At 34.9% G+C, this 144,179-nt stretch overlaps 2 protein-coding genes and 1 long non-coding RNA gene across 13 annotated transcripts; 1 reads left to right on the top strand and 2 right to left on the bottom strand.

The window, feature by feature from the left end:
- Positions 1 to 8,002: 8,002 nt before the first annotated feature.
- LOC125777196 (uncharacterized) lies at positions 8,003 to 8,910 on the bottom strand. The gene has a single exon (XM_049451476.1). The coding sequence runs from the start codon at positions 8,702 to 8,704 to the stop codon at positions 8,390 to 8,392; it is 315 nt and encodes a 104-aa protein (XP_049307433.1). The 5' UTR covers positions 8,705 to 8,910; the 3' UTR covers positions 8,003 to 8,389.
- A 53,934-nt stretch (positions 8,911 to 62,844) lies between these two features.
- Positions 62,845 to 140,059, top strand: LOC105230249 (matrix metalloproteinase-14). Of its 10 annotated transcripts, none has more exons than XR_007422128.1 (8): positions 96,161 to 96,485; positions 104,455 to 104,777; positions 129,588 to 129,994; positions 130,704 to 131,245; positions 131,306 to 131,682; positions 131,778 to 131,943; positions 136,183 to 136,736; positions 138,953 to 140,059. XR_007422128.1 is itself a non-coding variant. In XM_049451272.1 (7 exons), exons 2-7 carry the CDS (start codon positions 104,556 to 104,558, stop codon positions 139,102 to 139,104), a joined length of 1,866 nt encoding a protein of 621 aa, XP_049307229.1. In that variant the 5' UTR covers positions 62,845 to 63,153; positions 104,455 to 104,555; the 3' UTR covers positions 139,105 to 140,059. The 10 variants fall into 10 exon arrangements, 6 of the variants coding, with proteins under 6 accessions (XP_049307229.1, XP_049307231.1, XP_049307230.1 ...); XR_007422129.1 differs by lacking the exon at positions 136,183 to 136,736 and adding an exon at positions 135,553 to 135,650 and having other exon boundaries at positions 96,162 to 96,485; positions 138,953 to 139,078; XR_007422130.1 differs by having other exon boundaries at positions 96,163 to 96,485; positions 131,778 to 131,856.
- Positions 78,025 to 80,577, bottom strand: LOC105230233 (uncharacterized). 2 transcript variants are annotated; one of them, XR_852750.4, is made up of 3 exons: positions 79,064 to 80,577; positions 78,674 to 78,953; positions 78,025 to 78,613 (listed from the first exon to the last, which is right to left on the bottom strand). It is a non-coding gene; the product is annotated as an uncharacterized LOC105230233 (long non-coding RNA). The 2 variants fall into 2 exon arrangements; XR_007422164.1 differs by having other exon boundaries at positions 79,068 to 80,577.
- Positions 140,060 to 144,179: the final 4,120 nt, after the last annotated feature.

Raw genomic sequence — 144,179 nt, 5'->3', positions numbered from 1 at the left:
GACTGTTTGTTTGTTGACAGGAGATATTTCGTCTTGCCCTCGTTCACCACCAGACCCATTTGCTTTGCTTCCTTATCTAGTCTGGAGAAAGCAGAACTAATGGCGCGGTTGTTGAGGCCAATGATATCAATATCATCGGCGTACGCCAGCAGCTGTACACTCTTATAGAAAAATGTACCTGCTCGATTAAGTTCTGCAGCTTGAATTATTTTCTCCATCAGCAGGTTGAAGAAGTCGCACGATAGGGAGGCGCCTTGTCTGAAACCTCGTTTTAGATCGAATGGCTCGAAGAAGTCCGTCCCGATCCTGACGGAGCTTTTAGGATTGCTCAACGTCAGATTACACAGCCATATTAGTTTTGCGGGCATAAAAGCAGCTCCTTTTCATGCTGCGAAAAGCAGCTTTGAAATCGACGAAGAGGTGGTGTGTCTCGATTCTCCTTTCACAGGTCTTTTACAAGATTTAGCGTATGGTTAATATCTAGTCGGTTGTTGATTTTCCAGGTCTAAAGCCACACTGATAAGATCCAACAAGTTTGTTGACGGTAGTCTTTAATCTTTCACACAATAAGCTAGATAGAACCTTATACGCGATGTTTAGGAGACTTATCTCACAGTAGTTGACGCAGATTTTGAGGTCTCTTTTTGACGATTGGACAGAGCACACTTAAATTCCAATCGTTGGGCATGCTTATCAGTTCTTCGCCGCTGTGTTTAAACAGTTCGACCGGCAATCAATCGGCCTCCGCCGCTTTGTAATTCTTCAGACGGGTAATTTCTATTCGAACTTCTTCATGGTCGGGCAATGGAACGTCTGCTCCATCGTCATCTATTTAGGAATCGCGTTCGCCTGCCTGGCGTTATGCTTTCTGCTATTCAGCGGGCTGGAAATGTGTTGCCTCCATAATTTTAGTATGCTCTGGGTCACCTCCTTGGGTCTTCATATATTCCATATAATTTGATTGATTTTATACGTATATCTCATATTATATCTAGTGAGTCTAATATATGGTATGCAACTACATAAATTAATAAGATATCAAATTTTATTATGTATAAGCCACTCACGATTTCGTCGAACAATGAATATTTCGCAACTTTATCAATTCTTGCCACACATCGTCGTACTTGCCGCTGTAATCGTACATCCAGATTACACATAGTTTTTTTTCATCCATTCGAGATCTTCTCATCAACATCTGTCGAAGTTACCCACAGTTCGTCAACTCATCGCAGTCTCTGTGCAAAGATACGGTACTCTTTACAGTACAGTTTCATCGGATTGTTGATCTGCTTTTGCTACATCTACAACAACAGCATCGCATTCTTCACTACCCAGGTACTCGTATATACATATCGCTCATTTGCTGCAAGACCGGCGTAATTCAAAAAACGTGAATTTTGAGTTAATGCTGCAGAATTGTTCGTTACGGGCCATCCATAAATTACGTCACACGAATTTAAGGACTTTTTAACCCCTCCCCCCGTCCTTGACACAAGCTGTCACATTTTGTACTAGCCCTCCCCCTTTCGTGACGTCACACTTTTTCCAATTTTATGGATTTATCAAAAAATAAAAAAACGGGTTATTCTATTTATTCCTATACTTATTGAATAATCTTTAATAGAATCAACATTTAGTTAAATGTTAAAGTACAGACACAACGAATGGCTAGTCAAGCAATAATAGATACTTAATTATGCTAAAAAAATAAAATAATAAAAATACAAAACTGAATCATCTTGTGTCCATGGACTTTTGACCCACTCCTTTATATCATTTATTACTGGTAAATCAGGCACTTCATTTTCGTTCTGAAGTTGGATGTCAGGAACATCTTTCGTATCAATATCGTCTTCTTACATCCATCTCGGGCACGTCTAGCCGCAATTCTTTGAGGACAAATTTTCGCAATAGGTACTCGTAACAGCTCTTGTTTTTTATGTGATTGTTTGTGTTTATTGTTGGCTTTATAGGAAGAAAAATATAGGCCACATATGCTTCATGATCTTTTAAATTAGTATGACTCGACATTAAGGCAATAACTATCATATGGAACTTGATTCAGATGGGATGATGCTTGGAGATTTAATAATATCTGTAGTAATAATGGAGCAATCTTAGCGTCGTTGTCATCACTCCCTGTGACTCCATAACCTTCTGATGTCTGTTTAATTAACACAGGTGGTGGTAAAAATCCTTCTTTTAATAATTTCCAAAGACGAGAACGTCTTACACCGAAACATGTAATAGTTTCACATTTAACTATTTGTAAAAAATATTGTGGCTCACGTACATGATTAGCGTACCAAGTAGCATTATTTCTCAACATCATAGCCTGTTCAATATCCAGTCCAGTAACAGTTGGTGCAACACATTCAGCAACGACTGGAAAATTATCAATGACTAACTTGCTCCAAATGTCAGCCAACACATTGCCCGCACTTTCGAAGTTTCGTTTTTCTAGATCTAAGTCAGCAGTTCGATTATTTGAATCAAGATGTGACCCAAAATCATCATGATTTAATAGTACACCAGTAAGTTTGCGACTGAGAGGTACCATGCGTCGTGGGGCATTTGTAGCTATATAAATTGCATCTAAATGAAAATCTTTGAAATGTTGTAAAGCTGAAACTATAACGCGGGAGACAATTTTGTAAGTTTGATTAAAATTATAATATAAAATAAAGTACGATTCGCAGAAGAGCCCCAATGTTAATAGCAAAGCTACGTTACAACTTAAGTACTCGTATTAAAAAACAAAGATTGTGTTTACAAATGTTTAATATTTTTTGTTTACCTATAAATTTTACGTTTGTACATCACAAATTTTGAAATGTGATGTCACAAAGCTTTTGACCCCCACTGCCCCTTGTCACACAATGTCACTTCTGAATGATACCCTCCCCCCCCTTCAAGGTGTGACGTAATTTATGGATGGCCCCTTATATCATACTTCATGTTGAGTGAAAAATTCATATGAATACCTCTTATATGCTCCGCTTGAGAAGAGGTGTAAGGTTGGAGTCACCGTGTAAGGTTGTAGTAAGTTGAAAACTTTAAACGCGTTTTCTGGAGAATCGATTTTTTTGACTTATGCCGGTCTTGCAGCAAATGAGCGATATGTATATATTTTATTTCGTGCCTTCAAATGCTTTACAACAGTTAAGCCAATGTGCTTAACATGGCTGATGAGGAACAATCGCATTTGTCCTCGCTAATTCAAACGCGTTCAACGATTCTTCGCAAACTACATAGCGTAAAGCAACGAATTGCTTGTGAAGAAGTCGATAGGGATACGCATGTTCTCGAATGTCGACTACAAATTGTTGAGTCCTACTTTCAACATATTTGTGACATCCAGAACAATATTGAAGCTCTTTCTCCGTCAGACCAATCTGGAGCAGAAATTGAAGAAACGTACATTTCAATAAAATCTAAAATACTTTCGTTAATCAACCCCAGAAACCGCATTTCTGAGTTGAACACTAGCATTTTCAACGCAACAACTTTTGGAAATACTAGACCATAATCGATTTCCTTCACTCAAATTGCCTAAACGGCTGAAGGAAAGATATGACAATAACGTATTGATTTTTCAAGATCATGTTACATCGGTTTTTAACACTCCGGTTATGAAAAAATCTGATACAGCAAGTCTACGTAATATTATCGACACTGTTGCAGCGCATCGAGGCTCGTTACTATCGTTGAGCTCAGAAAGTGAGAAAGTCAATGCTATTTCATATCGTCTTAACCAAAATTGATTCTGATTTAAAATCTGCATACAATCAGAGACAAGAGTTTGACCACTTGCCATCGTGGGACGATTGCTACAAGTGCACGGTGGTTCCTCCCATACGACAAAAATAAAAAAGTCTATGTTTATATATTGGGCTTGTAGCTAAATAAATAGTTGCATATGCCATCAAATTTATGTATTTTGAGTTTGTTTTGATTATTTCTAACGGAACTTCTTGAGCGAAAGCAACATATGTACGGCCTTGCACAGAAGTAAATAGTTGACAAAAATAAAAGCGAAAGCAACGTGTACATTCAATTGCAAAAGTTTAATTTAAAAAAGTGTCTAAATAAAAATACTGAAAATGGAAATTAAAGTAGATGGTAATAGTATTATTTTTCAGTAATAACAAGTTTTTAAATTGTGCTGTTGTTTTTAGAATAACAAATTTTAATGAAGTGTTTTTTTGATTCAGTTTTTTTGTTCTTTGTTAAATGTATTTGGAGATTTAGTAACTTTGTCAACCGAATGCAGTGACCGGATTAGTGTGTAAATGTTGATAAAAGTATATAGTTTAAAATAATATTAAGTTCATGTGCAGGGATTTGCAGGTTTCTAAATAAAGTTCATTAAACTAACCTAACTTTTTAGTTTCAAAGTGTATTTTGTACATCAAATGTGCGTGTTATAGCATTGGTTTTTGCAAGTAATATCAATAAACAAATGTAGATTAAAATAAACGCGGACAAATTTAAGCAATTCGGACTTGAAACTGCTAAAGGGCTTGTAGAGAAGTACCCTTGGTTCTATCTTCCACCTTCAGTTCACAAGATCCTAGTGCATGGTTCCGAAGTCATCGAAAGTGCAATAATATCCATTGGAGAACTATCAGAGGAAGCTGCGGAACCCAAAAACAAGGATATTAAGAGGTATAGGCTTCAACATACGAGGAAAACTTCTCGAATTGCAACAAATTCGGATTTACTTAATATGTTATTGTTGAGCTCAGATCCATTTGTTAAAGGTCAACGAAAATTGCCATGCAAAAAGAAAAGCGCATTATTAAAATCTACAATAGAATTGTTGGAAGACTAATTACGTAAAGGAATTTTTTATTGAGGTTTACAACGTCCTTATTTTTCTTCCAAATTAATAAAAATTTTATTTGAACTGTAAAAAATATATTGTTTAATTTTATAAAATTAAATGCCACATCTGTTTTCCTTTCTATTTATTAATAATAAATCCGGGAATTGGAACAAAATTTATCACATGCTCAGGTATTTTAACGTTACAATTATATATGTATGTAGAATATGAAAAGTTGGCGTTATACAATTGCGATTTTTTCAGAATATCGTACTTGCATGAACAGAAATATGCTGTGTATATTGCAGATCAGTATCTCTATTCTAACTATTTTTGTCGTTATCCTCCATACAAATGGAACCACTGTGAAGTGGTTGAATCGGCACAGTCAGTATTTAGAAACCTATTCAAACGTTGAAAACCTAAAGGTAACACAGCGAGATTGTAAGATACACGGTATAAAAAATGCAAATTCATTCGTTAATGCGATGTCGACATGTATACATTGCAATAATATAGAGCATAGCCTAAGCCAGGGATGGGCACATTTTTAGCCCGCAAAGTTAGCAAAGTGCGCACGGGGGCTGGATGAGGGGAATATCAGTTTACGGAGAGAAGGGCATAATAAGTTGATAAAAATTGCGAAAAAAATGAATTACATTCCTCCGTAACTTTATGTTCATCGCAGAGTGGTTGCGGCAATACTGACATTGTACACAAATTTAAGGGTGGAAGTTTACTTCATATCGGAATTGTACAGTTGTGTGAACAAAAAGGGGTAAACATAATTTGCAGAGTTTAGAGTTTCGCATTAAAATTTGTTTTTATTTACCTTTGCATTGTGGGAAATTTTAATCACTGTTAGGAAAAAATATATATATGTTATGTTATGTATCTAAAAACAATTTTATTTAATAAGAAAACAGCATATTTTAAAACTTCACAACACCTTATGGTTGTTTCTATTTTGTTCACACCACTGTACATGTGATAGATCAGTCAATGGTGGTGGAAAATACGTTGCTCTCATTTGTAAATATGGAGTGGTAAAACGTTGCTCTCACTTCCCTCTTCATGTTTGCCCGCGATGATCCCCTCACCTAGCCCTCAAAATGTGCACTCGTGCCCGCACGGGCAAAATGCCACTGAGGGCTAATGTGCCCGTCCCTGGCCTAAGCAATTGTTCTTCATTTCTTCAGTTGTCAGCTAAGATGCGTTTTGATTGGGTGAAGCAAGCAGGAGCTTGTATCAATTGCTTACGAAAAGGGCACACCGTATCTAAATGCCCATCAAAATCTCGTAGCCTTGTATGTCATCAATGGCACCACTCTCATCTTCATAAATTAAAGGGAAAGACAATACATCCGTGTCATTTACTTCGCCGAATCCATCGCATCAGTCACCAATCAATCCATCGGTTTCACTCATCGCAAGTACACGTAAACGAGCTATATTACCGACCACTTTAATTTACATACAGGATAAATTTGGAGTGATGCAGCCAGCTCGCGCGTTATTGGATTCCTGTTCCGAATTGAATTTCATCACCGAAAAAACAGCGAAGCGTTTGCAGCTTAAAAGGTTTTTCTCATATCAGGTATTTCAGATATCCGTTCTAATTCAAAGTATGCAGTAAATGCGAAAATAAAATCTCGTGTTGGAGATTTTACTTGTATGTCGGAATTCGTTATAATTAAACAGATTACAACATAAATTCCTAGAAGTTTCGTAAATACTTCTAAATGGAATATTCCTGATTCCTGAAAATCTCCAGCTTGCAGATCCATACTTCTACAAACCGCAACGTATAGATTTATTGCTCAATGCAGAAATATTTTTTGAGAGCCTTCAAGAAGGCACAATTTCACTTGGAAAAAGCTTACCACGCCTTCAAAACAGCAAATTAGGTTTGATTGTAGGGGGCAATTTTGGAAAGCTTTCAAAATCCCGCCCATCCAAAATGTATCAATTTTCAATTTTTGATTAACGATCAAGATCAACGATATCAACTCATTTTGTGGAGAAACGAACCTTATGAGCCATTACAGTTGTTTCAACTCAAAACTGTAACTTACGGATTGGCTTCTGCATCATTCCTAGCCATTCGCAGTTTATTTCATATTGCTGATGTCAATAAAACTGGCTATCCTCTAGCAACGTCTGCTATTCGTGAAAGTTTTTATGTTGACGATTTGTTGACTGGTGCAGATAGCATAGATAACTTACAAAAACTAAAAATTGAAATCATAGAAGTTCTTCGTTCTTATAGTTTTTCTCTGACTAAATGGCACTCGAATTCTACACAATTATCTGACGCATGAAGTTGTAATTAAAACAACTGAAGAAAACATTACCAAAGCGTTAGGTACGTCATGGAAACCTTTAGCTGATACCCTTTGTTATTGCTATGAATTACCAGATATGCAGTCAGTTACAAAACGATCTGTTCTATCAATTATTTCCAAAATATTTGATATCCTCGGTTTATTGAGCTCCGTTATTATACGTGGCAAAATATTAATGCAAGAAATTTGGATTCGCCGATTAGATTGGGATGAAACACTACTACCCGATCTTCATAAAATTTAGTTGCAGATTAAAGCCGATTTATTTCATTAATAAAATAGAAGTTCCTCGTCATGTACAAACAACATCCAATTCTCGCTGTGAAGTTCATGGCTTCGCTGACGCATCAACGCGAGCATATGGGTGCTGCATTTATGTACGTTCTATTATAAAGGACACTTACAAAACTACGTTACTTATTGCTAAATCTAAAGTGGCACCGATTAAAGCACAATCGCTTCCTCGTTTGGAGTTATGGGCAGCACTACTACTGAGTAGGACTTGGCAAAAAATCAAGGATAAGATATTAAAATTCGTTCGATTTGGTTCTCTGGACCAGAGTTTCTAATGAAAAATTCATCGGAATGGCCTGTAAGCAAGATGGAACATCCGGTGGTTGAAGCCGGAAGCCAACATCATAATTGGTCAAATGGTCATCATCCATGAATCCAACTTGCCCCCACAGCATTGGTCACTTAGGAGAATTATCAACATCGTCCCTGGTTCAGACGTCAATTTGGGGGTGTGGACATCAATACTACAAAAGGGATTATAAGGAGAGTAGTCCATGGGGAGCATGTTTGATCAGAAGTATTTCACTGTGCAAATCGGATGACCGTGACCATGAATTAGGCTATTCACCTTTGTTAGAGCACCGTTTATGCAAATGCACATCAATTCTTACATCCATATACATACATATGTATGTTACGCTTTTCTATGATTTGTAGATACAGTAGAACTCCAATTATCCGAATTAATGGGGACCGGGACCCATTCGGATAATCAAATATTCGGATAATCGGTTTTTTTTTTAAATTGCCAATGGAGAGAATAAAAGCTACGTTTTGATATTGCACTATTTTTTTATTGAATTAAATGAAAGAAACATGAAATTTTCACATGTTTTAAATATAAATAAAATGTACAAGCTTAGAAATAAAAATCATTGTTTTTTAAACATCTCCGTCAATGTAAGCTGTTTTGCGGTCGTCACCGTTTTCGGGCAGCCAGGTCACGCATTCGCTTGACGGTGAGCAGTTGCAAGTGGTCACACTCGGGCTGACGCTCCATCCACTTCAAAGCAGTCTCGAGGCCGGCAAATGCTTCACTAGCTGATGGTCCAGCGTCTACTTTAACATCAGCAGAAAGTTCTTCTTCCACTTCCACTTCAACATCTTCTCTCACACTTACAACAATTTCATCGTCATTGAGAATTTGAAAACCAGGGTCAGACGTGTCACAAGCCATCCACTCTCCTACATCTTCAGCACTTACTTCTGTACAACCAGGAATTTTTACAATCATTTTTCTTATTTCCTCTAGTGACAACGCATCTTCATCATCATCATCCTCTCCATATTCTTGTTTCTCACTGGCTTCGCGGGGGAAGAATAATAGCGCACTTAGACTTTTTTTGGACAATTTTTTGTGATTCGGATAATCGGCGATTCGGATAGTCGGAGTTCGGATAATTGGAGTTCTACTGTAATTGCATTTTTTATGTTCTCACTTTCTGCTTGCACTTTGCAAGCAGGTACATACATACATATATACATATGTACATACGCACAAACATACGTTTTTCATACCTACGCCCTCATAAGCATATACGCATAAGCTGCATAGCTAAGGAGAAAATTAGACACAAGAATGGACAAAAACCAGTGCTAGCAAAACATTAAGACATTATTGGTAAAGCATTAGGAGTGTTATAGAGTAAGAGCCCGTGACATCCAGACCTTCGTCATTTTATAAAAGCTGAAAGTTTGTTGAAGTATGCTTTGAACATAGGTAAGAACTATGGCAAAATGTGGAATTCAAGTCATCGTGGCTTTGGGGGGTAGCGGGTGGGACAGGTGCATAAAATAACAGCCAACTTTCGTTATTTTATAAAGCGTAATTTTTTAACCCTTCTGCTATGTTTTGGGTCAATTTGACCCAATTTTTCAGTAAAACTCGTCGAAATTCGCGTGTTACTCTAGTCGTATTGTATTGATTCTTCTTCTATTTGTTAACTGCAGTAAAAGGAATAGATAAATATGAAATTTAAAATAATATCTGTTTTTTATGTCGCTGGAGGATGCCAAATGTAATTTCATTAACACTTATTACGTTGTTGGGTCAATTTGACCCACCTAGTATATATTTTGAAACATTTTGCCGTTTTTTTTTATCACATCACTCGATCAAAAACGCCGTCAAAGAAAGCTAGTTATCGGAAATCGAGTATATTTTGCACAGCTCTATGTTTATATATTCTCGATAAATTTATAGCCTTTTCGAAAAAGGGGAACTCCCCGTTTTATGCACCTGTGCAAAGAGTAAGTGTAGATTGTTTGCTTAGTTAGCAATTTTTTGTCGCGCAGTAAGGAGCTTATCAAAATTTTTATAAGAAAGGTGATTGCTAAATATATATTTATACAATGTCCCAAAGGAAGAGAGTAAGTCAAGTTATCTAATTACTAAGTTTATATTGCTGTTACACATTTTTATATTTTTTTTATTTTGAAAAAAACTAAGTATTGAAGAAACACACCAAATTATTAATTCTGATGCTGAGGATATTTTCGATTGCATCTTTTTGGAGACAAGTGGAAAATTATAGACCATACAGAATTTGAAGCATACATAGGATTGCAAATCTTAGCAGGAGTATACAAATCGCACAATGAAAGTCTAATTCATTTGTGGGATGAAATAATGGCAGACCAATTTTTCGGCCACAATGAGCTTGGAAAGACTTATGAACATATCACGATGCCTTCGTTTTGACTCCGCTGCAGACAGGGATGAGAGAAGACAGCGTGATAAATTAGCACCCATAAGAAACATTTGCGATCAATGGAATCGTGCAGCTCAGGTCATATTATCACTTACATGAAAATGTAACAATAGATGAGCAGTTAGTACCTTTTCGTGGTCGTTGTAGCTTCAGGCAGTACATTCCATCGAAGCCCGCAAAAATACGGCTTAAAAATATGAGATCTATGTGATTCAAAAAGCAAGTATGCCTGGAACATGGAAGCTTATTTAGGACGGGCAAGAAAATACGCAACCGGAAAGGAACCAAGGTAATGCATTTATAAATTGGCTTTTTGTATGTCTCAAACCTATGTACATTGTAAATAAACCGTCTCTATACAAATATTTTTAGGTGAACGTGTTGTTCTATCCCTATCAGAACCCCTTCCCAGAGGTCCACACTATTACTTGCGATAACTTTTTTACGACGTACAATCTCGCCGTTCAGCTACTTCGCAGCAACATTAATTTAGTCGGTACAGTGAGGAAAATAAGCTTTTTTTGCCACGAGAAATTGTCGACATGAAGGAAAAGAACATTTTAGAAAGCAAATTTTTATTTACGGAGAATGTAACTATTGTATCGTACGTCCCAAAAAAATATAAATTTGTTGTCGCATTGAGCTCCCTTCACCATTCTCCATTTGTTTGATGAGGGTGACAGAAAAAAACCTGAAATAATACTTCACTATAATGAAACAAAAGCTGTGTGGATGCGCTTGATCAGCTGGTTGTTAATTATACATGTAAACGTCAGACCAACGTTGGCCAGTTGCCCTCTTTTCGAATATGTTAGATATATCGGCATATAACGCATACGTAATATGGACAGATAATAAATCCCTCATGGAACACCAACAAGCTTTATAAGCGAAGACTTTTTCTTGAAGAGGCTGGGAAAGCAAATGGTCGAACCAAATATTTTCCGCAGAGAGAGACTGCCGCGAGGAATCGCTGCTAAGAATATAGTAAAAAATATTCAAGAAAACTCCAAAGCGTCTACTTCTAACATTTCTGCCAGAAATGAATCCACCAAAAAACGACAGCGATGTTTCTTCTGTCATCATACAAAAAATTCGAACAAATATTCAGCTGTTTGTAGTACGTGCCAAAAATTTGTTTGCAAGGAACACAGCAGCTTAGTTTGTGAAAATTGCCGTTAAAACATACATATCTCAACTATTTTCTACAATTAACATACACTTAACTTGATTCATAATAAAAATATGATCTCTTTTAATAAAAGAGTGTTATTAGTGGATTTTCATAAGTGGGTCAAATTGACCCAAACACTATATGTGTAATTTTTTCCTAACATAGCAGAAGGGTTAATATGTTATTCGGCATAACATTACAAACCATCTTATTTATTGCCAGACACTTTTTATGGTGGCAATCCCTTGCCAGACGCCCTAAAACTTTAATAAATTTTAATTCTACTTTCGTTATAGTATAAAAGTTAAAATTTATTCATGTTATTTGGGTGACTATTAGAAGATGTTTTCTCAGTTTCCAGACAGTTTCAACAGTTCCTACCTAGGCCAGACAAACATATTGGGTCCCAATACCAAGGGTATAGGTACGAGCGCGAGGCAATATACAATCGTATAGGTGCGAGTGAGATAGCGCGTCAGGAGCGATCGAATGATGTTATTGTGTAATTATTTACGACTTAATATTTAAATAAAAGTTTAAAAAATTAACCTATTTGGTAAATTACTAAATAATGTGTAAATTTAATGCGAAATTAAACTTCTCATTCAAATTTGATCGCATAGCTAATACATAAAAGGAATGAAAATATTTCTTTTGTAATTACGATATACATATAGGCTATAGAAATTATTTATCATATCTAATTAATAGAAATATTTATTTAAATTTTCAAAGAAGCGCATTTATTTGTTTTGAAATTTACAAAATTATAAACATTCTTCATAGCTTTTATCATTAATATTGATTTCGTAATTTTCTTCATACTCTTCATCATTGCTGCACCATATTTCTTCTGGCTCATTGTCAGTGTCATCTTCTTCGTTAGTTTCTGTAAAAAAAATACACAATTTGAATTTGAATTTGAAGTAATATGTATATACCTGATATAGTTTGCAGTGCATCACTGACAAAATTCGGTAACTGATCGCCTTCAAACCATTTAAAATTGTATTGGCTGTTAACTTGTACCCAACCATTGTTTGCTGGTTCATGTATTGATGGAATTTTCTTATGAGCATTATTCCAAATGCTGGATATACATATAATTAGCACGTCGAAATTGTTGGAATAGCTCTGATTTACAGGGTGGCAGACTGTTCCCATCAAAATTGCGTATTTTTTTTGGCTGAAACGCTTCATTAACATCGCAGACGAATGTTTTTGGAATATTTTTCATCGTATGTAACATGAAGAATCCAATTATTACGACATCTACATAACGTGGTGGTTCATGCTCTACCTCTTTTTCCAAACATTTCATTAAGGCAGATTTATCCACCTGTCCCACCCGCTACCCCCCAAAGCCACGATGACTTGAATTCCACATTTTGCCATCGTTCTTACCTATGTTCAAAGCATACTTCAACAAACTTTCAGCTTTTATAAAATGACGAAGGTCTGGATGTCACGGGCTCTTAGACTATTAAGAGTGCAAAGGAAATTAATGTAGAACTTAAATTAACTAAAAATCAATTTGTTAACTGGACATTAAACTATTATTGGGCTCCTACACTTTACAACACATGAAAGTATTTCTCGTCTAGGATTTCTTCAATTTGGGCGAGTATAAAATATTCGGTTACAATTGAACTTAGCCATTCCTCACTTGCTTTACATATAAAAATTTTTCTCAATTCGCTGTTTTCAGCTTCTCTAAAATGTAAATTTCTTCACAAAACTTTTTATCTGGACAGCCACCATTTTGTCAAGAATTATAGCTTTTACTAGTAGCATTTGTTCATACTACTAATACTATTTTTTGGTTTTTAGAATTTAAAAAACTTATCAACAACAAAATCTTAATCATTGTCAGACGGTATCAAGCGAATCCAAAGAAATTATTCAGATCGAGTATTTATAGTATACAGCTTATAAGGAGTATTGTGTATTTGTGAAGGGTATTAAAGCTTAGGTACAACCGAAGTTAATGTTTTTTCTTCTTTTATTTATTTCTTGAGACGTTTCTCTAAAAAATTTCAGGTAAACGAGTTTTCTTTAATTTGCAAGTGGATATAAGTAACTCTTTAAGGATTTTATATGACTACCACAGTCAATGCGTAATCGACTTAGGTTTACTCATCAGAAAAAATTTCGTTCCCCTACAAATAATCAAACTCGATTGCGGAAAATATTTTCGTGTCATTATAACTTTGTCTCAATACATAATCATTTCGAATTTAATTTTGTTCGAACAATAAACCTTGCCGTACAAATATTTATATTCTCACATATTATTCAGGAAGTTTGCAAAGCTTTCTTTAATTCAAGTGAGTATGGTGAGCCAGTACACAAATCAACAAAAGAAGAAAATATTTACAATTAAATGGATTTGTTTTGAAGTTGAAATGCAAAAAAAATTTATGTTGACATTATTATACTGATGGGACGTGTTCTTTTGTGCGTCGTCTGGCTTTCATAACAGCTACTTATCTATATGTGTAAGAGTTTTTTCAGCAAAACATCAATCAAAGGTTTATAGCCTGTACCTGAGCATACTCAATGGGACACATTGCAATGTATATGCATGTTACATACTTACTTATAAATAAATAATTTTAAGTTTTTTATTGTTAACTACACTTCAAAGCTTCTGACTGTTCAAGTTCAAGTTCATCATTTTATAAAATCAAGATGCTGTACTTGTGCATGTGCGTATAGCTTTAAAAGCATGTGTGAATACAATACCTTTTTACATGTTCATAATTGGAATCAATGGAATTTTCAAGAGTCGGACTTGGAGCTCATTTACCTGTATGGCAAATCAGGGCTAGAAGTAAAGAAAATTTAAGTTTCTCGGTAATAAAAACAAAGAAGTACCGCAACAAAACTTTCGCCAATCAAAAAGGGGACCGGAAATTTATTTATGTTATAAAAAATTCTTGAGACTATGTTGCTTGCATATGCAAGAAAAATCAAACTTTGCCCAATGTGAAAAGTAAAATTCCCATTTCTCTCCAAACATCTGAGACTTTATATGTGCAAAAAAATTTCATGGAATATCTGTGGATACTTTATTTTGAAACTACTTTAATTTGAAACTGCTCCACCAAATTTCCACAAGTGGTTAACGCGAAAACGAAGCCTTGGTCTTTATTGAAATATGTTACAATTCTTATATTAACTTTTATTTTATTATTTAAAGCGATTAAGAAAATATAAAGAAAGCCATATATGTTTTCTGAAATCAAGGTAAATAACTTTAATGAAAATAATTTCTTAATAAACATGAGCATGCTCATAGTAAATATAAAAAGAACCAAAATCTACTGCCGCCTTACAGGAACCACGTCTGCATCTGCCTGTAGAAATGAACATCAAGCGTGTTTGTACATACATACAATTATGCATACATACTTACATGTTTAATAATTTGCGTGTAAGATCATTGACATTCCTATAAGACGACCCCTTATAATATTTTATTGTGAATAAAAAAGCTCTTTTGAAAACCTGATTTACCGAACTGTCCAGTTTAGCTTCATCGTTTTTTTATGCTTCTGACTTAAAATTCTAGTCAGGAACAAATACAATCCACTGCACGTAGTAACGACCTCAATTTTTGTAAAAAAGAAGAATGCATAATATGAGAACACGTGTATGTATGTGCATACATAGGACGTATAATTGCGCAAATGCTTATACAGATATTTATTTTTATCCCTGTAGGGAAACTCGAACTATTATGAAAATGTCTAGATTAGAATTCTTATACTTTCGCGTAGTTCTTATCGGTGGGAGTACCCTTATAGTGGTAAAAATTAAAAAAAAAACTAAAGTTTGATTTAGATTTTATTTACAGTGGTTTAGATCTCTGCATAGATTAAAAATTATGGAATATTTTTCAACATATATCAATAGGTTGAGTTAGGTAAGGTTATATTGGTGGGCCAATACCAGATGGAGGTTCAGTTTAATTTGAGTTGGAGTAATCGTCATTCACGACGGCAACCCTTTTTGAGCGATTCGATATCTAATTTTGATAGTTCATGACCGCTATTTAACCGCTATTCATAAAATTTATGGAAAAGTTGTCGCAAAAATATTGGTTATATGTAAAACTTAAATATTTTTTCAAAATGAATTCAGTTTATTTTATTATTTATTCTTAAAAGAGCGGGTATTAATAGCAAATATAAGAATAACTAATTTTTATATTTATGCTTTTTTTCACTGTGGTAAATTAATAAATATTAAAATATAAGAAACGGGGTTCAGAAAACTCGAATTCTACAAAACTAGAATAGAAAAAGAAATTCTCCATTACACAATAATCACCATCATCGTCCGGATTGAAGATAATCTAAACCTAATCTACTATTTTATTTTATACTATGACGATTTTGCAAACTCTGCAAATAATTTATTTAAGAAGTATATAAACTATATGTAAAAATTAAATAAAGGAGAATGGAGCCATGTGTAGAAGTTCACACAAGTGAGGAAAGTTCTCTGAGCGCTAGAGCGCAGAAACGATTCTTTTACGTATAGCTCCAGCAGCTCACCACTTCCGGTCTTCACTCTTCAATTCCCAGTGTCACCTGTAGGTGACACAAGTTTGATATTTTTTTTCTACCACACGGAAATTTAATTTTTAAATTCTACCACTATTGTAGCAAAGAATATTAATAACACTAATTTTTTTTCTGGCAACACTAGTCAAACGTCATTTGTCAAATTCGTTCATTTATTTAGCGCGATACTTGAACAATCTGAGTTTGTGTGATTTCTTGCGATATAAAGTGAAATAAAAATGCCTAGACCGTAAGTATTGATTGTTTTGTTATTACATATAATAAACAAATATATAAGCTGTAATACAAATATATTTTACAATAAAAATAACTTATTGCTACAACTTTGGAAATATGCCGTGGCACCTACAGGTGACACTGGGCAATATAATAACTTTACTGTTGTTTGAATTCATAAGTAATAAGACGAATATTGTTGCTGGGCTTGTTGCTATGCGGTGATGTTGCTTTATAGCTTGTTTACGTATTACAGGATGACGTTAGATGAATTTGCCGAGGAGTTAGAGGCCGGGGACGACCCAGGCGATATTATTTTATTTCCTCCTGATCATGGTGTGATAACGGACGAAGACAGTGGGGATGAAAATGAAGCTAATATTCTTCATCTTTCTAATCGCATGCTTCGATCTCAAGTAGAAATACAAAAGACCTTCCTTCTCTGGAGACAATTGTTTAGATAATCTGGAAGAAGAAGGGGAAGAAGTGGAAGTACCCGCACCGAAAAAAAAAGGAAAAAAGAAAATACTATAAAGAAATGGTACAGCAATGTCAGCAATACTTTTATTACTTACGGATAAAGGAGACTGTGATGAAGAAGTTTTCTTGAACTCTCAGAAGGAGATGTCTGCCGTAGAATGTTTTGAATTGCTCTTTAGCGACGACATAGTAAAGTTCATAACTGATATGAGCAATTAGTATGCTTTGCAGAGAAATCGCACTCTAAATGTGACTAGTGATGAAATTAGAGTTTACATTGCAACACTGCTCTTACGGGATATTTGACGCCAAAGTACATGCGAATGTTCTGGGAAGTAAAAAGTGACGCACAATGAACTAGTGCCATCTAGTATAAGGCAAAATAGATTTTTTGAAATTCAGCAGTACCTTCATCTTTCAGATAGTACATCCTTGCCACTCAACGACAAATTCGCTAAAGTTCGACAATATTTCACGAAACTAAACGTAAATTGTACTGCCAATTTCGAAAAAGCTGGTTCTTCACACATTTGCATAGACCAAACTATAGTACCATACTTTGGAAGGCACGGTACCAAGCAACATATACACGGAAAACCAATAAGATTTGGTTACAAGCTCTGGTCAGCAGCTACACGACATCGATATTTGGTCAATTGTGAGCCTTATCAGGGCGCGTCCGGCCTTGGCCTGAAAATGCAGTCTGAGTTAGGCCTAGGAGCTGCTGTTATTTTAGAGCTCTATTAAAAATTACCAATTGAGTTAGGACCTTACAACTTAAATTTTGATAATTTTTTTACTCAATTACCGTTGCTAAAGTATTTGCGAGAGCACAATGTTGGGGGCACAGGGACTGTTCGGGAAAATCGACTGGAGAATTGCAATTTGCCAAACTCAAAGGATATGAAAAAAGAGCCAAGAGGTAAGCTATATCATAAAGCTTCGGAGGAGGTTATTGCAGCTAAATGGCATGATAATAGTATCGTCACCATGGCATCCAACTGCCATGGATTAGATCCCATCACAAAAGAGGATCGAATTGGATTTGTGGACAAAAAGCGGGCTAAAATTCAAGTTGATTGCCCAGCCATTATCAATATGTACAATAAGTACATGGGTGGAGTAGACCGTTTTGACGAAAACGTTCACTCCATGAGAGTAGCTCTTCGCGGCAAAAAGTGGTGGTTCCCGTTCTGTGCTTTTGGCTTAGATGCATGTTGACAAAATACATGGCTAATCAAAAGAAATTCAGATAACAACTGGGCCTACTGCGATTTCCGTCGAAATGTGGCAACTATCTACCTGCAAAAATATGGCAAATCTCACACCCGTAATTCTGTTCCTGTGCAGATGAGAGTGCCTATCGAAGTGAGGAGTGCAGGAAGTGCGGATGATCACTCGCAATCGCCACGTAAAAAAACATCCCTCATGAAAAGATCAAAACAGCCTCGGATAGGAGACCCCCCCCCTGCAAAAGAGTTGAGGATTACGATTTAAGGGCATGCACTTGGAATGTCTGCTCACCACCGACCAAGAAATGCGATGGACGGGACAAGGACTGCGACGAGTAGGCCTTTGTGGCGTTTACTACAGTGGACATTTTAAGGAGCCAAAATTCGGTAGGGGAGAGAGACTCCGTCGCCGAGTCCTGGCATTCACCCCGGTGGATGAAGGTATAGCCACAATTCGCATCAAAGCGAGATTCTTCAACATAATGCTGATTTTGGCTCATGCCCCGACGGAAAAGAATATCGATGTGACCAAAGATGTCTTCTATAAGCGCTGGGACCGCACCTATGAGAGCTTTTTCGTACCTCGGAACGTTACAATCGACCACAATAGATACGAAGAGTTGAAGAGGGAGGCGAGACACATTTGAAATGTGTCACAACAAAAAAGAGGCCCAAATGCGTGAGTACGAAGAGGTTGACAAGCTGGCCGACAAGGGTAATGCTCGAAAATTCTACGAAAAAATGCGGCAACTAACGAAAGGTTTTAAAACCAGTTCATACTCTTGTATGACGAAAAGTGTTGACCTAGTGGCCGATGTTCAGAGCATACTGAAGTTATGGAAGGAACACTTCCCTGACCTGCTTAATGGCATTGGCAGCATAACACCAGGAGATCAAGAGCAATTACCCGTATGAAGAACAATAAAGCGGCGGGGTCGATGAGTTGCCGGCCGAGCTCAAATCGGTTTCTTTGTAGAACATGGTCAAACGAAAGCATGTCCGACGATTGGAATTTAAGTGTGCTCTACCCAATCCATAAAAAAGGAGACCCCACAATATGTGCCAACTACCGTGGGATAAGCTTCCTCAACATCGTATATAAGGTATCAAAGATTATAGACCACCGTCAACAAACTTTTTGGACCTTATCAATGTGGCATTAAGTCTGGAAGATCAACAACTGACTAGATATTCATCATGCGCCAAATCTTGAAAAAGACCCGTGAAAAGAGGGTCGACACACACCACCTCTTCGTCGATTTCAAAACTGTTTTTGACAGCACGAAAAGGAGCTGCCTTTATGTCGCGATGTCTGAATTTTGTCCCCGCAAACCTAACACGGCTGTGTAAACTGACGTTGAGCAATACTAAAAGTTCTGTCAGGATCGGCCAGACAAAGCGACTCTCTATCGTGCGACTTCTTCAATCTGCTGCTGGAGAAAATAATTCGAGCTGTAGAACTTAATCGAGCAGGCACAATTTTCTATAAGAGTGTATAGCTACTGGCTTACGCCGGTGATATTGAAATCATTGGAAGAATCGATAGCGAAGCTGTCATCAAACAAAGAGTCGTACTACTCGCAACTATGCTCCTACGTCACTGTTGACAGTCATAGCTTCGAAGTCGTAGGTTGTTTCGTCTATCTTGGAACCAGTATTAACAGCAATCAACCTTGAAATCCAACGCAGAATAACTCTTGCCAACAGGTGCTTCTTCGGACGGAGTAGGCAATTGGGAAGTAAATTTCTCTTTCGACGGACAAAAACCAAGCTTCATAAGTCGCTCATCATCCCCGTCCTGCTATATAATGCAGAATCATGGACGATGACAACATCCATATAGTTGGCGTTACGAGTTTTGAAAAAAAAATTCTGCGGAAGACTTATGGCCCTTTGCGAGTTTGCTACAGCGAGCACCGCTTTTGATGAAACGATGAGCTTCACGAGATATACGACGACATTGACATAGTTCAGCGATTTAGAAGGTAGCGGCTAGTTGGCTAGGTCAAGTCTTCCTTTGAACGAAAACTCACCAGCTTTGAAAGTATTCGACGCAAATACCCGCCGGGGAAAGCGGTGTTTATGCCATTAAAGAAGAAAGAAAAACAAAGAACTATTTAAAAACAGTGGCGGATTCATAGGTGGGAAATGGGAATTTCCTCCCCAAAGGCTAAATGGCTTATGAATAATTTTACTAATTTGAAACGATGCGGCTTGACAGAGAACTTGAAATATATACTTCATTCAGCTCCTTCTGTGATCTGTTCCATTGATAAATTCTCCGCGGTTTATCATCCAAGTTTTCCAACATAGAAAAACCAACAGCTGTTACATATATCGGAGCGGTCAATGAAATAAGAAAAGAAGCGAAAAATGCTACAGTAACTCCCTGTTATAAGTTAAGTGAAACAAGATGGGTTGATGCAGTTATCCAATTTGCCACAAAATTTGCCGTTGATCGTCAAAACTCTGACAAAAATTAGTAACTGGAAAAATAAGGAAACAACGGAAGTAGCAACGATACTCATCGCATCCGTGTGTAAATTTGAATTTTAAATAGGGATTTTTTGTCTATTTGATATTCTATCTCTAAATCATACGCTGCTTATAGCGTAGAGAAGTGTTGGAAAAAATATGTGCTTTGAAAACATAAGAAATAGAAAATCTTATTGACTGGTTGATAGATAGATTCAAAGGTATACTTGATACTATCTATGCCATTGGAGGCGAAAGCAAAAGTCAAAAGATAACAAGTTACCGACAACGCTATCGGAATCGTTGAAGAGCTGCGATGTAGACCCATACCCCATAATTTAGAGTTTTCTTCGCGTATTCTGAACACTTCCGGTGACGATTGCGAGCTCCGAACGCTGTTTTTTAGGAATTTAGTAGGATTTGACGATTTGAAATTTCCAACATGATATTAGACAGATTTACCGCGTTTCACACAGAATTTAATCGCGTACCTCTGCTCTAACGAACTCTGTATTTTCGGGTTGCACCACTCACAGAAACACGTCGAGCGAAAATGTTTGTTCTGTCCTGGTCAGTGCTCGGAGACAACTGACCAGGTGCTCGTTCGTTAGCTAGGATCGCCCTCTACCGATTCCAGTCGGTGCGCACACGCTCCGAAGTACGGTCGCGGCGGAAGAAATTACTGTAAACTCCTCTTTTTAGTCTGTGATGTAATAGAAATCTGTGGTGATGTGATGAATCCGGTCGAGGTGCCGACTGCGACTTTATTATTTGCAATGTCTAACAACTACTTCGCAAAAAAATTTGTAGTTTCATCTTGTTGCAAAAATACCCGCATATTAGTTGTTAATTGGAGTGTCTCTACCTACTGCCACATATTCGACGATTTTAGGCTTGCATTTAATTCATCAGCAATAGTTGATCGGGGAAGAGTCTGAAGAAAATCACCAGACAACGGAATCATGTTCCAACCAAAAATATTTTGGTTGTCACCAAGATCTTTCAACGTTCTGTCCAGTGTTTCCAGTAACCTCCTATAGGCCATTGTACAATCATCACAAACAATCAATTTGCATACCTGTAGGATCTTGGCTATTGCGCTATTTTTTGGCGATGTTACAAATTGGTGTTTCAGTGATTTGCATGTTTGATGGTAATTTCAATGCAGAGTGTGCAGTTCGCCCGTATTCTAGAAGAATCCTAGCTATTCCAGATGAAGCCAATGCTAGAGCAACATCATTTCGCGGTCTGATTCTCGCCAAAAACAATTAAATTAAGAACATTTTTCCGTTTCCTCAGGGAAATAAATTCCACGAGATGTTCACAGCTTCTATCAAAGGATCGAAGCGTCGGATCATAGTGGAATGCAGCTGGTTCATGGATCATATTAGCTCTGCGTCTACGGAATCGCTCAATTTCATTATGTCGCCTTGCTGTCCTTGTTTTTGATGAGCACGAACTCGTTGTATTCTAAGCCTATCTCTAAGCTCTAAGACTTCACTATCATTCACTAAAGAACGCAATTCTGACAGCAACACGACTATTTTCTTGATCTGTCCCTCTCTGGTCATCAGTTTGCAAACTGCTTGATCAGTCTGACATCTTTCGAGCGATTCCACATGAAAAAATATGCAGTTCATCGCTCGTTTTAGCACAAAATTATCGCTTCGGTTCTCGCGCGGACTCTGACATCCTCCTTCCACAAAAGTAAGTGATTGTAATTTATTATAAGCTTTATTAAATAGTAATACAGTTCAAATTGACTCTACGTTTTATTCAGAACAATTTTTTATGAAAAAAAGGACTGTTTTTAGAGTTTTCCCGGGAATTATTCGAATTTTTCTCAACTTTTAAACCATCCGTAGACCTCCACGAACATAACCAAGCTAAGATAAATCCGTTCAACTGTTCTTGAATTTTAGCGAGACTATTTTTAGCAATTTCAATTCAGCAATTCATTTTTATATATCGCTCATTTGCTGCAAGACCGGCATAAATCAAAAAACGTGATTTTTGAGTTAATGCTGCAGAATTGTTCGTTATATCATACTTCATGTTGAGTGAAAAATTCATATGAATACCTCTTATATGCTCCGCTTGAGAAGAGGTGTAAGGTTGGAGTCACCGTGTAAGGTTGTAGTAAGTTGAAAACTTTAAACGCGTTTTCTGGAAAATCGATTTTTTTGACTTATGCCGGTCTTGCAGCAAATGAGCGATATGTAGATACATATAGTACTCTTTATACAGTTTAATATCATGTTGGATTTCTATTACATCACAGACTAAAAAGAGGAGTTTACAGGGATTTCTTCCGCCGCGACTGTACTTCGGAGCGTGTGCGTACCGACTGGAATCGGTAGAGGGCGTTCCTAGCTAACGAACGAGCGCCTGGTCAGTTGTCTCTGAGCACTGACCAGGTCAGGATAAACATTTTCGAAGAGTTCGTTAGAGCAGAGGTACGCGATTAAATTCTGTATGAAACGCGGTAAATCTGTCTGCCAAGAAAATTTTAACATGTGTGAAAGTGACCCCCAATTTTTGAATAACCTAATCACAGGTGACGAGTCATGGATCTTTGATCATATCCCAAGACAAAGAGACAATCTTCCGAGCATTTTGAGACGACAAAGGGGATCCAAGGCGCATGCACTTAGGCTCAAGGCTATTCCGGAGAATGGCTTCCGTGACGCCTGCAATTCTTGGAAATCGCGCTGGCAGCGCTGCAGAGCCTATTTTGAAAGTTTTAAAAGAATTATAACGATTGGTTGAACCAATTTTTTCAAATCGATCAGATGTAGCACAACAGTTCAATTATCATAATTGGGTGGGTGAACGAGCGATATTGGACGCGAAAAATAAAGATGTTGAGGATCTCAATTCAGAATTTTCTTTCACGACAGTCGGTTTTCTTCAAATCAGTCGACACCGTTATGAACCAGAAAGACGTAGTCAACTGCCCACGCAATTTTAAAATTCACTGGAATTGCCTCGATTACAACCTCCCATTTTGCAGTTAAAAATAGAATTAGTTGTCATCATGCTGCGAAACATTAATCAATCTCGACTGTGCAACGGATCAAGACTGGCTGTGAAAAAATTGATGAATAACGTCACTAAGGCAACAATAATAAAAGGAAAATGCAAGGGAATGTATATCTTTATCCCGCGGATACCAAATGATTTACCATTCGATTTTAAACGCTTACAATTTCCAGTACATCTTACCTTTGCGATGACCATAAATAAATCGCAGGGACAATCTTTGAAAGTTTGCGGAATCAACTTGGAGCTTCCCTGTTTCGCGCATGAACAATTATACGTCGCGTGTTCGTAGTCGGAAAATCGTCTTCTTTTTTATTTACGCACCACGTAACAAAACAAAAAATATAGTTTATGAGAAAGTTTTAAATTGATTAACAGACTGTATCATAACAGTCTGTGTCTGTCAATATGAAGTTTAAACCTTATACGAGTAAACAGCCAGTATTTCAAGAAAACTCTGCTTTGTTTGTAAAGGCCTAACTATAATATGCATATGCAGCCGTATGTTACTGTCAAAAAATTAACGAAAAGTCTGTCAAATGCATTAAGAACGGAGAGTAGACTTTTGAATGACTATAATGTACTAACATGCAGAAGAGAAAATGGTCAATAAACAATTCGTGCTTTGATTTTATATTTCGTCTGGATTTTGCAAAAATGACTAGAAAATTAAAATATTTAAAAACAATTAAAATGCTTACTTCTCTGTTAGACGGAATATGCATATTAACAAAAATTAGTGAAATTAAAAAGAAGAGTTCGGTCATGTTCAGTGGGGGAAATAAACAGGAAGAGGAGGTAGAATGGTTTTGTTGTACGATTCCTAGAAATGAAGAGGATTGACCACATAGATTTTTTTATATACGCGCGATTTAAATAAAAGGCATCTTGTTTGTCGTAAAAATATTTCTTTTCTTCAATATTTTCGATTAAATTTTGTAGAAAGTCTTCATCGTCCTCCATCTTCAAATTCAAAATGATGTATCTGTTGACAAAAAGCGAAAACAGCTGATTCCGTACGGAAGATGCGACCAGTTTCGCATTTTCCTTAAGCAAATGACGTTTGAAAAAACGTTACAAAACTTGATGTAAAGTACATTATAGTTGCAACATACAATTTGTGTGTATTCGGACAGTTGCTTACGCTGGCTTAAGCTAGCTTATGCACATTATAGTTAGGCCTTAAGAAACATGATGTGTCGAAAATAATAATAAAACTTCATGCTTCACTCAAAAAAAAAGCTTTTTTTTATTAAAAACGGATTCGTTTTATTTGTTTTAAAATTAATTTATACAAAAGTTTAGATCTTTTATCTATCGGTTGAGGCAGTAAATATTTATTACCCCCTCCCCGCCTAAGAACTATTGCTGGATCCGCCAATGATAAAAATACCTGTATGGTATTGTTTTATGTTAAGAGTTGTTAAAAAAATATTCTACATATTTCAATTGTTAAATTGTAAAACTGAATTCACGGTTTGTCCATGAATAAGTTAATTAAATCGCGTAAAAATATACCGCATATTTATCTGGATCAATATGGTATAATTTAATTTATTGTCAACAGCAATAAACATCATTCTGCAACCAAAATTGAAAATAGTATATTTAAGAAAAACTAGTAGTCTAAAATATAAATTATTATTACTGTGTTTTTTGCTGTAGTGCTCATTAGCTAGATGTGACCATAGGAGTGGTAACAATACACCCCTTGAGGAGTTTCTATTTGCACTAATTTGAGCATACCGCCTTCGGTATGAACTCGACCATCGCCTCTCACTGAATTGAAGAGAAGTTCCGGTTCTCCGGTTCTCCCTTACCGTTTTGGAGCTTCAATGGGATTTCCCCTAAACCCTTCTCCATCTGTCGCTCCTCTAGTGAATTTTCGTTGTTGCTGGCTTTGTTGCGCTTCTTGAGACGAAATTACATTAGATTATATTCTTCTTCTTCTTTACTGGCGTAGACACCGCTTACGCGATTATAGCCGAGTCAACAACAGCGCGCCAGTCGTTTCTTCTCTTCGCTACGTGGCGCCAATTGGATATTCCAAGCGAAGCCAGGTCCTTCTCCACTTGGTCCTTCCAACGGAGTGGAGGTCTTCCTCTTCCTCTGCTTCCCCCGGCGGGTACAGCGTCGAATACTTTCAGAGCTGGAGTGTTTTCATCCATCCGGACAACATGACCTAGCCAGCGTAGCCGCTGTCTTTTAATTCGCTGAACTATGTCAATGTCGCCGTATATCTCGTACAGCTCATCGTTCCATCGAATGCGATATTCGCCGTGGCCAACGCGCAAAGGACCATAAATCTTTCGCAGAACTTTTCTCTCGAAAACTCGCAACGTCGACTCATCGGTTGTTGTCATCGTCCAAGCCTCTGCACCATATAACAGGACGGGTATTATGAGTGACTTATAGAGTTTGGTTTTTGTTCGTCGAGAGAGGACTTTGCTTCTCAATTGCCTACTTAGTCCGAAGTAGCACCTGTTGGCAAGAGTTATCCTGCGTTGGATTTCAAAGCTGACATTGTTGGTGGTGTTTACGCTGGTTCCAAGATAGACGAAATTATCTACAACTTCAAAGTTATGACTGTCAACAGTGACGTGTGTGCCAAGTCGCGAGTGCGACGACTGTTTGTTTGATGACAGGAGATATTTCGTCTTGCCCTCGTTCACTGCCAGACCCATTTGCGTTGCTTCCTTGTTCAGTCTGGAGAAAGCAGAACTAACGGCGCGGGTGTTGAGACCGATGATATCAATATCATCGGCATACGCCAGCAGCTGTACACTCTTATAAAAGATTGTACCTGCTCGATTAAGTTCTGCAGCTCGAACTATTTTCTCCAGCAGCAGATTGAAGAAATCGCACGATAGGGAGTCGCCTTGTCTGAAACCTCGTTTGGTATCGAACGGCTCGGAGAGGTCCTTCCCGATCCTGACGGAGCTTTTGGTCCCGCTCAATGTCAGTTTACACAGCCGTATTAGTTTTGCGGGGATACCAAATTCAGACATTGCGGCATAAAGGCAGCTCCTTTTCGTACTGTCGAAAGCAGCTTTAAAATCGACGAAGAGGTGATGTGTGTCGATTCTCCTTTCACGGGTCTTTTCCAAGATTTGGCGCATGGTGAATATCTGGTCGGTTGTTGATTTACCAGGTCTGAAGCCACACTGATAAGGTCCAATCAGTTTGTTGACGGTGGGCTTTAATCTTTCACACAATACGCTCGATATTACCTTGTACGCGATGTTGAGGAGGCTTATCCCACGGTAGTTGGCGCAGATTGTGGGGTCTCCTTTTTTATGGATTGGGCATAGCACACTTAAATTCCAATCGTTGGGCATGCTTTCGTCCGACCATATTTTACAAAGAAGCTGATGCATGCTCCTTATCAGTTCTTCGCCGCCGTGTTTGAATAGCTCGGCTGGCAATCCATCCGCCCCCGCCGCTTTGTTGTTCTTCAGGCGGGTAATTGCTATTCGAACTTCTTCTTGGTCGGGCAATGGAACGTCTGCTCCATCGTCATCGATTGGGGAATCGGGTTCGTCTTCTCCTGGCGTTGTGTGTTCACTGCCATTCAGCAGGCTGGAGAAGTGTTCCCTCCATAATTCAAGTATGCTCTGGGCATCGGTGACTAGATCACCTTGGGGGGTTCTACATGAGTATGCTCCGGTCTTGAAACCTTCTGTAAGCCGCCGCATCTTTTGGTAGAATTTTCGAGCATTACCCCTGTCGGCCAGCTTATCAAGCTCTTCGTACTCATGCATTTCGGCCTCTTTCTTTTTCTGTCTACAAATGCGTCTCGCTTCCCTCTTCAACTCTCGGTATCTATCCCATCCCGCACGTGTTGTGGTCGATCGTAACGTTGCGAGGTAGGCAGCCTGTTTTCTCTCCGCTGCGACACGGCACTCCTCGTCGTACCAGCTGTTCTTTTGCACCTTCCGAAAACCAATGGTTTCGGTTGCAGCTGTACGTAAGGAGTTTGAAATGCCGTCCCACAGTTCCCTTATACCGAGTTGTTGACGAGTGCTCTCAGAGAGCAGGAGTGCAAGCCGAGTAGAAAATCGCTCGGCTGTCTGTTGTGATTGCAGCTTCTCGACGTCGAACCTTCCTTGTGTTTGTTGGCGTGCGTTTTTTGCTGCACAGAGGCGGGTGCGAATCTTAGCTGCAACAAGATAGTGGTCCGAGTCGATGTTAGGACCTCGGAGCGCACGCACATCTAAAACACTGGAGACGTGTCTTCCGTCTATCACAACATGATCGATCTGGTTGGTGGTTTTTCGATCCGGAGACAGCCAGGTAGCTTGATGAATCTTCTTATGCTGGAATCTAGTACTACAGATAACCATATTTCGGGCCCCGGCGAAGTCGATCAGCCTCAACCCATTTGGGGATGTTTCCTCGTGGAGGCTGAATTTACCGACCGTAGTGCCAAAGATACCTTCTTTGCCCACCCTGGCGTTGAAGTCGCCAAGCACGATTTTGACATCGTGGCGGGGGCAGCTCTCATAAGCGAGCTCCAAGCGCTCATAAAAGTCATCTTTGGTCACATCGTCCTTCTCTTCCGTCGGGGCGTGGGCGCAAATCAGCGATATGTTGAAGAACCTCGCTTTGATGCGGATTGTGGCTAGACGTTCATTCACCGGAGTGAATGATAGTACTCGGCGACGGAGTCTCTCTCCCACCACGAATCCCGCACCAATTGCGATACTTTATATGGCCACTGTAGTAAATGCCTCAAGGACCGATTCGTCTCAGTCCTTGTCCCGTCCATCGCAATTCTTGGACGATGGTGATGTCAGCCATTATTTTCACGAGGACATCAACCAGCTGGGCAGCGGCACCTTCCCAATTAAGGGACCGGACATTCCAGGTGCATGCCCTCAATTCGTAGTCCTTATTTCGTTTGCCATGGTCGTCATCAAAAGGGGGGTCTCTCATCCGAGGCTGGTTGTTGCTATTCGCTGGGGTTGTTTTTTTACGTGGCGGGTCCCAAACCCAGCGCACAACCCTATGTAGGGGATATTTCGCCTTCTCACGTTAGCTCGCCTTCAAACGGATGTTCTTAGGCTACCCAGAGGATACTTGGTCAAAGACCGGAAGTCGTGAGCTGCTTGAGTCATATGTAAAAGAATCGTTTCTGGCCACTCCCAAGTGAATGGCGATCAGAGAACTTTCCTCACTTGCGTGAACTTCTACATATGACTCCATCCTCCCATCATTAGATTATATTACCGTTCATATATTACATGCTCTGTCGACTTGTTTATTTTGAGGGTGGAGTTTTGGCTGCCATCCTCCTAGCCTTCAGGCAAGATATGGGAACCTTCGCCTTCGGAATGAACGGTCTATTATTTTTATAACTTCATAACGGCTTGCTTCCAGAGGCTTTGAAGCTTCGCATCCACATGCTTTACGTTTAGCAGTAAATGATTATCATTTAGGATCTTAGTCGCAATTGAAAGTTGGCACAGGCGTACCTCTGCTCTAACGAACTCTGTATTTTCGGGTTGCACCACTCACAGAAACACGTCGAGCGAAAATGTTTGTTCTGTCCTGGTCAGTGCTCGGAGACAACTGACCAGGTGCTCGTTCGTTAGCTAGGATCGCCCTCTACCGATTCCAGTCGGTGCGCACACGCTCCGAAGTACGGTCGTGGCGGAAGAAATTACTGTAAACTCCTCTTTTTAGTCTGTGATGTAATAGAAATCTGTGGTGATGTGATGAATCCGGTCGAGGTGCCGACTGCGACTTTATTATTTGCAATGTCTAACAACTACTTCGCAAAAAAATTTGTAGTTTCATCTTGTTGCAAAAATACCCGCATATTAGTTGTTAATTGGAGTGTCTCTACCTACTGCCACATATTCGACGATTTTAGGCTTGCATTTAATTCATCAGCAATAGTTGATCGGGGAAGAGTCTGAAGAAAATCACCAGACAACGGAATCATGTTCCAACCAAAAATATTTTGGTTGTCACCAAGATCTTTCAACGTTCTGTCCAGTGTTTCCAGTAACCTCCTATAGGCCATTGTACAATCATCACAAACAATCAATTTGCATACCTGTAGGATCTTGGCTATTGCGCTATTTTTTGGCGATGTTACAAATTGGTGTTTCAGTGATTTGCATGTTTGATGGTAATTTCAATGCAGAGTGTGCAGTTCGCCCGTATTCTAGAAGAATCCTAGCTATTCCAGATGAAGCCAATGCTAGAGCAACATCATTTCGCGGTCTGATTCTCGCCAAAAACAATTAAATTAAGAACATTTTTCCGTTTCCTCAGGGAAATAAATTCCACGAGATGTTCACAGCTTCTATCAAAGGATCGAAGCGTCGGATCATAGTGGAATGCAGCTGGTTCATGGATCATATTAGCTCTGCGTCTACGGAATCGCTCAATTTCATTATGTCGCCTTGCTGTCCTTGTTTTTGATGAGCACGAACTCGTTGTATTCTAAGCCTATCTCTAAGCTCTAAGACTTCACTATCATTCACTAAAGAACGCAATTCTGACAGCAACACGACTATTTTCTTGATCTGTCCCTCTCTGGTCATCAGTTTGCAAACTGCTTGATCAGTCTGACATCTTTCGAGCGATTCCACATGAAAAAATATGCAGTTCATCGCTCGTTTTAGCACAAAATTATCGCTTCGGTTCTCGCGCGGACTCTGACATCCTCCTTCCACAAAAGTAAGTGATTGTAATTTATTATAAGCTTTATTAAATAGTAATACAGTTCAAATTGACTCTACGTTTTATTCAGAACAATTTTTTATGAAAAAAGGACTGTTTTTAGAGTTTTCCCGGGAATTATTCGAATTTTTCTCAACTTTTAAACCATCCGTAGACCTCCACGAACATAACCAAGCTAAGATAAATCCGTTCAACTGTTCTTGAATTTTAGCGAGACTATTTTTAGCAATTTCAATTCAGCAATTCATTTTTATATATCGCTCATTTGCTGCAAGACCGGCATAAATCAAAAAACGTGATTTTTGAGTTAATGCTGCAGAATTGTTCGTTATATCATACTTCATGTTGAGTGAAAAATTCATATGAATACCTCTTATATGCTCCGCTTGAGAAGAGGTGTAAAGTTGGAGTCACCGTGTAAGGTTGTAGTAAGTTGAAAACTTTAAACGCGTTTTCTGGAAAATCGATTTTTTTGACTTATGCCGGTCTTGCAGCAAATGAGCGATATGTAGATACATATAGTACTCTTTATACAGTTTAATATCATGTTGGATTTCTATTACATCACAGACTAAAAAGAGGAGTTTACAGGGATTTCTTCCGCCGCGACTGTACTTCGGAGCGTGTGCGTACCGACTGGAATCGGTAGAGGGCGTTCCTAGCTAACGAACGAGCGCCTGGTCAGTTGTCTCTGAGCACTGACCAGGTCAGGATAAACATTTTCGAAGAGTTCGTTAGAGCAGAGGTACGCGATTAAATTCTGTATGAAACGCGGTAAATCTGTCTGCCAAGAAAATTTTAACATGTGTGAAAGTGACCCCCAATTTTTGAATAACCTAATCACAGGTGACGAGTCATGGATCTTTGATCATATCCCAAGACAAAGAGACAATCTTCCGAGCATTTTGAGACGACAAAGGGGATCCAAGGCGCATGCACTTAGGCTCAAGGCTATTCCGGAGAATGGCTTCCGTGACGCCTGCAATTCTTGGAAATCGCGCTGGCAGCGCTGCAGAGCCTATTTTGAAAGTTTTAAAAGAATTATAACGATTGGTTGAACCAATTTTTTCAAATCGATCAGATGTAGCACAACAGTTCAATTATCATAATTGGGTGGGTGAACGAGCGATATTGGACGCGAAAAATAAAGATGTTGAGGATCTCAATTCAGAATTTTCTTTCACGACAGTCGGTTTTCTTCAAATCAGTCGACACCGTTATGAACCAGAAAGACGTAGTCAACTGCCCACGCAATTTTAAAATTCACTGGAATTGCCTCGATTACAACCTCCCATTTTGCAGTTAAAAATAGAATTAGTTGTCATCATGCTGCGAAACATCAAGACTGGCTGTGAAAAAATTGATGAATAACGTCACTAAGGCAACAATAATAAAAGGAAAATGCAAGGGAATGTATATCTTTATCCCGCGGATACCAAATGATTTACCATTCGATTTTAAACGCTTACAATTTCCAGTACATCTTACCTTTGCGATGACCATAAATAAATCGCAGGGACAATCTTTGAAAGTTTGCGGAATCAACTTGGAGCTTCCCTGTTTCGCGCATGAACAATTATACGTCGCGTGTTCGTAGTCGGAAAATCGTCTTCTTTTTTATTTACGCACCACGTAACAAAACAAAAAATATAGTTTATGAGAAAGTTTTAAATTGATTAACAGACTGTATCATAACAGTCTGTGTCTGTCAATATGAAGTTTAAACCTTATACGAGTAAACAGCCAGTATTTCAAGAAAACTCTGCTTTGTTTGTAAAGGCCTAACTATAATATGCATATGCAGCCGTATGTTACTGTCAAAAAATTAACGAAAAGTCTGTCAAATGCATTAAGAACGGAGAGTAGACTTTTGAATGACTATAATGTACTAACATGCAGAAGAGAAAATGGTCAATAAACAATTCGTGCTTTGATTTTATATTTCGTCTGGATTTTGCAAAAATGACTAGAAAATTAAAATATTTAAAAACAATTAAAATGCTTACTTCTCTGTTAGACGGAATATGCATATTAACAAAAATTAGTGAAATTAAAAAGAAGAGTTCGGTCATGTTCAGTGAGGGAAATAAACAGGAAGAGGAGGTAGAATGGTTTTGTTGTACGATTCCTAGAAATGAAGAGGATTGACCACATAGATTTTTTTATATACGCGCGATTTAAATAAAAGGAATCTTGTTTGTCGTAAAAACATTTCTTTTCTTCAATATTTTCGATTAAATTTTGTAGAAAGTCTTCATCGTCCTCCATCTTCAAATTCAAAATGATGTATCTGTTGACAAAAAGCGAAAACAGCTGATTCCGTACGGAAGATGTGACCAGTTTCGCATTTTCCTTAAGCAAATGACGTTTGAAAAAACTTGACAAAACTTGATGTAAAGTACATTATAGTTGCAACATACAATCTGTGTGTATTCGGACAGTTGCTTACGCTGGCTTAAGCTAGCTTATGCACATTATAGTTAGGCCTTAAGAAACATGATGTGTCGAAAATAATAATAAAACTTCATGCTTCACTCAAAAAAAAAGCTTTTTTTTATTAAAAACGGATTCGTTTTATTTGTTTTAAAATTAATTTATACAAAAGTTTAGATCTTTTATCTATCGGTTGAGGCAGTAAATATTTATTACCCCCTCCCCGCCTAAGAACTATTGCTGGATCCGCCAATGATAAAAATACCTGTATGGTATTGTTTTATGTTAAGAGTTGTTAAAAAAATATTCTACATATTTCAATTGTTAAATTGTAAAACTGAATTCACGGTTTGTCCATGAATAAGTTAATTAAATCGCGTAAAAATATACCGCATATTTATCTGGATCAATATGGTATAATTTAATTTATTGTCAACAGCAATAAACATCATTCTGCAACCAAAATTGAAAATAGTATATTTAAGAAAAACTAGTAGTATAAAATATAAATTATTATTACTGCGTTTTTTGCTGTAGTGCTCATTAGCTAGATGTGACCATAGGAGTGGTAACAATACACCCCTTGAGGAGTTTCTATTTGCACTAATTTGAGCATACCGCCTTCGGTATGAAAACGACCATCGCCTCTCACTGAATTGAAGAGAAGTTCCGGTTCTCCGGTTCTCCCTTACCGTTTTGGAGCTTCAATGGGATTTCCCCTAAACCCTTCTCCATCTGTCGCTCCTCTAGTGAATTTTTGTTGTTGCTGGCTTTGTTGCGCTTCTTGAGACGAAATTACATTAGATTATATTCTTCTCCTTCTTTACTGGCGTAGACACCGCTTACGCGATTATAGCCGAGTCAACAACAGCGCGCCAGTCGTTTCTTCTCTTCGCTACGTGGCGCCAATTGGATATTCCAAGCGAAGCCAGGTCCTTCTCCACTTGGTCCTTCCAACGGAGTGGAGGTCTTCCTCTTCCTCTGCTTCCCCCGGCGGGTACAGCGTCGAATACTTTCAGAGCTGGAGTGTTTTCATCCATCCGGACAACATGACCTAGCCAGCGTAGCCGCTGTCTTTTAATTCGCTGAACTATGTCAATGTCGCCGTATATCTCGTACAGCTCATCGTTCCATCGAATGCGATATTCGCCGTGGCCAACGCGCAAAGGACCATAAATCTTTCGCAGAACTTTTCTCTCGAAAACTCGCAACGTCGACTCATCGGTTGTTGTCATCGTCCAAGCCTCTGCACCATATAACAGGACGGGTATTATGAGTGACTTATAGAGTTTGGTTTTTGTTCGTCGAGAGAGGACTTTGCTTCTCAATTGCCTACTTAGTCCGAAGTAGCACCTGTTGGCAAGAGTTATCCTGCGTTGGATTTCAAAGCTGACATTGTTGGTGGTGTTTACGCTGGTTCCAAGATAGACGAAATTATCTACAACTTCAAAGTTATGACTGTCAACAGTGACGTGTGTGCCAAGTCGCGAGTGCGACGACTGTTTGTTTGATGACAGGAGATATTTCGTCTTGCCCTCGTTCACTGCCAGACCCATTTGCGTTGCTTCCTTGTTCAGTCTGGAGAAAGCAGAACTAACGGCGCGGGTGTTGAGACCGATGATATCAATATCATCGGCATACGCCAGCAGCTGTACACTCTTATAAAAGATTGTACCTGCTCGATTAAGTTCTGCAGCTCGAACTATTTTCTCCAGCAGCAGATTGAAGAAATCGCACGATAGGGAGTCGCCTTGTCTGAAACCTCGTTTGGTATCGAACGGCTCGGAGAGGTCCTTCCCGATCCTGACGGAGCTTTTGGTCCCGCTCAATGTCAGTTTACACAGCCGTATTAGTTTTGCGGGGATACCAAATTCAGACATTGCGGCATAAAGGCAGCTCCTTTTCGTACTGTCGAAAGCAGCTTTAAAATCGACGAAGAGGTGATGTGTGTCGATTCTCCTTTCACGGGTCTTTTCCAAGATTTGGCGCATGGTGAATATCTGGTCGGTTGTTGATTTACCAGGTCTGAAGCCACACTGATAAGGTCCAATCAGTTTGTTGACGGTGGGCTTTAATCTTTCACACAATACGCTCGATATTACCTTGTACGCGATGTTGAGGAGGCTTATCCCACGGTAGTTGGCGCAGATTGTGGGGTCTCCTTTTTTATGGATTGGGCATAGCACACTTAAATTCCAATCGTTGGGCATGCTTTCGTCCGACCATATTTTACAAAGAAGCTGATGCATGCTCCTTATCAGTTCTTCGCCGCCGTGTTTGAATAGCTCGGCTGGCAATCCATCCGCCCCCGCCGCTTTGTTGTTCTTCAGGCGGGTAATTGCTATTCGAACTTCTTCTTGGTCGGGCAATGGAACGTCTGCTCCATCGTCATCGATTGGGGAATCGGGTTCGTCTTCTCCTGGCGTTGTGTGTTCACTGCCATTCAGCAGGCTGGAGAAGTGTTCCCTCCATAATTCAAGTATGCTCTGGGCATCGGTGACTAGATCACCTGGGGGGTTCTACATGAGTATGCTCCGGTCTTGAAACCTTCTGTAAGCCGCCGCATCTTTTGGTAGAATTTTCGAGCATTACCCCTGTCGGCCAGCTTATCAAGCTCTTCGTACTCATGCATTTCGGCCTCTTTCTTTTTCTGTCTACAAATGCGTCTCGCTTCCCTCTTCAACTCTCGGTATCTATCCCATCCCGCACGTGTTGTGGTCGATCGTAACGTTGCGAGGTAGGCAGCCTGTTTTCTCTCCGCTGCGACACGGCACTCCTCGTCGTACCAGCTGTTCTTTTGCACCTTCCGAAAACCAATGGTTTCGGTTGCAGCTGTACGTAAGGAGTTTGAAATGCCGTCCCACAGTTCCCTTATACCGAGTTGTTGACGAGTGCTCTCAGAGAGCAGGAGTGCAAGCCGAGTAGAAAATCGCTCGGCTGTCTGTTGTGATTGCAGCTTCTCGACGTCGAACCTTCCTTGTGTTTGTTGGCGTGCGTTTTTTGCTGCACAGAGGCGGGTGCGAATCTTAGCTGCAACAAGATAGTGGTCCGAGTCGATGTTAGGACCTCGGAGCGCACGCACATCTAAAACACTGGAGACGTGTCTTCCGTCTATCACAACATGATCGATCTGGTTGGTGGTTTTTCGATCCGGAGACAGCCAGGTAGCTTGATGAATCTTCTTATGCTGGAATCTAGTACTACAGATAACCATATTTCGGGCCCCGGCGAAGTCGATCAGCCTCAACCCATTTGGGGATGTTTCCTCGTGGAGGCTGAATTTACCGACCGTAGTGCCAAAGATACCTTCTTTGCCCACCCTGGCGTTGAAGTCGCCAAGCACGATTTTGACATCGTGGCGGGGGCAGCTCTCATAAGCGAGCTCCAAGCGCTCATAAAAGTCATCTTTGGTCACATCGTCCTTCTCTTCCGTCGGGGCGTGGGCGCAAATCAGCGATATGTTGAAGAACCTCGCTTTGATGCGGATTGTGGCTAGACGTTCATTCACCGGAGTGAATGATAGTACTCGGCGACGGAGTCTCTCTCCCACCACGAATCCAACACCAAACTTGCGCTCCTTTATATGGCCACTGTAGTAAATGCCACAAGGACCTACTCGTCTTTGTCCTTGTCCCGTCCATCGCATTTCTTGGACGGCGGTGATGTCAGCCTTTATTTTCACGAGGACATCAACCAGCTGGGCAGCGGCACCTTCCCAATTAAGGGACCGGACATTCCAGGTGCATGCCCTCAATTCGTAGTCCTTATTTCGTTTGCCATGGTCGTCATCAAAAGGGGGGTCTCTCATCCGAGGCTGGTTGTTGCTATTCGCTGGGGTTGTTTTTTTACGTGGCGGGTCCCAAACCCAGCGCACAACCCTATGTAGGGGATATTTCGCCTTCTCACGTTAGCTCGCCTTCAAACGGATGTTCTTAGGCTACCCAGAGGATACTTGGTCAAAGACCGGAAGTCGTGAGCTGCTTGAGTCATATGTAAAAGAATCGTTTCTGGCCACTCCCAAGTGAATGGCGATCAGAGAACTTTCCTCACTTGCGTGAACTTCTACATATGACTCCATCCTCCCATCATTAGATTATATTACCGTTCATATATTACATGCTCTGTCGACTTGTTTATTTTGAGGGTGGAGTTTTGGCTGCCATCCTCCTAGCCTTCAGGCAAGATATGGGAACCTTCGCCTTCGGAATGAACGGTCTATTATTTTTATAACTTCATAACGGCTTGCTTCCAGAGGCTTTGAAGCTTCGCATCCACATGCTTTACGTTTAGCAGTAAATGATTATCATTTAGGATCTTAGTCGCAATTGAAAGTTGGCACAGGCGTGCCCGGGTCTCCATCCAGTATTGCAAAGAGCGCATACAACAGTTTCAGATCTATCGCTTTCCATTTCTCCTCTGTAATTTGCCAAAAGGGGTAGATATACAAATCTACTCGACAAAAACTGAGAACAACACCACACTCAGGATACATAAAGGATTCTGTCTGAATTTCAATTGCATGTATCACACATTGAACGATATTTTCCGTCAACAGCAAAGTATAGATACTGGGGTACACATATTCGCTAACTAGGGGCTTGAACAGTTTTGGTTGGATTTGGACAATTTTCGGTCGAAAACTGACATACTTTGTAGGTATTAGTTACTTCTTGATTTGTGTAAAAGAAAGTGAAAGAATCATGTGGAATTTAATTTTATGCTTAATATAGGAAGCAGGCGTGGTTGTAGTCCGATTTCGTCCTTTTTCATACTATGGCATACAATTATGTGAAGAATGCTACTTACTAAATTCAGTCTAAATCGAAATCCGGTACCAAGATATGTGATTTCACCAAAAAGTGAGCGGTGCCACGTCCATCGTCCAATTTTCACACCGGATCGCATAAAGCCCTCTCTCTCATCTCGGATGTAAAATTTTATGTCTGGCTAATTAGTTATTGATTTATTGCACTTTTAGTGGTTTTGAAAAAGTGGGTTTGAAAAATACTGTTTGGGGATTGACCAATCATCCAATTTAATTCCTATGATATTTATGCTGAGTTTATTTGGTTAATCTGGCTTTAGTAGTTTTGTAGATATGTATGTAGATTAAACTTATTAGATTTTAAAATTTTTTTGCTCACAGGTGCCTCTTGCTACTGCGACGCTTAGTTATGGCAATTTATAGGTTTTCGGTTAATGGCGTTTTGTGGACGTGGCAGTGGTCAGACTACGCCCATCTACGGGTTCCTTAGCCTGCATACCAAGTTTCAAGATATCTCAATTTTTACTAAAGTTACAACTTACACGGACCGACGGACAGACAGAAGGTCACTCGGATTGCAACCTTTCTATATATAACCCTACATATATCTACCACGATCAGGTTTAGGTGATACGTACAACCATTAGGTGAACAAAGCTATAATACTCTGTAGCAAGAAGTTGCGAAAGGTTGCAAGAGTATAAAAACCCAAAACCCGACCACAGATCACCCGTAAATTATTTTTCTTTTAATATTTGTTATTTTATCTTTTGGTGGCGGTGGGTTTCATGCTCCTACTCGTATAATGTTTTTGTTCTCAAAAATCGTCTACCTTGTTGCATTTAGGTTTTATGGATGTCTAATACCCATTTGAATACACTATCCATATTTAGGGTATTACGTCTTCTGTCATACATTTTTTTGCATTTTTACCACAATTTAGATACATGGGATTGATAATATGTTATTACAATAATTGCAAACAAGTGACGAATGTTATTTGGCTTTGATGGAAACACAGCAACAAAAAATTATGATTTATGATTATTATTCTTTTTTTAATTAATAAAATAATCAACTGAAATTTACATGAATTTTAAACACAAGGTTTTATTGAATTTTTTTTAAATTGTGGATTACATTTACTGTTACATAATAGAAGTTTATATTTATGTATATTTTTTATATTATTTGAGTTGAATCAAAGGCACACATCAGTTACGGGGTTATTCCGGACAGGCAACGTGAAAAATCTACCCACGGTAAAATACAAGTGTACCTAATTACAATGTACATATGTACATATATGTGATCTGGTCTACGGAAAGGGGGCTTAGGTGTAAAAAAATCAATTTTCACTTTTTACCAGGTCACATATATGAAAATGAACTCGTAATACTTTTTTAAATATTATGACTAATTGGAAATAAACTTTTCTTTGCAGAGTGTGCTAATACCTCTCTTTGCCATTGCGTAGTATGGGAATTCTGAGATATGAGATTTACCCTTATGGTGAGCGTTACCACGCCCTTTGTCCAATTTTCATACCAGGTCCCAAGAAGGCTTTCTCAACCAACGTAGTGTTTAAATTTAATTCAACTTACGTACTTAGTTGATAGTTTTTAACATAACGGTTATTTGGGAGTGGGCGTGGTTATTATCTGATCTCACTCACAGTATATAAACAAGTGCTAAATGGACTTCTGCTCAGCGAGTTTTGTTAAAATAGTTTTAGAGGTTAATAAGATAAAAATATTAAATAGAGTGCGGGGACATGCCTACTTTTTAAAAATTTTCGGACCACGAGTGCCCCGCACTACTACGACAAAATTGCAATTAATTTAGTACTTGGGTGTGTGTACCAATTTTCATCAAGATATCCTAAATTTTACTCAACCTATACCTTGTACTGGACAGGCAGACAGTTGTCTGGATGTCATCCAGATCATTTATCTACACGTACAAAATATATTGATGGTGAAAAAGTTTTTGGATCAAAATTTAATTTAGCAATGGAAACAATCAAACTTGTATCGCAGATAAAATGGGTGTTGCAGAGGGTTGGTACTTCCAACAAGACAATGATATAAAGCTTCTGTATACATTGTTAAGAAAATTGGTCAAATATTTTTTTGATTATTAGAACTCGTTTGGTATGTACACTTGATTTTCTTTTTCCAAGGTTAACTAGGACAGTAAATTACTTTTGCAAAGAAAACCCGTGCAAAAAAGGACAACATGTAAAAAAAAATATAATTTTATGTGAAAAGTTATTTATTTGTACCGTGACGATTTGCATGGTATATATTCATAAGTATTACTAAAATTATTTAGTAATAATACTCGGAATAAGCTAATAGCTAAACCATGGACAAATAAAAACATGTAGCTTATTTCATATTTTCGCTTAAAAACGCAATGCGGGCGGGAACATTCAATTTGTTACAAAATGTCTGATGTGGAGAAAAGGCTAGTATGAATTCTTTAATTTGTAAACAGTATATTAAATTACTATATAAATATACATATGTACATATTTGTTTTGTTCATTTGATGATATTAATACAAAAAAATTACAACAAATGTTCACACTTGTATTAATTTTAACTTAAACAAACCACAAAATTTTGTAATTTGGGTTTTTTTACATTTTCATCAGTCTAAATGAACTTTGTCGTTATTGCCAACTACTCTTTTTTTGAAAAATCATATCTATTATGAATGAAAAACGGCGATGAACATAATTATGTTGGCTAAGTCTTCTATACAAAATAAGCTAATAGCTTAATTTGCTGGTCAAATAAAACACGCCTAATTATAAATTTTAAAGTTATTGCTGTGTCTTCTTTGCCTTTACTTCTTCATACGGCTTACGGTAACATTCTACTGCATTTGGTTGGTGCTGAAATCTTGCAGATCATTCTGTGTTTGGATCCAAGTTGAGAAAATGTTTTCCGTCGCCATTTTCAAACATAATATGTTCTCAAATGAACCTGTATTTACGTAAGGAAATTTGATATTATTGCAAAAAAAATATATAATTAAAATGAAAACCACGTCCAAAAAGTAAAACCATGTAACAAAGGTACAAAAAATCCGTGCAAAAAGAGGCGTACAAAAAGGAGATCTGCACGAGTATACGTAATATATGCCTAAATTTAAAGGCTTATGTAATTGAAATGGCAATGACAATATGACTGGAATTCGCAAACAATTTTGATAATGTTGACTCAATGTTGCATCCCGAAGTATTCGGTTGTAAAAAGAATTTCTTATGCAACAATTTTACCTGCATACGCATCCAGAATTTTTAATAATCGAAAAGTAAATGAAATAATTGTACCCAAATATGGGATCGGCAGAAGAGTTGTGTGAAGCTCCTAAATGCTACTCTTTGAATGTCAGTGATTACTGCTCACACTTTTCGAGCAAATACCAAATACTAAAGGCCTTGTTACACGTAACGAGTACAGTGGCGAGACAGTATTCTGGCCGAGTATGATACTCGGTCGAGAGAGTTGCGTTGGCGAGTAGAGGTTTACACGTATTTTGTTCATCTAGTTAGACAGTGAAGTTTTTCAAAGTGCAATTGAAACTAAGTAAACAACATAAAAATCGACCGCGTGGCGAGTGAAGACCGAACGCGTGTTCACATGCAACGAGCGAGTCAGTGATTAGCTCAGAAGGGGCAAAAGAGTGAAGAAAAAGAAGCACTCGACCTAGTAAACAAAATGTGATTCTAGTGACTCTCTCGCCACTGTACTCGCCCACTGACTCGGTTCATTACTCGCCTTACTGTTTAAACGAAACGAGCACTCGGCCGAGTCACTGTCTCGCCGCTCTATTCGTTACGAGTGATCAAGGCATAAGTTCCTTGAAGTGTATATAGACATGTACATACTCGTATGTATGTACAAACGTGCAACATTGTTCAGTGTCGTATCTTGTTTTTAGCAACTCTTAACAATACCAACCACAAAAGCTATGCATTTTGGCAATTACTTATCGCTTCACAGAAACGATATATAAAATAATTGTGAAGACGCATTGGAACAATAACATATTTACGTGCGAAAATTTACTTTGTTATATTCAATAAGTGATTATTAACTGTCGGCTTTTACTACCTACATAGTTAAATCGATGACACTGGTATTATTTAACTCAACATATTTTGAGTATAGCAACAGGGAGTGACCTAAATAAATCGACTTACTTAAATACTGCTTTCCTTGTTTTATATAATCTCCCGTGTTGCCAGAGTATTATAGTTTTGTTCACTTAACGGTTGTACGTATCACCTGAAACTAATCGAGATAGATATAGGGTTATAATGTATATACATATATATATTTACTTATATATATAAATGATCAGTATGACGAGACGAGTTGAAATCCGGGTGACTAACTGTCTGTCTGTCCGAACGAGCAAGCTGTAACTTGATATAAAAATGGAGATATCTTAATGCAACTTATTGTGTCCTTAGTAAAAACAAAGTACAATGAACGTAATCGAACCATTGCCACGCCCACAAAATACCCTTAACCGAAAACCTATAAAGTGCCATAACTAAGCACTAAATTAAGATATAAAACTGCAATTGGCACTAGTTGCAGTAACGAGGGGGAACCTGTAGTCAAGAAATTTTAGAAAAGTGGGCATGGTCCCTCCCTCTAATAAGTTTAATGTACAAATCTACTAAAGCTACTAAAACGAATTTGCTGAGCGCAAGTAATATAGGAACTCCTATCAACAGTGTGAAAATGGATGAAGATACCCCCCTCACTCCTTATATAACGGTACAGTTGAAAACTACTAAAAGCGCAATAAATCAATAACTATTTAAATACGTCATAGGGACGTATTTAGTACGTAGATGGAAGCCGGTTTGAAAACAAGAAGTTTGGGGGTGGCACCGCTCAATTTTTGGTGAAATAAAATAAATCTATAGGTCCCGTAATCATCATACATTAATTCTAATCAAAATATCTGGAACTTTTCGGAAAACCATATTCGAAAACATCGAATTTCATCAAAATAAGGCCAAAAAGCTGTATCATTGACTTAGTGGGTCAAAATATCCGGAAATAATACTAGAAATTGGGTGGGGAGCATACATCGATGTCTAGGGACAATAATAGCAACGAAATGTAGGCCAAAAACCGCTAAAACTATTGTAATTACTTTTGATTTATAAAATAGTCATTAGTGTACGTAAACTTTTTTGAAATAAATTATGCCCATTTGAAGCATTAGCATTAACTTTTTTTATTTGTGTAAAAAAAAATATTTTGATATGCTAAATTCAATGTTAAATATACATCTTTTGAAACGGATAGAAAAAAACAACAAAATTTATTCATTTTACAACAAATAAACGTGCCGTTATTTAATGTATGGTGTATGTAAACTTTATTGGTCCACTGTATTTGGTACACGGCCTACCGCTTTCGACTAAATTTAATACAAGTACGTGGCATACTTCACATTTTTCTGTGTCACAGTGTGAAAATGAGCGAAACGGGACTAATCCCGCGCATGCTTCACATATACATAGCATAGTTTTAAATTCCATTTGATTTTTTCACTTTCCAGTACACAAATCAAGAAGTAATTAATATAAAGTTTTGCACTAATAATTTTTTTAAAGTATGCCATCTTATGGCCAAAACTTGGCCAAATCGAACCAAAACTGTTATAGCCCCTAGGTACCGAATATGTGGACTCTAGTATCTATAGTTAACTGCTGATCGAAAATATCGGTCAATGTTGAATCTATTTTTATGTTTTTTTCTAACATCAATAAACTTAAAAAATCCATTACTTAAAATAAAACAAATTTATGGAACAAAAACTCAAAAATTATGTTGACAAAAGTCTAGATACAGTAAAACAAAACCACTTAGTTCAGTGTGAAAACTTTACAAAATGGTAGTTATTAAGACGTTTTAGTATTTAGTTGGGCCCCCATTGGCATCTATAACTGGTTGAAGATTCCGTGGCACTGATTCTGCTAAATTTTTCAACTCTGCAAACGTTATGCTGTTCCAAACTTCTAATATGCGCTCTTCGAGTAGAGCAGAAACAGAAATCTGTTGCTTTCAATTTCACGCTCCGAAATTTCCCAGACATTTTCAATGATATTCAAATCTGGACTTTGAGGTGGAGTGTTTAATTTCCAAATTATCCACCGAATGTTTCAAATTATGTTAACAGCGGCAGAGACATTACGCTGCCTCCACCGTGCTTCACAGTTGACACTATGTTCTTCGGTTCTAGATCAGCGTTAGTTTTCCTCCAAACTCTAGCTCTTCCATCGTTACCAAATATGTTGAATTTAGATTCATCCGTATATAAAACTTTTTGTCTTTGTGTTTTTTGGCGAACTCTAAAAGAAGTTTCCGGTTTTTTCAGAAATAAATGGTTTCTTTCGTGGTGTTCTAATGTGAAACCCATTTTCGTTTAGAGTTATTTGTATTGTTCTTGGATGGATACTCTTTTGCAGCGGACTTGCTATGTGTTCGGCTATTTTTGGAGCATTTACTTTTGGATTTTTGTCTACTTCTTTGAGGATCAGGCTGACGTCTCTACGCAATAGTTTTATCGGGCGGTCACTTCGCGGTTTATTTACGGTGGAACCACTATTTTTGAAGTACTTTACAAATGTATGTACTGTTGCTCGACTCAAGTTTAAAATTTCACCATATGATATTTTTTTTACCGCATATTATAGCTCATTTAAGTTAATTGGGATGATTTTAATATCAATATTTCGGCCTTAAAGGCTTGACAAACGGCAGCGTTCATCCGAATTAACTGCATTATTGTAAATGAAAAACGAGCCACACAGGCAGCTGTTTTTAAATTGTTAATAATAAAAGAAGAAGTTTTATGTTATGATGTTGTGTTATGACGCAGTTTTAAATATGTTTTGTGTGAAATTTGATTGTAATCCATTCCGGTTTTCATATAATGAAAATTAATTTGAAGTATTTCATCGCTTTTGATCCATGTATATTGCGAGAGTATAAAAATATCAATTACACCCGAGCTTGGCCTTTTCTTACTTGTAACACTTTATTATACCGTTATATAAATAACTCGTCGAGTAACAAGGGTTTCTACTCATTAAATATATGAAGGAATTTTAGAATCAATATGCATATCGCTTTCGGGCTTCTTCAATAATATTATCCCTATGGCAGATGGCTACAGCAATATACAATCGACTGCTTAGGGATTATCTATTATCCATACTATCCTTGCGAATGAACTATCAGTTAATTCACCGGTTAATCAGAGTTCCTGCATTCTCGCCGACCTACCAAACTACTTCGTCTTCTTCTTTTTCTTTATTGGCGTAGACAACAACAGCGCGTCAGTCGTTTATTCTTTTTGCAATGTGACGCAAATTGGAGATTCCAAGCGAAGCCAGCTCCTTGCCCACCTGGTATTTCCAACGAAGTGGAGCTCTTGGGCAATGGAAAGTCTGGTTCATCGTCATCGATTGGGGAATTGGATTCACCTTCTCCTGGCGTTATGCTTTCACTGCCATTCAGCAGGCTGGATAAATGTTCCCTCCATAATGCTCTGGGCATTAGTTAATTTTCGAGCAATACCTGTGTTTTTTTTTGTCTGCTAATGCGTCTCGCTTCCCATTTGCTTGGAAGTGTTTTGTGTGGGAACAACTTTTGTTGAATTCGGCTCATCTTGAAATACCCACACAGTCGTCTGCTGTTAACTTTCGAGCTTATACGCGTAAATCCACGATTCATCACACGTCACTATGTCATACAAATACGGCTCATATGTCAAAACGTTCTGAGAATGCATACCATCAAAAATGCCTAACTTAGACGAATCATCTTTTGGAATGTGAATTCTAAGTAATACAAAATTATCGGACTTTTTTTTTTGCTTGCTGCAGTCGGTTCTCATAACTTAGTTAGTTTTTGAAAATTCTAATTATTTCTTCATAAATGCAAAACCGATTAAATGTAAATTACATCAGACGGTTCCTGTGTTAATATTTTTTAAATTTAATTTTTCAAATGGGGCTTTGATTGTGTACAGGCACGTAGCCAGGGGGGGGCTAGATGGCTGAAGCCCCCCCCGAAATAAGGAAATTTTTTAAATAAATCGCAAATAAAAAAGATTTATCACTGACTGAATCTTTTGAAACTCTTATACACAACTCAGCTCAAACCTATAACAGTCGTACGCAACTACACTAGACGGTGACTGAAAACTTATCAAAAGTCATACTTAAGCGTTGTACAGATCTCCATCTTGATATGGCGAAGTTGGTTGGACAGGGATATGACGGAGCAGCAAACATGTCAGGGCATTTAAGTGGAGTGCAAACCAGGATAAGACAACTGTATCCAAAAGCACGATATGTTCATTGCGCTAGTCACCGATTGAACCTTGCGCCAGGCCCGTAGCCAGCTTTTCATTTCGGGGGGGGCTGAAGTAAAAACATGAATATATAAACTTTAAATTTTCTGTTTATTAAAAAAACAATATAAATTCATATACATATTACTTAAATTATTTGGTAGTTGTAACTTAAATAAGTAATATTTTTCTTTTCTTCTTGTTTGCCATATCATTAATTACTTCATCTGGATCTATTTTAATATCCCAGTGCACTGCAATAACAGCAAGTGCACTCAGCCGCTCATTGCCCATCACACTGCGTGGTAAAGTTTTTATTCTTTTTAAGGTTGAAAAGGTTCTTTCAACGGAAGCGGTCGTCCCTGGAAGAGTTGCTAAAATTGTAAGCAGCGTGAATATTTTTAAAATACGTTGCATCGCAATGTTGCATTAATTTCAACACTTCTATGGTTGGATTTATTGTTGATAAGCTGGCACACCACAATCGATACTCTGATTTTAATGCTATCATTGATATTTGCTCCTCGAAGTAAATAGTTACATTTTTTAATTCTTCGGCATTATCAATTGCAGCAAAACCTGGGAGTAGAATTTGAAATGACGAGAGTATATCCTCATTCACTAATAAACGTTCTGTCATGTTTTGAATCAGAGCATCAACGCATGGAATAAATATTGTAACTCTGAAGTGGCTTTCAGGGGTTGTGCAAGGTGGATTAGCACGAGTAGTTTGACGCGAAGTCACTCTAGGCACTACAAGATCTGTGTCAAAAAGATCTTTAGACATTTGTGATGCTGTTTGGAAAATATCGTTGAAAAAACCATCCGCTGTTTCTCTTATCTGGTGCAGAGTTCTTATTAATTTTTTGGCTCGGTTCATTGCTGATACAAAATCCATAGATTTTTCTTGGAGTTGCACAGACAGTGGCAGCGTTAAGCTGAACAATTGCTCACAGACTCACAGACAATAGACTAAGCAAAAAATCGCTTTTCTCTACCGCTGCTAAGAAGGCTGATGCTTTAGACGAAATGGACCATGTCTTACTCGAAATTATTTCCAAACTTAGTACAATGAATTTGAAAAGCTCCACAAAGCTTATAATGCTTTCATGCCTTTCTATAAACCTTGTTTCACAAAGGCGAACAAGTCGTCTTTTTTTGCTTTCTGGTGCGTGCTTCTGTATAACGTCCTGGAAAGTTGTGTTTGCATTTGAATGGTTTCTAAATAAATTTGCTATTTCACTGACAATACCAAGGCAGTTCCGTATTGAAGGTAATGACATAGTATTAGAAAGCGCAAGGTTCAATCGGTGACTAGCGCAATGAACATATCGTGCTTTTGGATACAGTTGTCTTATCCTGGTTTGTACTCTACTTAAATGCTCTGATATGTTTGCTGCTCCGTCATATCCCTGTCCAACCAACTTCGCCATATCAAGATGGAGATCTGTACAACGCTTAAGTATGACTTTTGATAAGTTTTCAGTCACCGTCTAGTGTAGTTGCGTACGACTGTTATAGGTTTGAGCTGAGTTGTGTATAAGAGTTTCAAAAGATTCAGTCAGTGATAAATCTTTTTATTTGCGATTTATTTAAAAAATTTCCTTATTTCGGGGGGGGCTTCAGCCCTCTAGCCCCCCCCCTGGCTACGTGCCTGCCTTGCGCTTTCTAATACTATGTCATTACCTTCAATACGGAACTGCCTTGGTATTGTCAGTGAAATAGCAAATTTATTTAGAAACCATTCAAATGCAAACACAACTTTCCAGGACGTTATACAGAAGCACGCACCAGAAAGCAAAAAAGACGACTTGTTCGCCTTTGTGAAACAAGGTTTATAGAAAGGCATGAAAGCATTATAAGCTTTGTGGAGCTTTTCAAATTCATTGTACTAAGTTTGGAAATAATTTCGAGTAAGACATGGTCCATTTCGTCTAAAGCATCAGCCTTCTTAGCAGCGGTAGAGAAAAGCGATTTTTTGCTTAGTCTATTGTCTGTGAGTCTGTGAGCAATTGTTCAGCTTAACGCTGCCACTGTCTGTGCAACTCCAAGAAAAATCTATGGATTTTGTATCAGCAATGAACCGAGCCAAAAAATTAATAAGAACTCTGCACCAGATAAGAGAAACAGCGGATGGTTTTTTCAACGATATTTTCCAAACAGCATCACAAATGTCTAAAGATCTTTTTGACACAGATCTTGTAGTGCCTAGAGTGACTTCGCGTCAAACTACTCGTGCTAATCCACCTTGCACAACCCCTGAAAGCAACTTCAGAGCTACAATATTTATTTCATGCGCTGATGCTCTGATTCAAAACATGACAGAACGTTTATTAGTGAATGAGGATATACTCTCGTCATTTCAAATTCTACTCCCAGGTTTTGCTGCAATTGATAATGCCGAAGAATTAAAAAATGTAACTATTTACTTCGAGGAGCAAATATCAATGATAGCATTAAAATCAGAGTATCGATTGTGGTGTGCCAGCTTATCAACAATAGATCCAACCATAGAAGTGTTGAAATTACTGCAACATTGCGATGCAACGTATTTTAAAAATATTCACTACCTGCTTACAATTTTAGCAACTCTTCCAGTGACGACCGCTTCCGTTGAAAGAACTTTTTCAACCTTAAAAAGAATAAAAACTTTACCACGCAGTGTGATGGGCAATGAACGGCTGAGTACACTTGCTGTTATTGCAGTGCACTGGGATATTAAAATAGATCCAGATGAAGTAATTAATAATATGGCAAACAAGAAGAAAAGAAAAATATTACTTATTTAAGTTACAACTACCAAATAATTTAAGTAATATGTATATGAATTTGTATTGTTTTTTTTTAATAAACAGAATATTTAAAGTTTATATATGTTTTTACTTCAGCCCCCCCCGAAATGAAAAGCTGGCTACGGGCCTGATTGTGTAAAGTCCATTGGTGATGATCAATGTATCTTCGGAGATCGGAATCTTCATCACTTACAATTTCTGCTACTTTCGTGTGGTACACAAGCGTCAGGAAAATAGTTCACAAAACTTGCATTGCATTAACTGTGTTCAAACGAGGACATGAAATCAGCAACTCCCGTTGAGTTCTTCTGTGTTTCTTTTCAAAGAATTTTCGCAAATGCTTGTGTGGTTCGGCTACACGACACTTAAGAGCTTGCTACATAGTTCATTCGCATGTTTGTGTGGTGGTCTCACATTTAGCTTACAAGGAGTTATTGGTATAAACATATTTAGAATACCCACTACATATTAATATTTTCAAGGCCAAATTGATAACGGGAATTTCTTAATCTATTAGGTAGTTAGTTTTTACCGTATATTATTTTTTAATTATAAAACATTAATGAGTTAACTACTTTTATTGTTTAAAAAAATTATCTTCGAATTACACTCTTTGTTGTTAAAAGAAATAAATTGAAAATTTTGCTATTACAATAGAATCTAAAGAAATAATCAAAAATGGGCTTTTGCCTAGCTCGGAAAGTACAGCAATTAAAGAAGCTGCAAAATTAAAACACAAAGCAGAGAAAAAAAGATCCCTAACTCTCCTGTCACTGGAAATGTGAGAGCCGCTCACCTACCGTACTTTGACAGTTGACTGGATTGGGTGGGTTTTGACGTTTTGCAATTGGAATGACTGGAACGGCCAGATTGAAATTATACCAAAAACATATGCGAACGGAGGAATTTGAACTAACAGGCTCAATTCACCTTTTTAAGTATTGAAAGATCAAAAGTTAGTTGTTTTAATGTACCATAAAATCATAAAAAAGGATTTAAATAGTTTCGCCATATATTAAAAGTCCAATACGAGTATATAACAATTTGCAATCGTAATAATTGTTGGGTGTTTTAATTTAAAATGCCCAAAAATTCTTATTTTGTTCGATCTGGCCATAATGGAAAATGTTATAAAAAAACGCTTATTTTTAGGCGCTCTCACACTGGAATAAGTTGGGCATCCCATTATCCCTGACACAAAGGCCGTAAGCTAATAATATGCACCGAGAGTCTCTCATTAATAAACGCTTTAAAATCGGCGAATATTAGCGATATTCTCACACGTAGGGTCAAAGAGACTCTCATACGAGGAAAAACATAAACATTTTATATATGCCAGCCCATGTAAACATTACAGGTAATGAAAACGCCAATAAATTAGTAAAAGACGCATCTACTTTAAAAAGAATCACCACCACTTTGCATGAACTGTAATGATACCATAACCATGCAACACCTAATAAACTGCTACAACGGAACATCGAAAAATGTTGATTTCCATACCGCAATAGCAACATTGGACTACGAAAATATAGGTCAAAATCTATCTCTTATACTGCAAGTATTAAAATTAATTTAGAGTTGCAATGTACACATAAGTAAATTAATATACACCGCTGGTCTTAGGTTAGACGCACCAACGTCTTTTTTTTTCAATAATTTTTTATATTTATAATCATGCTTGTTCTTATTGTCCAAAATTCTTTTCTTATCAAAGTTATTTGCTCATGGTTGGTTGCTTTGCGAAATTTGCATTCGCGTGCGCTGCGGTTGGTCATTGGAATAGACGCACTTTACATTTCTTTGTCTTGCGTAAACAAGTGCAGGTTTTCTATTGAGAAAGTACTAAAAATAAACAAATAAATTGTTTGCGAGTTACATTTAAAGTAACTCGCTACTGTTCTGAGTTTATTGGAACGGGAAAAAGTAGACTTTTTTCACTCTCAAGGACTAATCAATCGAAACATCGCCAAGCAGATAAAACGCAGCTCCAGAACCGTTGATAGATATTTACAGGATCCAAAGGAATATGGAAAAAACTTTAAATGAAGAAACAAAGCCTTATCTAAACAATCAGTACGTAAAATTGTTAGAATTGCTTCAAATTCGAATAAGTCTGCAGCAAAGCATTTCAACTATTCAGCGTACAATCAGAAGTGCAAAAAACCATGACCTGGTCACCATATTCTCCAGATCTTAACATACGAGTATGTAATTGAAAATGTTTGGGGCTGGCAAACACGAAAGGTGTACGAAGGAGGAAAGCAATACTGAGATAAGGAACCATTAACTGCAGCTATTAAACATGCTTGGAGCTACATAGAATCCCTGTATCATTTTATGAAGGACCGGATATATGAAGTTATTACTAACAAAGGAGGAAGTACTCATTACTGAAATTATTATTTTTTTATTTTTAATAAATCAAATACTTATACGAACTAAAAATTTAAGTTAAAAAAATTATTTTCTTTTAAAAATTTATTATTTGCGTAACTTCAAGAAAATGTTTGAAAAGCACAATTCATTAAGTTTGAATAAATATTTGAATATTATATTTAAATTATCATTAATTTATCCATGTTTTTGCATTTAAACTTTTTTTTCAATCATCATTAAAACAATTATTTCATTTAAACAATTGTAATGCAAGTAAACGTGCGTCTAACCTATTGACCAGCAGTGTATGTATATCTATACAAAATGGGACGAAGGCCTAAGCAGCCAGTTGCATTTCTAGTACATATGTCTGTAAATTTATTACAGGTCATATAAAAATAAATAATAAAATAAATATTTCAAATTATCAGCGTTTGTTCAAAATTCAAATAAGAATCATTTGAAAATTGTATTACTTCAAAAAAATAAGCAATAAGTAAAAAAAAATAACAACACAGCGGTAATGCGGGAGAACAATTATTTTCGTATGAATGCATACTTGGTATATGGGTTATACTGAGTGTTGCTCTTGAACAAGGCAGTTTGTTTAGGGTGAACCCGTCAGATATTTTTAATATCGCTACAAAAAATGGCATTGACATTTTCGTCATCAAAGCATTCCGCCCACTTTGCTAGGTTAATGGGGAAGGACGCAATTGCATTTATAACAAACCAAACGCGGAATCTAACATAAAAAATAGCGGAACAACTGCAGTGTTGATAAAAAGGTCTATTATAATTTGAGGTATACAGAACTATTTTGGAAGCATTGCGCAGAACAGTGCAATATTTAAACGGAAACGATGAAGTATTATATATGCGTACCATTTCAAACTGATCCGTCTCAAACTGCAACGAAATACGCAGTGCATAACTGGTTCAGTAATCACTTACATCCCAAAGGACTGATGCCATAAACTTGCCAGCCGACTTTTTTGTATTTTCAAGCTTGAGGGCCGGTTCGTTTTCTATTGTCACACACCGACGCAAAACTTCGGTTCTGTTACTATTAAAGAGAACTTAAACACTCCCCAAAATCAGCGCGATTTCCAAGTATTGAAGGCGTCACGGATAGCTTTGAGAAACGAGGTGCATGCTGCTTGGAACCACTCTGACGTATCAAAATGCTTCGGAAGATTGACTCTTTGTCTCGGGATCATACTCAAGGATCCATGGCTCTTCACCTGTGATTACATTATTACAAAATTGGGGGTCACTTTCATACATGTTCAAATTTTCTTGGCACACTTCCACTCGTCGCAATTTATGGTCGTCAGTGACCACTTTTGGGACCATCTTCGCGTACACCTTGCGCAAGTTCAAGTGCTCCGTCACAATGTCATGAAGTACAGATTTTGATATATTTAACATCTGGGCAAGTTCAAAACTTTGCGCACACGAGTCACATTGTCAGTGTTTGTCGAAGTCGAAGGTCTCCTACCACGATCTTCATCAGCGACTTCTTCCCTGGCCTCCAAAAAGGCCTGTTGCCACCAAAACAGACCACTTCTTGCTAAAGCAACATCTGAGTAAACCTGCTTGATCATATCAAATGTCTCTGTCGCAGATTTAACGAGTTTCACACAGAATGCGCTGCTCTAACGAACGCTGTATTTTCAGGTTGCACCACTCACAGAAACACGTCGCGCGAAAATGTTTGTCCCGACTCTCCAGGTGCTCGGCCAGCAGCCGCTCGTTCGTTAGCTAGGAACGCTCTCTACCGAATCTGGTCGGTGCGCGCGCTCCGAAGTACAACCGCGACGAAAGCAAATCAATCCTCTTACTTTCCGGACAAACCCTGTATGTACTTATCACATTAACTAATTAGTATTTAGTTGCCAAATTTTGGATACGTATCTTTTAAAGGTAGGGACTTGAGTATAGGTGGTATTAGTGGTAGTTTAAGATAATAATTTTTTAGAATCTTATTTTTATCCGCATTTACAATTTTTCGAAGTAATTATTTTATACTATGTTCCAATGACCGGACACGAACACTATTTTGGTAATATTTCGTTCAAGCTGTCTTCTAAAGGGTCAAGATTTCAGAAATTGTGTCGAAAAAGTTGTGCACATTTCTAGTTTTCGCATTTTTAAATTCTCATTGTAATTTCGTCTATCTTGGAACCAGCGTAAACACCACCAACAATGTCAGCCTGGAAATCCAACGCAGGATTACTCTTGCCAACATGTGCTACTTCGGACTGAGTAGGCAATTGAAAAGTAAACTCCTCTCTCGACGAACAAAAGCCAAACTCTATAAGTCGCTCATAATTCCCGTCCTGCTATATGGTGCAGAGGCTTGGACGATGACAACAACCGATGAGTCGACGTTGCGAGTTTTGCTGTACGAGAGATACGACGACATTGACATAGTTCAGCGAATTAAAAGACAGCGGCTACGCTGGCTAGGTCATGTTGTCCGGATGGATGAAAACACTCCAGCTCTGAAAATATTCGACGCAGTACCCGCCGCGGGAAGCAGAGGAAGACCTCCACTCCGGTGGAAGGACCAAGTGGAGAAGGACCTGGCCTCGCTTGGAATATCCAATTGCCGCCACGTAGCGAAGAGAAGAAACGACTGGCGCGCTGTTGTGGACTCGGCTATAATCGCGTAAGCGGTGTCTACGCCAGTAAAGAAGAAGAGAATTGAAAATATTTTACCTTAACTTCGACGTTCAATCGATTCAGTAATATTGTTCTTAGATTCGAAAAAAATAATTCCATTCGCACGACTGTGGTGTTTCTGGGTATTTTTTTTTATATAATACAACACAATTTCAGGAATTTTCGGAACTGGATCTTTTCTAGCGGCAACTACTTTCTCTTGCGGCCTTCCTTCCTAATTTTTCCATTGTGATGAAGAATATCGGGTTTTTGTCTCACGAGTAAACACTCACATTAGTGATACTTATTTTTATACCCTGAACCCTATTAAGTTTGTCACGAAGTTTGTAACATATGAACGGTTAGTATGTTGAGTTGAGTCATTTAGACATGTCCGTCTGTCTGTCCATCTGTCTGTATATATGCAAACTAGTCCCTAAATTTTTAAGATATTGTTTTGCAAACGTCATTTTCAATCAATGAAGTTCTTGTTTGGAAAACTTTTCACTTTAACAATGTATTTTCTCAAAAGCTCCGAAAAAACTATTCAGATCGGATTATTATAGCATATAGCTTCCATGCAAACTGAACACACAGTTACTAAAAAAAATGCACCTGTGAAGGGTATATTAGCCTCGGTGCAGCCGTAGTTAACATTTTTTTCTTGTTCAATAATCACAATATATGTGGGCTAGCATGGCGCTTGTATGTATTTATTTGTGTACATATTACCATACATAAGGTTCTGAACGTGGAGCATCCATTAGGAAATTTCAAGATTAAAAAAGAATTCGACAATTTTCCACCAAAATTTACCTTCCTTGTAAAAACGTCTATGAAAAAAATATTATCTTCAATATTTCCGCTTTTTGCTGGAGAACACCTATTTAACCCTACAAATCAGTAGAACGTAAAGCTATCGGTGCGTCTAAATCAAGCAGCCATAATTTCGAATAATAATGCAGATGCACAGTAATGCAGGAGTTATGTATTCAATCAGTCTACAGCTCTGGCCGATGTTGCATATTCCCAGCTTTTGCTAGAGTACACGACGGTTTCGTCCTAACTTAGTACTTTGCAAATTGATAAAGTATTCCAATAGACAAAAGTTTTGCTCCCCTTTATGGATTAAATAACAAACGCTTCAAAAATACTAATGGTTTATTTCAGTAAACTTGTTCTAATTTTATTTATGAAACTTTATGAGCCTTATGTTTTTTTGGCACACAACAACGATAAAAACATGACGAGTATACGTACATATATACATACATATGTGTTTACATAGCCTCCTTTAATAAATTAAGGAATGTTGAAATTTACATTGGAACGAGACAAGGTGATTGAGCGTGAAATAACATTAAGCTTCTCAGCTGATTACATAAACTGCTTAGCATTTTTTCGATCGTTTCCGTTCTATGCCTTAATGTACTTTAGAGGTAGAACGAAAGCGAGGTGTAATAAAAGCTCGTCTTCCTTATTTTAACATGTACAAATTAACAAAACGCCTGAAATTTTTTAGTCATTCAGTTAAATTGCAAAGTGATCGAGAAAATAAATCAACACATCAACAGAATGTCCACATAAAAGCCTTAGAAATATACACAAGTAACATGAGTACATAAGTGAAGTGTAGCAAAGCAAAGTTTCAAGAATTTGACGTATGCATAACCACAGACACAATATACTTATTAACATATTTTCAGCTATAAGCTGATATTAAAGGTTATCCGATTGAAATAATGATTTAATTTCAAACAATTAAGAAAGTGTTTAGCTCATGCTTAATCGAACATTTTATACAGTCGCAATTTGCAAGGTCCAAAGCCAGAAAATAATTTCAGTTGTTGACAATACTTTCTATCAAACAATAAAGAAGGGACTAAGTTCGGGTGTAACCGAACTTTTTATACACTCTGAATTTGAAAAGATCAAAGATGCTTAGGAATACAACATGCATGATACGCAGAAAGCAAAGGGCATCTTAATAACTTCTATATATTAAAGGTAGTCTCGCTTAGTTCCATAACTACATATTGCTTTTCCGAAATATTGGTAAATGCATTGAATTTCACAAAAGGAATGATTAATATTTATTTGTGTTCTCTAATAACGAAATATGAAAGGTAACCCTCGAAATAGCTGTTAATTTTTAATGTTCTCGCACAGGGCTGCCGAAAGAAAAACCGCACCTAGTAGGAAAAGTGTGGGTTTCTGGCGGTCTAAAGTTGTGGTGCGAATGCAAAAATTTTTAGGTGTGAAATACAGACCCATCTGGCAACGCTGTAACTTTTAACAGCGCTGACAAATCGGCTAATGTCATACCGCGTTAGAAGCGTCATTCGAAGACAATTTATACCATGGAACAGTACACTCCAAAAGAACGCGCTGAAATTGTTCAGCTTTATATTCAAAATAACTTTTCAATTGTGTTAACTCAACGTGCGTTTCGCAAAAAAAATAAAGTGAAAAGTGCTCCAGTTAAGAACACAATTAAGTCTTTATACGCAAAATTTGTGAACACCGGTAATCTCAGTAATGCCAGTCATGCATCCAGACAACGCACAAGACGTTCTGATGAAAATATCGAAGCTGTACGAGCCAGTATTGAGGAGACTCCATCGACATCGAGTTATCGCCGCTCTCAGGAATTAGACATCTCTCGCACCACTCTCCGACGCATAATTCATAACGATTTGAAGATGTTTCCATATAAAATTCATTCTGGTTTCAACAGGACGGGGCTACATGCCATACAGCTCGACCAACAATCAATTTATTGCGACCATTTTTCCCCGGGCGATTGATATCGAAAAATGGTGATGTTGACTGGCCACCGAGATCACCAGATTTGACGCCACCAGACTTTTTATTTGTGGAGTTATTTGAAATCCAAGGTATACGCTAATAAGCCAAAGACCTTAGCTCAACTGAAAGCCAACATTCGACGTGAAACAGCCGCCATATCATCCGAAACATTGGCCAAAGTCATGGAAAATGTCGAAAAAAGAGTGCATTTAGCTGTCAAAGCTAAAGGTGCCCATTTACGCGATCTAATTTTTAAATATTAGCTGAAACAAATCCCCTTGGACCAAAATAAATTATTTTTGAAATGAACAAAAAACATTGTTTTCTTTTGTTCTTTTTTTTTAGAAACAAATGGGTCAACTTTAAATGGCCTACCCTGTATATGTACACACTTTATAGTCACTATTTGGTAAAAGGCTTATTCCGATATATTTATTGGTGCTTGATTTGTATACTGTGAAGTAAAAAATCAAATTAAATTAATAGCTTGATTCTGTAACTAGTTTCTAGTCTCTATTTGAGTCACTTTGAGGCATAATCTCAATTTGTGACTAGTTACTATTCACTAAACAGTCTCTACCGTTAGTCTCAAAATATTGAGACCTGGTAGTTAGCAGGTCACAAAACTAAAAAGAGCTCTTGTCTGCCATTTTGAATATACTGAATAGAGATCATCATAGATATTAATCGATAGTCATTTCTTTATATTTTGTGAGCAACTCAAACACGAAAAGATGAAAAATAAATCAATTTTACATAAATTTCGTAAATATTATGAAACAAGGTGAACATATATTTTTATTTTTATTGATAATTATGTTTTTTGACTATGTTATCCATGCTGTTAGGTTAAAAAAAACTTACGAATCTTACGTTAGAGGACCATTTGGTCCATACTGCAGTTTTCATACAAAATAACAATTTAATCTTAGTCTTTATATTTAGTTTGGTTCAATAAACCACGGTAAATTGTGATATATGGGAAGTAGACTTGATAGTATATCGAATTCGTCTATTTTTATACCGTAATATAGAAATGTCAAAGTAATGGTACCAAATTTGTTTGAAATTGTTCCCACCGTTCTTGACATTTGGTATTTCTCTAGGTGGGGATCGACTCATTTGAGGCTCTTCCGTGCATGTGAAATTTAATGCCACATAACATATTCACTAAGCGAATATGCACACTGCCAAAGAAGATACCGAAAAGCTTTGTCGTGAGCAAATTTAGTTAATATTGCTCTAGTGATTTGTGAAGTATTTGCATTATGTAATATACTAGTCTAAACCTGCAGCTCCGTTCGCTCTTTGTTGTGAAGGATATCTACATTTCTACATTTTTTATTGACATCGTGAATCACTTAAAAGTTAGTCTAAACTCTCAAAACGACGCGTATCTCTACTACTAATGAATATTTTGACGTGAAATTTAGCATAAATGTCTTTAACAGTACTACCAACTTACAGAACAAAAATTTACCAATTCGAAAAACGCGCGAAATATAAATTAAAAATTCACCTTTCAATTAGATCACAGTAGTACATACATATATGCTTCTTGTTATAGTGACTAACAGTGCAGGAGTAGAGCAGAAGAGGGCGCGTCTCACGCCCTATGTATGTGACCTGGTCTACGAAAAGGGAGCTAACGTGCGAAAACTAGTTTTCTGGGAAACAGCTGTTAAAAATCTCATCTTCCATCCGAATCAACTAAAAAGTGAAAATTGATTTTTGATATAATCATATGGTCATGTTTTAATTGACTTAAGCGTTCCTTTTTAATTTTGCATTGTTCTGTGCCATGCTTCAGGAATATTTGTCACACTCTTCTCAAATTATGATTCAACCTTTTCTTATATTACAAATATCTCTATAATTCATATACATATATAATATACATATGTGTATGTAAACAAAAACCACTGTACCCTGCCAGTAGCTGTATTTTTGACGAAAAAAATGTTCAAATGATTCTAACATAAATATTGAACACACGCTAATGTTTTGAAATATAATTTTTTTATTTATGAATTGTTGTGACTTTTAGCATAAAACGATAGAAAGTAGCCTACGCTCGTCCCGAGGTTCCAACCTACCTCATCGCCAATTTTCAGCCAAATCGGTTCAGCCGTTCTAGAGTTATAAATCTATATATATTTGTATATAAAATAAAGTTGTTGTTAGTTACACCATTTATAACTCAAGAACGGTTGAACCGATTTGACTGAAAATTGGTGGAGAGATAGCTTAGAACCAGGGTAAGGACATAGGATACCTTTTATCTCTTTATGAGAAAGTTTAATACAACTCATAAATACAAAAATTATATTTCAAATCATAAGCATTTGTTCAAAATTCATGTTTGTTTCACATGCGTACAATTTTAAACAGAGTCTTCTCAAAAATAATACAATTGCTAAATATTTGGAATAAAAGTAAATAACTGCAACCAAATATGCAGTGAATAGATTATAACTGGCTCAGTAATCAGTCGTTGAGTACATCCCAAAAGCCTGATGTCACAACCTTTCCCACCGCCTTTTTCGTTTTTTCACGCCTGACAACTGGTTCATCATGTGCAGTCCAATACAATGACTGTCGATTGGACTCCAGTGGGAAATGATAGAGCTATGTTTCTATCACCGACGCAAAAATTCGGTTTTATTACGATTAAAGAGCACTCAAACACTTCTCAGTATCAATTATTCGGAGATTACGAGGCACCCACTTTGCACAGAGCTTTCGCCTCTTTAAACTTAGCAAATATCTTTTCATCGGTGGATTTCCCTGAGCCCAAATTCAACAGTATTTCCCCCAAAAATTCATGCTTTATTAACACACGAAATACTTTATGATCCATTTTTTTGTTAACTAACACAAGTTGCTTCACAAAAATGCTATATCTCATTATCTAATCCAACTAATAGAAATCTTATAGATGGTAGTAGTAATATTAACTATGTATCAGCCACAGTGAAGCGTGAGCGGGTCATCTAGTATAGACATAAATTGCGAAATTTAGGGTGATTTTGCAAAAACGGCCGCCATTAGGACCTTCTCCAGGACTAAAGGAATACCCGTTCTTTTTCACGTTTTCACGTCTTTCCGTGCTGTGGTTCGGGCGTAATGCGCGGACATACAAAAAAGTTTCATTTTTATATATAAGATTATATTAGTTATTATATAACTTACAGTACATTAGATTTATTGACCGATTAAAGTGATGTATTAATGTGTTATTTAGCCAGTTTCCCTGTACCAATATAATAAACAATCATTTAATTTATCTCTTGTACGGAGAGACGTACGTACAGCCAGGCAAACGGGTGGAAAAATTGTTAGATGGAGAAAACTATTATCCTCTGTTGCAAAATGTTGAGAAATGGTTTATTTAGTAGAGACAATTTATATGACATATCAGCTGTTAAATTCGCTTAGTTTTAAATGAATTCCAGCATGCCAAATGTCGGTTAAATTATAAATTAATTACAAGACAATTGATAAAACTACCCGAAACAATAAAATGTTGTGTAAAATGTTTTAATAAAAATTTGATTTGTTAGGATTAACAAAGATCATGTCCATGAGACTTCACCAGCAAATAAAATGAGATAAATGAAATATTCATGTTAGAAACACAAGAGTTAAAAAAACTTAAATAGTACGTATATCTAGTAATTGCGTACTGAACTCCACTAACAACCAGGCTTATGTTGCAAAACTAAGTGGGCAGATATTTCTAAATATTTGAAACACAACTAAGGAAGAGCTCACAACATTGTTAAAAAAATAGGTAACAGAAAGTCTTACATTTAGTCAAGACTAATCATGACATTGTCATATTTGTATGATGTCGGGTATCTGTTTGTATATTCATCTATGCAAATATAAGTAGCACATATTTCTAAAATTTTATTATTTTGAAGCGTGTCAGGCACATGACTTTTAAATTAACGGCATTTTGACATTTCGCTTACTTACTATACTCATAGATGTATGTACGTGTGTATATACATATACTCACGTTTATTAAACTCCTTTATATGCAACAATCGTCTCAGAACTTTCAGTTTTGTACGCGCATAAAGCGCATATTTGTATTTGACTTTTGCAATACATATGTATGTATGTAGATTAAAATCAATAAACGTTAAAATTGTTAAATTTGCAATAATTTTTCAAAACATTCGTCTGTTGACTTCTTAACTTCTAAGAACTTCAAAATATTTATTTAATCGGATTACTTATCCTTTAATCTAATGGGTAATGGAAATTATTTCGTCAACTTTTGCTTGATAGGAAAAAAAAAAAAAATGCTCACGCAAAATCAGCTTCATAGTCTGTTGATTTACTCTGAACGACTTGCTTTTTATGAGTGACGAACGGCAATGAGAAATAGCGAGAATAAAAACCTTAACGTGTTATTTAGTTAGTGGAATACACGCACATTGCGCAGTGAGGGGTTAAGAAGATCGATGTTATTCCGTATTGCATGATTTAATTTCTCTTAACAAATTTTAATGAAAACAAGTAAGGAAGGCTAAGCTCGTATGTAACCGAACATTTTATACTCTTACAACTTGTCAGGATCAAAGGCGGGGAAATAATACCAGACGCATAAGGTTTGTTAGTTACATACATGGGGTCTAGGGCAAGTTTTCACTTCAGAGGCAATATTTGCGAAAATTTGTATCAAGATACATTTATTGGTGCTTGGTTTGCATACAGCAAAGTGAAAGCATCAGATGGTATTTAAAATTGTGTTACTACATACATATGCACTATATAGGAAGTAGGACAACACCCTACGTCGCTAATTTTCGCACTAAAACATAAAAATGTCAAGATAATATGATACGATAATTTGGTCGAGATCGGTCGAGTAGGTCTTGAGATATTGATTTCCACCAAAATGTGGGCGGTGCCACACCCATCGTCCAATTTTGACCTCGACTGCCAAAAACCTCTTTTGTATCATTAAACGTATAAAATTTAATATCTCTGGCGTATTTATTTATTGATTTATTGCTCTTTCAATAGTTTTTAACGGAACCGTTGTATAACAAGTGGGCGGGGTTATCACTTGATTTCATCCATTTTTACAGGTTTGGTAGGGCTGATTAAGAGATTTGAACAGAGCTAATTTGAAAATTGTATCAAAAATGGTTTAGAAAATATATAGTTTCAGCCTTTTAGAGTGCGGGGCCACGTCCCTTTTTTTCAAATGTTTTGCTCGCAGGTGACTTTTGCTACTGCGGTGTCAAATTACAGTTTTATATCTTAATATAGTGCTTAGTTATGGCACTATATACATTTTCGTTTAAAGGCGCTTTTTGGGCGTGACAATGGTATGATTACGTCTACGAACTTATCATTTTGAACAGAACCAATTTTCATAAAGATATATTAATTTTTACTCAAATTATCGCTTACAGAAACCCACAAACATACAGTCACTCGGATTTTAACTCGCCTCATCATCCTGTTCACTTATTTCCCCCCATTTCTAGCACAATTACTTTTATACAGTGATACAAGCAACTATTAGGTGAACAAAATTATTTTGCTATCTAACAAAAAGTTGCAAGTGTATAAAAATTTGGCTTATAAGAAATTGTACGACTATACTCGTACATATTCAATCTAAAATTCTTTTCGTTTTTTACTGTCTATGGGATGCTCTTTGATAACCTGACTAATATATGTATTGTACATACATATATTATACTAGTTTTATACTCCCTATGGAATTTATTTGGGAATTTTCTTATAATACATATCGTTATCTAAATTATAAAATAATGTGTAATAATTTTTCGTAAGCTTTCAGGAAAAAGAAAAAACGGTATAAAAAATACACTACTCATATTGAAACAAAATCCGAAATTTAGAAGCTTGAAACTTTGTATATCGTCACCTGAAATGCAAAATAACGTATCATCAAAAAAATCGAAATTGAGTGTCTTATTGATTACGCTTCACTACTTCAAATTACATACATAATATTACATACATATGTATGTTGAACATTTTCAGGTTCTGCGGTCAGATATAAGCCAGTTTTAATCAATATTAAAATTTGTTTCACTCATGTTCCATGTTATTTCGCGTTTCATTCATGCCACTTTAAATTTCCGAAAATGTTGTTACGTTATTTTGCATTTCAGGTGACGATATATTCATGTATGAAATTGGACGTAGTAGATTTTAATCAATAAAATTAATTTTACTATTTTTTAATGATGTGTCATTGGAATTTTAGAGGACGATATGTAGACGATAGATAATAGATCTCCTTACTATATAAATTCATTGCAATACCAAACTTCTAACCTCAACTTTAGCTAAGCAGACTCTCTTTCTCTCCCTCTTCTTAAACTATCCCACTTAGCTGTGATTGATGCTCGCTTATACTGCTTCGGCGATCGATTGTCTTTTGACACCTGCATCACTTCCCACCTTGTCAGTATAAAAGTATTTAAATAACGAGATTTCAAATTCAGTCTAGATGCAATCGCGAAAACATTGCAACAGAACAACGATCAGAGCGGAAACGTGATTAATTTTTATCTACATTCACTGTTGTTGTTCTGATTGAGATTTCCGAATTTCGCATCCGAAGTTATATATATGTACATACATACATAAGTAGCAAAGTGTTTCAATTTACAAGTGTTCCGGTACGCGCAGCGCTTCCGCGAAATCAAGCCTTTTAAAAACGCTCTGTCGTACCAAAGTTATTTCCGACAGCACGAAAGTCAAAGTTTCGCAGTCTGTCTGTGTCAATGTTGTCATTAGTCAGTGAGCCGTTGTAACGCTACGAAGTGAGTCATCCGATTAATGAAATAGAAAACTACAGTTTCTAGCTTCACCAAATTAGAGAGTGCATAAGTAAATATGTATAAAAATATAAATATATGTATGAAAATAACTTAGTTTAAGATATTTATAAAGTTTTAGTTTTAAAACAATGAGACACACTTCTAGCTTTATTAATACTGAATTGTCGCATTTTATAATATTTTTATTTTAGGAATTTCTGCAACTTTTTGTTTTTTAATTAATGACAGAACACACTAAATTTTAGTTAAATAATAATTTAATTAATTATTTAAACATTGTCAGTAAAAAAGTACTGATATTATATAATAATATTGTATATACAGACATACATACATATGTATGTATATAAAAGAGTTTTATAGCCGAAAAGTCATTTATACATATACATACATACATACATGCATGTATTACATACATACATATGTATGTACATGACTGCAGCTTAGCAGCTTAAGAGTGATTCACTTTCCTTAATTTTTATTATAATGTAGTTTACGAGATCTGAGCTGCAAGTATGGTATATACATATGTATATATGATTGTACATACTCAGGATTTGTTATCCTATTGCTGACATTTATTGAATAAACTGAGTCATTTGGAAATGCGTTGATATGTACATATGTATATACATAGTTCAACAACACACTTTCCATAATATTACGTCAATGGACAAAAAAACAACTAATTTAAATATTTAAAATTTTAATGTAAAATTGTTATTCCAAATTAAATTATAGCTTAAGCGTTTGTATATTTATGAAATACATATTCCAATGTGCACATCAGAGTTTAAAGTTAGTTAGCCCTACCTTTTGTCGTTAAATGAATATCGCACTTTTAATGCGCTCATAACAAATTTCCCGTTATATCAGTGGAGACAAGTAATTAACAACGAAATATACTAAAAATACGAATTATACGATCCGTCTTTACTTTACTTAATTGGATTTGACCCAGATTATATTTTTTAATACTATGTTCCCATTTTAAGTGATTAGATTACATTTAATCTCTTCACTAATCAAGCCGGTTCTCACTGCCGTGGGGCAGATGATAAAACAGATGTTTTTGCCATTGAAGAATTCACATCGCTTAATATTTATTAAAAGAAAACGATGTTATATAGTACTTTATTATAAAAGCCGTATTCTTTTAAATATTTTCAATTTAATGGAAATAATAGACGCATTTTTTTTATTTGGGAAGTTGATTTTCAGATCAATTGAGATTCATTGCGTTTAATTCATTTGTTTGTTTACATTTTTTTCTCTTTTTAGTGTCTAATAGTGGAATTCTGTAAACAGTCTCTAGTCACTATTTGAGACATTTTGAGGTAATGTCTCAATTTATGACTAGTTACTATTCACTAAACAGTCTCTAGCGTTAGTTTCAAAATATTGACTCAAATTTGAGACCTGATAGTTAGCAGGTCACAAAACTAAAAAGAAATTTTGCTTGCCATTTTGAATTTGTAAGCAACTCGAACACGAAAAAGTTAAAAATAAAAACATTTTACATAAAATTCGTAAATATTATGAAACAAAGTAAACATATATTTTTTATTTTTATTGGTAATTATGCTTTTTGACTATGTTAAACAAAGTTTAATATATGTTATTAACATATTTCTCTTTATTCAAGTGTAAAAACATCTCTGAATAATGAAATGTAATAGATTTTGTGACTGTCACTTACAGAATAGCAAATTCGTCTCAATTCACAAAAAGTGTCTCCAACTTAAAATCTCAAATTTAGAGACTTCAAATCATCTCGGAGACGAGATTAAGAACTGTAATTTTCGTATGGAGAAATCTTGATAATTTTATAAGATAAGTGGGATAAACTACTCAACAGCCGAAATATTGTGATTAAATGACGGTCTGAAAATGATATAAAGGGTGTCATTTCAACGATCTAAATCTGCCCAAACCTAATATTGCTATCACTGGTGCTTAGCAACAGGATTGCTAAAAAATTATATTTTTCCGCCAATTATCCGATATAAGCCTCTACAACAGTAGACCACGGACTAACATAAGTCAGAACATGACATCAATCAGATGCACCACTACGTTACTTCTAGACTTAAACTCGCAATAATGCTAATACAGTGAAACTTCGATAAGTCGTAACCTCGATAAGCGAAACACCTTGATATTTCATAGTATTTCTTCGGTCCCTAGAAAAATTCGCGAAAAATGCATGTATTTCGGTCCCTTTGATAACTCGTATCTTTCTTGAGACAAAAATTGAAAAATGTGTATCAAAAGCCTCTACAACTCGTATTTTTTTCTCAAAAGCCTCTACAACTCGATTTTTTTTTCACAAAAAACAGTACGTGACGAAAACATAGTACGTTTTTTAACCGTTATTATTTTACAGTTACGCTTATTCATAAGTTTTGCTTTGTTTTCTACAACTAGCGTAGATTAGTATCAATTAGGACGCAAGATGTCAAGTTCTCGTAAGTGCAAAATATTGCCAATTAAAAAAAAAAAAAATATTCTTGCCGTAAAAAACTTGACTTGAAAAAAAAACTTGATAACTTGAAAAACTCCATAACTCGTATTTAAATTGTGGTCCCTTGCAAATACGAGTTATCGAAGTTTCACTGTAGTGTCGAACTGATCTTTTGATATTTCTGCAATTTGTGTGGCTCAGGTTTTGACAAAACTTAATATTAAACAAGTAAGGAAGGACTAAGTTTGGGTGCAACCAAACATTTTATACTTTTACAATTTGCAAGAATCAAAACCAGAGATATACTTTAGGTCTAAAACGTCAACCAGAGGATCGAAAGCCAAACAATTTTATATATCCATATACATACATTATACAATATATAACTAAGACACTGACATACATATAACGTTTGTTAGAAAAACATAAAATGTAGTATCTGGAAATTGGGGTAGTATCGAGCCGATTTTATCTTTTTTCCTAATACCAGCAAATATCGCCCCACACTAAAAAAAAAAACAATAATATGGAGTAAAGTCAGCCGGATGTTCCAAAATGCTGATATTACTTATATAGCGATGATAATCAATCTATTTTAAACACAAATATACACTGTTATGAGTAAAACACGCTCTGTTATTTTTATTGTGATAACTCACTACAAAGTCATCGGAATCTTTATATAAGTCATATGGGGGCAAGAGAAGTATTGGGTCGATTCAACCCATTTTTGACATACAGACATATTTACTATTGTTAGAGAAGGATTATCCTTAAATATCAATTATAGTATATCTCACACATTGGAAAGTGTGAAGAAAGAATCAAATGGAATTTAAAATTTTGGTATATGGGTAGTAAGCGTGGTTGCAGTCCGATTTCGCTCATTTTCGTACTGTGGTATAAGAAAATGAAAGCGATGCTACTTACTAAATTTTGTCGAAATCGGTGGGCCGATTTACGGGATATCGGATTTCTCCAAAAAGTGGGCGGAACACGCATCATCCAATTTTCATACTGGCTTGTAATTTCTAATACCATATACTAATATGCAAAACGTCAACCAAAGAAACGGAATGTATTATATTTGTGATAAGAGGACCAAGATTTAGACCAATTCCATTCACACCAAAGCTCATTATGTTTAAGAACCGTCCAGTTAATTTAATAATATGTACAGGTATCCCTCGAATCGTGTTATTTGAAATTTAAAAGGTAAAACTTTATAAACGCAATAATTTTTAAATGACATATGTTCAACCACTGTAACTCTCCAAAGATTGATTTGTTTTTCCTTGAAGAGGTAGAGGATCCTTAAATTTCAATTTTTAAAAGGAATTTTCGCGGCTTCGTGTAATTCGAACCCCGTGTTATTCGAGGGTGTTATTCGAGGGTGATTCATCTTCGCCATTTGTTTGGCAGTGCTTCGTACGCGAACTGCTCGACTGTTATTCCTTTCGGGCTCATACGCGTAAATCCATGATTCACACCTGTCACGACGTCATAGACGTGTTTCGAAATACCGTTATCGTAATGTTTTTTTTTTTACATTTCTCTCCATCAATCGACACGAGCCTTTATTTGAGTAATTGAGCAAGTTGTGTGGGATCCAATGTGATCAATTTTTTTTTACAATCAAGTGTTCATACAATAGTTTGCCCCCAGAACCAATAGTTTCCGAAACAACAACTAATTTTGGACAACCTTCACGAAATTCATCTTGAAGAGATCTGCGACCTCGATTGAATTCACCATAACATCGATAAACACATGTCCTTGATGAAGATTTATCGCCAAAAATTAAATTAATTTCATTGATGCCCTGTGGTAGACTAAATCCACTACGAAAGTGGTAAGAAAGTAAGATGATTATTTTATGTTTCTGTAAACCATACAATTAGCGCTCGTATGGCAATGCGTTCTGAGTATATCTAATATCCAAAATCTCAAATTTTACAACAAAATTGTGAGTTGCCAGATTGCAGCACTAGTGTTGACAAATTCCGAAATATAAAGGGCTCTGAAGTCCATATCTTTGAACAGTTCTGGTTCGGTTTTGACTAGTTTTAGATTTTAGATGGCATACCTTAAATGCACTACATGTGAAAAATTAGAGTGGACGAGATTATAATCCATTTTCGGTATGTCGAAGGGGATAACAAAAACATTTGTCCCAAAGTAAATTTGCTGATTTGGCTTTATTGGTTTAGGAGATACATTAGACAGAAAAATTGTCTGCTCTTTGTCAGCCAATGTTTTTGAAATGACTTAAACAGTTCTTTCAAAAAAAAATTTTATCTCTTCAAATATTAGCATTAAAATATGACACAAAAGACTTTTAATCAATATTTCATTCGATAAAAAATAAAATGGGACAGTTTTTTAATAAGTTTAAAAAATAGATATGGATCAGAAAAAGCCTTCGCTGATATTATAGTAAAAACTTAATAAATAAAAATACAAATACTTAGTAACTAGTGGGAAAACTCACACGTTTTAGAACTTCAGCAAAGCTTTGTACACAAGTTTCGATGGGTCTTCCGCGGATATTTTGAAAATAAAACTCTCTAGGCAACCCTAATTTCATGGCACTTTCTTTCATATTTTGCTTCAACAAATTTATTCAAATGGAAATTAACATCGAAATCATAGCCAACTTTGCTCATAATAATACACAAGACCTTTGTTTTCGGTTCAACTTTGCGCAAGCTAATTTTAAGAGGATTAATTACGAACTTTCTGAATTAACTTGGCCAGATTACAGTGGCAATATTGAATTTAGTGGTTTCCACTTTAATGAAATTATTTTAAACTTATTTGAAAAATATGTTCCGAAGTGTGTTGTTACTCAAAAAATGAGTTCTAATTTATGGTTTTCGAAAGAATTATGTAAATTAAAAAATAGAAAATCTCGTGCTTTTAAACTTTTTAAAAAAATTGGCTTAGTTGCTGACTATTCAATATATTCTAAGTTGCGTCGACAATTTGCTGAACTTAACAAAATATGTTATAATAATTATATAAATAAAGTAAAAAATAATATTATACGTAATCCAAAATTGTTCTATGGTTTCGTCAACTCCAAACGCAGGATTTCTAATTTTCTGTCCGCTATGAAACATAAGTCTACTATGTTTAGTCGCACACACCATTTCTAATATGTTCGCTGAATTCTTTAGATCCAATTACTCTCCAAAATCTCCAAAAGATGTTCCGCATCAGCACAAGTTATATCCGATTTCTGTCATTAATGCACCTACCATTTCCGAAGCAGACGTCTTATATTAGTTAAATATGTTAAAACAATCATACAATCATTGTCCAGATATGATTCCTCATGCTTTCTTAAGAAATGTTCCAAATATACATATATACCAACCCCTAACAAAACTATTTAATTCATCTCTTATGCAAGGCTTATTTCCATCCATATGGAAAAAAATCATTTATAATTCATTTACATAAGAGTGGATTTATTCATACCATCTATTGAAAACTATAAGGGAAAAGCAAAGTTGTTGCAAAACCTCAACTTTTTGAAGCAATTATAACAGACGAAATAACCTTCCGGATCTCTCCACTAATTTCTTGTTCTCAGCACGGTAAAGTAAAGGGAAATCTACAATAACTAATTTGCTTGAATTTGTATCACATGTATCAACGGGCTTTAGGAAGAATAAAAATACTGATGTTATATACACAGATTTTAGTAAATCTTTTGATAAAGTAAACCATTCATTCTTTCTTTCTTTTTTTCTTCAATCATTATTTCTAAAATGGCTTGATAAGATCTTAGTAATAGAATTCAACAGTCATATTTAACGATACTTTTTCTGACATAATCAATTCCTCAAGGTAGCCATCTTGGTCCGATTCTGTTCTTGTTATTTATTAATGACTTATCATCTGTTGTTAAGTTTTCAAAAGTCTTATTATATGCTGACGATGTAAAACTTTTTAAAACGTATACTTCAAACAACGAAAGATGCCAGTTGCAAACAGACTTAAACAACCTAGTTTCTTGGTGTGATAGAAATGAGATGTCATTGAATCTTAAAAAATGTAAAACAATGTGCTTTTCACGTAGATCTGTAGACCCAACTTCATACACAGTACAAAACTTTAGGTTGGAGCAAGTATGCAGTTTTGTTGATCTGGGAGTAACTATGGATCCCAAACTCAATTTTAATCTTCACGTATCTTCCACGGTTTTTCAAGCTAAAGGCGCTCTTAGTTTTGTTAAACGTTGGTCTAAAGAATTTAGAGATCCGCTTACCACACAAATTATTTTTACATCTCTTATTAGGCCTATATTAGAGTATGATTCTGTGGTTTGGAACCTTAGTTACCAAGTCCATTCGGATAAGTTAAAGTCCGTTCAAAAACAATGTTTACTTTTTGCTTTAAATCATTTGCACTGGGATTCCAGTTTAAATCTTCCCCTTACACCAACCGTTTAAAACTTATAAATCTCCCGACACTCGCTATTCGTAGGGAGATGCTTGGTATAATATTTCTTGTAAAACTCATGAATGGGTCAGTCTGTAGCCCACCTCTCTTATCTGATATTAATTTTAACGTTCCCGCTCGCTCTACCATACAGTTTGAACCCTTACTTTTAAAATTTTCTAGAATAAATTTTGAGTTAAACGAACCATTCCGCCGTATATTTATGTCATGATTTCAATTCTCATTCCAGCACATTTGATCTAACAGCCTCACTCTTTACCATTAAAAAAATTATTTTATCTACTCTTAACAAGTAACATTTAAAAATAATAAACTTTAATTTAATTCTTAATATTGGCTGTTGACATTTTTGTTTCTGCGTAAGATCGAAACACTTAAAACTCTCTTGCCTTTTATGACTCGGGTAATTCCTTGGGTAATCGTTGGATATTATTATAAATTGATTCAAATAAAAAAGCTAATCCATTACGCAGAATTATATTTTCACCACTACGACATATACCCCAACAACACAACTCCATCGCCACCGTGTTTCTGTTGAAGAAAGATTATGAACCTCCAAGGTTGTATTAGGATTTCTCATTACCAATTGCAAAATGCAGTATTTTATTCCATCAGACTACATAACAAATCCCAGGATGAAAGAGGCTTATTTATATGTACATTGGCTAACGCTACTCGCTTCATCCATGGAAAAAATTTCATTTTACCTACTACTGTAGCTTTAAAACCAGGCCTTTCAAAAATTCTTTGGCAGTATTACCACAAATTTGTTTTTCAAATTCTTCTTTAACATCCTCCGCTATTTGCACAGATGTAATACGGGGGATTTCTTTGATCCAAATTTATAAATATTAATATTATTAGGCGCCAAAACCGCGGTTTTAATGTAATGATTGATTTATAAAGTTGTGAACGAATACACTTTCTGGCTAGTATACGTACATTCAAATTATTAGAGACCGTCTCCAGACCCACTACTTGATTAGTTTAAAACTAAAGGTTTCACTACGAACTACGATTCGTTGCACCAAATAATAGTTTTCTATCTTTGCGAATTTTGTTTTATCCCTTCAAACGGGTTCCATTCCGATGGCTGTCGACTTGTTTGCATGTAGAAATCATAAAACCATGGCTCATCGGCAGTTATAATGATCCATGAATGTGGGATCGGAATTCACACGATCAAGCATATCCAAAGAGACCGGTTTACAGTACTCTTTTTGAAAAAAAAATCAGCTTTATCAGGACGAGTCGAGCAAGAACGCGTTATCCACCTCTATTGTCATCTTTCTAATACTTGCCTGACGATTATCAAGCCCCATATCCTACACGTTTTTAATATTTTCATTAGTTGAAGAGATCAAAGGTCGTCCAGAACGCTATGCCTTTAACGATCCTTCGACCGTCTTTGAAGATTTTGTACCACTTGGACTTGTAGTTTTGATAAAACTGAATTACCGTAAACCCTTTCCGACATTCGCAACAAATTCACAGACGAAATTTAGTTACAAACACAAAATTTGAGACAAATTCTTGTTACCCATTGTAAAAATCGCAACGCACTACTGGAGTGTACCAACTTAAGCAGTTAATGTAAACAACAGATCGCGCTGTATTAAGGACAGTCTCACCGACTTAACAAAATACATAATTTTTTTAACTATCATTTACTCGGGGAATTTAATTACAATTTCCGGATGCTTTTTTGTCACAATTTATTCGTAGAAGTCCTAGCAACATCCATTATGAAAAAAACATCTAACAATAAAATTATTTTCTTAGATATTTTATTTATTTATACATTTTTTGTTCGTGCAATATATGTTGCAAGGACGATAATAAAATTCCTAATGCAACGACAATATGTTATTAATGAAATCTTTAAAATAATATAAAATTTTGTTAAAAAAGAGGAAACATTAACCTCAGTCGGAGCTATAAAAGTCTTCACAAGTACAAAACATTTCATACAATTATTTGAATTAGATTTGAAGAACTTGATTTCTACGACAGCTACATATGTACATACACTCGCCAGAAAAGGTCTGCGTACAAGTTACCAACCAAAATAACTTGTTAAAAAAAAAACAAAAGCAATAAATATATATAGTATACCAATTTTTTGATAATAAAATATAGTTCATAATCGGCAAAGTTGTTCTTTTTCTGAATTTTTCTTAAAATTTAACAGAAAGTCGGACGTCCTCCAAATTTTAAGACATCCGCTAAGGGTTCTGGCATGGATTAGACAAGCTTAAAGGCTTCTGTCTCAGCCTTTCCTTGTGCATCACATTCTTGAGTATGCATATCTTTTTATGTAATTTTACGTCAGCGGAGAAAATCTCATAGTATGATTTAGAATTAAAATCTGGTAATCTTGATCGTGGTTGAAACTACTTGAGAACCTTGCAAATTACTAAAGCTTAACTATGTCTGGTATCGATTAAGATATAAAGCTGTAAACACCGACATGGTAACACAAGGTCTTACAGGGTCCAGAGTAAAAATTGGACGATGGGCCTGGCACCGCCCTTTTTTGGTGAAATCCCATATCTCAGGACCCGACTGACTGATATTCATATTTATATGCCATACTGCGAAAATGAGCGAAATCGGAAAATAACCACGCCTACTTCGCATATACCACAATTTTAAATTCCACTTGATTCATTCAGTTTCCAGTACACAAATCAAGAAGCAATTAATATAACGGGATTAAACTTTACACGAATTATGCCTTTAGTGTTTGCCACCTTATTACCAAAAATTGCTTAATGCCAATAAAAACTGTTCACGCTCCTATGTACCGAATATTAAGACCCCGGTACCTCTAGTAGTTAAAAAGATAATCGAACTTACGGGTGTCTTTGTACCGCATATATCGGCCAATATGTGAGTTATCTAAATAAAAATAAGAGGGCGTGTTTTACTCATAACAGGGTATCTTTGTGCCTAAAATAGATAAATTTGAGTGAAAACTTGACTTACCCCCCATATAACTAATATCAGGATTTTCAAACATCCAACTAACTTTACTCTATTTGATTCGTTTTTGAGTAAGTGACATGTTAATAGTATGTGGTATTAGGAAAAATAGATAAAATCTGGCTGGTACTACCCCAACTGTCGTATACTACATATAATGGTTTTCGTTTTTCTAACAAACCTTATGTGTCTGGCAGCATATGAGTTATATATAGTATAAAATTGCTTAGATTGCAAATTTACCGATCTCAAAGTATGCATTGCTTACTTTGAAAGGATTAACCATTATTTCCCATTCACAGAGGCTTATTTCTGTCCTTTTAAGCGAGATTCGATCTTCTAAAATAAAAAACAAACTGAATGAACCAAAATCTTTCAAATTTTCTTCTTTAACGAAAACAAGTAAATCTATAACTTTCCGACAGTTTTAAATTTCGTTTTTACGCGGGGGATTCCCAAACGCGTTTCCAAAAGGGTATTTTTTATAAAGTTATCTATAAAACTATGACGCCAGATTTTCATTGCTTTAAAGTTATGGAGTTATGCGATAGGCTAACAATAAATAAATGTTATTGTTTAACAAAATTGCAAAATTTCAGACCGATTTCTCAAAAACCGAGGGACTAGTTCGGTTATATACAGACAGACAGAGTGTCCCAGTTTTCAGCAATATTACGACTCTTTAAAGAGGAAATTTTGACACTGTGCAAGTAATTCGGGAAAGCGCAGCCAAACTTGTATCATTATGCACTCGCGTGACTCAGTTGGTTGTAGAATGTACAACGTATATGTATGTATATATTTGTATTAAACCTATACATTGCTAAATTAAATTTTCCTTGAGAGCAATATACCCATACCTGTATACAATAATGTGTATCTTCATACATATGTACATGTATACACTTACTATTTATTTCAGGGCAGCGGCGCACGTATAATAATTTAAGGGAAAGTTGAGTAAGCAGAGAATGAAGCAACAGAAGTTAGTAGCATAATAAGCTAGAAGTTCTAGTGAAGCCACTGAGTCGAAATCTAGACGTTCATTAAAACGGTCGTGCTATCGAACTCGTCGGGGTAGTGACGCGAATGCGGCTAAACTTCCGAAGACCGTTCGGAATGCGTGACGGTCGATAGTGAAATATTCCGAAAGCAGAAAGCAGCCGCAAATAGCGTATATTTGGAGTACGCTGAAGGAGGATTAGTAGTGTATGAGTAGTTTAAGTATCCAGCGGAAAAAATAGGGATCCCACAATAAATGTAATGTAGGTACATAAATGAAAAGATATTCTAGAAAATCGTAAATTTAAACTACGTAATCGATGCAAATGCCTAATATACATAGTTACATATATATCTAATTAGGTAGGACAAGAATATAATTAAGTACATTAAATGGTGTACTACAGTGTACATTCAAGCAATAATGTATACGTATTTATGGATGTATCTACAGCGTTACAAGTGTAAAACCTTAAAAGATAGTTAGAATAATGGAATTTGTTTTTTTTTAAGAGTTTTACAATTCACTGTTTTATGTACAAATACATCCGTTTATACTTCCGTATGTACGTCACGTCGACGCTCTAGTCTCTACAACAAAGAGTATTTTATACTTTCTATTTTTTCAAGTACATTCATGGTAATATTCGTTTTAAAAGTGTTTTATACATAGAATATAGAAATTTAGAAATAATAAAGATTAGCTATCGACTATATTCATCATTTCAACCAAACCGATTTTCAATTATGTTAAAAAAAAATACTCAGTTACTAGTCAAAATATAGTTTGCATGTTGTTGGACATGCTGAGATTTCTCTTTTTCGCTATAATTCCTCTTCTTTATTTAGCAACCTTAGTTGTAATAAAAACAAGTGTCTAATAGAGCGCAGACAGGAGTACTGCACGAAAGTACTTCAGTCACCCCGGGTATTGGATCGATCAGGGTTATTTTTTAGAGCGCGGCCGAAGACCGCCAACGTCGTTACAACGTGAAAATGCTTCAGGGGGTACTCTCATGTGAACGCATACATTTTACCACTTTTTAGGAATATTTTTTTTATGCAACAACAAAATTCAATCATTTTAATTTTTTAATATATAGTATCTTTATTTGTATTTTGAAATGTACACAATTTTTTTTTCGTTTTTTTTACATTTTCAATATATATTTTTTTAAATCAAAGTAGTCCCCAACAACAAAAAGTAGTTCACTGGTCATGGTATCACCACGGCTGTTCATGTTGTTTGAAATAAAAAAAATCGAATGGATTATTATTCAGTAGTTCTGCGGCTATCGTTCCTACCAAATATAACCAATTTCCTTAAAAAATAATGTCGAACTTCAAAAAAAGTCACGAAAATCTTGTTTTTTTCGTTAAAAATCGTTAAAAAAAATATAAAAATATTTTCGAAAATGAACAATTCTGGTAGGGACGATAACTATAAATGAGTAGAAGAACATACTAAATGTAAATTTTAAAGCAATCGGTTGAATACTTTTTTTAAGACCATGACAGTTTAGAAACGTAGCTAGTCTAAACCCGCGGTTCCACTCGCTCCTTGTTGTCAAGGATATATGTAATTAAACATGATAACAATACAATGTATTAGTTAAAAAAGGAATCTACATTTTTTATTGACATCGTAAATCAATTTTTTAATCTCGACGTTGGGATTTCTAACTTTTAATCCAGGATGACTGGGATTGAAAATAGAAAATGTATTTATTTTTTTAATTGTAATGTGTAGGTTTGCCGAACAGTGCTCTATTGTATTTAAGATAATACCAGTAGCTCTGTGGGGGCTTTGGTTTAAAAGAGTGGATCACGAAGTACAAAAAATTAGAAAAAATCTTTGTTTGTGTTTTTCTCACATATGTGTATGTATGTAGATATCATTTGAGGATAACTTTAATGTAATTTTCGCTAACGCAAAGCAACATCTAGTAATAAGACTATGTGAGTCTATTACCTGTAGTATAAGTTAATTTAATACCAAATTTAATTGTAATCCATTCCATAATGAATTTTAAATTCTTTCGAAACATTTTTAAATACAGTTTTGTCAACAACTGAAGGCCTTGATCATTGCAAGTTGAAAGAGTACAATATGTTCGATTACACCCCTTTTTCTATGTAGCCATTTATTATCTGCGCAGATATGTTCAAGATATTAAATTGTTAAGAAATCTAAATTTAAAATTAAAACGGAGCTGTGAAACTACCAAAAGGAGAGTCTGCTGCCAGGCCTCGCATAAATCAGCACCCTGTCTTACCAATAACATAGTAGTTATAATGCACATAGTATGACGATGCAGGAGTAGATGTGAGTGTGTGACATTAAAATTCTTAGGTGTTTCTCATCCAGTTTGATACTCTGAAGGCAAATGTGAAAACTGAAAATTTTTTATCACCCACAGATATTCTGTAACCTGCGGCTTTAGATTTTACAATACTAATGTGATCAAATTGAAAGGTGAATTAATTTACACTTCGCGTGTTTTTCGAATTGGTAAATTTTTGGTAGTACTGTTAGTGACATCTATGCTAATTTTCACGTCAAAATATTCATTAGTATTTGAGATACGCGTCGATTTGTGAGGCTCTAAAAGTGAATTCTTTGATTTTTACTTTGTCTGAATTTATTGAACAAAGAAGTGTGAGAAAGCGCCATCTTATAATGTATTGGTTATTCGTGGTCATTTCGCCACATTTTCAACTAATATCGTGCCGCAACCAGCGCAATCGCCTGTTTACCTTCGAGTAACTTCTGGCTATTCAGCAAATTCACATGACCACTCCGAGCAGTGGCCAGTACGTCAGGCACTCACTCCGGGACAAAAAAACGTTACCTGTGAACCTCTAGTTGATGCTAAAAAGGTATTACTACCACATTTGCATATTAAATTGGGTTTAATGAAGAATTTTGTTAAGGCAATGGACAGAAATGGAAGAGGGTTCTTGTGTCTGAAACAAAAATGTCCATGAATTAGTGAAGCGAAAATTTAGGAGAGCATATTTGTGTGTGATGGAAACATTTGAGGAAATGCTCAATGAAACTGAAATACTAGCCTGGATTGCCTTTGAAAGCGGTGTTAAACATTTTCTTGGAAATGTGAAAGCTGACAATTACAAAAAACTTGTGACTGAACTACTTACTGCCTTTAAAAAACAAGTATTGCAAAATGTCCCTTAAAATTCACTTTCTACACTCCCATCAAGATTTTTAGGGACCGTAAGGGGTGAACATGGGGAACGGTAACCAAGACATTTCTGCTATGGAGAAATAATATCAAGGCAAGTGGAGTGCCAGTTTGGTTGCCGATTACTGCTAAACATTGTTAAGGGATCAGCACATACCCCATTTATACCGAAACTCGTTTTTTTTTTACCCGACCGCCAAAGTAATCGGAATCGTACCTCAATTTGATATGACAAAGGCTACCTTATGTATGTATATAGAAAAGTGATTACACTAAAAAACTTAAATTATAAATATATGTACTCTAAGTATACTTTTTTACAAGAACAGTCAATCTCTAAAGAATTCTTGCCGCAAAAATATTTCCAACTAGATACAGTGAATCAAAAAAGTTTAGGCACACCGTAAACCTAAATGTTTATCCAAAAATTACAGGTTATCCCTTTGAATTTACGAAAGTAATAATAATAATATGTTTAAATTTCAACATTTTTATTATACATATGTATGTATATTAATAATTATAAATAATAACTAAAAGTTATTTCATATTGTACATATTTATTTTTTTATAATGAAATTATAATAAAAATATTAAAGATTCCACATAAAAAAGTTCAGGCACACATATGGAAAACATTGTTTTGAATTCAACTTTTTTAATTCTAATATTTTGTCAAACCTTTGAGCTGAATAACTGCTTCTAAACTTCTTCCAACTATTTTAGATGTATGCTCAGGAGTTTTATTTGCCCATTCTGTACGTATGACCCCTTTAAATGGATCCTTCAATGTTATATGGTGAGTCTGCATTTTTTTTCAAGTAGATGCCAAATATGCCCTATAGGGTTTGTGCCTGGGGAATCCCCCAGTGGGGATTGCGGAGGTGTTTTTAATTGCTTACAATGGAAGATAAACCATTCTTGCAAAACATATGAGGCATTTTTCGGGTCATTGTCTTGTTGTAACAGGGATGGCTGCCGGCTTAAGCCCAACTTTTCAACGCTGGAAGATAAATGTTCCTTTAAGATTTCTCTCACCAGATTCTGCAATGCACCCCCAAACCATTACGTTACCGCCGCCATTACAGTCATTTTCCTGGAGCTCTTTGTTTCGTTTTCGCCAAGTTTTTTTTCCCACCATTGGAAACAGACATATTAAATTTTGATTCGACATTATTACCTTATCCTTATTATTAGATTCCGGTTGATTAAGATTAAGTTTGGTGACCTACAGCCTCTATTTTTATTAGTATCCGAAATGAATGACTTACGCCGTGGAACTCGCCCATGATAACCAGCTTTGTGTAAAGTGTTCCTACAGTTTGGGGGTAAAAGTTTTTTCAAAGCTTTATTTCATATATTGGCACAGCTTAACTGCTGAAATCTTCGGATTCTGATTCACTGCAGCTATTACAGCTCGAGCCTGACGAGGTATGCATTTTTTGTGCGTCCAGACCTGTTCTCGTGCTCTAAATCTCCGGTATTGATGTACATATCATTTTATAATATTTCTCACTTTTGAATAAGGTATCTGCACTAATTTCACTATAAGATTTTTGCTGCACGTGCAAATTCATTAAAATTGTATGGACATCTATCGAAACTTCTGTACGTCCGGCCCTTTTGCTCCCTCTATATCTAATTCAATTTTTGCACTGCCATAAAACGATTAAAAATTGAACAAATTTAAAATAATTATGAGCAATAAGCCGAAAAGAGCAAACAAATTAAGAAAAAACGTATATTTCCTAAAAACTTGACTTACTCACAATTTATGCAGAACCTTCTTCATCAGCGTTTAGCCGCTGTTTACATGGATTTCGCGTTTCTTATGAAATAACGTAATATTTATTTGCTTATTATGATAAACATACATTTATGTATGTAAGCTAATAATACAAACTGCGTCGAAAAGTTGGTTAAAAAAATTGTCATTTCAATTTTGAATACACTTTTCAGCAAAGGCAACGCCTGATCATTACAATTTTTAAAAGGTAAAAATCAATTGAATGTATGCTATTCCAAAATCAATTATTTTATTATTTGACTTACATACATATGTATTTACAAAATTAATTATATATTCTTTGAAGTATTATACATATTCCTTATAAAATAAAAATAATTTGGACAGTCTAACGGTGCTTAAAATCGCATAGATCAAAGCAATTCGTTGATCAAGTATTATTTGGTTCCACTTGGTAAGGTTCGAGGGACACCACTTCCACTTTCGTCTGGTTCAAGGCCGATCTAAAACTTCTCACATGCTGTGGGTCCGGCACCCGGCCGGAATGTGACTCCACACTGAACTGATTTTTTTTAAATATCCCTAAATTGAGGTGTAAACCACAGCCACCACGAATCTACCTAAAGAGTCAAACTCAGATTGGAGCGAACTCCAAGGGCTTACTGCTCCCCGTGGTCCCCGGTCCGTGGTAAGTCTCCGGTCAGACCTTGTAGCTTTTGCTGCTATTAGTTGAGCACCTATCAAACTCAATGACTAATGACATTTATCACTTTAACTTCAAATGTCTTTTCATTAGAAGGAATATCCTCAAAGTATCAGTTAAAGCTGAGTATTATAGCGCTATTTCTGACAAGACTATGCTGATACTTCGGCTATAATCGCGTAAGCGGTGTCTACGCCAGTAAAGAAGAAGATGCAAATACTTCGAGGTAAGACAAACAATAGACATAGTGCTTATTAAATTATAGACGACTATTACCACAGGCATGCCTTACGGCGGACAAATTCTACCTCCTGCCCTCTGGGAGAAGTTTTGGGTACAATACCCGAGTTTGTAGAAAAAAACAGTCATTAGTAAAATGGACCAGAGAAAGCGACTTTCATTCGCAGCAGAGTTATCTTCTCTAATGAAAAATTTTATATAATATTACCGTGAATTTGTTTACGTTTTAATTAAACGAAATTATATGAAAACCATTGACATCTAAATTTGAATTTCTCATGCCAAAGTCAATGACAAGCGTATTATTAACCCTTTCTCAAAGTTTCGCAATATTCACTCGGGAAGACTCAAATCTTTATATATATTTAAAAAAAAAAATTCATTTGAGTGAGAGGTAGACATAATTTGTCAAACGTATTTTAAATCCTGGATGAGGAGTTGTCAGTCGGGAGTAACACATTAATCTTTTTCCAAATGAAAAACTCGGATGGAGACGTCAGGATGTATACCACAGTATTCCGATATCGTCCGTTCCAAGAAATTAGTAGCTTCTTCGTGAGAAAGGAAGAGCTCAGCTTATAGTAAAGGGTGATTTTTTAAGAGCTTGATAACTTTTTAAAAAAAAAAACGCATAAAATTTGCAAAATCTCATCGGTTCTTTATTTGAAACGTTAGATTGGTTCATGACATTTACTTTTTGAAGATAATTTCATTTAAATGTTGACCGTGGCTGCGTCTTAGGTGGTCCATTCGGAAAGTCCAATTTTGGGCAACTTTTTCGAGCATTTCGGCCGGAATAGCCCGAATTTCTTCGGAAATGTTGTCTTCCAAAGCTGGAATAGTTGCTGGCTTATTTCTGTAGACTTTAGACTTGACGTAGCCCCACAAAAAATAGTCTAAAGGCGTTAAATCGCATGATCTTGGTGGCCAACTTACGGGTCCATTTCTTGAGATGAATTGTTGTCCGAAGTTTTCCCTCAAAATGGCCATAGAATCGCGAGCTGTGTGGCATGTAGCGCCATCTTGTTGAAACCACATGTCAACCAAGTTCAGTTCTTCAATTTTTGGCAACAAAAAGTTTGTTAGCATCGAACGATAGCGATCGCCATTCACCGTAACGTTGCGTCCAACAGCATCTTTGAAAAAATACGGTCCAATGATTCCACCAGCGTACAAACCACACCAAACAGTGCATTTTTCGGGATGCATGGGCAGTTCTTGAACGGCTTCTGGTTGCTCTTCACCCCAAATGCGGCAATTTTGCTTATTTACGTAGCCATTCAACCAGAAATGAGCCTCATCGCTGAACAAAACACGCGCGCGAAACACATTTCGAACCGAACACTGATTTTGGTAATAAAATTCAATGATTTGCAAGCGTTGCTCGTTAGTAAGTCTATTCATGATGAAATGTCAAAGCATACTGAGCATCTTTCTCTTTGACACCATGTCTGAAATCCCACGTGATCTGTCAAATACTAATGCATGAAAATCCTAACCTCAAAAAAATCACCCGTTATATACCATAATATATGTATGTACATTTTGAAGGCAATTTCATAATGCCACTCTCATAGAAACTCTCGTATTTTTTGAAAAAAAATTCAGACACTTGTTTTTCACAAACTCCTTGAAGCGAATTTTTCATCAGCAGAATCGTTTTCATTAAACAAGAACACGTATCGTCACTTGCTGCGACGATTTGCAATTTTTTTGTATGGATAGTTTCGACAATTGGCCTTCCCGAACGTGATACCAAAACCAAAATTGCACGTAGTTGGTGATTGCAGGTTACCTTTATTGAAGAAAAACTGTAAAATGTGGCGAACTCTTCTCGTTTTAACGCCATATAGCGAAAACCGACCGCGTTTATAAAACGCCAGATACAGATTACAAAAGCTGTCTGTTGATGATAATGGACTTCTTATTACTAGATACACTTATACACTTACACATATACATATGTAGGTTTTACTGGCAAATTTTTGCCATCAAAGCAAACTAGGTGAGACAAATTCGTAAATTTCGGTCTTGCTAAACATACGTATGATAACATGCAATTTAAGTAGTAGTTAAAGGCGAGTACTTTCCGCATTCATTAAAAAGTACTCCACACTAATACAGTTGTAAAGTAGTTTATAACAAATTAATTCAGCTCATAGTTTAATATTGGGGTACAAACAAACCCCTCTCCGAATATTTCCACTGAAATGTGCGTATACCAACATACATGTGCGTATACTAGATACATTTATACATAAAAAACACATAAAAATATAATATCGATTCGTAAGTATAGTTTTGCCGAATCGTTAGATTGACAGCAGTGTCTACGACGTGATAGACTTATAAAATTCATATTTCTAGTCTATTGCGCTTCGCATTGGATATGACTATAGTATAGATTTCAACCTACAAGCGGGACAGCATGAGTTGTCCTCTGCGAATGCCATACCTTACTACATATTTATACTATGTATATGTAAATATGTAGATGAATACATTTTTCATACAGTTTGTTTTCATTTGAAATTTAAAATTATACCTTGAGAACTGAAATTTCATTGCAGTATGTAAAATGGAACAATCATATTTACATGTACCTGTACATAAGTAGGTAATGAAGTACATGTGTACTTGTTGGTTACTAACTACTTGAATTATTTTACGGAAAACATGAATAATTGGAATGTATAATCATATGCAACGGGCTTCTTTCATTTAATAATCAAGGAACTGAGAGAATGAGAGTTTGTTCATGTAACTTTCTAAACTTGAAATAAGACACCATCCAAAAGTTAGTTTTTTTTCAACTGACCAAATATATTCCTGCAATATGTTGCACAGAGGATACTATCGGATCGTAATGATCAGGATAACTGAACCGAGCATGTATGTAATGTTTGAAAAAAAGTAGAGTATCTTGATGACACTTGGCGCACGTTCACTTAACACTATGCGAGCTTTGCTAAAACCCAACTCTTGCCAGGTCCATTATTCCGACCGTAAATTGAAAAACTTAAAAAAACCAAAAATAAGCCAAAAATTTGGATAAAACTAAGCTATGATCCCTGTAAATTTTGAAGGTACTTACATACATATAAAATGTTGGGATATACGAACTAAATCGGGAAATTCGCTTTTGGTGTTACACGTTTACAATTCTTTCTTTATACCCTGAACAGGGTATATTAACTTTGTCACGATGTTTGTAACACCCAGAAGGAAGCGTCGGATACCCTATAAAGTATATATATAAATGATCAGTATGTTGAGCTGAGTCGATTTAGCCATGTCCGTCTGTCTGTCCGTCCGTCCGTCTGTCCGTCTGTCTGTATATATACGAACTAGTCCCTCAGTTTTTAAGATATAGTTTTGAAATTTTGCAAACGTCATTTTCTCTTCAAGAAGCTGCTCATTTGTCGGAACGACCGATATCGGACCACTATAACATATAGCTGCCATACAAACTGAACGATCGGAATCAAATGCTTGTATGGAAAACTTTCACATTTGACAAGATATATTCACGAAATTTGGTATATATTATTTTCTAAAGCACCAATGTCATCTCCAAAAAAATTGTTCAGAACGGATTACTATAGCATATAGCTTCCATACAAACTGAACACATAGTTACTAACAGAAATGCTGTGAAGGGTATTTAGCTTCGGTGCAACCGAAGTTAACGTTTTTTCTTGTTTTTCATTAATTATTTTTATCTATATTATTTTAAATTAGGAGTTATTAACGAAATCAAAGTAACATTATTTGAAGCTCAGAGGATACTTTCATTTGTGAGTTTCGGTCACTACAGTCCATTATGATAAGGTTTTAGTCAGAATTGTCCTATTAAAGGTCAAGAGGTCGAGTAATATATAGTAGATATCAGTATTGTTAAATAATTCTAGAGAACGAAGGGTTAGAGGGAGACATGCTCAGATGTATACGTTGGCTTACACCGTCACCATCTGGAAATTTTTCAGTTCTTATATTTTCATAAGAACAATAAAAGCTTAATTAAGTTTAAAGTTTATTTTCTTTACATATAATTTTATTAAGGAGTATATTTTGTGTGAAATTTTTGAAACCCGATTTTATACACATTACATGCTTCCAAAATGTAACCGTTCAGTTCAATTGGCTTAATCAGTTTATCTTTAAAGGCGTTTTTCTTTAAACAGCATATTTCGGATTAGTTAAACTACTCGAAGTTTCTTCAAGGCAAATTATCAGATCAATGCATTTGTAATACTTGTTTTTGACTTCCCATCGCTTGCAAAAGCACGCATAATTTTGTGACTGCGCAGTTGAAACCTCTTTACTAAACCACTGATACTATACATTAAATAATGTTCTATAACACGAAGAAAGAAAGGCAATGAAAGCAATTATTCCAGAGTGTCTCGGTAAAAGGTATAAACTTTATACGTATATACTAATACGAGGGCTGCTATATATATTTCTGGCCTAATAATGAAAATAGGAATATTTATCAACGAAAATGGTTTTATTGTTTTTCAAAATATTCTCCATCAACATTTATACACTTTTGCATGCGCTCAAACCAATTTTCGAAGCACTTTTTCCACTCCGATTGAGACACCTCCAAAACATGGTTTTTGAATGCTTCAACAGCATCTTCTGGCGACGAAAATCGTTGACCACGCATTATTTTCTTGATGTGTCATTGGGTGCCAAGTCAGGGCTGTACGGCGGATGACCCATCAATTCGACGTTTTGGCCGGTCAAAAAGGCGCTGGTTTGAGCCGATGTGTGAGAGCTCGCATTGTCATGGTGCACAATGATTCGCCTTCTCTTGTTCGTTTTTCGAATTTCTCCGAAGACTTCAGGCAAACAAATGGTGGTGTACCACTCAGAATTGACCGTCCTACGTTGCTCAAGCGGAACAGTCGCCACATGACCAGTTTTGCCGAAGAAACAGGCGACCATTTGCTTCGAAGTGCTTCTTCCACGAACAACTTTCGTTGGATTTGGCTCGTCTTGGAAGACCCACACTGTCGATTGCTGTTTTGTTTCGGGCTCATACGCATAGATCCATGATTCGTCTTTTGAAGCACCGCGATCGTATTTTTTCAGCTTTTCTTTACACTAATCCACACGAGCCTTTTTTTGAGCGATTGTCAAATTGTGCGGGATCCAACGAGAACAAACCTTTTTTACGGCCAGGTGTTCATGCAATATCGAATGTATGCTGGTGGGAGAAATGCACAGGCATGCCTCTATATGAAGGTATGTTACATGACGGTCTTGCATTATCAGTTCACGTACGGCATCGATGTTTTCTGGCACAACGGCTGTTTTTGGACGACCTTCACGGAATTCGTCTTTGAGCGAGCGTCGGCCACGATTGAATTCGTTGTACTAGTTTTTCACAGTGCTATAAGATGGTGCTTCATAGCCATACAAAGATTTTAGTTCATCGATGCACTCTTATCGTGATAATCCACGTCGAAAGTTGTGAAAAATGATCGCACGAAATGTTCACGAGTTAATTCCATTTTTTGGCCGAGATGAATTTTTTAATTCCCTGTAAATAAAACAATTCACGATTAAATGACAAAACGTTCTGTGTGATGTTATGCTAAAAAATGTCAAACTTTCCAATGGAAATGTCAGATTGCACCTGGCAACACTTAGTGTTGCCTAGGCCAGAAATATATATAGCAGCCCTCGTATCAATTGTAGAAAATGTGTGTATTTGGTTCACAAAATACCCTAGCGCCCATATATTAACTACATGAGTTTCGTTATTCTAGTAGGTCTTACGCCAAATATGTCGGTCAATAACTGCAATTAGTTTAGAAGTTTCCATCCATATTATGAGTTTGGCTTTGCATCTCACTTCATACCGTTTATGCTGTATAGTATTATTATATCAGAGCAGACTACTGTAGTAAAAAGACCGATCCAAAACAAGTTATTTCATGGAAAATTTTTTGATTGTGAAGGGTACTATAGTTTCGGTGCAGCCGAGATTAACGTCTTTTCTTGTTTAATATGAAGATTTGACAATACCTGAAAGTATTTATAATCCCTGCAAATTCCAAGAGTAAAAATTATTCGGTAGCACCCAAACTTAGCTCTTCTTTATTTGTTAACTACTTACAAAAGTGGGTATTTTTGATTTTATTTAAACAATACCTCTTTGATAACAGGTAAAACATTTGGCTTACGATTTTCTTGGTCTAAAACAGTGGTTCCCAAACTTATTTTGTCTACCGCCCACTTTGAGAATAAATATTTTTTAGCGCCCCCATTTTTTCACCTATTTAAAAACCACTATAACTTCAAATTAATTAGTGTGACCTATATATGTATGTATACTAACGGAGAATTCTAAATGAAACTTTTACTATAACCAGCAACTTGAAACCTGAGCGCAGTAGGTAACATACAACGGCGCTTAGGTCTCAAGTTAACTCTTACGGGCTCCACCTGCCAATAAGAATGATTATTGAAACACAACTTTATAGTATTAAAACTGAGAATCTTTTATTAAAAATAAAACTAAAATAATCGATCCATATATAAAAAACTAATGTGAGGGATGAATCTGATGCTGTTTAATAAGTTTGTTAATATCAGGTTCCAATTTACTCAAGAACAGTCGCAAGTCGCCACGTTCGGTAACAAGCAAACGATTTCTATTTTTAGTAAGCAGTGTTGTCACAGCACTAAATTCACGTTCACACAAATATGACGATGGGAATGCTATCAAGAATCTTTGAACGATTGACCACAATCCAGGGTACAATTGCGAGATCGGTTTTTGTAGCCAAAATTCTTGGTAACCATTTTTGAACTTGATTGTGTTGACATTCTAAAACGGATCCAACACCCAGTCTTGTATTTCCAAGTTCAAAATGTCCTGGTATCGTTCGGTGAAGTCAATGTGGAGGTTTTCCAAATGTTGGCAGTAGGCAAACAATTCGTCGTTACTGCATGATACTGATAAATTCGGAAAATTGTGTAACTCACGGCTGCCCAGATTCTTTTTGTATAGAAGCAGTTTGGCTGCGAAAGCAGCAACCACGTTTTTTGTTTTAATTTAATTTAGTTTATCGCCTTGCAGTTGGAGATTCATGTCGCTGAACAATTTATACAGGTCTGTCATGTAAGCTATATCATTCTTTGATGTTATGAGCTTGTCTTGATATTCTGTATCTTTAGTTTCCAAGAGCTCTATAACAGAGTCAAACAGGTTGTAGAATCGAGTCAGACAATTGCCTGTTGATAGCCAACGAACTTCAGTATGAAACAACAAACGATTGAAATCCTCGTAATTAGTAACACAAAGCTGATGAAATAATCTATCATTCAAAGAGCTGTTGCGGATTTTATTGACTGCTTTGATGACATGTTGCAGTGATTGAAATAGTTTTTCTCTTAAGTTTCTAGCAACTAAATGTTGTCTATGAATAACGCAATGTACACCAAGGACAACTGGAATTTTATTTTTTAAGTGCGCTATTAAGCCTTTATGGCACCAGAGCGCCATCCGTAGCAATTGAAATAATATTTTTCAAAGGAATCTCTTTCTCATCGCAAAACTTTTCCAATATATTGAATATGGTTTCGCCTTTTGTATCGGTCTCTAAATTTCTAGCAAATAATAATTCTTCACATATTTTCTCTTCTTTAATAAACCTCACGTAAGACAACATCATTAGTTGGTAAAGTGGACACATCGAGCTGAATTGAGAATTGGCTTGTCCTCAGATGATCGCACAATGATTCTTCAATGTTTTCAGCCATTTCATCAATTCGTCTTTGCACAGAATTATTTCTCAATAGAATTTTTCGGATAATATCTGCGGCCGGTTAATGAAGCACGGTAGTTATTACTTCATTTATTGCTGGCAATATTAACTCTTCTCCGATGTTATGTGGTTTGCCTTTTTGAGCAATTAACAAAGAGATATTGTACGAAGCTCAAAGTCCGTCGTCATCTTGCTTAGCAGCCGCCGAAAATAGTTTTGCTACACTTGGCTGAGTATTATGCTTCTTCTCTAGGTCTTGAAAATATGCTACATTCTTGTCTCTCTTATCTGGATGCATTTTATTCAAATGATCTAGCAGTCTTAAAGGCTTCATTGCTTCATTCGAAAATGTTTTTAGACATAGAAGATACAAGGGCGAGGATGGGTTTGTGGGATTTTCAATGAATCCGAATTTAATGTATTCGGCACAGTATTGCCGTCTCTTCTTTTTTACTTCCGACATTGTTTTGCTTTGAGAAATACGTTTAACTTCGCGAGTAGTGTAAAGGAGGCGTAAGTAATGCTCATCTATTGCGCGCAAAACCACAAATGAATATAAAATAAATATTACATTGTTTATATAGGAATGCTTAAGCACAATTATTATATAGTAGTCCAAAATAATGAATTCTTATTTTTCCTAGAAATACATTTGTAAAAAAAGGATCTTTCTACTTCTCGTATTTTCCCCAGAAATACATTTGTAAGAAAGGATAAAGATCCTTTTTTTTTATTTTCCACATAAAAGATTTAAGGAGTTCAAAAGCTCAAAACGTGCGCTACATCAGCTCGAACCTACCTACCCTACACCTTTGCGCAAATGATTATATTATGATAGCAAATGCCCACATACAGATTTGGCAATGGCAATTACAATACGTTTGACAGTTAGTATTCTATAAATTCTATCCTGTCGAGATGCCCCGTTATGAAACGGAGCGACTGATTGACATGATTTTAATTTTTTCTATATTCAATAAAATATGACAGATGTATGAACTACGCGGAGAGAAATATAGAACCGAGTTTGAGCAATCTTTTAATTCATATTAGTTGATGTTCACAAGTTGTTGTTGAGAGTCGAGAGCTCATGTAGTCGTTGTCTAAGAGGCCCCTAGCTAAATAAAATTACGAATAACCCCCCAGGCCTCTACACAACGCCCCCATTTTCTTTCTGGGTCTCTTACCGCCCCCTTGACACCTGCAGCGCCCACAAGGGAGTGTTATCGCCCACTTTGGGAAACACTGGTCTAAAATAACAGCACTCTTGATATTCCTTGCATTTGAACATGTTACCTATTGACCATGGGTTACGCTAAGTAGTAAGACGTTTTTAATAATTTTAAAATTCTTAATTTATTCTATCTCGTTCCCCTCAAAGTAATTCTCCTTGGCCCCAATATACTTGTGCCAACGTTTTTTCCAATCCTCGAAACAGTTCTTTCCGGTTTCCCCGGAGCGGTCGTTTGAATACGGTACTCGCAGCACGATATTGATTGATACGGTGCATCATCGTGGTGCACCGCAACTCGATAATCGAAAAAAAGTGTCCACATAACCTTGATTTTTGACCTGCATTTACGTGTTCTTTCGCCTTCGGCTCGGCAGTGCCACGGTATTGGGCCGATTGATCGTCTGTTTCCGTTGATCATCAGGTAATAGTGATAACTGTCCTGGACGGGGTTCTCCGTCAACGCGCTCTAGACCTTCTTTGTATAATTTGTACCAATCAAAAAAACTTGCTCCGGACAAACAATTATTACCAAAGGCCTTTTCTAACATTCTGAACGTTTCAGCATTAGAAATTTGGTTTCGTATTGACTTCGTAGATGGGCGTAATCGTACAAACGCCACGCTCACAAAACGCCATTAAACGAAATCTTTGAAAGTTTCGTTTCTCAGCGCTAAAATCGGATTACAAAACTTTCATTTCTTTAAGTTTTAATGTACATTTTTCTTGAACTACTAAAAATACAATAACCAAATTCCCTAATCCCTAAGGACCTATACAGACACTGTAACAAAGGATGAAATCGGATGCCCACTCCTCATATAACGGTATATATACGCCAGAGACATTAAATTTACACTCGAAATAAAACGAGAGAACTTTATAGGAGTCGAGGTCAAAATCAAACGATGGATGTGCCACCGCCTATATTAAGGTGGAACCCCATATCTTTCGACTGATATCGACCAAGTTAGGTGTAGGATATTATCTTATGTTCCAGTGCAAAAAAAATCTTACTACAACCACGCCTTCTTCTCATAAAATACAATTTTACTATTTAAATGTATGTGTAAATTCCATTTTATTGTTTCACTTGCAAATCAAGCAACAATGAAGATATCGGGATAAATTAAGCACAAATAGTGCGCTACGGTTCGTCTCAGTGTAAAATTTTCGAAAAATCGATTTTTTTTCTTGAATTATCGGATAGTATACAATATAATAATCACTCTCTAAAATTTTGAAATCGAAATTCAAATTATTACGGTCGCTTAGGGTTTCCTGTAGATAGGGAACACAGTGAGGAGCGTAGCGACTCCAATTTTTTAAAGCGTTTTTCTCAGAATGCTGTTTTTAAAAACGATTTCCACTCTCAAAGCAAGAGTTTTGTAGATATCTAGTTCCAATTTGGAGAGAACATTTTTAACGCCATTCTCTTTCGCGCTATGAAGCTTTTTGTTTTTTTGAAATCTTCCAAATTTTTCCTACGAAAAACTGCCGATAAAAAGAGCCAAATTCGATACTTTTTGTACAAAGCGCCGCCATTTTGTCAAATTTCTAAAAAATAAAAAAGCTTCCATAGCGCGATATCGGTTTTCCTACAGATTAATAATATTTTTGAAACTTTTGTTTTAGATCAAAATTGCGGCCGTAAAATTTCCTGGACGATGTCCACGATGGTTGCCTTTTTTTGAAAAGCTATACATTCCGCAATCATACCACTAAAACAACACAGAACATTAAATTCTGATTGGTACACAACCATTTTTTTGCCAGTTGTCTTTTAAGAAATTAGAAAAAGCAACCACTGAAGACGGATCACTATTCACTACACCAATGTGGCCTCTCCCACATCAATTGAATCAACTGCGTTTTTGAGCACTCAAAACATCGATTTGATAAGTCATCCGCCGTATAGAAATAAATAAACTAAGATGTCAACGTTTTTTGACAACTGGAGAGGTGTTCAGAACGAAGTCTTTGGAGAGACATCAATCAGGCTAAAATTCTTCTACAATTAGCTCAAACGCATGACAAAGTGTCTAAATCTTAATGAAGAATATTAACATTCGTTTTTGTTCTCTAATACCGAAATATAAAAGGCAATTTTCGTTTTGCTACGCGTAATATTATACATATGTAGATAATCTAATATAAAAAAAGTATATAAAGTATAATAAGCCTTTTAAAAACTCAAAATAATTCGGTTGTTATTTATCTTGCAAAGCACTTTTAAAAAATTCAAACTAATGAAATATTTGCATCGTCTGCTTATTTTCCAAGTTTCTGTTTTGTAAAATGTGCACATAGGGTTTCGAATGTAAATGTAGCAACGCTTTGGTCTTCAATCTATGAAACCACAATTTAGAATTATAAAATCTATTATTCGATAAAATGAGCAATCAAAATGTATCAACACACTTAGAGCACATTCTTAGCATATGAATGTACATAGGTGTGTATGTACAGGGTAACTTGGTGTCCTCTCCAATATTTTTCGGAGTTTGTGGTGCAAAAAAAACTTCTTAAAGAAACTCATACAGCATCTTTTCCTGATAATAATATGTCTTGATGTCACAAATGGATATCGGGTCAGCCCAATACTTTCGTTGTCTCCCTATAACTAAGGTAAGAATTTTGAACTTCCGTTTGGCTTTACACCTTATACTCTCATCAATAAATAATATTGTTATTTAAATAAATGAACTTTAATGCCAACAAGAAAAAACGTTAACTTCGGTTGCACCGAAGCTTTATACCCTTCACAGGTGCATTTCTGTTAGTAACTATGTGTTCAGTTTGTATGGAAGCTATATGCTATAGTAATTCGTTCTGAACAATTTCTTCGGAGATTACATTGTTGCCCTAGAAAATAACCTGTGCCAACTTTTGTGAATATATCTTGTCAAATGTGAAAGTTTTTCATACAAGAACTTGATTCCGATCGTTTAATTTGTATGGCAGCTATATGTTATAGTGAGCCGATCTGAACAATTTCTTTTGATATTACATTATTTCTTTAAACAATAACTCATGTCAAATGAGGAAGTTTTCCATACAAGAACTTGATTCCGATCGTTTAGGTTGTATGGCAGCTACATACATATATGCTATAGTTAATCGATCTGAACAATTTCTTCGGATATTACATTGTTGCTTTAGAAAATAACCTCTGCCAACTTTTGTGAAAATATATTTTGAAATGTGAAAATTTTCCATACAAGAACTTGATTCCGATCGTTCCGATATCGGCAGTTCCGACAAATGAGCAGCTTCTTGAAGAGAAAATTATGTTTGCAAAATTTCAAAACGATATCTTAAAAACTGAGGGACTAGTTCGTATATATACAGATAGACGGACATGGCTAAATCGACTCAGCTCGACATTCTGATCATTTATATATTTACTTTATAGGGTCTCCGACCCTTCCTTCTGGGTGTTACAAACTTAACATACCCTGTTCAGGATATAAAAATCGGTCCACGAATTACCCCAGATCCTATAATATACATATGTATGTATATAACGATTTTCGTTATTCTAGTAGTTCACGAAATATTTCGGTCAATATGTGAGTCATCTTCCTACAATTGCAAAGAAACATGTTTTCGTGTATACAATCATTACAATTGGCAATCGTTATTGCAATCAGCCGAGACTCCCTCTAGCCCTAATCTTACTATTTATTTAAGCTAGTAAGAGAGCACGGTTTTCTAAACATAATGATATATATAAACATATATATATATATGTACATATATATATGTATATGTACATACATGTATATGTATATGTAAATATATACGTACATATATGTATATGTATATGTATATAAGTGTGCGTGTGTGTATGTCGGATTACCCCCTATTTTTAGTAGGAATTTCGATTGACTTTATACCACACACATTGGAGATTGAGATATCTTAACATAATAGGGGTATACTCTTGCTCTTGCAAAACCCTTGCACGGTGCACGAATTGCAGATATTTCCTCTTGGTGCACCGGCACAACACCAAACACACGCAGAACAGAAAAATATTTGCAAGGGCTGTAAAATATGTCAGACCAAAACCCATGTTTGTTTTCGTGCAATGACACGAAAAAAAAAATTTCAAATCTGTGCTGGCTGTCATTTTACTTAAATACATATTTTGACGTTTAATTGTTGAGGAAGGTAAATTTTAAATAGATTTTATAATTTCTGTTTAAATTATAAAGATTTGTTACAGTTTTTTTCGTGAAGAATGAATGCAGAAGGTGCGCCAATTCACAATAGCCATGCACAATAGTCATTTATGATAAATTGACCGAATCAGCCGTTCATATGTCACTAGATTCTGCAATGTGTGCTCTCGTGCCCTTGTATATTTCGGTATAGGAGTTTTGCAATCTGCAATCTTGCAAGCGCAAGAGAATCCCCCTAATGTTATGCTTTGATCTATCTACTATATGTGCATCAATTCTTAAAATAATAGCAATGACAATCGAACCAGACTAATCAAACCATTCAAATCAGTCTGTAAGTATGGTATGTTATGTTACAATTATGAGAACACGAATTTATTAGCACAATGAGATTTTATGCGTAAAATGTGTTAAATCGGGGCACAACTTCACATACACCAAATGTAATGATTTTCCAACCGGTTGGTTTTATCTACATATATATGTATGTAGTTACATAAGTAAGTATGTATGTATATTAGGCCGGGTCGATTTGCATGGGTGGAAAAAAACCAAAAAAAAGCGGCTAGCAAAAACGAAAACTACAGATAATTCTAAGAAAGTTTTGCCAAGAAACCATGGGTCTAAAATTAATTCCCAGTTCGCGCAGACTGACTTTAGATTTTGAGGTCATACTTATCAAATTGTACTCAAAAACTTTACACTTTCATAAGAAGCGATCCGGAAAATTGTGCTTGGTTTCTTCGATTTCAACGAAAGTTTGTGCTTCTATGTATGTATGTATGCATACAGATATTCCCATATTTTTTCAATAAATTCTAAAATGTATTGCGTGCTTTTTATCATAAACCCTTAGATTAGTCGGATCACAAACTTTTTCACGATAATGTAGTATCTTTTTTATGACTCTTTCGCGAACATCTTTTCTCTTATCATAAAGCATTGCCAGTAAGATATTTTCAGGATGAGCGAAGTATGAATTATTTTGGATTACAGTGTTAACAATTTCTCGCAGCGTTGGTGGTAAATATCGCGTAGACTGTGTAAATTTAAAAATTGTAAAAATTTAAATTGGTCAACAGCAATCGCCTCGAATTCGAGAATGGTTAGCTTACTCTTACTGTGCTGATCAATCATAAACTATTAGAGTTCAATGGGTATTAAACCACAGCAGCAAGGCAATGTTTTTGCGCACTGTCATTTTCCAATATAAAACACTTGATCAATTGTTTCCAGAAACGTTGAAGACTTACTTGGTCTACTTTTAAAATTTATTTCATTATGATATTTATTTAGCAATGTTTTCAGTTTTTTCGAGGCAGTTTTTTCATTGATTAACGGAATGTTTAGTTTATTCCAAATTTTCCAATTTTTTTTTGCCACTTGTGTGTTAAGATTACCATACGATTGCTTTTTTTTTGTTATTTTTTGCTCAGCCACGCGTAAAAATAAATAGTATTTATTAAAATTAACGTCACGATTACTTGGTAGATTTAGATCACTTAAATCTTTTGGCAAGCCAATATTCAGACTGGGAAGAACACAAGACCCGGAGTTCATTGAAATTGTATCAATTTCTGAATTGGTGGAATCAACTGACATTGCAGACGTTTCCATTATAATTTATTAATCGAAAACTATTTAAAACTTGAAAAAAAAAATATTTAGAACACACTATTATTTATTCAACGCAGACCACTTGTGTGGTAAGAGTACCGTACCATTGCTTGATTCTGTTGTTTTTTGCTCAGTCGCGTAAAAAAACAAATAAGTTACAAAAACCTTCTATTATTGCATGGTATTATTTTTAAAACTATACGTTTTTGAGTGCAATTTTATAAGTATCACCTCAAAATCTAAAGTCGCTCTGAGCGAACTGGGAATTAATTTTAAACCCATGGTTTCTTGGCAAAATTTTCCTAGAATTTTCTGTAGTTTTCGTTTTTGCTAACCGCTTTATGCGAAAAAAATTTGATCCGCCCTAATGTATATATGTATATCAACATCAAGTTCTTGTATAGAAAACGAAATTTTGCATAGACTACTAAAAGCATCGCTGGAATATCCGAACAAAATGTCATGCAAACTGACTCTTATTAAGTAACCTTAATTCGGCTTGAAGGTTGTTTATATCAAGCAAAGCAACTGTTAAGAACTATGAAAACGTTCTCCTTTGGAATCGAACAGTTTGACGGTTTGGTAAGAGAAATGCACCTGTAAATGGTATTATAACTTTTTTCTGTTTTCCATAAAAATAAATATAATAATATAAATATTTTTATGCATATTATACGAGTATAATATTTCAAACATACATACATATGTTTCTATGCTCCTAATTGTGTTGAAGTGCATACCTATGTATTTACCCACTTAAGAGGGTGGGGGGTATTATAACAACGGCGCGTACCGGCTTTACCCACAGCAAGTGAGTCTGGCAAGTATGACGAACTCAATTGATTCTCAGAAGTCAAATATTAATCATCAACGAACTATGAGAAGGGGGTAGGTCCCCCAAAAAACAAAGCGACTCATTTTATTACACAAACATAGTGTCTGCAGAACGAGTTAAACAACACTTGCTTGATTTTCGCAAAATTTAACCGCCGCTTTCAGCCACTACACAACAATACTTTATGAATAAGAGGGCAAAACACTGAAGATCAGACAATAATCATAATAAAGTATACGTACTGTATATACGTATACATTTCACTCTCAGTCGCGTGAGTAAAATTTATCAAACACAATAAAATCCAGAGAGTACAGCTCAAACAGCTGAAGCAGAAACCGACACGATCATTGACAACACAAAGTCATTAACGAAACAACAACCGAAAGCTCCACCTTTGTATTCTCCACTCATATCCAATACGAAGTAGCTTTTCAACAGCTGTCCACTGATCAGTGGGTGACTTCTGCTGTCGCGTTGTGTACGCCGTAACATCAGTTCAATTTTGCTCGCAACGTTAGGCGGTTGTGTTTTAAGGCGCGGGTAATTTTTCGATTTTTAATGAAATTTGTGTTACATTTCATAGCTTAAACGATAAAGTTGTGTCTTTAAATGTGATTCTTACGTGTAAAATTGCCTTAAATAATTGAACCTAAAATTAGTGCAGCTTTATTACATACGACATTTCGATCAATAAGTTTAAACCGGTGCATTACAAACGAATATTCATCGAATCGCGTCTATTTTTGTGCAAAGTGAATTCAATATAGGTACCGCATTAAATTCAGTTGCATGGCAGAAAAAGCAGCCACTTCAAATCCAGTTACCAGAAATTGTCATTGTGTAAGGAATATTATCATACTTATCTTTATCTTCATGTAACGCATACTGTCAACATGGACATATACGTATATACAAACATACAGACCTGTTGCGCGCAATCTTATATCATTACCAACACATTTGTACATACTTATCTACGAACATACTATACATATAAACTCGCTAAGCATTCTTTCAACAATCATTTCTTCAGATACAATATTTGAACATATTTTTCCTTAAAGTTTTATATATTGTGCTAGGGCACAATTAGCGAAACATGCAACAGCCTATGAGAATATAATGTATGTATGTTATATCGCGGTAAATATAAATTAAACAATTATACATCATACATATGTGTAAAATTGCATGATCCAAAGATTGTGTCCTACACAAGAACCTAGGATAGGCGAATTAATATTTTGAAATTCGTCCACATTTTACAGATTCATTCACATATTTTGTATGTAAACTGTATAAGCAGTCGCCCTTGAAATTGCCCGAAAAGAAAAACCATAGATAACGAATTCCCTGGCCCTGTATTCATAATCTTATCTCTAAGTTGACCATTACGATTATTGTGATTGTGTTTTCACCAAATATACCTAATAGAGTATTAAAAATAAACAATAATGTCGTAATGTTTTCGTAACACATACGTATATGTATAATAAAAATGTATTTATCTAAGTTTGTACTTATGTACATCATATTTACGCATAAAAAAATATATGAAAAGTGAGTCAACCGAACCTTTAAACATTCTCAAAAAATATGGGCTTAAAAACTTCATTAAGTATTCCAATATGTCACCATAAAGTAGAGAATTAACTTATAAATACATACATATTTGTAACTAGCATATTCGCTTGGCTTCGTTAGATAAGTTAGCGGCTTTATGTTTACTAGATACAATTTGTGGAGCAAAATTGTTCGTCGTTCACTCAAAACTACCTCGTCTTAAACTTTGTCCCGATATCCATGTTAATAAGAGACATTACAAAATGAAACTCGAAAGTAAAATTGAAAATGTCAACTATTTTTAAACCGTGTCGATTTATAAATAATTTGATTCATCCTAGTTACAAAACTAACTTACATAGTTCAGTAAAAATTCATATAACAAGTCACTTACAGAAGGAGTTACGGCTGAATATTACCCATAAAATCATCTCTCCATTTTAAACATTTTCTATTTAATTTTTGTTTTTATTTTTTTTTAACAGAATTAAAATCTCATTTTTATGATTAATCTGAGTTTTTTCTCATGATTATTTGTTGCAGAGCGTCTTTACATTTTTAGTCCAATGCATTTCTTCACACTTGTACATATGTGCATATTATAGTTCAAATGTATATAAGTTATATACACATATGTAAATTGTATTAAACACAATGCACACAGGACAACGTCAAATGACCTTAATCGATCACAAAGATCGCGTAAGAATGAGCATACATTGTATGTACCGATTTGCATTTATTAAAAATACATAAACTGATTTCTTAACAAAGAATTGCGGAAAGCATTTCCTAATGAAGTCACATTATTGTTGTTGTAGTATTGATATATATTATGTGTATGATCTCGTATAAATTAAAACGTGTACATATGCATACGTATATTAAATATGTGTGCACAGAGAAGACAGCTCATTTATTTGTATATATATGGTAGATATGTGTATTTATTTCACTTGGCAAATTCTTGGGACTTCACTAAGTCAAGTTCTTAACGTGGATACTAATGAGTCATACCTACACACACATAGGTGTGTTTATATGAAAGTATGTTAGCATATGAATGCATAATTCCATACTCACGCTTTTATTGGAAGAATTTTAAAAATGTTGACTAATAACAGTACGCAAGATAAAAGTTTCTTTTTAAAATGATATGTGTATATAAGTATATACAGTGAAATTCCTCATAACCGGATACCCATCATGTTTTTGGCGCTGTCCACATATGAGGGTGATAAAAACGAGTGTTGAAAATGTATTCTTAGAGTCAGAAGCTGTAGCTCAGAACAATACTTATGTATGTTGAACTTATACAAGGTAGTCAATGTCAGCCAGGAGTAAATGAATGACAACTATTGCATTAGTTCCGTAGAGCCACCGCGAACCAGACGGCATCAGTGCAAGTCAATTTGTTTGCTGTGATCATTTTGCTATTTGTTATTAAAAACAAATGTCGCAAAACACCAAAAATTAATAAAAATTTAAAAAATTGAAAACTATAAATTGTACACAATTTGCAATACATTTAGGAATATGTTTTTGTATGAAAATATTAATGAAAACGTTGTGTTCATGAAATTGGACCAGTTATGGGAACTGTCCGGTTATGACGACTCTCCGTTTTGAGGAATTTTACTGTACACTGTACATACGTACAGTATCGGACAAAACATTTGCACAGAAAATAATTGCCGGAAACCTAATGTATATAAATGTATATAAAAAAACGATATAACATCTATATTCAATAAGACAAAACAATTGCAACTCAAAGAAAAGGGTTCACTATTTTTAATAAAATAAAAGAAAAATTTAGTATTTTGTACCAAACTCATTACTCTCAATAACTGCTTTGCATCGCAGCGGTATTGAAGCTGTAAGGTCATCCACTAAGGTTTGGGGTATATTTCTCCATGCCTCCAGGGCCCTTTGGAAAAACTGATCAGTATTTGGTACATTACTGCGATCAATTTTTTTTTTTTTACAATTTCCCTTAAATTTTCTTTGAGATTAAGGCGTGGGGACTGTGGAGGCCATTCCATTACATCCACTTTATTCCTCTGTAATCACGATTAGGGCCTATGCCATATGCTTCGGGTCGTTGTTCTGGTGGAAGACTCACTTAAGTGGCATTTCCCATTCACCATGTGGCAACATTACGGTTTCCAGAATGTCTTTGTAAACGAACCGATCCATGGTACCATTAATACGATGAAGCGGCCCAAACCAGAAGCAGAAAAGCATTCCCAGACCATAACATAGCAACTATGCTTGACTGTTTGTAGGCAATAGAAATTTTTAAGACGCTTATTTCGTGGGCGTCGAACGAAACTCACACCATCACTTCGTACCAAATTAAATTTGAACTAATCACTAAAAAATTTAAAATAAGAACATATTTTCGCAAAAATTCAGAGCAGAAAGTATGCTCAGTAAATGTTCTAATTAATTGAAACTCAATACCGTTAGAAAAAGAAACAAACAAAGGAGAAAAGAAATGAACAATACAGAGTTGCAATTGTTTTGTCGCGGTGGATTTGCGTACATTTGAAATTGTTTTCAAATATAACCGGCAAAATAAAAAAAAGATCGCGATAAACGTTGCAAAATATGTCATTATAAGACAAAAAAAATGTAGAACGTCGGTTTAGTTGTTTTGTTTTGTCCGATACTGTAGGTATCATTTTATACACTAGCCACAATAGATAGGCTTTATTTGTTAAACCTTAACTAAGGATATGTAATTAAAAGCCTCCAACTAAACGATATAAAAAATTCATTATTTTCTCAAACTGCGAAACATATTTTATACGGACTAGAAGCATCAAGAAATATTTGAATGAGTTAGAGTTTCGCTGTCACACATGGTATATATTAAGGAAAGGTATGTAATTTGAGATGTGATTAGAATTGGTGCCTGTGGTTGTAATAAATCTAAAAAGCCAACATTATTAAGTTATTTTAAAAATGCTTTCTAAGGAACACCGTAATGGTGGGAAACTAGCTAATGTCGAATAGCAAAATGTGTTTGTGGATTGGTATTGAATTAATAACTGATTTCTGTTCAACAATTTTATTAATTCAAAAAACGTATTATGAGCATATCTTTGCTATTCATGGTAGTAAAAATAAATAATTTGATTTCGATTTGATTGTATCTCTAGTTGAAATATGAATAAGACATGTTAGTAAGCTTACGTATATATGTATATATGTAATTATATATTTATATATTCACCGCATACATAGTACTCATACATACATTTCCAAACAATTTTTTTTCCCAAAGCTGCACAAAATGGCGCGTGTTTCTCCCTCAATAGATATTGTATTTATATCAAGTTTACTTAGATTGCTAGACCTATGAAGCTCATAAAACTAAAATTAAAAGCATACTCCAACTGTTTCGCTTAGATCATTCGTGCACTTAGAAAAATGTATAAGCCTGAGTATAAAAATAACTTCACGACCAAATCAAATTGGATATATTATGCGATGTATGCATGTGCATATGGTATATGGTATAATTGATATGTAACTGAATACATACACATGTGCAATTTGTAAAGAAAATAAACACTTTCATATACAGTTATATATGAATATATACATATGTATATAAATGTATGCATATGAATGCTTGAATATTCACAGCAACAGACTCATCCGACTAGCCACGGTTGGCCTTAAACTTCATAGTTGACCTTCAACTTAACTCAACTGTTACGATAATAATTACTCCTGAATAACGCAGCAAATGTATACGTTTACCCTGCAGTGAAAGTTGTCTCTAAAATAGGAGTCGCGATTGAAGTCGCTCCATAAAAGTTTCCGACACATTCAAAAATTATTTTTTTTAGTTTAAAAAGTTCTTTACATGTTTGTATGCTTTAACGCAACCTTTTCGTGGTATTCAATTTCATCTACTTGTATTTATACATATAGAAATGTAGAGAGTTAAAAATACATACATATACGCACATATGTACATTAAAAACTGAAAAATGTCTTTTTATGAGGCTTACCTAGACTTGCCAAAACGCTCCACAATATTGAAAAGTAAAAAATCAGTGGCGAATATAGTTTTTTGTACTAAGTGAACTAGTTGTATTTTACCTTAAAACCAGTGCAAAAACAGTAATATATATATTGAGGGTAAAGATTTATTATAAATATATGCATATGCTGTTTTATCCCTTAAAACTGTTTGTATTTTTCATGCTTCGATAACTTAGTTTATTATTTGACCAACAATGAACTGTCGGCACCAATTTCCCGAATAATGAGCAAATAATTAGATGTGTATGTATATGTATACATAGTAATTTTATAATAATAAAAATTTACGAGTAAATCTTTTCTTAAACTGTTAAACTTCGACTATTGTCAGATGTTGCATATGTAATTTTAGTCGAATTTGTAATAAAGAAATACATTTTATAGGTTCGATATTACTAGGGCACAATCGATAGATACATATACATATACTCGTAATAAATATATACATATGTATAGAGAAAAATACTTTTAAAACATATGAAATTATAGTCCTTACCCAATAACGCGTCAAATATTGGTCGGTCTCCATATTCAATTTTCAGAAAATATGGCCCAATAGTACCGTCTGCATGCAAACCACTCCAAATTGTAAATTTTTTGAATACAAGGGAGTCTAAAGGGTCGGTCTCTTCAATATTGTTGCTTTTCGTTTATTTACGTACGCTTTAAGTGGGAAATGTCGTGAATTTGCTGCCTATAAAGCGACTTTTTAAAATAACTTCAGCATAATATTTGCAAAACACATAGTACTGAAAACTCGAGTAAATGCTAATTACATCTGTTCACCTTGTCAACTATCCCTGCCGGAAATTCTATACCTCTAAAAATACACCCTATATGTAAATATTTGATATGCCTGATACGTGCATACGCGAATGACACAAAAATAACTACACCTTATGACTGGCGCACACCAAAAAATAAAGACTTGACAGTGAGATATTTAGCAATGCTACTTTGTTGTGGAACACGCACTCATACATGAATAAACATATATTTATACTTTTATACCTGCAAAAACAGTTCATAAAGAACATACAGATATTTTTGTGTGTGAATCAGAATGCCGACATGACCTTTTAGTGCGCCATAAAGGCTGAATGAATATTTATCATTGTTAGATTTAACAGTAATGATAGCATGAAAATATCACAAAATACGGAAAAATGTACATGTATGTATGTATAAGTATGTGTAGAATATATTTGTGAAATTCAGTTCATAAAGGATAATTGTCAGTGAAGTAATCTTTCCTTATAAAGAAACAGAGCATATAAACAATAATATTGTATAAAGCGTCCAATTTAGTTGGAGAAAATTAAAAAAAAAAATACTATAAAGTTTACTTTTTTTATTGGTATCTTACAATGAACAAGCAAATTTCTATATACAAACAGATCAATTGAAAAGTCCCCAGCCTACAATAGTGAAAAACATTTTTTTGTTAAAATTCTCTTATTTCATCTAAATATCATCAAGGGTTATAGCGAACCCCAACAGAAAGAGAAAGTAATAGCTTGGGACCATATCTGAGAATACAGTTGATGGGAAAGCAATTTGAAACCTAATTCATGGATTTTGGCCATCCTTTTTTTTACTGAATTGGTGAAAGGCGCTTTCTTTTTCTTGAAATACGGCCGTTTTTTGAAAACATTCCTGATAATAATCTGTGTCCGATTACTTAGACCCGTTGGAACAGAAATTATCCAAGACCATCAACTCGCCCCTTTTTTTTTTTTTTTTTGCTCATACCCAAATATTCGTTGAGCGGGTATCTTTAGAATGTCTGCTATCCCCAAACAATTTCACTTTACGGTCATTTAAAATTTGATGTTTTCGTCGCTAACAACCTTTATGGGCGTCCACTGCGTTCACTATCTTTTTTGTTCATTTCACCACGTCTAAACTTAGCATACCAATCCTTGATAGTTCATTTTCCTGGGTCAGTGTCCGAAAATTCGCTAGGTAAATTTTTGCTTCAACCGTATTTTTTCCTTCAAAAAGCAATATTTTATCAACACTCGAAATTCGTTTTTACCCATTTTTTCACAATAACAAAAATTACTTCACTCAAAATTATATAATTCACAAACTAATGACCCTTTCGAAGGTCCGAGTAAACTAAAACCCATATGGATTTATTTCTAGTAGCGTCATCTATATGTCAGGCCGAGTTTTCAATTGATCTGTTATATATATAGTATAGTAATTTATATCTCAACGAAGATATCGAAAGCATTAACATCTTATGAGGATATCATCATCATGAGCTCCACAACCCGCTGCGAATCTTCGTTTATTGATTATGATGATATATGGTACATTTTATATTATGTATACAAATTAAACACCTTTTTTGTATGTCCACGCATTACGCCCGAACCACAGCACGGAAAGACGTGAAAATTTGCACGGGTATTCCTTTAGTTCTGGTCCTAATTGCAAAATCACCCTCAATCAAATTAAAAGGTGAATTTTTAATTTATACTTCGCGTGTTTTTCGAATTGGTAAATTTTTTTTCGGTAAGTTTGTAGTACTGTTAGTGTAAAAGACAACAATCGACTATACATCATAAAAAGCAATCATGAAATCTTAATCTGCATTTCAATAAGTAAAATGCCTTTATTTGCAGTTTGTTGCTTTGATTTTAAATTTTCTTCAAAGGCTGAGGCTATTAATTCAATATGTATGTATATGTATATACTGCTGTTTCATAATGCTGCTTTAAAACACAAAGTAAAATCAAGTTAAGAAAATTTTTAAGGAAAACCAAGTGACTTTACTGGTAGGTAGCGAAAAAGTTCTTTGTAAACATTGTTCATATAATATAATACAATATGTATTGTTGAATCTGATTTAACTTGTTGCACAGTTTTTGAAGGAACGCAAACACACCATCACATTTTTGTAGGGCACTCACTACTCGTTGTCAAAACATCATTCAATCAGAATCTTAAAAACACAATTTCTCGATAAGCATTTACAAAATAAGATAATATATTATAATTTAAATAGTTCGATATTTAGAAATCGTTTTGGATTTATTTACAGTTTAAGTATAGATTTCATGGAGTTCAATAAATCTAAAATTAAAATTTGTAATGAATATATTACGTTTTTCATTATTTAAAACAATAAGATACGTTTGATATTCTTATTAATACTTATAAATTTTTTCTCTAGATTCATCGAGTTGTTTAACCGAAATCTTATCTAATCAACGAGGAGCTATTCACAATTACCACAGTCTAAACATTCCGCTTGCAAACAGCGTATATAACTGAATGATGTTGCACTATAACTCAATGAGACGAAGTACAGCGAAGTGTCCAACTGCTAAACGAAGTCAGTCAACCACAGATAGCGTTAGATTATCATCAATCGAAGGATTGGCCTACAATATGCGATCCTGCCAACAGTGTTCAGTATTCATAGTTTTAGTCACCTTAGTAGCCTTAATTGGTATTGTTTCTCCCAACCCAGTGCAGACGACCACGCAAGCTGAGGTATGTATTTTTTATATTTTTATCAATAGTAAATAATAAGAACAGAGCTTTTTTCAATGAAGGACCAAAAATTCGAATTCTTATAAATTTCTAATTAGTCAATGTTCGTATATACTTAAGCAGAATAAATATCGGTTAAAATTAAGAATTCTGTTAAATATCCCGAGTAAATCCTTTTATTAAAATATTTTCAATTATATATTTAAAAACATAAGAATATACATATGTACCTCTTATAAATTAAATCTGAATTTGAAGTATGTAAAATGTGAGTAAAATAATCAGTGGCGTAACTAGCCTACGTTGCGCCTGGTGCGGATGATGAATTTTGCGCCCTTCATAGATTGTGCGCCGCGGGCCCCCCGTCATTCAAAAATCATACCTAAGATAAAAAAATTTTAAGGTATTTTTACTTTATAACGCGCGCAGTCAAAATAATTGTATTTTGAACCCTTTGTCACAAAAAAAATATTTTGTTTTTTTTTATTATTATTTATTATTATTATTTATATTTAATTTAATTGTTAATTTAAACAAACAACAGTTAGAAAAAATAAATCACAATATTTTCATAAACAAAACGACCGCTTTTAAAACAAAGAGAAACATTTTTAAAATGATTGTTAATTAAAAAAAAATTAACTACGTAACAATACCTATAGATCTATAAAGTAACATCTTATACACTACATTTTTGGTGAAATAGGAACTCTTAAAACAAGGAATTAAGCCAGTGAACACTTAAGCTACCTACGAACTAAAACTAATTTATAAAATAATTTTGCGAGATTTGCGAGATGCAAACTCATCAATGAGTAAATCGAAATTCAATTGTTTCGCAATAGAATTTTCAATTGATAAAATTCCTAACCCACTGCGCCTTTATTGGCCCATTGACGATCTTAAATATGTTTTTATCAGTTTTAGCTTACTGAAAGCTCTTTCAGTGCTCTCTTCCAGATCTTGCCGTTTAATTCGTCTTTTTCTTTTTTCCGGAAAGTGGTCGTCAATATCTATTTCTTGTGCAAGATCTTGGGCATCATTGAAATATTTTTCAAAAGATTCATTTCGTATTTCTTGGACCTGTTTTGTTAAACCTTCAATTATTTTTGAAGCAGTATCCAGTGTAATATCCTTGCTTTGGAGGGTTTTATTTATTCGATCTATAGCAGTTAAAATTTTGGACCAAATTTGCAAGAAACAAAGAAATTTGAAATCGATGCCGTTGATCAAACTTTGTGCACCAGAGATAGTCTCTGCATTAAAATTGTTAGACGTCAATGTATTTAGAGCACGCATTACTCCTTTAAGCTGGTGATATAAAGCATTTACCGCTTTGGCTTTGGAAGACCACCTAGTATCCGCATGACATTTTAAAGTTATTTGAATCTTCTCCAATGAAATATTCCAACGTATTGTTGATCCAGAAAATAAAGTAAATTTTCTCTGAACGGTCCCAAAAAAAGTTATTATGTCCGGTGTAACGCTGGCAACATGTACTCCTGCCAAGTGTAGACTATGTGCTGCACATGGCACAAATTGAGCATATTTATTAATTTCTTTAATTTTTGCTTGTACGCCGTTGTATTTCCCGCTCATATTGCTACCGTTATCATAGCCTTGTCCTCGAATATTGGATATATCTAATTCATCCGCTTCTATCTTGTCCAGAATAACTTTTGATAAACCCTCGCCGGTTTTCTGGTATGAATGTATAAAATCAATAAATCGTTCTTCAATAGTAACTACTCCTTTGGTAATTTTTACATATCTTATAATTTGAGACATCTGCTCGTTATGTGCAAATAATATTTGGCTGCTTTTACTTCCGCAATAATATGTTTTTTAACAGCACCACTCATTAAACTAATAATTTCATTCTGTATCAGCCGAGAAATATGTATATGATAACTGTCCCTTTTTGTGTGTTTCTATGTGATATTTTAACTCTGGATCGTATTTGGAAATCATATTAAGAGCACTTAAAAAAACTCCTGAACCGGACTCTCCCAATTTTTCATTGTGTCCCCTCAATGCTAAATTGTTTTCAGCGCAAAAAAGAACAATATTAATATGTATATTTAAAATATGTCTCCACTTCATTTTTTCCCGTTGTATAGCTGTTTGGAGTGCATTATCTATGGAAGAGGGAGATTTAACCCTCGTCGAGACCAACGGTCTGATACACTTAGTCGAGACCAATGGTGCTTGGCTAGGCCCCTATGTGTTTACATACATTTGTATGGAAATACGTGTTGTATTTACGCTCATATATGTACAATATATATAGATTTTTGAAATTTCTTACCTCTCAATTTGATTGAAATCAAATTGACCGCTTTGTTCACGCTTAGCGTAGCAAAAGCGTTCACAAAAAATGTAACATTTTGAGAAAAAATACATTTTTTCTTAACCTTTTAAAGCGCTCTAGCGGCTAAAGTATTTGACGTAGGTTGGTCAAATAAATTGCACCGGTTGGGTAATTTAAAGAGCTTTCAGGAAATGTATAATTCCAAGGCCCAATTGCCCCCAAGGCCCCACCGGGGGCGTGGCAATAAGCGAAAATGGGTTTTCACCATGTCCCCCCTTTGTTTCACTACAGTTGGGGAGGTATGGGGCCGGGGGAGATCAAAACCATTTTGCGAGTTAGTTCGCCCCTGGGGCTTTCAGGGAAGCCCTCAACCTTCCCTCTATCTCTACCAGGGGCGTCGCAATAGCGTTCACAAAAAATGTAACAGTTTGAGAAAAATACATTTTTTCTTAACCTTTAAAACGCTCTAGCGGCTAAAGTATTTGACCTAGATAAACATACAAACCAATTTGGACATGTAATGAACATGAAAACAGATAAATTAACCGTGCGAAGTGATAGAAACATTCCAAAGTTCATATATTTTCATACAAAACATATGGGGTCTAGCCAAGCACCATTGGTCTCGACTAAGGTGTAATATTATAACATCCTTTTTTCGTCCTTTTCGATACGATATCCTTGAATTTTTTTTTCTGAATTCTATAGACAATAAAATTCTAGGAAGCTACCTGGAAGCGCAAGTCGTTTGTTACACTCTATATATATTTAAATAACATTTAAAAACAAAATATGCCTGGCCAGACCCGTTGGTCTCGACGAGGGTTAATGCTCTTTTCTAATGTTTTCCACCGTATCACATTTTGTAAATGGCGCGATGAATGTTCGTGATCTGGAATTCTAGGACTTAAATGACGCCAGTTGGTAAATCCTTTTTCTGGATTAGCTATAGGCGGTGTATTTGGATTTGTTGAAAGATTTTCATTAAAAAGAATGCACGGAAAACAAAATACCGCTTGCCTTTTGCCACTATAAATTATCCGGGTCCTCTCCGTATATAGTCCATTGGATAATTTTCTTTTAAACCAGTCTCGAGAAAACGTCCTTTTGGCAGTATCATTGGAGGTCAAATCGGTTATATCCGTAGAAGAAAAATCAAAATGTTTACCCTGATCAGGGCCCTGTTCGACCAAAAAACATCGAGTTTGATCTATGATTGGGTACCAAGTAACAGGATCATTTCTATCGACCGTGACGGCTGTACTAGCAACTACGGTATCTAGATCCATAGCATCTTGAACATCGGGCTCATCATTTCCATGGGAAGTATTTGAGGCTTCATTGTCGTCATCCTGAACAATCGGATTATTTCGGTTATCATCCAGACATAGATTAAATGCTTCCGATACTTCCTGCGACGTAGATGGAATATTTGTAGAGTCAGTATCTGTTTTCTCTTCGCTATTAGATGTCAGATGGTCACTAGTTTAAGTCCATTTAAGTAATGTGTCGGTCATTTTTTACTCTTGGCTTCTTTTATTCTTTCCGAAACTCCGCGCCAGATGGTCTTTTTGATGACATTTTTAACAAAACCTTGGTTCTTAAATCTAAAACAAAACAAGAAAATCCCTGCATTTCTGATGGTGAACTTAGATTTGAAGATTGGTATTGTATATTATAGCACCGCGAGTGCGGCCAAAAAGAGTGACATTTTTTTTTTTTTTTATTCTGCTCGTGGAAAAACGTAAAAAAACGTCTTCGTATTTATTTATAATAAAGCAAGAACGCATTTTTTTACCTACTTTGCACCGCATAAAAATAAACTAACTACCTTATATTCGAAACTAAAATAAATTAGGGATATGTCTGACTTCGATAAAATATCTCAACAACAAAAATGTTACCGTCAAATAATAAAAGTTGTATTGAAGTTCCACGCAAATAACAGTAACTTAACGATAAACTTTTCTTAATAAATCTGTGAAATCGGCTATTAACCTGTTAACTAAACGCGAACAATGTAAAAATTCGCCTTTTTTAATGCGAATTTAGATAAGTTTCATTAATTTAATAATACTTATTTCTATTAAAAATAAGGAACAATGATGTAGTACTTACCAACTTATATAGAGCTTGTATTTTGTAATTTTCAACTAAATTTAACTTCCAAACACTAACCCGTCTGATTCTGATTCCACAAATAAAAAAGGATTTTAACTTGCTGTTTTAAAGCTAATGAGACAATACCTCCCATTGAGCTCAGTTGTGGCTATACCAGCGATTAAATGCGTTAAAAAAAATGATAATAAATTTGTACTTTAACTTTAGTTGCGAAAAGCGAACCGATTGTTGTTTGTTTTCAAAGTGGAGTATATTTTTGTCAAGTGACACATTAACAGAGTATTTTGTCACTGGAAAACGCCTATAAAATTAGGGATGTGGAATCTAGATCGATATTTTAATATTTTATGTAGTGTTCGGTGATATCGATTTTAAATTATGTTGAGTTTGTGTTGCAAAATAAGAGAAATATTTCCTTGTGATTGTGCCCCCGAGGGCTGCGCCCTGGTACGGGGGCACCACCTGCACCACCCTAGTTACGCCACTGAAAATAATAGCAATTTTCATGTATACCCGCCATTAAAGACACAACAAAAAAGATAAATCGGTACGAAAGTTCTCGGAAATGCTCATTCATTATAAATACATACATTTGTACTTTATGTACATACATATGTATGTATTTTTCTAATCAATGCAATTCGCTTGAAAAAATTCCATCAATTAAAAAAACTTACAAACGTGCATATTCTTAATCACGCATGTGATTTAATTATTATTTACAATATAAATGATTTAGAAAGGAATATAGAATTTATATTGTTATTAAGTTCTTACAATCAAGCTAGGAAAAAAGATATTATCTCCACAGCTCTCATAAATATCTATATACAGTGGCGGACAAAAGTCTACATACACCCCCTGTTTTCTTCGATGTGAGAGTACAAAAACTTTTTAGAAAAATGTGTTGATACAGTTTTATTCTAATCTTCTTTCTAATAACAACAAACTTAAAAATAACTGCTTGAAGATGCCGTGGCATTGATTCTGCTAAATTTGTCAACGCTGCAGATGTAATGCTGTTCTAAGGTTCCAATATGCGCTCTTAGAGTACAGCAGAGCCAGAAATTTGGTTCTTTCTAATTCTACGCTCCAAAATCTCCCAGACATGTTCAATAATATTCATATTTGGACTTTGAGGTGGTGTATTTAATTGCCTTGGAGTATAATAAAGCAACCAGTCCTTAACAATTTGCGCCGCATGTATCGGACCGTTATCTTGTTGAAATATCCAACCGGAACCGAGCCCTTAATTATCCACCAAAGGCTTCAAATTATGTTCCAACAGAGACTTATACTTATAACCGTCCATTTCATCTTCAATAAAGTCAGACTTTCTAACTCCAGAGGCCGCAACAGCTCCCCAAACCATTACGCTGCCGCCACCGAGCTTCACAATTGATACTACGTTCTGCGGTTCAAGCGTGGAGTTAGTTTTCCTTCAAATTTTAGCCCTTTCATCACTACCAGAAAGGGTGAATTTAGAATCATCTGTAAATGAAACTTTTTTTCCAAAAATCCATTTCCTTTTCTTTGTGTTTTTTGGCGAACTTTAAACGAAGTTTCCGGTTTTTTCATAAAAAAAAAGGTTTCTTCCGTGGTGTTCTACTGTGGAATCCGTTATCGTTTAGAGTTTTTTTTTATTGTTTTTGGTTGGATACTCATTTGTGACGTACTTACTATGCGTTCGGCTATATTTGGAGCATTTACTTTTGGATTTTGGTCTACTTCGTTGAGAATCAGGCTGACGTCTCTACGAGATTGTTTTTTTTGGCGTCCACTGCGCGGTTTATTTTCGTTGGAACCATTATTTTTAAAGTTTTTTAGAATTGTCTGTACTGTTGCTTGACTCAAGTTTAAAATTTTAGAAATTTCACCATATGATTTTTTTTCTTTTCTTTCTTTTATCACCAAATTTCTTACATCAATTGATATTTCATTTCGCGGAGCCATTATAGCTATTGAAGTGTTTAAACCACAACTAAATTCAATAAATATCAAACAATAAACATATCGAAATAAAAGAAAAAGGCTAACGTTACCTTACTGTTAATATAACAATGTACAAAGTATGAGATTTGAACTGTATGTAGACTTTTGTCAAAGCAATTTCTGAGTTTTTCTTCCATAAATTTATTGCTTTATCTTAAATAATGAATTTTTTTAGTTAATTTTTATTATAATAAATATTAGAATAAAACTGTATAAATACATTTTTCTAAAAACTTTTTGTACTCTCATATCAATGAAAATAGGGGGTGTATGTAGACTTTTGTCCGCCACTGTATATGTACATAAGTACAATTATCCAGAGTAGTATAGTTTAAGTGACACATACAATTTAAGTTTTGCACAATGGTACATAAAATACATACCAAACGAACTCTAACTAAGAGCAAAAAGTTATTTTGATCAAGTTTTTTTAAATTTATAAAAAATACATATCTTGGCTCTTGACTATTGTGCAATCTTTTGAAATAAGATCCCAATCCCGGAATAGTGCGTTTTTGGTAGAAAGCAACTATTTGATAACAACGCATCTTTGTTTTTATGTCATATTTTTTGTTTCCCCTTCAAAACCAGACAAATTGAACTTATTTTTATTACTAAATAAGACTTTAATTAAAAACTTAAAACTAGTTTTTGTTTATTAATTGCATTAATAAAGGGTTTCTTCTTGGGTACGCGACTATGAAATCTACTATTTCTCAAAGACTTTCGTACAGTTTCTGGATGCACTGAAGCTTCCGAGTTTTGCAAGGTTTTGGAAATTTCTACAGCCAAAATCGGAAATATTCCTCAATTTTTACCAAATTTGAATCTTTACTCGGAAATATTCCTCAATTTTTACCAAATTTGAATCTTTACTCGTGATTGTATACTTTTCGTTAATTTATAGTTGCGAGTTGTTATTTGAAGGAATGACTTTGAACATTCTACTAAGTTTCCCTTTCTCACTTATAGAGTTTTTAGGTCTATAACAACTTACAACTAGTTGTTGTAATTCAACACTAATTTCTTTATTCATTTTAAATATATTTAAAGTATAAAACGCCTATTTACAAATAGCAATTGTAAAGACGCTTGAGTTCGCTGATAATGAAGGTTGAATATGTAACCCCTTTTGTATGTATTTTGAATACAACTTTTATAACAAAGTCTTTAACAATTGGAGTACTCACAACCAGTCATAAAGCATCGTAAAATCATAAAATTATAAATTTTTACACTGGTTTAAAAAAATTGTTGTTGGATTACGTACAACAATTGGTTTACACATTATCGTTATATCTTATATCTTTATGAGACTATGTAAAATCCATAAATATAGAAAAATTTACAAAAAAAATGTCAAAATATCTTTTTTCACTTAATTAGAGTTTGTTTGGCATGTGTTTTGTTGTTCCATTGAGCAAAGATGGCTCAGAACTGTAGTTTTCAAGGGGTATGTAGACTTTACTGGGCGACTGAAAGCGCTTCACAAACTACGCCTCTTTTTAAATATTCTTATATGAGAGTTGGATTGGTGTGGTCTAATCTTGTTACTAACTTCATTTTCTGAATACTAACTTTTTAATATATATGTATCTTATTTTCTTAGTGCTCTCATATTGGAAGTAAAGAGAACGAAATTAGAATAGCATTTCATTAATACATTAACCTATCATTGCATTATAATACATTAATGCATTAGAGAAATAATTCAATTGCTACAATTATCGTAACAAAAAAACATATACATATACATACGTATGTACAATAAGCAATAACAATACCCTTAGTTATGTACATATGTATATAGTATTAGCTTCCAACAAAGAACTTAATGATTATTCCAACGGAAATTTCGTGCTTCCAGAATTAAAAAAAAAAAACAAGACTATTAAATGTAACTACTGACTTCTTGAAAATACTTTCCACTAGTTATTTTTTAATTGCAATTCATCACAAATCAATTAAAATACACACAACAAGGTTTGCATACATACATATGCATGTATATACAGTGAACACAAATAAAACTTGACTTGCATTGACTTTGAAGGGATTTTTCTTTTGAGCTATTTATTTCAGCTTTTAAACTGCAACTAACATTAACAATATGACCATTTTAAATAATTTTTTTTATTAAAAAAAGTTGAACAATAAATCAATTTAATGTTATCGATTGCAAAAAAATAAACTCACTTTTGAGCAGCCAAAAAAAAACTTGGGCCCTTACGTTGGTAACACTTTAAGCGCCGTTATCAAGAAGGTCCGTTATTCTTGTTTGGTATTATTTGAATATGGTGAAAATGTACTTTTTGGTATGCGGTATTATTGTATTAAAAAAAAACACATACTGTTCAGTATACGATCGTATTATTGCTAAATGAAAAGGATTGGTGGAGTTAGAAGACTTGATGGTAGTAGTAGAATACCCAAAAAAGTGTGCATGACGGTAAAGTTGTTCGAAGTGTCAAAAGGCACCTCAAAATATCCGCTGTCGCTAACGCCAATGAGTTGAAGGAAGCTAACATTGCAAAATTTTAGACCATTAATGCCACGAAACCAACGGCGCTTGTCGAAGAGAAACGTTAGTCAGTCAATAAGTCAATGGCTTATAATATACTCAGTAAGGCTGGTTGACGAGATTCATGGGCGCCGATAAGGCTAAGTTTAGAATAAAATAATGTCTGTTAGCCTTATCAGCGTTCATGAATCCCCACAACCGGAGAGAGGCTAGGCTTTCTGAGTATGTTATACATATGTTGCAGCACTATAAATATATATTTATTTTTTGAGTCAAAAATGTAAATTCCGCGTTCTCGACTTAAATTGTTTTGTCAATCAAGTACTTCTAATTGCGCAAACTGAGAATACAGCACGATTCGGTCACACCCGAGATTTTTATTTTTTTACACGATGCTGAACTTAAATCACGAATATAATATAAGATAGAACGCAATGATTTTTTTCATGGTTCTCCAAATGCTTATGTACATCTATAAATTTCAACTATGTATGTATATATTGCTGGGCATTTCTCGTAAACGAGTGCAATGATTCGGTGAGGCACGTCAGCCTTATTGTTTTCTATGCATCTTATCCCTAGGTGTTTTACTTCTTATTAGAAGTTTACTTCGCCCAATACAATTTTCAATTTTCTCCTAATAAAATTAAAAGTAAAATAATTATCTTAAAATTAATATTCCTTTATAGAGCAAGGGAGTACCTAATATTACGACTTATAATTTCATATACTAAGTTTAAATCAAAAGTATACCGATTTGGATAATAATCCAAAGTTATAATCTAATTGTAATTGGAAAATTTATACCTCGAAATTTTAAACTGTGCACAATTATGTGTTTTTTTATTTTTTTTCAGAAAATTGTCTGCAATAACTTGACTCCAACCTTAAATTTCATATTAATAACAACATCTGAAAAGGCAAGGTGCCCGTACTTTTTTAAAACGACCAGACTGATTTTTTTTTTTTTGTATATGTATTGCTCCACATCAGGGGCGGATCCAGATTACAATTTTTGGGGTCAACTATATATTTGTACTTCATTTTTAAAACTGTAGGCTGACTATAATTTTATTTTTGATACGTATTTCAACATTTATTTTACAGCATAAAATCAATACGGAGTTTGCGCATTTTACTAATTCTTTCTATTACTTCTTCTGCAATGTCGAAGTTTATGTTGAGTAGAGCTAAGCTGTTTAATCTTTTCTGGAGCATCGTTGTTCTGAGCTAAGTTTTGATTTGGCGGAAAGAAGAAAATGATGGTTCAGGGCTAGCATTTGTAGCTGGCAAAGTGCAAAGTACGTAAAGAAGAGTATGAATCGTCAGATTCATCGAGAGTGTTGAGGGTTTTCTAAGTCAGAAAGCACTTGAGTTCTCGTAGTCATTTACATCTTTCTTTGTTGTTGCCAAAGCGTTACTTCCGCTTTGAGCTTAAATTTTTACAGTTCCTGGTTTCTTAGCAAGATTTTCCCAGAACGTCTGACTAGGCATTCAATGAGTACAGTTTTATCTTTTACTTCTCAGTTTAGGTTTAATTTTGGTATCAGCTGACTGAAATTGAAACTTTCAAGAACTTCATCGCAAAAGCGCGTTTTTAAATCTTGCATTACCGCGCCAAAGAGTGGAATGTACGCAGATACCCTGTGAAATTCTGCACAGCTTTGAGATGGGTGATTGTTTCGATGACTCTGACGACAACATCTTCTGGGTTTTTTTCACTTTAACATCTAATTCTTAGCCATCTTAAAAAAACTCTATTAACCAATGTTCCAAATTACACTAAGTGCTGCGTCAGTGACAAAACATATCTGAAATGTCAAGAATAAACTCGAAGTTGCAAAGTATGATGACCGAATTCAACGCTTTAACAGCAGTCATTCTATTCTTCCATTCGCTTATTTTTGTCACTGCTTGAACGATTTCTGGAAGGGCGATTGTTAATTGAAGAATGGCACCATATCTTTGTATCCACCTTGTCTCACAAAGCTGCATAATTTGTTTGCCCAAGAATTAAGTGTTTTAGCTTCGGTCTTGAAAGTTGGAAAAACGTTGTAACCTCTCTAAATATTTCACATATCTTTTTAATCAAAGAAATTTAAACAGATTTCGAAATGCTGCTGTTCAATTTATGGGAAAAGATGGTGTCATCTCAGCGTTTTTGTATTTCCCTCCAAATCCACGATCCACGATCTTCCAACATAACAATAAAACCATCAGTGCCTATTGCAACACATCCAGCCCCATATCTTTAATCTCTTTCAAAACTAGCTGTCCTAACGCAGCTCCGGTGAGTGGAATCTCCTCGTGGAAAGCGCATGGCATAAATATTTTCATTCCCCGGTTAATCAACAATATTCCCTGGTTAATCATGTTAACAAAGCAGATCCCTTTAGATAAAATCAAAGCAATGTTAATATTTCACGGGGTGAATTCCATCTTTTTATGTTCTCTAGCTCAGAGCTGTAGCTCCAACGCGGTGAGAGAGAGATAGAGAGATCTCAACGACTATCTGTTTTAATGAGAATGCGTAAATACACTTATTTTGAATTGAATCCTCATTGGGTAAATAAAAGATATTAGTAACTCAAAGTCCTTTCCGTCGCGTAGTATCACTTATGATGGGAAAACAGTAACTTATGTATATAATAAACTATTTTCGGTAATTTCGATAATAATGAATGTTTAATTTTTGATTTTTTTGACTATAACTTTTATCCTTTAGGGGGGAACTCTCTCACAGAAGCTAGTTTTAATTTAGCGCTCCTTTTTCATGCTATTTATTTGCTTGATATGTATGTTCTATATTTTCTCTACGTGAGAATCTTCTATCCAATAAATGCAAAGATAAGTTACATCATTTTCTTGTGGTATAAAAATGTTATTCAATTACAATCTACTGGCATACTTTTGGTCTCAGTGGCATAAGGCTATGTCATCCGCACAAGTAGATGTCAGTACATTTTTACCTGTAGAAATACTTATATACCATATACCATTATCGTGTCCTGATGACTTTTTTGAAATCAGCTCATTTATTTTTTTAGTTCCAAAAGTTGAGATCTTTATAAACAAGAGCGTTAGCGGTATCGGGCAAAATGAATAGCTTAAAATCTTTTTTTGGCAGTTTCGATTTTCTAGGTGGTTTTCGAAGCGAATTTTCATACAGCGAACTACAATTGGAGCTGACAAAAGGCAGCGATTTACCTGACTTTCAATAATATGAGCATTATAAGTTCACAATAATACATAATCGTTGGCCATGGTACACATGAAATACTACAATAAAATATCATTGCAGTGAAATTAGATATACATATGTACGTGTATATATATATTTGTATATGTAATATTGTTTACGAGTAAAGGCGAAAACGCTATTGCCGGTAGAAGAATCCAAGGGATTGTACTTTGGATTTAATTTTGAAAATAATTGATACAAATATTTGTCAATAGAAAAAGTAATGAAATTTCGATTGGCATTTTACACAAAATTATACGTTTTGTGGTTCAGGAATTACGTCAGAGAAAATGTGACATACTTACGTATAATTTTTATATAGTATGTACATATGTATAGAAGTTATACATATATGTATGTACAAGGTCTGGCGCAAAAGAAACAGAACTTTTTAAATATAACTGTTTCTGGTCGCGCCACCTATTGGTGGGTAAATGAAATAAAAGGTTTGATCTCTTGTTGACATTTCGTAAAAATTTTAAGACAATTGGATAACTACAATCGATATTATCGATCAAAAAGTGACAGCAGCTTTTGGTCATCGGTCGTAAAATGCATTTTGAACAAAGAGCAAATATTAAATTTTGTTTTAAACTTGGGAAAACGTTTACTGAAACATTTCAAATGATGAAAAAAGTTTATGGTGATCAGTGCCTATCCCATAGTAATGTGCATGAGTGGTTTAAGCGATTCCAAGAAGGTCGTGAGGACGAGAGCCATCACCGAAAATAAGTCGTCTTCAGAAGTCAAAAATAAAGACAATGCTGATTTGTTTTTACGATTCCGAGGGTATTGTACACCGAGAGTTCGTCCCACCTGGCCAAACGATTAATGCTGTGTTTTACCTTGGTGTTATGAAGCGTCTTTTGTCACGCATTCATCGTACTCGACCACAATACCGTGAGGCAGGGTCCTGGCGCCTGTTGCACAATAATGTGCCGTGTCAACGGTCGACGCTTGTCACTGATTTTTTTACAAAAAACTTCATATTAACCATTAATCACTCACCTTACTCACCTGATCCGGCACCCTGTGATTTTTACCTATTTGGAAAACTTCATTTTCCCATGAAAGGACACTGGTTTCAGGACATTTCAGCTTTCCAAAAGGCGACGACCGATATTCTCAAGAGCATTCCGAAAAATGACCTTAAACACTCATTTGAAATGCTAATTGACCGGGCTAAACGCTGTATCGAAGCACAAGGAAACTACTTTGAAGAAAAAAATATAACTTTTGAAAAATATTAATTTTTTGTTTTTTTTTTAACAGTCCTGTTTCTTTTGCGACAGACCTTGTATATTTATGGATCTCTAAATATATTAAGTGAAAAATATATGAGCAATATCACCTACTATGTGTATAAACCGAGTGTCTTTTTATAAACATTGTAAGACTGCATTTAAAAAGAAAGTTAAAATATGACTATAAACCTGCCAATGGTTAGAGTTTGGCTAAAACCGTTACATAAGCCCTCTGTACATACATATATGTATGTATGTAAGTGAGAATGCGTATATGTACGTATGTAAGCACGTAATTTGCACAATATATACAATATACTTACATTAGAGAGATTACAAATATTGGCGTGTTACACGCAACGTACAAGGACATATATAAATTTATACGAATATATAGTAATATATTTATATAGTAAATAGTTGGCATACATATGTATACACATTAATGGTATGTACATACATATATACCCATTCTGTTTCCACCTTTATATACCCTGAATAAGATATTTTAAGTTTGTCACGAAGTTACCCAGAAAGAAACGTCTAAAATTTTACACAAGTTGTTTTCTCTCTAAGAAGTTTAACCTGTCGCCTCCAATATTGCACAACTACATATATGATATACAAACTGATCGATATAAATCAAACCCTTGGCCAGTTACGTATTCAGGCTTATCATATGTATGCACCAGAGACCTGCATTAAGTATGATCGATCCGGTTTGATCAGCCTCGCTCAAAACGGTCACAACTTAGCACAGCGGTTCGCAACAAAATTGTTCGATCGAGTTTCGTGCTCAAAACGAAGGAGTTCGATCAATTGATTTGATTGCTCTGCTTACTGATTGAAACTGATTGTTCGGTTCCGGTATGATGATTGGAAATGATTGTACAGAAAAACACGATCAAGTCCAATGATGCACGAAAACTCATACATCGATCAAGTGTGCGTTTGAATTGATTGTGATTGAACCAATCAGATCGAGAATTGCCCTGCAAATATGTATGTGCATAGTTTGTGTGTACATATTTGTGTGTTTTAACGGAAACAAGTTGCGATGCATAAAATCCAAAGCATGCATATATTTCTTCATTTTTAACGCTTAAAACTAAAATTCAATTAATGCTTAAAATTAATAAACAAAGGTAATGCTTAAAATAATAGGGAACACAAATTTCAAATTTTTATCACTTCTTCATTGAGATCAACAAAAACTTAAAATTAAAAGAAGGTAATAAACTTGGTTTCTTAATCGCTAAAACTTTTAAAAAATGAATTTAAAAACAATAAATTATCAACTGAACATGGTCCGAGCTTATTTCTTTTTTCAGTTATAATATTTCCAGCTAAAGAAAAAGAACGCTCAGCGACTGCGCTGCTGGCAGGAACCACCCGATATGATCAAACGGTATGATTGTGATCGATCGGAATGCAAGCAGCATTCTCGAACATTCTTTGCTGCTCACACAAGGCTCACTCGAGAAAAATCATTACGAAACAAGCAACAGTGATTGAAACTGATTGTACCCTTTGAGCACGCTCGTTTACGATCATTCATTTTTGTTGAAGCAAAGTTTTCCGTCACAAAAAATCTGAGTCAATGATCGGGTATGATTGAAAAAATTGTGATCGTTGCAGCTCTCTGGTATGCACGTATAGTTAATATAAGAAAAGCACCTGTGAAGGGTATTCGGTCAAACTTAAAGAAAGATTCATATATGTATATGTAAGTATTTTTATACTCTTGCAACAAGTTGCTATAGAGTATTATAATTTTTTTAACCTAACAGTTGTACGTATCACCTAAACCAGGGATGGGCATATTAGCCCTCAGTGGCATTTTGCCCGTGCGGGCACGAGTGCACATTTTGAGGGCTTGGTGAGGGGATCATCGCGGGCAAACATGAAGAGGGAAGTGAGAGCAACGTACCACTCCATATTTACAAATGAGAGCGCACGCATATGTACATATATGGGAAGTTGCACTGTGGGTAATAATTATAAAATTGCCTAATAATTTTAAATTTCTTTGTAACTACTATAAATTTATAAAATAAGAGAAATAACAAAAAGTATAATAAATATTTGATTTTAGTAATCATTTTTTTTAATATGTCTTTATATCAGCATTTAATTTTGTTTATTTGAAATAATAAATTATATGTTTGGTTTAATCTCATTTGCTATAGCTACACGCATTATTGTACCAAAATTTAAATCAGATAACCTGCTTCTTATTTTAGATATAATTTTCGAAGCAAAAAGTTTCAAACCAGGTTATTTCTTTAAACTTCCTTATAAAAAGTAATTTCAATAATAACTTCAATTTATGAACCACTGTTTCTTCAAACACATGTGACCAAATGAATCTTATGAGAGCGCAATGTAAATAATTACCCAACAACCCTTCTACCACCCGCCAATCGTAGAATTTTCAACGACTTTAGGTTTTCCGCAGGGTTGCCAGGCTCGATATATTGTAGTAATTATAAAAATTGTCTTCAATATATTTGAAATTTTCTTAAAATAACTCAAATTCAGATTCGAATGCTGTTATTTACAAATATATAAACTAATTTTAATGGTTTGATTTCAGTTTTGATATTTTATATTATGAAAAGTTATAATTGAAAACTTAGATATGTACAAAACTACATATGCGTATTGAATAATGGCAACAATGTTCGAATGAAAACGAGAACAAAACGCTTGCAGCTCGTAGCGAAGTGAGAAGATGTTTCTGCCATGTATTCTATTTGTGTGCATAGCCACTCTCAATCAATAATGCCATACCGCGCAAATATATTTTTATTTGATGATTTCTTATATTTTTGAAAATATGTGTTACCCTTTCTACATTTAGCGCATATTATTATTTTAATACATTTCCAGAGGCAACTTAGATTTTTAAAATTTAACAAAAAAATTATAGAAAAAAACCTCAATTCATTGAATATTTTGATAAAACATCCAAACAGAAAATATCACAAATCATATATTTATATAAGCATTTTCATTAAATGGAACTGCAATATGTTTAAACACAATATATATAATGGGCACAAGTATCTTTTCTTTTTTATATATGCAGATATGCATATCTACGTGTAAAAGCCCACAATTTGAGAAAAGTTTTCCCAATTGTAACTAAAATGAATTTCTACAACTGGCATCACCACCATTAACTGATCTTTCACATGTATAATAGTGTGAACAAAATAGGAACAACAATAAGATGTTGTGAAGTTTTAAAATATGCTGTTTTCTTATTAAATAAAATTGGTTTTAGATACAAGTATAACATACATATATATTTTTTTCCTAACAGTGATTAGAATTTCCAGTATGCAAGGGTAAATTAGCAAAATAACAGATATTAATGCGAATCTCTAAAACGTGCAAATTATGTTTGCCTCTTTTTGTTCACACAACTGCACAATTCCGATATGAAGTAAACTTCCGCTCTTAAATTTGTGTACAATGTCAGTATTGCCGCAACCACTCTGCCAGGGAAAATAATACTATGATGCATCACATTACAAAACGTTTCATCAAATACTATTAAATTTCATAAATTTATTTTCATTGCTTAACATTTTTTATAAGTGGTCTTGAACGATGCAACAAATCCCTCCGTTTTCATATTTTTTTGGTAAGATTTCAGTCTGGCCATCGATCGTTTCCAATTGCTAAACGTCAAAACCTCCTCAATCCAGTCAACTGTCAAAGTTTAGGTGGTTTTGACGTTTAGCAATTATTCTCTCACTTCCAGTGAGAGAGGAGTTGGACATCTCATTATCTCTGCACTCTGCGATGAACATTGAGTTACGGAGGAGTGTAATTGATTTTTTTCGCAACTTGTTATGCCCTTCTCTCCGTAAATTGATATTCCCCTCATCTAGCCCCCGTGCGCACTTTGTGGGCTAAAAATGTGCCCATCCCTGACCTAAACCTAATCGAGATAGATATAGAGCTAAATGTATAAGTATAAATGATCAGGGTGACGAGATTTGAAATACGGTTGATGTAACTTGAGTAAAAATTGAGATATCTTGATGAGTTGGTAATCGGACCACTATCACTCCCGCAAGTCGCCATTAACCGAAAACATATAAAGCGCCATAACTAAGCACTAAATTAAGATATAAAACTGTATTTTGGCACTGGGCATCGCAGTAGGCATCTGTGGGCAAAAAATTTTGAAAAAGTTGGCGTGGCCCCGCCCTCTGAAAAGTTTAATGTATGTATCTCCTAAAGCACTAAGGCTACAACTAATTCGAAATTCGCCCAGAACAAATACTACAAAAACTCCTACCGACAGTGTGAAAATGGATGAAATCAGATGAAAGCTCCGCTCAGTCCCCATATAACGGTACTGTTAAAAACTACTAAACGCGCGATATCCACTTGTCAAGACTTTATAGGAGCCGATGCAAAAATTGACGATGGGCTTGGCACCGCCCTATTTTTGGTGAAATCCGATATCATGGCATTATTTTCATTTTCTTAGGCAAGACTTTATAAGAGCCGGTATAAAAATTGACGATGGGCGTGGCACCGCCCACTTTTTGGTAAAATACCATACGTCTAGACAATACAGATCGATATTGATTTGGTACATGGCATTCTTTTCACATTCTTATGTCACGTTGTTAAAATGTGTGAAACCAAGCCTACTTCCCATATAGCACATTTTTAAATACCGCTTGATTCTTTCAGTTTCCAGTAAACAAATCAAGAAGAAATGAATAATAATGCCTTTGGCGTATGCCACCTTATGACAAAAATATAGTAAACATATAGATATGTAATACCTGGAATCAAGTGCAGATCATTTTGACGAACAATTTGGTCATTTTAGTAACAACTTGAACAACGTTTCCAATTATTAAAGTGTAAAATATATCTTTCTGCACATTTATAGAATTTACTACTTCTATTATTAAAGTAATATATGCTCTCCTAAGCAATCTAAAAATGATTACCAATAACAAGCAATAAAGAGTAATTTAATGAATGAATATATTTTTAAATCACATATCTTTAAATTTGTCTTTCTACCTATTTAGCTATTAAGATTTTCCTGCCCGGAGAATTATAAGGAAAAAAACAAATTCACAAAATGATTTTTAATGACGTTAAAATTAAATTGAATGAAATGAAGCATGGCTCCATCACTTCACTTTCCAAAGAATAACGTAAACTATCATATTAAATGGTATGAACTGAATGACGAGAAAGAAAATATATTTGTGTAGGAATTGATATGTAAACAAGCAAGGAAGGGTTAAGTTCGGATGCAACCGAATATTTCATACTCTTGCAACTTACACAAATCAAAGCCAGGGGAATGTTTTATGTTGTAAAACGTCAACCTGAGGAAAAAAAATCATATAGAGTAAAGTCAACCGGATTTTCGAAAATCCTGATATTTTTTATATAGGGGCTAAGTCAAGTTTTCGCACAAATGTATCTATTTAAGACACAAAGGTACACTATTATAAGTAAAACACGCCCTCTTATTTTTGGTAAGATAACTCACATATTGGCCGACATATACGCTATAAAGTTACCGAGAATTTCGATTATCTTTATATTAGGTACATATATGGGGGCTAAGGGAAGTATTAATCCGATTCAACGCATTTTTGACATACAGCCATACCATTGTCGCAGAAGTACTATCTCTGAATTTCAATTATATACATATCTCAGACATTGACCGATACTTTAGAACAAAAGTCAACTATAGGTACCGGGGTACTAATATCCGGTACCTAGGGGCTTGAACACTTTGTATTCGATTTGAACAACTTTTGGTCATAAAGTGACATACACTAAAGGCATTTTCGTGCAAAGTATAATCCTGTTTTATTTATACATATATATGTATATGTATATAATAAGAGGTTTAAGGCTATATACATATACATACATACTTATATTAACATACATACTCATGCATATATAGACATCATATTATATCTAAAGAAGTTCCACATATTACATACTAATGCTTTTTATTGCGTTTTAGTATTTTAATCAACCTCTCAGCTGTTTTTGAATTCGCAATTATAGTGCTACCCTAAAAGTTTTTTCGTTACCGGACGGTTGAACGAGTATTACTTACTCGATTTTCAAAAATACTCACGTAGCTCGGTAGACATACATATCAATAATTATATGGCAATGTTTTGTTTCAGTGAATGCATAGGAAATGTTCAGTAGGAAGTCTAGCTGTGGAGTGTTAATAAAAAATTATCGCATATAGAATAATAATAAATGCTTTTTAAACCGAATGCGCGTTGATTGTTAACTTCGTATAAAATATACACACATATGACGTACATATTATTTACGTATTTACAAATTTAGTATATACGGACTACCCACACACATAGACAGATTTATATACATGCATATGTACATATACATATGTATGTATGTAAATCCATGCGCATGCGTCAGCTTGAAATTAATGTATGTACATATGTATGTACATATGCATTAATTAAGCGAACGTCAACAGGTAAATGAACTTAAACACGAGTATATCAGTTAATAATTTTGTTCCTATGGCATGGGGAAAAACTCCCACTGTTCTAAAAATCTATTACAAAAGTTATGGTTCTAATAGCCTTTCTCCCTCAATATTTTTTTCTATTCAAAAATAAATCTATATTGAACTTTCAACAATATATGTAGATACTTTGAAACGATTTCTTTAATCAGAAATATTTCATTGCTATACCTTTCTATGTAGGTGTATATGTATATATGTACACACTACATACATAAATAGATCATAAATATCAATATTATATTAATTTATTTCATTCGAACATAAACATACTTAAACCTACGTATGCACGTGCTTAAATCTACATACTCATTTATATAGGTTTACTTTTATTTTTACTACAAATGAGCAAAAATTACTTATCCAATCACCTAATATCTTTCATCGCATTGCAAATAGAAATTTTTGTCATCAGTGAAGGTATATGTATATAATATAATATAATATATAACATATCCTTAACACACATGCCCAGCGTCCGAAGGGAAGTAATTGTAAACTACCATACTCGTACTTAGCAACTGGTAGAAACTGCAAGCGCTACTTTCGGTTGACTGTAAGCAGTCCCATATTAGTTCAAAAATACACAAAAAAATTCCATAAAGGAAAATCATCGACGAAAGTCGCGAAGAGCTTTCTAAAATGCGTTCTTTTCGCGGAAAGAAAATATTCTTTTAAAGAAAATACGCATGTGTCAGAGTATATAGTAGCGCACAGTTTGTTCGAATAACTACTCTGCAATGCTTGTCGAATCGAAGAGAGCTAAGTCGGATTGATTACAATTATGGTATGTCTAGTTGCATACTGGTAGATTTTATCACCAATTCGATATTGCAAGTTAAATTTGCATATCGCATAAGTATACAATATATTATGTATACGTTATAATTGTATGTGAATAATAATTGTTCTCAAACCTTTGTGCTTCTAACCAAGGGAAAAATATTTAACTAGCCTTATCTGGCAAATAATTACAGTCTGTCAAGTAAGAGTGTGGTCGACTTTACCGACAGTTAATGAAAGATTTCGCTCTAAAGGCCTAACTATAATGTGCATAAGCTAGCTTAAGCCAGCGTAAGCAACTGCCCGAATACACACAAATTGTATGTTGCGACTTTAATGTACTTTACATCAAGTTTCGTTAAGTTTTTTCAAACGTCATTTGCATAAGGAAAATGCGAAACTGGTCACATTTTCCGTACGGAATCAGCTGTTTTCGCTTTTTGTCAACAGATACATCATTTTGAATTTGAAGATGGAGGACGATGAAGACTTTCTACAAAATTTAATCGAAAATATTGAAGAAAAGAAATGTTTTTACGACAAACAAGATGCCTTTTATTTAAATCGCGCGTATATAAAAAAATCTATGTGGTCAATCCTCTTCATTTCTAGGAATCGTACAAAAAAACCATCCTAATTCCTTATCCTGTTAATTTCCCTCACTGAACATGACCGAACTCTTTTTTTAATTTCATTAATTTTTGTTAATATGCATATTTAGTCTAAAACAGAAGTAAGCATTTTAATTGTTTTTAAATCTTTTAATTTTCTATTCATTTTTGCAAAATCCAAACGAAATATAAAATCAATACACAAATTGTTTATTGACCATTTTCTCATCTGCATGTAAGTACATTATAGTCATTCAAAAGTCTACTCTCCGTTCCTTATGCATTTGACAGGCTTTTCGTTAATTTTTTGACAGTAACGCTCTATCGTTCAGTCGTTGTCGAGCCAGCATGGATAATATGATACGAGACTCTCGCATTGGCTCTAATTTCTCTCTCAAACGGGTTCCCTGATTATTTGACAACGAAGGAGATCAGGGAATTTCAATCAGCTGAATTCAGAAAAGGCGGGATGCCAGAAGTAAACCGTTATATTTACTTGACGAAATTAGTGTGAAATGAAATTTCATCGAACTGTGCGAACATATTTTGGCAAAATAAATGTTTATGCAAATTAATTAATGATTTTGCATTTTAGCATTTATATATGTATGCATTTTCAAAGTGTTTAATTTAGTGTTTTGTATAATTTATTAAATACCCAATCTAATATTTTCAACAGTGGCATCATTGGCAAATGTTATAAAAAAATGCGAGTTTTGACAGCTCTCTCTCGAATCAAAGAGTCTCGTATCAAATTATCCATGGAGCCAGCAACGAATTAACATCACGCAGGACTATAGCGCAAAATCAAATATGCGCTGCGAGAAATATGCTAGGATTCTAAATGCCTTTGATGCTATGCAATGTCTTTTATGTTCCAAGTCTTTTAAAGATAATAGGGAATATATCCTTAAAAGACATTTTGTTAATTTTCATTATACTATTAATTATTTAGATTAGATGCTTAATTTTAATTCCAATTTCTCTCTGGGCTACTTTTTTTTCGTGCTCACCAACACCGTGACAGATCCTCTCATGCCGACCACTGGCCTTGTCAACAAAGGTTCAGTTGTCGTTGATCTTTTGAAAGAGAATCACGTTAAACGTCATGAGTGCTAAGTACGCGTCGCGCTACGAGGCTGTGTTCATTTGCATCCACCCGAAAGGTCCCAAAATGTCGCAATCAGCGGTTGCTAAATATATGAGAAAGTCGAAGGCATTTGTACAGAAGTGGATACAGCGATATAAAGTGGCTAAAAATGTCGATGATTTACCAGAACGTGGTTCGATAGGAAAAGTGAACAAAAAAGATGAAAAAAGAATAGTGAATCTGTTTTCGCGGAATCCTGCTTTAACACTACGGCAAAAACAAGCAAAATTAATGGCAAAAGGTTTAGATATATCCTACGAAACTATCCGAACCTTTCTTCATACTCTTGATCTGAAATAACGCAACACAATGAAGAAGCTTCTGTTAACTTAAAAACTTGTGACAAAGCAACTCGCTTGGGCGCATGAGAATATTGATAGAGATTTTGAAAATACCATTTCGCCGGTGGTGACTGGACACATTATTGACCAAATTGCATCATTGTTTTTAATGTGTACAATGTATATGTATATAAATATGAAAGTTTCATAAAATATTTTTTTTATAAATTATCCCGACCACGCTCTTACTTGACAGACTGCAATACATTTCGGCAAGATAAGTGTGTTGGAAAACAAAAATTATATTAATAATGTACAATATACTGTTGTTTCAACAATGTATACAATTCAGACGAATTGAGCTATAGCGAATATTATAATATCTCCACAACCTTTTTGTAATTCATGGATAGTTCATCAATTACTCTCCAACATGAAAAACTTCAATATATAAGTATTTACATTTATAAAATTAATACCCAACATCATATTACTATACCATCTTTGAATAATTACACTTAAATTCACGATTATGGAACAACGTAGAGAACAGTCGATGTAGTGTTGCCAAAACAAAAAAAATAGTACAATATAAAAATTACATTTTTGTAGGTAATCAATAGTCTCTAACTATGACTAATCCACGACACGTATCTAGGCTAATAAATTGTATATGTTTGGTTCGTTAGGAGAACGGGCCACTTACTAATGCAGACTAGAAGTACTATAGTATAGGAGACAATTATTAAGAGAAAGTAAAATTTAGGCAAAATAATTAAACAATAAGTTATTATCTCATAATAGATGGTATAATAATGAAAATTAGAGTACTAGTTTATGTATAGTGCAACATATATGACGATTTTTTTATATTATAATTTTATTTATATTTTAGTTTAGCAATGATACAATTCTTTTACATCTGTACAAAAAAAAAAATTATGTACATTCTAACATTTGAAAATATTCTATATTATTTGCATACTAATATATAAGCTTATATGTATATATTTAATAAACATTAATTGATATTTATGTCGCTTGGGGAAGTAGTTCACAGAAAACCAGAAATAATTCATCATTTAATTCTAGCTAAACTCGAATATCAGATTAAAAAACTTTCAATGATATTCAAATACTCAAATGGAAAAAAATATTTGTATAACTAGTCTAAACTCGCGGCTCCGCTTGCTCTTTATTGTCAAGGATATCGTTTATCGTGATAACAATATAATGGAATAAATAGTTAAGCTGGCAATCTACAATTTTTTATTGACATCGTAAATCACTTAAGATTAGTACATACATACATAAATATGTATGATGTAACAACATCTTCACAGTCTCTGCATCTGCATCGTATATCGTCTCACGCCAATATCTAATCATATGGTAATGTTTTGTCCATCGAATGTAATTGCAAAATCGACGGCTAATACCCAGATACTACACTTAAGAAAACACAGACTTGATCGTTCCTTTTAAATTTTGCATTGTTCTGTGCAATGCTTCAGGAATATTTGTCGCACTCATCTCAAATTATGATTCAATCTTTTCTTATTCAGTTAAACTAAAACCACTGTACCCTGCATGTGATTTTTTTTTTTTGAAGAAAGAAATTTTTCAAATAATTCTTACATGAATATTGAACACATGCTTATGTTTTGAAATATAATTTTTTTTATTTATGAATTGTTATGACTTTTAACATAAAACGTTAGAAAGTAGCTTATGTAAATCGGTTCAGCCGTTCTTGAATTATAAATACGAGTATACACAAATAGCGAAATCGAGGGTAATTTTGCAAAAAAGGCCGTCGTTAGGACCTTCTCCAGGACTTTTTTTTCACATTTTTCGGGCGTAATGCGCGGACATACAAAAAATGTGTTTCATTTTTATATATAAGATATACAAATTATTTGAATATGTACATATGTACCAAAATCTTAAAATTGAAAATGCCTTACCTTTCCAGATATATCTATCACAATTTGGTTATCTGCCTGCATCAGCCCGTAATCCTGCAAACGGCGGTTTACTTGATGCAACCACATGGACTAAAGCTGTGCAAGATTTCCAGAGTTTTGCTGGCTTAAATGTAACCGGAGACTTGGATGGAGAAACTTTGGAGCTAATGTCATTGCCACGGTGTGGTGTTAGGGATAAGGTGGGATTTGGCACCGATAGTCGTTCTAAGCGATACGCTTTACAGGGAAGCAGGTGGCGTGTTAAGGCTTTGACATATAAAATTTCTAAATATCCTAAACGACTCAAACGTAACGATGTTGACGCCGAAATAGCACGTGCTTTCAGTGTATGGAGCGATTTCACAGATTTATCATTTACTCCGAAGGCTTCTGGACCAGTTCACATAGAAATTAAGTAAGCATTTTTTTTTTAATAAAAAATTTTTAGTTGATTTAATTCATATGTACATACATATGTTATACTATGTTCAGACCGAAAAATTCAAAGATTAGATTACATTTAATCATTTCATAACCCAACAGTGTTCTCACTGCCGTTAGAAAGATCAAAAACCAGCTGTTATTGTCATTCATGAAGTCACATCGCTTAATATTTATCAAAAGAAAAGATTGTCATATAGTAGTTTGAAATAAAAGCCGTCTTTTTTCAAATGTTTTCCATATAATAGAAATAGTGAATGCATTTTTTCATTTGTTAAGTCGATTTTCAGGTGAAATTAGATTCATTGCTATAAAATAAATTTGTTTGTTTACATTTTTTCCCTTTGTAGTGTCTAAATCAGCTGTGATAATGTAACAGTTTTCCAGTGCTGACTAGTATTTTTCCAGTGCTGACAAGTAGATTGCGCAAAATCAGAGTCGCACGGACAGATTTAGCGTGGATCAGTTTCAAATCATTTCAATGAAGTGATTTGGAACTGTCATTTTTGTATGGCGAAATCTTGATAAATTTTTAAGATTAGTGGGATAATCCATTCAACGGCCGAAATCGTGTGATTAAGTGTCGGTCTGAACATAGCATTATATACATAATATAAGTAGTTATACACCTCGATCATTGAATAACTTCAAATTTAAGTCAATAAGTAATATCTATTTTATAGATTCGTTGAAAGCGAACATGGGGATGGTGACGCATTTGATGGGGTCGGTGGTACCTTGGCTCACGCATTCTTTCCTGTCTTTGGCGGTGACGCACATTTTGATGATGCTGAGTTATGGACAATTGGATCACCTCGTGGCACAAACCTTTTCCAAGTTGCAGCCCACGAATTTGGCCATTCATTGGGCTTGTCTCACTCAGATGTGCGTTCTGCTTTGATGGCTCCATTTTATCGTGGATTTGACCCCGTATTTAAACTTGACTCCGACGACGTTCTAGCTATTCAAGCTCTGTATGGTAAGAAAACTGTTGGAGTAGCTGATCGTGGTGGTTTCCCAAAAACTACCCAAAGACCAGTGATTTCAGCACCAAAAGTTCCACGGGACGACCTCATTTGCAAAGATCCAAAAGTTGACACTTTATTTAATTCGGCCGATGGACAAACATATGCATTCAAAGGAAACAAATATTACAGGCTTACTGAAAACTCCATTGCAGACGGTTATCCCAAACTTATATCGGATGGCTGGGCGGGTTTACCTGGTAAAAAAAAATTAAAAAATAGAATGTAATATCCAAATACATTTGTGATTTTTTAAATAGGCGATATAGATGCAGCATTTACATACAAAAATGGCAAGACATACTTCTTCAAGGGTACCAAATATTGGCGTTACAATGGACGACAAATGGATGGTGATTATCCAAAGGAAATTAGTGAAGGATTTACAGGAATACCAGATCATTTGGATGCTGCTATGGTTTGGGGAGGTAATGGCAAAATTTACTTCTACAAGGGTAGTAAATTTTGGCGCTTCGACCCACTAAAGCGGCCGCCAGTTAAATCAAGTTATCCAAAACCCATCTCAAATTGGGAAGGCCTGCCAAATAATATTGATGCTGCATTGCAGTACACCAATGGCTATACATACTTTTTCAAGGGTGATAAATACTACAGATTCAACGACAGAACATTTTCGGTAATTTTTTTTTTAGATCATAGATTTAAACTGATATACATTGAAAACTGAGCTAAATTAATTTTATGTAATGTAAAATTCTCTTTACTGAATAGGTCGACGCGGCAAATCCGCCATTCCCTCGACCATCTGCCCACTGGTGGTTCGGATGCAAAAATGTGCCGTCATCAACAGGTAATATAATTGAAAATTCCTACGAACCATTTTTGCACTCGGCATACAACAATGATGAAAATGACGAATCACTACAATTCGAAGCAGGTGAGTGGAACCGACCGAGGATCACATTGTGAGATTGAAAAAAGCAATCAGCCGTTAAATATTTATATCACAACTAATGTAAAGTTGTTAACTTCATAAGATCTCTTACCCGTTTTATAATAATTTGAAATTTCTTTGAAATGTTACAAAAAGGATCAATATGGTATGTCACATCTCATCGAGTTATATAATATGTGTTTATGTATGTATTGGTCTTAATTCATTACTTACTGTGTTGTTTTTTGTGTTACCTTTAATGTATAAGTGCTTACATGAAATAGACGAATCTGGATGTGTTAAAGTGTTCATTGGCGCTGTTATAAATTTATTCCAACTGATACTGGTTAAATGGAACAAAGCCTCATAATACTTTTTTCACAAACAATGCATGTTATATCATATAGTATCAATATTGAATTTTTAAAATCACGCAGAGTACCAAAAAAATTTCATATACTATGTTCTATATCAACCACCTCTCATTCCTATCTCTCCCTAAGAACATACGAATATATGTAATATTAATATATAGTAAGTATGTGATTTAAAATTCTTATTTTTTTCAATTGCGTAAAAACTATTATACTAAATGAAGACATAATTTTTAAAACGAAAATGTACGAAATTCAAATGTATATGTGCTAATTCATTAAACCTTTCTAACAAGATAACATCAAAAATACCGTAGTATATTAACAATGTGAAATATGATAAGTAAATAATCATATGATCATTTCACCAGTAATCGTATGTAATCGACTCTAAATAATCAATCATTTTACAGAACGGCAATTTATGTAGCAAACAAATAATTCCTTTACTGAATTTTAATAATCATTGGCAATATTAGTAATTCAATTAGTTTGTGAATATTAATCTCATCCGATTTTCATTTAACTTGTCGCTTAAACATAATAGGGCTCTCATTGAATTTCTCATCCCGATGATTCAACATACCGTTAAGAAAACAATATAATAATTGATAACCTTAAAATTTTAGTAAAAATATAAACAACTGAATACAGAACTCACAAGTTTCTTCGGAAACGGTAACCTGGTCGGTTTCACTAATCTACAATTGGAGAATAGTGATTATATATATAAATATAACACATATATTATAAACAAAATGCAAATCCTATAAGATAAAAAATAAGCAGTATTTAACAATGTAATTAACAAACGCACTTGATTTATCTGTCGCACGGGTATATAAAGCTTATTTACTAATCAGGGAGCATAATATTAATTTTGCTGAAGCAGACTCATAGCATATGAAGTTTTGGAGCTTTTATTAACATAATACTATTGTAACACTTCTCTTAAACATTTAGAATAATGAGTGAGGTTCCAGCCTAATATCAAATCATCAAGTAGTAAAAAGAGACAGCATGCACCATATACGAGTACATTACAATTCATCAATGCCCATCTATCCGTCTGTCTGCATATATGCGAACTAGTTCTCCAGTCTCGCTCTGAGATTTTGCACACGATCTTTCCTGCCAATTAAGCCGCTCACTTGCCGTAACCCTCAAATCGGACCACGATAGCATACATACATCTGTCATACAAACTGAACGATTAAAATCAAGTTCTTTAACAGAAGACTTTTTTAACAAACGGCGAACCTTCACGAAACTCAGTATGGACTATTGACCAAGGTAGTGAACTAATATTGACGACATTTTCCAGATCGGACCACTATACCATGTAGCATCATGTAGCTATCATTAAAACTGAACGATCAAAATCAGGTTCTTCTATTGAAACTTTTTTATTTGTGAAGAGTAGTTACATTTTTTAAAATTTTTTATACATTAAACATTATAAAATTAGTACCTTCCTGATTGCAGACAACGTAGAAGAATTGTTAACTTGTAGTAATCGTTATATGTCGAATAGATAGGAATACGGGTCATAAGCACGTGTAAAGATATGTTCAATGGCATTTAATATGGTAGTTGAATAGTAGTAAAATATTACTTTTCATTTATCTGATATTTTAAATCCTCATGCGAAGTATACATGTACATACATATATATCTATATCTATATATGTATGCATATAAAAGAAAGTCGTGTTAGTTACACCATTTATAACTCAAGAACAGCTGAACCGATTTAGCTGAAAATTGGTGGGAGGTAGCTTAGGACCAGGGTAAGGACATAGGATACTTTTTATCTCTTTATGTTCAAATTCAATACTATTCATAAATACAAAAATTATATTATAAATCATAAGCATTTGTTCAAAATTCATGTAAGAATCCTTTGAAAATTATTGGTTGACCTAAAAATGCAATATCTTCTTAACTAATTCTCATAAACTTAATAATAGAAGTCATATAGATGGTATTAGTAGTACTAACTATGTATCAGCCACAGCAAAACGTGGACGTGTCCTCTAGTACGTATATAAAAATTGATTTTATTTAAGTGTTGAGGTGCAAATAGTCATCCAGTATCATTTAAAACTTCGTAGTTATTGAAAAACGTGCATGGTTAAGCTAAAAATGTTGCTGTAAAAATACTACTAGATACATACTTATGTTCATACATGTACATATACATATGTATGTACATACCAGAGAACTGCTACAAGTAATAAATTTTTATTCATAATCGAGTATTGATCCGTTATTCTGTCTAATTCTGCCAGTTCGATTCATGTACACGAATCGAACCGGTTGTCTTCAAATAGAGAACAACTTTGAATCAGCGGTTAGCTTATACTCGTACATGATTTGTTTATGAACGTTCGCATTAGCATTGTCACACATGATTCAAATCAATCCAGCAGAAAATTTGCTGTACTCGTACTCGTAGCTTCCCCGCAGTTACACATTCGTTCGATTCAAGCAATCGTCGCAATTCTATCAACTCACATGATACGATTTGAATCGACGTCAGCCATACTGTTTACTCGATCGTGATTGCCGAATATCAGATTGTTCATGTCGCATCAAATCAGTTGACGCTGGTCGGTACTCGAACTGATCAACAATGTTGTCTATGATGAACTGAATTGATTTGATTGCCTTTTTGGCAGTTTGTTCTGATTTAATCATACTCGTTGCTGCTTTCTGGTACATACTATATGATACATATGTACGGATTCAAAAAAGTGCAAATAGTGTTTTCATAAGTTCAAAAAAATTACATCTTGCAATTAAATAACGATTATTTAGTAATATCTTTTCTATATGCAAGTTTTTATTCATATTTTCGGCATGTCCGTTTGCTTTATTGGGCAGTAGTAACTAATTGAAACTTTAATTAATTACTAATTTACTTAAAATAAATTGCATAACAAATGCATGCTATTTTTATATTGTTAAAGTTATTATATATATAAATGAATGCCGATTTTCACTGTTATTTTAGTCGTATTTTATATATACATATATAAGTATGCTTAGTAAATGTATACATATGTAGGTACATTCACAACTGTTTCCATCCTTGAGGTTGCAAATTGTTTATGCACTCCGCACTGTACTTCTTAGTAAATAACTTTGATCGGTTAGGCACCGCATTATCTTGAGATAGTTTTTAAAAATGTATGACATCTAAAACACATTTTGTTGAATTTGGTTTATTTTGCAGGCATTAAAAAACTTGGCTGAACTCACAAATTCCTTTCTTTCATACAAATATGTATGTAGTTACAAATATATAATACCTAACCTAGAACACATTTGAAGGTAAATAATCAAGGATTAAGTAGTACTTATATTCGAAATGTAGGCACGGATATACCTATTTGTTGCCAACAAACAATGTATGCATCAATTCGTGTATACAAAAGCAATCAGATGTGTTGATGGTTGAGTATGGTGAATCTGCGTGCGTATGCCTTAGGCTATCATCTCTCATCGATGCAGATATGTATGTAGCTGCGAGTAGTTTTAAAAGAATTAGACATGTTTTTACAAATAGCTTAATTAATTCAGTAGCAATTATAAGTATTTACATGCACTAATATGTTAGTTTAGAAAATTATTATAGTAGTATTTATACAAATTCGTAGTGAGTAGTTTGGAGGGATACTGCATCTCAATGTATGTAGTTATATCCATAAATGTATTTTTTTATGCACACTATCGAAGTAAATATGTATAAATTTTTATTTAAATAATTCTTACATTTCTTTTTTGCCACGATCACATACAAACATATATTTGCGACGAAAAATTGGCACTGTTGGAAATTTTTAAATATTTTTACAACTGAAAGATGAGAATCTTGGCAGAGGGAATATCCCTGGTTGGATGTGGAACATAGCGAATTCCTTCTTTTAAGTGTGTCATAAATATTTCTTAGTTGTATCCAACGATATCTTTTTAAACATAAAAATAGTGTAAAAAGAGACAACTTACAAGTTAAATAAAATAGTGTAAGAATATTAAGGGTCTTAGAACAATATTGCTTGTAAATTTGTTAGTTAATTTTTGTGTGCAAAGCAACTAAAGTTGATAATTATCATCAATACCGTGTATAATCGTGGAACTAGGCAGACAATCCAGCACATCGCTATTATCATCCAGCTTCCTCATTCATCAAAATATTACATATCGCTTGTCTTCGTCAAACTATGTCCAGCTCATGGAGGTTGTGCGCCCTGCAGCAGTAGCAACAGTTGAAGCTGCGCTATTACGAGTAAAATAAATTCCAAGAAAGAGAAAACTAGCGCTTACTTCTGTGGTCGCACCGTCTCCATGCCGTATTTCCTGCTTACATGCGACGAGTATTAATATGACAAGATTGCTTCCTAAGCCACAACACCACACGTACGTGAGAGTTATTATTTATTGTCGATTGCTAGTACATTTTATTTTTCATATTTATTGATTTTGTTGCTAAGAAAAACTTGTCATTAAGAGATTTTTCAGTAAAATACTATTTGATTATTATGTGTAATAATTTCTTATCAAAAGCTTACACACAATGTTTAGGGTATTCCTGATAAATTCAAAATTATATGCCCAAACAAATTTTTGCCAAAAACAATTTTCCTAACTCTGGCATGAACGAGCTTTACACAAGATTCTTCAGTGAAATCGAATACAATAATTAAATCTCTTAATGAATTTATGTGTATACATATGCTTTTGTTATATACATATGTATATGTAAATGTATTATATTACTATATACATAAATATTTATATATTTCAGCCAATATTATTTATGATGCTAATATTTGTTATATTATAATATAAAGCGCCACATCTCCTTAGCCTTTAATTAATACATCTAATTTATTTAAATACTTGGGGATTCTTTACATAGGAATAACAGATGTTCATTACCTTGTACAGCAATATAACGATGAAAATTAATCTTTGGTCATTTTACTAATATTCATTCAAAATCATGATTAATACAAAGTGCAAAAAAGATGCATGAAATCGTCATTATTTAAAATTGATCTTTTCTAGCAGAGAAATTTTTAAACATCCACGAAATATATTTGCAAAAACTTTAGGATAAATACATACATATATCTGAATTCTTTGTTGATCTTAATTAAATTTTCACGAATATTCGAGCGCTCATTTAAATTATTGATTTAATTTATTAAAAAATCATAATAAAAACGAACGTAAAAAGATACATTTAAATACCAGATAGATAAAAAAAAGTCAATTTAGGGCTTTCTACTTTAAAATGTTTCCCTCTTGTCTGCTTTGCTTTTTTTTCTCATAATACGTATATTCTTTAAAAAGTTATGTTTATAAATACTTTGATTTTTCAAAACGCAGTAGGCCTTATGCACTTGCACGAATTCAACGAACTCTTCTTTAACTTCAATGCCAAAGAAAATCTTTACTTTTACGTTATTTTCATTCGCTTACAAATTCAAATAATAATACATTTTTTCTTGAAGGTTACCCTTTCGATTTAAAAACGCCACTTTTACATTGTTCAAGAACGATTTCACTCTACAGAGATAATACCTTCGTATTATGCTTAATGTATAAGATTATACATTTGGAGGTGACAAAATACCCGTTTTTCGTTTTTTTTTGAAGAGCCAAATAAAAATAATTTATAATCTTATTCATTCGATCATTACCTATCCATATAGGTATTCAAATCGATCGGTTCATACGTTTGGGAGAAATATTCTTCCCCTGCTCTGAAAACAGCGATGCCGTTTGAATATCTCCACCCGTTTACGCCAATTTTTGATGACCCGGTGCAGCACTTTGGCTGGAGCTTCCGCCATAGTGCGCTGAATGTTGCTTCGAGCTCCTCGAGCGTTGCTGGTCGATTGGCGTTAACCTTTGATTTAACATACCAAAGACCTTGGCGGCCATTTGAGTGGGTAATTTCTCGAAATTAACGAGTCGCCAAACTTTGCACTCAATAGTCGACAAATAAGAGTATCAGAGTCTCGATTTCATCAAATTTTGAAAGAAATAAGGCATGACGATGCCGCCATACCACAATCCCCAACAAAAGGTAAATTTTTGAAGATACAATTGCTTTTCCTGAACTTGAATGTATCCCCGTATTGACGGTTATATCTCCCAGAAGAATACCGATTTCCAATCTCCTTAATTAAAGACTACTTCAAAAAATAGGATTTCAATAATTTCAAGCACTATATTTATATGTTTATAAAATACTATTGTAATGTTAAATACAAGTCTACAACTACCTTTAACATTATTTGAATGTATTAATAGACATAATATAGCAATTCGCTGTGGGTATACTAAATTATTATTTATTTTTATTTTAATCCATTGTGAAAAACAAACACAGACTCCTGAAGTCTGTTCTATGACGAAGTTCCTGAGTAAGGAATGGCTTTTTAAAGCAATAAATAATAATTTTTATATTACCGCCAATTTGATAGTACGAAATTTCATGGGGGAAAAGTTCTATCCAGTTATGCATACTTTAATTTAATATACAATAGTATAGAAAATATTCAAGTTAATCTACAAAAAAGTTAGTAGAGTATAATAATATGATTATATACATTCACAAACAGGAAATGACGATCATCAAGCTCATGACGAGTCTCCCGAAGCCGATGTTTCGAGACAAAGCAACTCTGCGAACAAACATTATACATCACACAACTGGAGTATGTTCTTGGCGACGTCTTTGATGGTGCTTATTTATAATTTTAAAAGTAGATAATAATCACGCAGACTAAAGAAATGGATATTAACATACATAATATAACGCCAAATATATGAGCAGAGAAATTGTATATTCACCTCCTTCGAGTTCAATAAATGGCCGCACCTCCTCCCTCCTTAAGTGTTTGAAACTTATGTACACGAAAATTAGCTTTAAAGAAATGTATAAATAAATGTAATTACGTACATATGTACTTAGATCATAATTATACCTTTAAGCTCATTTCTTAGTTTTAGCAATTCAAACAAATTGTGACATTTTATCTAACTTAGTTTAGCCTATAAATTTTAGTTTTCCAAGTAAAGCATTTGTGGTAATGGGGCAGAAGAATGACCCAATAGTTCTAATATAAGTGAAAAGTGCAAAAACATCATTGTTGAAAATTCCGAATTTTTCAAGTCGTGTTCTAAACAAATCAAAATAGATCATTTCTAGTGAGTTTTTAATCCAAAGTCGACAAAGGTATTTTTGAAACCAAATTTACCCTTTTGTTATTAGGTTTCAAATATTTTTTACTTAATATATTTAACCATCTAAAGTGCTCTCTTAAGAATTTCTCTTAACCGAGTACAGTTTTCATGCCTAGGCGGTCCAGAAATGTTCACATGTACATAATTAAATATTGTATTTCATCATAACATAAGTAAAAGTATTTAATTTTGTTAATATGCAATTTTCTGCCTTAAACCCATTGTAAAGCAAATTGTAACTTTCAATAATATTTTTTATAAATAAGAAATTTATGTAAGTTGGGAATTATAATAACATTTTTATTATTATTTCCTAGTATTTGTACATTTTATTGTGTGAGAGACGTTTCCAAACCACGGAATTAATATTTAACTCCAGATATCGAAGTCATGATAGGTTTGTTCAAATGTTTGTATGTATATACTTTTGTAAATAAGCTCAAATGGAATTTTCGCAAAATACATACTTACATTAAAATTCACCTGTTTTATTTTCTTATGTATATTTTCATTTCGGGGTGAAGCAACAATTATTCGAACGTGCCTCGGAAAAAGAAGTAGGTGTCCCTCATAACTTTTTGCTGGATCATCTTATTCTTCTTTATTGGCGTCAACACGGTGATATCCGAGTTTACAACAGCGCGCCAGTCGTTCTTCCATTCCGAGGCTGTTTTCTACTTTTCATTGAACTTCTACACAGTAATCCTGGTGTTGGATCATCGGAAACCAAAAAACATGATTTATTCATCAGTTAATGGTTTTCTCAGATATCGCTGAGAGGGTATTTCGGATTTCCAATTTAAAAAAAATGCTAATTTGTAATTGTGGAATAAAAATTAACGAATTTGATAATAGCTCTTCGGTGAAATAGCTTAAAAGTTATGAGGGGCACCGACTTTGAAAACGTCAGTTATGGAAAAAACGCTTCTAAAAAATCTGATGCAAAACGATTATAAGATATCATATAAAAATAATAGTAATTTCGTCATTTTTGCTTCAAACGACTTGAAGTTTTAACACAATATTCTTGAAATATTCAGTTAAAAAAATACAACATAAAAATAATAAAAAAACGTACACTCCTTTTAATTAAATAACATACTATGTACGTGATCACCGCGAAGATTAACGAAAAAAAGAAAAATTGGCCACACCTTCCAATGTTTTCTAGATCATATTTTAGTTTCATGCCTTCTTCTAACCTCAAAATATACAATATAGTGATTTTGGTTCCGATTGACTTTATGTCATATTAACATCTTTCCTAGTCGCAGTCCGTTTCGAAAGCTAAAATCCAGACCAGGAGTTGGTGAGGCTACAAATACCTCAGGTCATTTACCTTTTTAATAAAAACTGTTGCGAAAGAATTTAACTTACACTATTCTACGAAATCGTCTGTCTGTGAAAATTATATTAGAATCATCCTCAAATGAGATTTGACCATATAACTATATATGTATGTGATATAAACTCAACCGGAGAGGCGAAATTTAATATACATTTTTAGTTGATGTCGAAAACGACCAGACCAATTCCGTCATTTTCAACACTAAACCCCACTATAAAGCACGGCGGCGGTCTAGAATTTATACCATTATTATATCCTGAACAGGGTATATTAAGTTTGTCACGAAGTTTGCAACACCCAGAAGGAAGCGTCGGAGACCCTTGATCAGTGTGTTGAACTGAGTCGATTTAGCCATGTCCGTCTGTCCATCTGCCTGTATATAAACGAACTAGTCCCTCAGTTTTTAAGATATCGTTTTGAAATTTTGCAAACGTCATTTTCTCTTCAAGAAGCTGCTCATATTGGGTTGTCAAAAAAGTCTTGCGGTATTTTCGCTAGTTGGCGCTGAAAGCGCGTAGTTCTAGTTTTATTCGTCGCATCGGGTCATGCTATACCTTTTTGGAAAGCTCATTTCACGCGTAACACGTGTTTGATTGATTGTCGTTTCTTTTAAGTCGTTCGTGAGTTATAGCGTCGCAAACATGGAGCAAAATAAAGAGAATATACGGCATATTTTACTGTACTACTAAGATGAAGCCAAAAATGCATCTCAAACCGCCAATAAAATTTGTGCAGTTTATGGACCCGATACAGTTTCCATTTCCACCGCACAATGATGGTTTCAACGTTTTCGTTCTGGTGTAGAGGTGGTCGAACATGCGAACCACGCTCCGGAAGGCCTGTCGTCGAAAATTGCGATAAAATCGCTGAATTGGTCGAAAGAGACCGGCATAGCAGCAGCCGTAGCATCGGTCAAGAGCTGGGCATGAGTCATCAAAAATTCATTTCAATTTCAATAAAAATACTGCAAGTCTTTTGACAACGCAAGATATATCTGCCATACAAACTGAACGATCGGAATCAAGTTCTTGTATGGAAAACTTTTGCATTTGACAATGTATCTTCACAAAAGTTGGCACAGATTAAAACTTTTGCATTTGATAAGATATCTTCACGAAATTTGGTATAGATTATTTTCTAAGGCAATAATGTAATCTCCGAAGAAATTGTTCAGATCGGTTAACTATAGCATATAGCTGCCATACAAACTAAACGATCGAAAAAAAGTTCTTGTAAGGAAAACTTTTGCATTTGATAAGATATATTCACGAAATTTGGTATAGATTATTTTCTATGACAAAAATGTAATATCCGAAGAAATTGTTCAGATCGGTTTACTATAGCACATAGCTGCCATACAAACTGAACGATCGGAAAAAAGTTCTTGTATGGAAAACTTTTGTATTTGACAAGATATATTCACAAAATTTGGTATAGATTATTTTCTAAGGCACCAATGTAATCTCCGAAAAAGTTTTTCAGATCGGATTACTATAGCATATAGCTCCATATAAACTGAACACATAGTTACTAAAAGATATGCACCTGTGAAGGGTATATTAGCTTCGGTGCAGCCGAAGTTAACGTTTTTTCTTGTTTCTTGGTAACTTACGCACCGGTCAATCATTTTTTGGACCGCAAGCATTTTCATTTATTCCAAGTGACTCACATGTTTAAAATGCGTACCAAATAATATTATATAATAGATAATGGTGCGATCATATCAGATGTTCAGGTGTAGTTTCTCTGTTTCTACCTGTTTTGTCGTTAATTTCACGTCAATCTTCCGAAAGTTGTGCATGTAAATGGAATAGGGTGTGAAAAAGTGCGGAAAATATTTTCCTAATAATGTATTGATGAACAATTAATTATTTTCTTTGGAGAATACTGCTACGGTAAGTATTTATTAATTTTAAAAATTATGTGGTAGTGCTACGCTTATGAGTAGTAATTTTTGTAGTGGTATTAATTTTTAAAACACGGCGAGTTTTGTACTGAAAAATATTTTATTTATTTTCTGAAGAGATAATATGGACAAGCGACGAAAAAACTTGAATGATGAGGAAACCATAAATTTTTATAACGAATTCTAAGAATTAAGATTGGATCGTGCTGAAGTCCGACTTAGAATCAATCTTATATTTTGTATAGCTTAACCGTACAACCCTTCCTAAAGCTTAAAGAATTTCAGCTTAAAATAATTGAAGGGTTCCTGTTCACATGACTTATGAGCTTTCCACAACAGAAGGTTTGATATCTCTTTCGCTTCTTACCGTAAACCAAGAGGTTCAATCGTTATACCCGAGTCTATCGTGTCGCCAACAAGGAGTCGTAGTCCATCTGCCCATAACGAGTTATGTGTACACTATCATCCCAACCAGACACCACACAACAAAATATTGTAAATTGGACAAAATAAAAGATTAAAGAAAAACAAGAAAACATTACAAAAAAGAAGATAACAAGTAGAGATAAAGAACATAATGCAAATGCATACAAACATGTTTTGGTCCTTATGTTTGACTGTAATGATAACCCAGACATTATCGGGTAAACCACACAATCATGTTTGTTTGCATTCAATAGAAAATAAGATTACATTTAACAAATATTGTATTTCATAAGAAAATAAAAAAAAAAAACAAAGAAATAGATTAAGAAAATTGCAATCACTTTAGTAGTTATATAAGCCGAACATAATTTGAAAAAGGATCAGGATAAAGTATAATGTCACAGAAGTAACATCGTCGGCATTTTTATTCCTCCGCTCGAACAACTAAAACTGGCGCAGTCGGTAAAAACAAACTGCAAAGTTGAGCGATACTAAAAACTGAAGTTTTTTAAGTTTCGTAAGCTTTAGCAACGGGAAGCAAATCCTAAGATTAGCTCCCATTTTAAAGATCTCTTATATATATATAAATATATAAGTCGGTCGGCACAGATAGCCAAGTTTAAGAAACTTAAGTTTCTACACAAGTTATCTGGAACGTCGGAGAGCGACTCCGAGGATTACAATTTGTGAAGGCGAAGAATAGCTTCATTCCGCCCATCAACATTACCAGGAAAAGTGGGATTAAAGATTAATGCCCCACACACAGAAGACGCAGAGAGAGCGAAGTGCACCATACAAAGCAACAACAACAAGTTCAGTTGTATTAAAAGAGGATACATCAGCAATGAATCCAGGCGAGCAGCAACTACTTCAGATGACAGAATCGCAAATTTTGAGGGAAGCTTCAAGAATCATGGACTTT

This window comes from Bactrocera dorsalis, chromosome 3 (genome assembly GCF_023373825.1).
Source record: "Bactrocera dorsalis isolate Fly_Bdor chromosome 3, ASM2337382v1, whole genome shotgun sequence".
Classification (NCBI taxonomy): Eukaryota; Metazoa; Arthropoda; class Insecta; order Diptera; family Tephritidae; genus Bactrocera; species Bactrocera dorsalis.
The sequence above is the reverse complement of the archived record's forward strand: the minus strand, read 5'-3'. Positions and strand labels throughout refer to the sequence as shown.

Coding starts and splice junctions, on each gene's coding strand:
- LOC105230249 (XM_049451272.1), top strand. CDS start 104,556: ATGATGTTGCACTATAACTCAATGAGACGAAGTACAGCGAAGTGTCCA. Junction 131,683..131,777: donor TCAACGACAGAACATTTTCG/GTAATTTTTTTT, acceptor TTTACTGAATAG/GTCGACGCGGCAAATCCGCC. Junction 131,944..138,952: donor ATCACTACAATTCGAAGCAG/GTGAGTGGAACC, acceptor ATTCACAAACAG/GAAATGACGATCATCAAGCT.
- LOC125777196 (XM_049451476.1), bottom strand. CDS start 8,704: ATGATTGTAAAAATTCCTGGTTGTACAGAAGTAAGTGCTGAAGATGTA.